The sequence below is a fragment of the Dysidea avara genome, chromosome 1 (assembly GCF_963678975.1).
Source record: "Dysidea avara chromosome 1, odDysAvar1.4, whole genome shotgun sequence".
In the NCBI taxonomy this organism is placed as follows: Eukaryota; Metazoa; Porifera; class Demospongiae; order Dictyoceratida; family Dysideidae; genus Dysidea; species Dysidea avara.
In genome coordinates this window covers 16,370,823-16,515,001 of record NC_089272.1, presented here as the reverse complement: position 1 = coordinate 16,515,001, position 144,179 = coordinate 16,370,823, and the positions used below count along the sequence as shown (strand labels likewise).

At 37.3% G+C, this 144,179-nt stretch overlaps 5 protein-coding genes across 5 annotated transcripts; 3 read left to right on the top strand and 2 right to left on the bottom strand.

The window, feature by feature from the left end:
* The first annotated feature begins 24,605 nt into the window (after window positions 1–24,605).
* Window positions 24,606–24,989, top strand: LOC136261939 (galectin-3-like). Its single transcript, XM_066056068.1, has one exon. It carries the CDS (start codon window positions 24,606–24,608, stop codon window positions 24,987–24,989), a length of 384 nt encoding a protein of 127 aa, XP_065912140.1.
* Window positions 24,990–27,550: 2,561 nt separating this feature from the next.
* LOC136248818 (uncharacterized) lies at window positions 27,551–29,094 on the top strand. Its single transcript, XM_066040632.1, has 2 exons — window positions 27,551–27,664; window positions 27,715–29,094. The coding sequence occupies exons 1-2, from the start codon at window positions 27,644–27,646 to the stop codon at window positions 28,717–28,719; spliced, it is 1,026 nt and encodes a 341-aa protein (XP_065896704.1). The 5' UTR covers window positions 27,551–27,643; the 3' UTR covers window positions 28,720–29,094.
* An 8,291-nt stretch (window positions 29,095–37,385) lies between these two features.
* On the bottom strand, window positions 37,386–104,733 carry LOC136261846 (uncharacterized). Its single transcript, XM_066055961.1, has 29 exons — window positions 104,721–104,733; window positions 104,468–104,659; window positions 104,114–104,278; window positions 97,536–97,700; window positions 96,622–96,801; window positions 94,644–95,231; window positions 94,308–94,487; window positions 93,618–93,797; window positions 92,319–92,348; window positions 88,641–88,826; window positions 86,796–87,365; window positions 84,395–84,580; window positions 83,954–84,145; window positions 81,420–81,605; window positions 79,470–79,661; window positions 77,035–77,250; window positions 76,106–76,297; window positions 75,237–75,434; window positions 67,806–68,375; window positions 61,621–61,806; window positions 58,122–59,078; window positions 57,900–58,070; window positions 53,338–53,535; window positions 49,664–49,858; window positions 45,695–45,880; window positions 39,690–40,001; window positions 39,193–39,603; window positions 38,829–39,128; window positions 37,386–37,609 (listed from the first exon to the last, which is right to left on the bottom strand). The coding sequence occupies exons 1-29, from the start codon at window positions 104,731–104,733 to the stop codon at window positions 37,593–37,595; spliced, it is 7,314 nt and encodes a 2,437-aa protein (XP_065912033.1). The 3' UTR covers window positions 37,386–37,592.
* Window positions 104,734–111,203: 6,470 nt separating this feature from the next.
* On the top strand, window positions 111,204–112,572 carry LOC136248808 (uncharacterized). Its single transcript, XM_066040622.1, has 2 exons — window positions 111,204–111,335; window positions 111,386–112,572. The coding sequence occupies exons 1-2, from the start codon at window positions 111,318–111,320 to the stop codon at window positions 112,403–112,405; spliced, it is 1,038 nt and encodes a 345-aa protein (XP_065896694.1). The 5' UTR covers window positions 111,204–111,317; the 3' UTR covers window positions 112,406–112,572.
* Window positions 112,573–115,887: 3,315 nt separating this feature from the next.
* On the bottom strand, window positions 115,888–141,316 carry LOC136257914 (cystathionine beta-synthase-like). The gene is made up of 16 exons (XM_066051239.1): window positions 141,028–141,316; window positions 140,668–140,780; window positions 138,261–138,395; window positions 136,724–136,803; window positions 132,802–132,871; window positions 132,374–132,438; window positions 130,423–130,492; window positions 130,219–130,310; window positions 129,183–129,260; window positions 128,711–128,843; window positions 127,281–127,386; window positions 126,941–127,012; window positions 126,265–126,396; window positions 120,704–120,806; window positions 118,360–118,435; window positions 115,888–116,064 (listed from the first exon to the last, which is right to left on the bottom strand). Exons 1-16 carry the CDS (start codon window positions 141,129–141,131, stop codon window positions 115,994–115,996), a joined length of 1,500 nt encoding a protein of 499 aa, XP_065907311.1. The 5' UTR covers window positions 141,132–141,316; the 3' UTR covers window positions 115,888–115,993.
* Window positions 141,317–144,179: the final 2,863 nt, after the last annotated feature.

The window sequence follows — 144,179 nt, the reverse complement described above, 5'->3', positions numbered from 1 at the left end:
TTTGCAAACCCAAATTTCTAACTGATTTCTGCCAAAATTCCAGATTTCCAAATTTCTGCCTTGGAAATTCTTGGGTGATAAAAGTTTAAGCTTGAGTTGGTAGTATGAATTCTGTGCCTTAGGCTACTGTATTAGATGAGCTGTGGTTTTGGCTAGTCTGGCGGCGCCCGCCCCTTCGAATAGCGTAAGGGTCTGGTATGCTTAGTATCACCGAGTTGTTCTGGAGGAATTTAATTTGAATGTAATGACGTAACGAAAATGGTCTTAACGGAAGTGCCTCACCCAAAACTGTGGCAGTGAGTTGAATCGAACTTGCTTCGCCTTTACACAGGAAAAAGTGGATTGGTCTGCTTTTATAGAATACACAGAACGTAACCTGGGTTTTTCGCGTATCAAACAAGGCGAAAAGAAATAACACTTTCTTCTCTTTGTTCTTTATTAGCTAACTCCTTCTGTACTGTTAGGGCATTTGATTCATTCTTTTGACGTAACATAAACAAAAATTCGCTGATTAAACGTGGATCGTTCTGATTGGTTGCACCATGTTTTGGTAATCCGGTACAACTCCACTATACTAAGCATACCAGACCCTTACTCTATTCGAAGAGGTGGGCGCCGCCATACTAGGTTTTGGCATGGTAGCCGAGCGGTTCAAGCAGTCTGGTAAGCCGTCATGACTCTATCGCGGTTGGGGCGAGGGTGCCAGTGCATGTGACCTCTCAGAAATTTGAACAAAACTTTCGTCAGTAATCCACGGACACACCAAAACGACTTACACTGCGGCCTTGCACTGCGGGAATTGAATTAGCTTGGAAGTATGCAACAAATTTTCGAATCAGATTAGATCAATGAAACTTGATTAGCAGTTTCGCGTCATCGCCCGCATGCTTTTGATACACCCGCACGGAATTTCATTATTGGTATTTCAGATTGAAATACTCTAATAGAGCAGTCACTTTTACTCTAATGGAGTAATCAGCTATACTCTAATGGAAAAATCATTTGTTATATGGATTAGTAACGTATTTTAGCTATGTAGATCTCACTTTTTTGGCAGAAATCTTCATGATTGGGATGTGTGTTGTGCTTTTGGAAAATAATGAATAATAACCGCCCGCCCTCATCAATTTTTCAAAAATCTGAGCGAGAAACTGGTAATTGGCCTTACGGACACATGTTGGTGCGCTTATAATCTGGATGGCGCTTTACGTCTTCTACTCATCTTCCTTGCATCTTCAGGGCCGGAGGAGGGAAAATTGAGTTGGTCAGGCCATTGACTATAATGTTGAAATTGCTACTATATACATGCCAATGAGAGAGGGGGTGTTGTACAGTGTGTTCGCACACTCTACGAAGTGCGAAGCACGAGCATTCTAGGGGGTTCTGGGGGCATGCCCCCACAGGAAAGTTTTGAAAATTAGACACTCATATATGCAATTTTAGTGACATTTCACTGCTAGCTAGCTATATAAATATGCCCAAGCCTATCTGTTGTTCTTCAGACTTTCTATACTATATGTAGACCTGACATACAGGGGACACAGCATGAAACTTGCTGTATGGTTCATTTAGTTATAGCTAGCAATTAGAAGTCCAAGGGGGGCCTGGGGGTGCAACCCCCAGGAGCTGCAGAATTTTTGCAATTTAAACGTTTGAAATGCCTTAAAATTTAAAATTGATGCTAAATTTTAAAGTAAAACTAGCTAGCAACTTGCAACTTTCCCACCAAATTTCACAGGGAACCCATACAGCATGGCCCCCTTTAGCTAGGATATAATTACTATACAGTGAATTCACACAGCTACAATAAAAAGCTACACAGCTACAAAAATACAGTATACTACTATACTGGTATTTATGAAGTGAACGGATCATCACGTAAATATACTGGTGGACAGTCACGAGACTAATCAGTTTTCAAAAATGGTGGGATGAGGAGAGTTTGCTCGGTATCTCGACAGGACGAGTGGGTAGTTGAAGAGGAGTGATTTCTACTCAACATCTCATCCAGATGGCCACCATGTAATGTATGGGGGTGTACAGCTTCTTTTCGCGGAATGAGTCGTCTGGTTTGTCACTACCAGCCTTTCGCCCAGTAAAAGAAGCCAAGAGAGACAAGCCAAGGAATGCTAATGATTATTTTATGAAGATTGAATTGTGATATAAGTGTGCTGGTTTAGAATCAAAGAAGGCACCTGCCTTACATGTGATAAATGTCAACTGTCAAAACACACGTGATACTGTACGTATAGAACCCACAATCATTTCTGTACAAAACGATACGAATGCTACGCTGTACTGTAAGGTAATTTGATATACTATACGTGTAGTTCTGTGCTTTAGTTAGGCTGAGAAACTAGGTAAATACTCGTGTCATGCATTTTCAATAACAGCTGTAAAATGTACGTAGCTACATGTGGATGTGATCGTCCAAAGATTGCATGAGAGTAATGTAGTTCGAGCTGGTCAGCTAGTTGGTTCAACTCCAGATTATTGGTCCGGCTCAGGCCTGACCAACCGGACCGTCTCCTCCGGCCTTGATCTTGTCTCGTGTATATACACATATAAATGCATGCAGTATAACTTACACTAATGAAATAATCAAAATTCGATGTCAAACATTTTAAAAATTTTAATCATATGGATTTATATATTTAAAATTTCAGTTACAAATTTCTGAATTTCAAAAAAATTATGTATCTAATAAAAAGTGCCAAATTTCCATAGTCATCGACTGGAAGTGAAGGACCCCTCGAATTCCCCACCCGTGGGGCATGACGAGTAGTCAAATCCCCACATGGTGTACTTTGGGAAAGTAGGTTGTTCTTGCAGGAGTTTCATAGCTTATAAAATCAAGCAAGTGCTAAAATTTTGAACAGTCAAATGCCCCAATAGTGGGGCGATTTTCAAGGTCAAATCTGACTGTTGAAGAATTTAAGCAAAAATTAGCCCCTTTTATGTATATGGTTAAGTAACTTATCGTAATTGTATATATTTTTATAGTTTATTATTGTAATTGTACATATGTATATAATTAAGTAACTTGTCGTAATTGTACATACTTATATAGTTAAGTAACTAATTGAAATTGTACACATGTAATTGCACATCAGCATTATACCCCTGGAGGGTCCTGCTGATTAACAATAAATAATAATAATAAATCGGATCAAATCCCCCACTATTCCCCATGTATGCCCAGGAGGGGGGTAGTGGGGCTTAATTAATATGAAAAACTCTCACGTGACATAAAGCATGGCGACTTTTTTACCTCCCTAAGAGCAATATGCTACAACACCCTGCTTAACACGCTTAGATGAGTTTCTTCGTGAGTGTAATAATGTAACAAATTTTCTATTTTTGTATGTAGGTTTAGGGTTTTTTTTTGTTTGTTTAACCTTGCCGTTCCCACACAGATCTCTTTTAAGAGTCTGGCTGTGGTCTGTCAATGCACCAATGGTAGGGTCCGCAACGCGAAAAATCGATATCCTCCAATCAACTACCTAACTATTGTCATGTGTTAGGCTAAGTGTAACTTATTATTATTATTATAATAATTGCAGGACTCTGAAAGAGTATACGTGCAATATAGTATGTAGTTAAGTTAAGTAGTTAAGTAGTTAATTAAGTATAAAAAGAATTATAAATTATAATTTGTTTAAGAAATCAGTAGCAGATGTACGGAATGCTTCAAAGGAATCCAAATTAACAACTGAGTCAGGTGAACTATTCCACAATCTGACAGTAGCTGGGAAGAAACTGAATTTGTGTATATCAATTCTTGAAAAAGGTGTTTGATATCTTCTATTGTGCCCTCTAGTAACAGTGTCGATGAGAGATAGTTCTAGTGTGACAGAACCTTGCAATATCTTATAAAACATCATCAGTCTACTTACTTGTCTTCTAACCTCCAAGCTACACCATTTAAGCTCATTCAGGATACTGGTAACACTACTTGAAAAATTATAATCAGACACCACAAATCTGGCAGCACATCGCTGAACACTTTCAAGCTTCTCAATGTTAGTCTTAGTATATGGTGCCCAAACTATTGATGCGTATTCTAGTATTGGTCTCACATACAAGAAATAGGCTTGGCTTCGTATTTGAGAATTACAATGATATAGATTATGCTTAAGAAGCGCCAATACACTATTAGCTTTTCTGCAAATAGTGGTAATATGTTTGTTAAAGTTCATCTTAGAGTCCAATATCACACCAAGGTATTTTGCATGACTAACCATTCTTAGTTGATTATTGTACAGGAAATAGCTTGTGGGTTTTGGATTACTTAAAGTAACTTGTAATACTTCACATTTATCTGTGTTAAATGTCATCATCCATTTATTAGCCCACTCTTCAATTCGTAACAAATCCTCCTGTAAGAAACGACTATCATCTGTAGTATGTATTGGTCTATAGAGCAGACAATCATCAGCAAACAAGCCACAAGAAGATGATACACAATCAGGTAACTGAGGTAAGTCATTAATGTAAACTAAGAATAATAAGGATCCGAGGACAGTGCCCTGGGGCACTCCACTAATAACATCGATGGGTGATAATTGAGAACCATTACAAGTAACATATTGAGTGCGGCTGCTCAAAAAGGATGAGGTCCATTCTAAGATCTCGTGACGTATTCCATAATGCTGCAACTTATGTAAGAGATAACGATGTAACACCTTATCAAATGCCTTAGATAGGTCAAGTAAGATGGCATCAGTTTGAGTTTTCTGGTTAAGGTTTGACACTAAGTCATGAACTGTGTGTAACAATTGTAGTTCAGTAGAGTGTTTGGCATGAAAACCGCATTGACACTTTGAGAGTATATTCAGACTATTCAGATGTTCCATAATATTAGTGTGTACTATTCGTTCCAGAGTTTTACAACACACAGATGTTAATGAAACTGGCCTATAGTTTGTAGGGTTACTACGATTGCCCTTCTTAAATATAGGGGCCACAGAGGCTATTTTCCAGTCGTGTGGAATCCCTCCTTGTTTCAATGATGAATTAAACAGCAATTTTGAATAACACCAGCGTGGCAGCCAAGTTTGTCACTTTCTTCTGGTAGAAAGCGATACAAATGTCTTAAAATCACGTGATTGTTCGTTCCAGCAGTTCGTAGGGTTCTTCGTATGCCACGATATTCACTCTCAACATTGTTCAAGTAGTCTATCATCAACTCAAAGTATTGGTGGTTTGATTTTATTGGTCAGTTTCCGGTGGCAACACGATCTTTATTATTATTATTATTGTTAATTAGCAAAGCCCACTAGGGGCAACACGCTAATGAGCATTACAATCACATATTATATTATATTACTTACAGCGTTCTTAAATGTTTCAAGATCTATTGTGTCGATGTTAGGAATTTGAAGGGAGTTCCATCAAATTCCTAACATCGACACAATAGATCTTGAAACATTTAAGAACGCTGTAAGTAATATAATATCTGTGCAGCTTTTTGGCGACAGACACAATGTTTCTTGCTCTGGAGCACAGGACAAGCAGAGCAGCAACTGCGCCGTGGGTCAGCAATGACCAGTACTAGGTAAAGTACCTGTATGCAGAGTATGGTTATAATTGAAGCTTGTTAGCCATCTGGCTGAGCCATCTATATGCTGAAATTCGGCCAAAATGACGCGATTTTTGCAAACAAATACCAGAATGGTTGATACATCAGTGAGACAGTCTCCAACAGCAAGGATACGAAGCTTATAAACACCTAACAATACGGCTATCTCGCCCAGTAAACGCAAAGAGCAATCCAATGCATGAAATAGGCACTCACGTGATCGATATTCGAATCTCGGAAAATATAATCATAATCTATTCCAATGACATTAAAATCACTTGGAATCAAGTGACAATCAGTTTGTGTGCATTAGATTCAACATCTCGATTAGCCCAACAGTCTGAGACTCTCCGTATGATGCCATCACATCATAAAACACACCCGCACTGGCCCAGACCACGCCTGAGTGAACAATTAACACAAATATTTACAAAAGGAGCACACTGCATGGCTCCTATTCAGAAATGAAAGTGATTTCATTGGTATTTTCGTGATTTGAATTTCGATCACGTGAGTGCTTATTTTATGCATTGGATTGCTCTATGCGTTTACTGGGCGAGATAGCCGTATTGTTAGGTGTTTATAAGCTTCGTATCCTTGCTGTTGGAGACTGTCTCACTGATGTATCAACCATTCTGGTATTCTTTTTGCAAAAATCGCGTCATTTTGGCCGAATTTCAGCATATAGAGGACTCAGCCAGACGGCTAACAAGTTTCAATTATAACCATACTCCGCATGCAGGTACTTTACCTAGTACTGGTCATTGCTGACCCACGGCGCAGTTGCTGCTCTGCTTGTCCTGTGCTCCAGAGCAAGAAACATTGTGTCTGTCGCCAAAAAGCTGCACAGATCGTGCTGCCACCGGAAACTGACCAATAAAATCAAACCACCAATACTTTGAGTTGATGATAAACTACTTGAACAATGTTGAGAGTGAATATCGTGGCATACGAAGAACCCTACGAACTGCTGGAACGAATACTCACGTGATTTTAAGACATTTGTATCGTTTTCTACCAGAAGAAAGTGACAAACTTGACTGCCATGCTGGTGTTATTCAAGTTACGCTTAGCCTAACACATGACAATAGTTAGATAGTTGATTGGAGGATACTGATTTTTCGCGTTGCGGACTCTACCAATGGTCCGGGCATGTAAGGTCCGGGCGGCAGAGGCGTAGCTAAGGGGGGAATTTGCCCCCCATCACTAAATGATTTTTTAAAACCTTCGTCACAAGTTTACCAGTATTAAACTGACACGAAAATGACTAAATCATGTACACTACTACGCGGTATCACCAGAGGTTGCTAGTGAATGCGCACACACAAAATTCAACTCGCTCGTGAATCCATCTAACGAAAATATTAGAGACATACGTCTATATTTAGCCTAGATTACTCGCGTGATAGAACATTTTTGAATCTAAAGAGTGACCCACTTCTCCGCGACAGGAGTCACAACTCACAAGTGACAAAGGAGACCAGATGACACTACGAACCTAAGATGATAAAGTGTTAGCTAAATAAATGTACCAAGTTTATTTTATCGAGTCGATCACACTGGACCTTTGTACGTACGGCAGTGCAGTCTGTTTTTACTTTGTCAGTCAGTCAGGTGGATCAGTAGGGACCCGCCGATTATGCTCATAATTTTACCTATTATGCTATGCTGCACTGCTCAAAAATTTACCTATGCTTAAATATATACTCAATACTTACCCATTATGCTCAAATTATGCCCAATTATTTATGCTTCAGTTCCCATGCTCTAGTAATAATTTCCAATTTATGGATAAATAATAAGTGGCTGAAGCACAAATATATATTTTTTTAAAGAAAGAAGAACCGGCCCAAGTTGGCACTCCCATCCACCACACTCTACTCTACGCTAAGATGTTCTATAAAATGGGTTTAGCCTTTTCCTACACCTACAGAGCTACTGAAACAGAACCTACAGAACACAGAATAGAAAAAAAAAGGAAATGGGGCTTAAACAGCCCCAAGACGCCCCTCCCCCAGTGCAAGGTCAACTGATGCTGGAACATGACCCTTAAAGGGATGACCAGAGGAGGAGCGAGAACCCCTTATGCACATGATGGCAGAGTGCAATAAGGAGAAGCCAAGACGGCAGCGAAGCCAGCTCATCACCCTACAGTACGGTGATTTCCACTTACAGGATAGGAGGAAGGCCAGGCGTTTGTAAGCCACAGTGGTGGAGGCACCCATGCCTCCAGAAGTTGAAAAAACAAGAGGACTAAAATTACCATGTTCCACCTCTCGCACTCTCTCCTCATACTGACGGCGCTTCGAAGTTTCATGCTGGCGATAGGGATTACAACGGTTTGAAGGGGCATAAGGGTTAAATATTCTAACATCAAAAAAAGTAGGTTCAAACCGAGAACCCCAGAATCCAGAAACCTTGATGTCCAAGCGAGCACCGACATCTTGGTTAGCTATACGTAGGGAGAGAGATTCACCACTCAAGGGCTGAAGGGGAGGTTCAGTAGATACATCATGACAAACCTCTGACATTAATTCTGCAGTCAAATCTCGGATGTCATTGTGGCGGATGGTAGGGAAGGCTCCGTTCGGACAGCTGAGAGCATGTTCAATGTTGTTGGATCTGCCACAGACACAGCTGACAGGAAGGTTCTTAGGAGACCAACCATAACGGAGAGCTAACGCATCACAAAAGCCACCTTTGTGGAGAGCAAATCCATGACATTCCAAAAGCAAAGTGGAAAGCCAGGAGGATGCACCCTTCTCACCAGCAAATTTCAGGGACAGTTGGAGATTGTTGGACAAAGTCGAGAAAAACTCTGAAAGCACAAACTTACTTGAAGCACAAACTTACTTGTCAAAATGTATATCACAGAAAAGATCGATATACTCTAATAGAACAGTCAGTTATATGATTGTTCTATTAGAGTTACTGACTGTTCTATTAGAGTATATCGATCTTTTTGTGATAGCTATTTTTATAAGCAAGAATTCATACTATTGCACAAATATTCTACCTATTATGCTAGCATTATGCTCAATGCTTTCAGGCACCTATTATGCTCATAATTATGCCAGCATAATCGGCGGGTCCCTATGCATCAGTCAAGCTTACAAGTTCTGCTAGCAAGACGGGTGGGATTTCGTGCAATACATGGCATTTGAATAGACGATATGCACACTCTATTACTCAAACGAAAAATGATCAATTAAGCGTAGACGGCGCAAAACTCGACGGTAACTTAAAAGCGGAAGTCCCATACAAAAGTATGGGAAGCAAATGCGTCTCGAGCAATAACTCACCACTCGAGCTAAGGACAGGCCATCTTGCTTGCCATACACTTCTTTTGCACGGAAAGAAGTGTATGGCAAGCGAGATGGCCTGTCCTTAGCTCGAGTGTTGAGTTATTGCTCGAGCCGCATTTGCTTCCCACACGGAAAGAAGTGTATGGCAAGCGAGGTGGCCTGTCCTTAGCTCGAGTGGTGAGTTATTGCTCGAGCCGCATTTGCTTCCCATACTTTTGTATGGGACTTCCGCTTTTAAGTTACCGTCGAGTTTTGCGCCGTCTACGCTTAATTGATCATTTTCCGTTTGAGTAATTGAGTGTGCATATCGTCTATTTCGCCGGGTGAAGTGAGTGAATATGTCATCCTATCAGCAGTGTGCTAGGACTGCAGCACAGGTTGTGGCTAACATAAAGTGATTTGTATTTGCACTAAAGTATTAGCTCTACCGGACTGTGGATGAATTTGTTGGAGTACGGTTGTGGCACGTGCGATGATGCTCGACGAATTTACCTCGATTGGAAGCAGTCAGTACTGAAATAGATAATTATGTAGCTAGTTATTTAAGCTGTAATAATACAACACCGCATGTTGGCTAGCCCACCATTGGGTCATTAGCCTTTTTTGCAATCATGAATGATTTTGAGTGCTTCGTGGGGCATCCTGCCCCACAATCACCTTCTGGCTAGCTACGCCCCAGCTGGGCGGACCATTTATGCTGTCACAAATGATCCGGCCGGACCACTTGTGTTTACATAACTGTTCCCCCCGGATCACCCATGCCAGTGCATAAATGGTCCGGGCTGGACATAAACGGTCCGCCTCCAATCTGCCATGCATGCACCCGATAATTACGCTGGCGTGAATTTTGCAGCGTAAGTTATAGATATTTGAAGCAATATGATTGATACTACAAACCTTTGACATTTTAAAGACATGGGTTAATCAAAACTTCATTTAAATGGATTTGGATTGTATATATGTGAGCTGGGTGCAGTAGCTAGGGTGCTACTGTCAGAGAAGCCTAAATGCAATGTAGCTATTTTGGGCAAAAATCAAGGTATAGCCTTTGTATATGTATCTCTACGGTAGCTGATGTTCTCAGTGTTCATAAAAATAGCTTTGAACTCGATATAGGTAACTTTTGATTTGCACGAGCTTCACATGTGGCCGAATTTAGGACAGAGGTGACTTTGAAGCTGTGTAATTCCCAGCCAATAAGGACTAAGCCAAATTTCTGCATATATTTGGAGAGTATAAGAGTTGCTCTTTCATATCAAGTACAGAAAAGCTTGATCAGCTTCAAGCATTACGAGCAGTACCACTCGACCTATATTACATTTTTTTGTCCGAGAATTGGGAACATTCGGACAGGTCACTTTTGCAGCTCCTGAAGCCAGACGAAGAAAGCTGCAGATCTGAAACTTTGCATGCAAGAGTTTATGGTCTAGACCTCTCCCAAGGAATAGCAAGAGCAGAAATTTTCTTTGCAGGTTTAAAGAAAAATCGTGTCCAAACCGATGGTGGTCGAACATCGGTGGCTTGCTCTTAGCTACTCCGCCAGTATATTTGCAAACTGCTGAGGACAAACTGTCTCCAGACTTTGACTTTGGTTAAGTTGATGGTTAGGTATAATTAATAGGTATTTTTTGTCACTCAGTATAGCAAGTAGTGACGAGTAGCTTAATTGACATTTATAACCCGGACCAGTTTTGCTCGGGTAGGACCATTTTTGTTGTCATAGCTGGTCCGGCCGGACCATTTATGTCGAGCATATGCGGTCCGGCCGGACCGTTTATGCACCCGGACCAAATATTTTGTTACAGGTCGCACGAGACCGAGGTATCATCATACTGTAATGTATTTACGTACATGTTTCTTCATTTAATAATGATGGTTCTCTCTCGTTGATAGGTGCATATTGCGTGAGAGTTGGCACGTCTGATTTCAGTATTAAATTGATAGTATAGTCGTAGTCTGGAGTATATAGCCAGCAGGGCCGCCCACAGGGGGGGGGAACTGGGGCATTTTGCCCCGGGCCCCAGCCTGAAAGGGGCCCCAGGAGGCCTCACGAAGGGCCCCTTGAATACCTGTAAGAAGATCAATATACTCTAATAGAGCAGTCAGATCTAAATACTCTAATAGAGCAGTCACAGTATTCTTCAGAGGAGCAGTGTAGCAAGCTTATAGATAAGGAGATATGGTTGGTGATGGGTAGTTATTGTCATTGCCAGCAGGTTGTGACCTTTTTTTTTTTTTGGTCTTCACCTTACAACTTGGGTCAAGGGCCCCACTTTAACTCTTTGCCCTGGGCCCCTTAATTTCTCTGGGCGGCCCTGATAGCCAGACCCTCGGTGTAAGGCGAGGGTCTGGTAACTCTACCATACAAGGCTTGTGCAGCTGGAATTTAACTGTTTGTAGATAGCTATATTCACAGTTAAGTTAATCTACCATTGTTACAGGCAAGAAGAACCCAAGCTAAATTAAGTACTTTTTACAAAATAATTAACGGATATTTGATTGTGCCTACAGATGATCTTACCCCTAAACTTTCAAGTTTAAGGAGTGGCTACTATCACCAACCAATGACTCTAATTGATGCATACAAATTTTCCTTTTTCCCATCAACCATCAAATTATGGAACCAACTCCCTGCTGATGTAATTAATTCCTCTACCCCTAATGAGTTTTGTAATAACTTAAGTAACTTTTATGATCACACCTGTGCGTTATAATCTTTTGATTGCTGCACAGTAATAAATATAATAATAATAATAATAATAAGGTAGAACCCTGGAATTCCCACAACATCATCTTGAATATCATTAAGAATCATGAGAAATGCCCATTACAGCCTGATGAATAGCATCATAAGCAAATTCTGCAATCTCATTGGTGCTGTACAAATAGAGGCAGCTGTACAAGTCTTGTCTTACGCTGATGACAGACTAGTCTAATCGGGAGTGGGATACATTTAACCGTGCAATAAATTTATATATTGGGTCTTGCACTATTCTTTACTTTGATTTTTTCCATGGTATTAAATAAGTTTTTAGCCATAAAACAAATAAATTAAATGTTAAAAAACAATAACAGTTACTACAAAAGTGATGGCAGTCTGGTCTCTATCTGGATGAGATCGACCAGTGCTGTTTCTAAGAGTGATCAAATCTGCCCTTAGATGATCTATATCCCCTTAAACATCTAATTGCTGATCTTAGGAGTGAAAAAGACAAGCAGCATCCTACCCATCCCATTACAGCTGTGTAATTTGAGTCCAATTTATCAGATAGCAAGGAGGCAAGGCACTTGTAAAAAACTGCTGCTTCATTAGCCATACCCCCTGTGGCTGAGAAAATTAAAGGAGTATAAAGGAACTCCGTTCAACTTAACGTATGCAAGCTTCATACGATCGCTTCTTACATAAGTCATGGTATCGGTAAATGGCCCTAGTATTGGTGGTACAATTACTTGTTGCTTGTGGGTTTAAAAAATTTACATCAATGTAGGTCTTCTCACAACAATCTCCCCAATATCCATTAGCTGAATGTCTAGGCGAATGCCATCTTCAGTGTTTGAAGCTAGGATGAACTGATCACTTGTGACTGGTAGTAAATGGGGTTCAACACAACCTCATGACAGACCTCAGTCAGTACACTAGCTGTCAAATCACGAATCTCATTGTGACGAATTGATGAAAAGCCACCCTTGAGACATGTAAAAAATGTTAAACAGTGAACTTAGTTCCACAGGCACAATGTTGAAGGAGCCTGGCTGGATCCCATCCATATCTGAGAACAACAGTATCATGGATAGCAGTTTTGTGAAGGGAGAAATTACTTTGATGCGGTATCAAGAGATCCGACACTAATCATGTATGAAATTTCCTGATTTCAAAGTTTGATTTTGCTGACATAATTTTTTTTTATTATTGTTTATGGTGAAATTTACAGAGAAAACAGAGGTTACAAGCTTGATTCTGATTTCTACCACAGGAGTGTAAGAGATTTCTCGAAGTGTCAGACCCCTTGTGCGGTATTAATGGTAATGTAAAAAACCGACATCTTCAAATTTTTTTGCCAACTGCTGTTACATGTTTGACTAACTCTTACTTGAATACAGCTGCAGTGGTGGTAAATTCCTTTCCTTCTTGGGGTAGAAATTGATTAAAATATCTACAAAATCTGTGGCTGCAAGCCGTACCTCTCTGCAGCCTTCACGATACTGGAGTTCAACCTTCTTCTGTGAGTAAACCTTCACCTTGGTAGTTTGATTGGTGAGGTAGATTTCCTATTGCTGCATCATTTGGGAATGATTTTGTGCTCCAAAAACGGGTTTTTGTCTACAGGCATCAAATGAATGATAGCCAAAATTTCCTTACATCACAGTAATAGTTGTCCATTGACAAAGAAGTCACATGCGAAGTATGGTGAAATTTGAAGATTGTTAACCACCCGAAATAGGGAAAATATTGTTATACCTTGACTACAAAAATTTTACACTCAACTGCTTAAAAATATGAACCCTGGCGTAAAACAACTGTAAGATTCATAAAGTGTAGTTAGTAGTAACAATGTTGTCATCTGCTGTTAAATTACAAAAGCACTTATCGAATCCAATCAGGCTCACGTGACTATGGTCACTAATGATACACTACCTAAATTGTGCCAGAGAGGTAAAAATTACAGTATGTAGACACAGTTATAGGTTTTTGCAATTGAATTCATCACCTTTACAATTGATTCTTCCCATTTGCAGTGGAGTTCATTGCTTTTGTATTTGTATTTTATTTGTATTTGTATTTTAAGGATAAAGGCTTATGCCTGTACATCCATAAACAAAATTAATAATTATTATGTACTTAGCTATTCTAATTACTATACAAAATCAAATAAGCAATTACTATAGTGTCTGTCCAGCAGTGTTTTAAAATCATTGACAGAGGGAGAATCAACAATAGATTGGGGTAATGAATTCCAGTCATTGATTACTGTGTTACTATAAAAATTAGATCTTGTATACGAATTAGTGTGATGTTTGAATAATTTCCTTGTGTGACCTCTTGTTACAGTAGAAGTGGATGGGGTAAATAAATGATTTTCTATATCATAACTGCCTTTGAGAATTTGGTACAAATATATCAAATCACCCCTTCGTCTACGGTGTTGTAAAGATGGTATGTTTAGATGTCTTAATCTGTCGTAGTATGATAAATGGTTGATAGATGGAATCATTCTGGTTGCTTTACGCTGCATTCTTTCAAGTTTTTGATTGTCAAGTGTGTAAGAAGGTCCCCATATGACATTGTTATATTCAACAATTGGGCGGACAAGTGTTTTATATAGTTTTACCATGACATCAGAGTCCTTACACTCAAATGATTTACAGATGAGACCTAGAATCCGGTAGGCCTTTTTAACTACCATATCTGTGTGAATGTGAAATTTTAATTTTGAGTCAATTTGTATGCCAAGATCTCGAATGTTGTCCAATAGCTCCAGCTGGATTCCTGCTATAGTATAATTGCCGGTGTATGGAGCATTGCCAATATGTAAGACCTTGCATTTTAAAATATTAAAAGATAATAGCCAACGTTTTGACCAGTCAAGCAAGATATTTATGTCATTTTGCAGTACAAGGCAGTCTTCAGAAGAACGGATGGTACGATAGAGCTTTATATCATCTGCAAACATCAGTAACTGACTGGAGACAAGTGACGGCAGTTCGTTAACATATAGAGAAAACAATAACGGACCAAGTATTGAACCTTGTGGGACACCGCTGGAAACCTGTACCCAAGATGACAAGACACCATTAATTTTAACACATTGACGTCGACCCGTAAGAAAACTTTTGAACCAGCTCAAAAGTTGACCATTAATTCCATATGCTTGAAGTTTCAATAAAAGTCTAGTATGTGGGACGCTGTCAAATGCTTTTGAGAAATCAAAATAAACTACATCAGTAGAGAGACGTTCATCGAGTGATAAGGTCCAATCATTTAAAGCATGTAGTAGTTGAGTACAACATGATCTTCTATGGAACAAACCCATGCTGATTAGGTGAGAGTAAGTTATTGCCGGAGAGGTAATTGGACAGAGTATCCTTTATAATAGATTCAAATATTTTAATGACAATAGACGTTAGACAAACAGGACGATAATTATCTACTTTAGTCTTGTTACCCTTCTTGTATATAGGTGTTATGTAACCAATTTTCCAATCATCTGGTAGTACACTACTTTCTAAAGATTTGTTAAAAAGGATAGACAGAGGGACACATAACTGATCTGCACACTGTTTGAAAACCTCCGCTGGCCATCCATCTGGTCCAGGTGCCTTACCAGTTTTAAGAGAAGCCAATTTTTCAAACACAATAGATGGATCTATGGTAATACTGGATAATGAGACATCATCACTTTTGTCTATATTAAAGGTTGGTGCTGTACTTGGGTCCTCATTTGTAAAAACGCTGGAAAAGAAATTGTTAAGTGCATTGGATTTGTCTATATCTGAGGTATAAAGTTTGCCATCAATTCCTTCAATATTTCCTAAAACTGGTCGTGTCTTCATTCTATTTCTTGCATAATTCCAAAATGCTTTTGGATTTTCCTTAACATTGTTAGCAATCTGTCTCTCAAACTGTTTACGCAAGTTGCGCGTAAGAGTACGCAAGGCATTACGAGCTTGAGTGTAAGCAACATGATCAGCAGTAGATTGTGATCTGGTATATCTTTTCCACAAACGGTTTCTTTTGTTCTTTAAAGCTTTAGCTTCTCGAGTAATGTAAAGGTTGTTCTTTTTTCTTGGGACTGACATTGGAATACATTCTTTTATATAGTTATCAAACATATCAGAAAAGTGATCCCAAGCACTATTGATGTCAAGGTCCTTCAGAACTTCTTCCCAATCAACTGAAGTAAGTAAACTATTGAGCTTGTTAAAATCAGCACGATATAAATTAAACCTAGGAACTGGTCTATTGCTCCTCTCCACATAGCATGAGTACTTAAAATGTAAACAAACATGATCACTAAGACCAAGGCCTGGTTGGTACAATATTTGGTTGATCATGTGTTCTTCATTGGTGATAACTAGATCTAGGGTGTTAGGAGTCTGGTTCAGTCTGTATCTTGTAGGTTCATTAACATGTTGGTAGAGGAAAAGGTCATTTAGTTTGTCAATAACCTGCTGGGCACAAGAATCACCAGTATGACCTATGTTGTTGGCCCAAATGATGTTACTGTAATTAAAGTCACCACAGATTAACAAGTGAGAACAAGATTCAGCTGCTACACTAAGTAAGTCACATAGGGATTTTGTACTGGTAACAAAGTCAGCTGTAGGACTCCTATAAATACATCCAATACTCAACAAGTCATTATTCAGTAAGGGAATTGATACCCACAGATGTTCTTTAAATTGAGTGTCAAATGATAGTTCAGTAGCATTTATCATGTTTGATACATAAATTGCAATACCACGACAGTTTGAAGATCCGAGATTGTGAAGGGTTGGATCAAAATTCAAGAATATGCTAAACCCTGGAATATTCAATCTTGCTTCATCAATAGGATTCGTTTGGGCTTTGGGAATAACTTCAGTAATTAAAATAATATCTGGTGGGTTATCAGCAATCTGCATAAGGAGGTCATCACGTTTATTTATAAATTGATCACTGTTTGTATACAGAATTTTGAATTCATTACAGTAAGTACTAGAAGCTAGTCAATTCTGGGTTTCTGAGCGCTGCTGGTGGTTAGAATTAGGTTGAGAGTTGTTTCCTTGGTTGCCACGATAAGGATGTTTGGTAACTATTACTCCATTCCGAATTGTCTTTTGTAGTGTATAAAATTCGTCTGTAGCAAGATTGGCAGCTGTAGTAAACATGAAAGCAAGATGTAGCAGCTGCGCTTAATGATCTTGTTGAAGTACAACTGTTGTAAACAACTCTTTATAAGGCAATAATTCTGCTATACGGCATTCACAATTGTGCTTCACTATTGGTGATGGCTTCATGTATAACCAGCTCCAGTTACTCTGTAGTGTCTCAAATGATATTCTCCATGGCAAAAATGATCCACCTTGTGGTGAGCGGCTGGTTTATTGCAGTCAATGTACTTATGACGAATTCTTGTGCAAAAGCGACAAGTTCTAATGCAAAAGTGATGAATTCAATTGCAAAAGTGACAAATTCAATTACAAATGGGATGAATTCTACTGCAAAAGCAACAAACTCTACTGCAAACGGGACAAAGTCAATTGGAAAGGTGACAAATGCAATTCCAAAAACCTGTAATAGCACATACAAGACATCAAGTGTTTAAATCACAATAATAATTGCTCCTAGTTTGCAAGTTATCTTTGAACAGTCGCTGAACTCAGGGATCCTTCCTTCTGATTGGCTTACTGCAAATATCTGTCCCATGTTCAAGAAGGGAAATCGTAATGATCTATCTGACTATTGCCCCATCTCTTTAACAGCACCATGTATATAATATTTCATTCCATAATGGACCATATCCAATGTAATGACATCTTAATGAGCCTTATCTGAAATTACATCACAGACATAAAAATGGTCGCTGTAGTGTGGGGACGTTCGTAAATTTGTATTGGTGACTATGGGAAAAATTTTTGAATGGCAATATCTTAGCCAAGAAGGAAGATATTGAATTCTAACTAGCAGGTATGGCTATAAGACATTACAATAAGTATGTAAAAGCAATTTTCAGTTGATTTTCAAAACAACGCTAGATTCCTATTCTTTCAGCTAATCTTTTATATTGTTTATAGCTTCAAAGGAGTAGCTAACTTTCAATGTTGATGACTTAGCTAGTCTATGGGTGTACTTAATCCATGACAACTATAGTCCGGGATAGTTAATAATACATTCTTGACTGCTCTATTAGAGTATTTTAATACAGGTGACTTGACATGACTGCTCTATTAGAGTGTTTCAATCGTTTTAACGGAAGGATCAAATAACGTTGCAAAGAAGCATTGCGTTACAAAATCCAACCTGTATATTATTTACATGATGACCTTATCAGGCATTTTCAGTTGGTCGTTCCCATTCCCATTTTCCTAGAATTCTACTTGCCTGTAAAGATACAGTACAGTTATGAAAGGAATGTTACGAAAACAACCATACTCATACAGCAGGATTGATCAGGTATATGACGTTGTAAATGGTTAGAAACTAGCCGAACTAATCCTCCCTATGGATGCTTACTGATTGGGTACATGAGACTTAAAAGCATTACTTATGCTTGTGTGTACACCTCCCAGGCTGTATTTTCTATACTCACATGCGGCAGTGCTTTAAGTAATAACTAAATAAGATTAGCAGCTTTTAAAGTTGGTAGCAAATTGTACTAAAGCATTTTATCTTAACCTTTTAAGTTGCAGGAATAACGCACACAAAGAAACTTGTGCCAACTTGATAGCACATTAGGTGACATGTGAGCTGACACCTGATAATATTCATGTATAAAGGAGGCCATTGTTAATTTTGACGTAGTTGAAGAAAATCACCACAGCGAGGAGCTACTTGTTACTGTTAGGCCACCTCAAATATCCCATCCATCTGTTACTAGCAACATTAAAACATTCCTTTATTTCTTTATTTTGTATTGCTCCACAATTTTTTTTGGGTTTTTTCTTGACCGTTTGGGTTCCCAAATTTTGGTGGATTAGAAACAAATAATCAAGCTACCTGACAGTTATACTCTAGTCCTATGAAACCATGTTTATGCAGTATGTATCTGGCTGGGATTCAGCAGTAATGAAGTGATTGCTCAATTAGAGTATATTTATGGTAATACTGACCGTTCTATTAGAGTATAATATATATCATGCCACTTGAACTTCTTGCTGGGTTTAATAAAAAGTTCATTATGACAATTAAATTGCAACCTAGTATATGAATTTCTGAAAAAATTTGGATATTAATATCAGAATTTTTCCACGTATTTCAGAAAAGGACACAGGAAGCGGAAGCACACTACCAGTGTTGGGGGTAATGCGTTACATAAGTAACACGTTACGTAATAATTATTTCTTTTGTGGTAACAAAGTAATATAACGAAATCTGCTGTAAAAACAGGTAATATAATTCAAGTTATTTGCTTGCTAATGTAACGTGTTACCTACGAAAAGCTTTCATCTCCTTTGAAGCCATAGTAGCCATATCTAAAAGTCTGTTTCCATACTTTTAAAGATAATACTATGACAAACCACTACAAGGAATTTTGGGGAGTTTCACAATTTGCTGTAGGAGGAGAATGAATTTTAGTGTTAAAATGATAGTGGTTTGTAACCATGCCTTAATATGCACATACTTCAGAGGATTTCACTTAGATTTGCACTAAACAGAAGGTCAATGTCTCAACTAAAACTTGTTTTATTCACAAGGTGGAGAATAGTATGTACGTTGGTTTTACAGCTTCATATAAAATACATAATTTTATTCACAGAAGCCATAGGACATAGTTGCTTGCCCCATTAAAAAGTTGGATTTTCAATATAAAATTATATCTTTGGTTATAACCAAAACCATAAACTGTTAATTACTTTAGTTAGTTATTAGCTACAGAAAGGTCCTATGCATCATCAAAGCAAGATTATACAGTATGACTGCTCAAAGTACTGTATGAAATAGGTGCCATAATAATAACAAAAACTTTCTTGACTTTTCAATACATAGGGCACCCTCATATACCCGTGGCTTTGTAAAAAAAGTATTGTAACTATATAAAGTACTATAAAAGTACTATACAAAGCATAAATATAAATGCTTTGTATTATCAGTAATAAAAGTTTCCTGTTACACTGTAGCTGTGCTGTTCCCATTTTGTTATATGTTTGACTTGTGCTGCCAAACTATGTTCCTGCTGTAAGCCCATAAAATCAAAGAGGTTTCTGGATCCCCAGAAAACTTCCCTAAATAGTTTCATGATGGATAACAGCATAGAAATTGTAGGACTTAAAAACAAACTGTTAAGGTATATCTAATCAAAAACAGCCAAGCTGTAAAAAAAGGTGCGGCCCCCAAAAAGGCCATGGTGAAAAAAGATGTGAAATCCAAGGTGGCGGCCAAGAAATGGCTGTGATGGTAGGTTAATGGTTACATTTTAATAACGACAATTCAGGTGAATTTTGTGCCGCTTGGTCTTGGCACCAAATTTACCTGAATTGTTGTTATTAAAATGTAACCATTAACCTACCATCACAGCCATTTCTTGGCCGCCACCTTGGATTTCACATCTTTTTTCACCATGGCCTTTTTGGGGGCCGCACCTTTTTTTATAGCTTGGCTGTTTTTGATTAGATATCACTTCTTTTTGTATTTGCATACTACAAAGCCAGCCTATGGCTGGCTTTAGGGCCGTTTTAACCCATGTGTTTTTTTCTTTACTACAGGAAGAAGAAAAGAACTTAAAGAAGAATTTTAGTACTTCAGTTATTTTTGATTTTATTAGTAATTATACAAATTATATACATATATTTATTACATGCCCATTATTCCCCACAGGATATTTTTTTGCAGCTGATCTCTCTACTGGGTGACTTGAAATGTAGCTGAACTATATACAGGATGGTTTCTTTGTAGCTGAACTCTCTACAAGGTAACCTCTTCTAGCTGGTCTCTCTACAGGGTATTTTTTTTCTAGCTGAACTCTCTACAGGTGATTTGTTTGCAGCTAAACTCTCTACATGGTGGTGTCTTTGTAGCCAAACTCTCTACATGATGGTTTCTTTGTAGCTGAACTCTCTATAAGGTGACTTCGTCTAGCTGAACTCTCTACAGGGTTATTTTTTTGTAGCTGAACTCTCTGCAGGGTGATTTGTTTGCAGCTGAACTCTCTACATGATGGTTTCTTTGTAGCTGAACTCTCTACAAGGTGACTTCGTCCAGCTGAACTCTCTACAGGTGATTTGTTTGCAGCTAAACTCTCTACATTATGGTTGCTTTGTAGCTGAACTCTCTACAAGGTAACTTCTTCTCTACAGGGTGATTTGTTGTAGTTGAATTCTCTACAAGGTGGTTTGTATGAGGCTGAACTCTACATGGCGGTTTCTTTGTAGCTGAACTCTCTACAGAGTGATTTGTTTGCAGCTGAACTCTCTACATGATGGTTTCTTTGTAACTGAACACTCTACAAGGTGACTTCTTCTAGCTGATCTTTCTACAGGGTGAATTGTTGTAGCTGAACTATCTACAAGGTAACTTCTTCTAGCTGATCTCTATACAGGGTAATTTGTTTGTAGTTGAATTCTGTACAGGTGGTTTCTTTGTAGCTGAACTCTGTACATGATGGTTTCTTTGTAGCTGAACTCTTTACAAGGTGACTTCTTCTAGCTGAACTCTCTACGGGGTAATTTCTTTGTAGCTGAACTCTCTATATGATGGTTTCTTTGGAAATGAACTCTCTACAAGGTAACTTCTTCTAGCTGATCTTTCTACTGGGTGATTTGTTTGCAGCTGAACTCTCTACATGGTGGTTTCTTTGTTGCTGAACTCTCTACAAGGTGAATTCTTCTACCTGATACAGGGTGATTGTTTGTAACTGAACTCTGCACAAGTGCATTTTTGTGGGTGATCTCACTGCAGGTTGATTTGTTTGTAACTGAACTCACTAAAGGGTGATTTTGCTTGTAGCTGATCTCTCTACAAGTTGATTTGTGTGTAGCTGATCTCTCTGCAGGTTGATTAATTTGCAGCCGGTCTCTCTACAAGGTAATTTGTTTGTAGCTGAACTGTCTGTAAAGTGATTTATTTGTAGCTGATCTCTCTGCAGGTTGATTTGTTTTAGCTGAACTCTCTACAGGGTGATTTACTTGTAGCTGAACTCCTTACATTGTGTCTAGTTTCTAGCTGATCTCTCTACAGGGTGATTTGTTTGTAGCTGATCTCTCTACAAGTTGATTTGTGTGTAGCTGATCTTTCTACTGGTTGATTTGTTTGTAGCCGATCTCTCTACAGGATAATTTGTTTGTAGCTGAACTCTGTACAAGGTGCTTTTTTGTAGGTGATCTCACTGCAGGTTGATTTGTTTGTAGCTGAACTCACTAAAGGGTGATTTGCTTGTAGCTGAACTCCTTACATTGTGTCTAGTTTCTAGCTGATCTCTCTACAGGGTGATTTGTTTGTAGCTGAACTCTCTATAAGGTGATTTGTTTGCAGCTGAACTCTCTACATGGTGGTTTCTTTGTTGCTGAACTCTCTACAGGGTGTTTTGCTTGTAGCTACTCTCTACAGGGTGATTTGTTTCTAGCTTATCTCTCTACAGGTTGATTTGTGTGTAACTGATCTCTATACAAGCTGATTTGTTTGTAGCTGAATTCTCTGCAAAGTGTTTTGTTTGTAGCTGACCTCTCTTCAGGGTGATTTGTTTCTAGCTGATCTCTCTACAGGTAGATTTGTGTTGATTTGTTCATTGCTGATCGCTCTAAAGGTTGATTTGTTGCAGCTGAACACCCTGCAAAGTGTTTTGTTTGTAGTGATCACTCTAAAGGGTAATTTGTTTGTAGCTGAACTCTCTCCACAGTGACTTGTGTGTAGCTGAATTCTGTGTAACTGAATTCTCTAGAGAGTGACTTAATTGTAGCTGAATTCTCTACACAGTGCATGACTTGTTTATATCTGAACTTTCTTCAGTGTGACTTGTAATGTTCTGAATCTCTATAGTGATATATTTGCTTAACTCTCCACATGGTGACTGTCTTCTTGCTGAACTGTCTATAAGATTAACTGTTTGCAGCTGAACTCCCTACAGAATAACTTGTGATGTAATAAAATTCTATAATGGAGTAAATAAATTAGCCGAATGCTCTATTAGGGTGACTGTTCTATTAGAGTATCTCGATCTCGCATTTGCTACACAGAGTTGGCTTTCGAATCATAACTCAGTGGTTTGTAATCCGATTCTTCTGTACTACTGCAAGAACTTTCTATGAAGATTATTCCAGCTATACACCGATTTTCAGCTCATTGCTCTAAGCGGTTTGCCTAGTAGGCGTGAAAACTAATACTTTTTTATTCATAAAAATCGATCGCGTAATTGTGACACAGGTTGGGTTTTGTGTCATATCTCCGTGGTCTTTATCTCGATTCCTTTCAAACCACCAAAAGGCACTCCTACGATGGTTACTCCATCTACATAGCAATTTTCAACTTATTCCATGAAGCGGTTTACCCTGTAGGCGTGACAACAAATCGATCTTGTTTTACGCGAATAATCGGTCATAACTCCTGAACCATTCATCGGATTTGTACCAAATTTGATGCTAGGATTCGCCTTTGGACTCCCTTTCTGTGTGCCAAATTTCAAGGCGATCGGAGTACGCGTTTGCTTGTTATAGCAATTTTTGCAAGTGTGCGAAAAGACGAAGAAGAAGAAAAAAAAAACGAAGAAAAAAAAACCAAACTTTGGCAGCTCGTATCTCGGAAATGGCTGGAGCGATTGCCTTCAAATTTGGGATGTAGACTCCCTTGGCTGGCGGACAACTGTGTAGCAAATTTGGTTCCAATCAGATTAGTGATCACCGAGATACAAAGGTGTGAAAATGACGTTTTCGTTCTTCCTGTCAATATACTCACGGTGTGGCGCGCTGGCTTCTTGGGCCGCACGACACACTACCGTGTGTCTTGATATGTCACAAAGATAAACCCATAATTTGAACTAGTAATTAAGGACCTGGTATGGCCATCATTGAGCACTCATCTGAAATCTTGAACAAAGCACCAAAAATAGCTCCATGTACTTTAGGTGTGTGACTTGTTAATCTCTTTATAACATGTAAAGCAGCAATTCTTGTCCTCAGACTATAGTACCACTGGGTAGCACTTGAGGCACTGATCGCGTGTACCAAATGTATAGTAAATGATGTCACTATTAGTTGTGATGGAAAAGTTGGCGACTTATTGTTCCTTATATACTAGTATTAAAATTGTAATTGTGATGACAGATCCCTGGTAGGTATAGCAGCAGTCTTGTGAATCTAGACTGTTTTCTATAACTTAACACCAGCTAGAAAGATTTCAGCTATCAGTGCTAAACATAGCATCTCTAACATGATCTGCCAAGTGACAGACTTTGTCCCATATGCATTTCAGTTTTCAATATAGAAGTGCAACCATTTTGGATCCTCATGTGTTGCTGTTCTATGGGCATGCATGTGATTACACAGTGCCGGAACATACACTTTACAACAAAAACAGCACTAAAATATTCATTCTTGACCATTCATTCTTAACCACTATTTTGTGACCTTGGCTATTCACATGAGGTAAACTGCAGTTACAGATTGACCTATACATAACAAATGACTGTGTTTACTCACTTTGATTTACTATCAGTTTTACCAGATTGACAATAAAAGTGCTGCAGACTTTATTGTTGAGCTGAAACAAATAGTGCAAACACTAGTTTAAAATTTTACTAATTGAATGAAAAATACACTTTAAGATCACATGACTTATTGTTTATCAGCTTAGTATAGGGTTTAAATCCTGTGGTATGTATGTTATACTGTTAATTGTATAGCCCGTGGTATTAATCTAAATGCTAAACCTAGTGAACCTACCCAGTCAAGTCTACTTAGAATAACAAATGTTTACCAGAAAATTGTGAAAGTCTTGTGTTTTATGATATTATCATCCTTAGACTAACTGTGCATGTGTTTTCTATAGGTGTACATACTTGGACTAGAAGTGCAGTATGGGTTCAATTACAATGGACAAGTTTGGTATTGGTATGGCAATTGAAGTCACATACATTACACCTGACAATGGTCGGCCAACCTTAAACCTGAGGGATCGTAGCAACAATATCATTCTTCATGTCAATCCTCGCTGGGAGGAACGTGTTTTAGTTCTAAACACTCACATTGGTGGCTGGGGAGGAGAAGAACGTCCGAGTGGATTTGATTTTAGCAGTGGAGTTCCCATCACTGTCAGAGTGGAAGCCAAGCCAGAGCACTTTGTTATTCTGGTTAATGGTAAAGTGGTCCATAACTATCGACATAGATTACCAGTTGCCTCTGTGTGTGCGGCTGAGTGGGGCTGGAAGGGTACCAACAAAGAAGCAAAATTGATTAGTCTCAGTGTATTTTATTAACTTGTTGATTGTTTAGTTGTTTTGTGACCTAAAATTTCATTTAGTTAACTAGTTAGATGTGCAGTATTGAATTTTGATTAAAATTTTGGAGTTAAAAGGTATTGCAGCTTCCATGTTTTGGAAGTGTATTATTTGTACCAGCTAGAGTAGTAATAATAGAGGAGGGCAGAGGGTACAGTACCTAACTCTCAATATAACCACTGCACTCAAACCCTTCTACTCCAATCAGTAAAACATCATATGAAATTAATACCTTCAATTGAACAGAAGACTCGTTGATATAGTAGTATTTCAACCTCCTTCATAGAGCAATAAATTGTTGGCCATTTGTCACCATTGGTGGATATAGTTGATTGTGTATGGTCTGAGCACAGTACGTTTTATGAATCCACTGAAGTTACCCATGTACTCTGTCTTCCCTATATATACTCTATTATTATGTACTCTTAGTGCTAGGGCTCTGGGGTGTTGCCAAAAATCTTTCTTCAGTATTTCAGATAAAAATATATAGGTATTTTGCTTGCCTTAAATGGAAATATATGGAAACGTACTAAGGGGCAAGGAAAAAAAAACGATGTACACTTTCTACTGTGAACATGCATGCAGTTCATTTTGATCCTACAGCATCTTGTGTTTTACAAGTAACCAGTACTATAATAATAATATTTGGTATTTTCAATATTTCAGTATAACGGTTTCAGTTTTGGGCCTTGAGTTACAGTGTAAGAAAAAATTTAGGGCAAAATACAAGTTTTAGCAAGAATATTTTAACGATGTTTGGAGAATTCTAGGATTTTGTAAGAACCAACAATTGTCTCTTTAGTTTATTATGTAATTACAACAAAGGAAGCAAGAAGTTGAAATTTTTAACATCTTATGAATTATGTAGAATGACATAAGTGATGCAGTAATAGACCCATTGGTTTCTCTTTCAATATAATTATACCCACAAAGTTAACCACAAGTCCACAACATAATTAACTCTATTTTATTATCTATGCAACAAATGTTATTGTTTACTATAAGGATTTGTCCTTATATTGCATCTATTATGTTTACTGGACACTCTTATAAACTGGTGGTCAAAGAAGCTGACTAGGACAACCTTGTTATCACTACTTTATAAGCCTTGAAGGCCGTACCATTACTCATTTTATAAAGCTCTCTTCACACCTTAAAATTCCATAGAAAACTCTTCAAATTCAGAGATACATGCATGCTTTATCTATATTGTTTAAAGGTGACATCCAACTTTATCATAGTACCATGCAGTAATTTTTGCAGGGCAATTGATCTATGGTTAGCTATATTTTACAGAATTGCTGTATTACATACAAGTTTGTAGAGTCTTTTGGAACCTACAGCTGTTGTACTTTCATGCATGGAATGTCACACCCACACTTTGCTGAATGGTAGATATGCAACTTGAAGATGAAGTAATTCAGCAGCATACTTTGTGTTTTGAATGAAATTCAATATCTGGAAGATTCACAGCTTGTAATGTTTCACTGCCAGTGAATGATGCACAACTCTATACAGATACTCTAACCTTGTCACAATTTTAGCCACTATAGAATTGTGTACATGCATGTTATTATTAGTTTTAAGCTTTTACATAGTCATGACCATTATGCATATCATTAGCCTATAATCTCAATATTAAATGGGAGTGTTTCTAAACCTACAATAATAGTGTTTTAGAATTGCGTTGCTAATTTATAAATCGATCAGCTACAGTTCTTTCAAGTTAGTCTTTGTACAAATCTACTCCAAGTCACTAATGCCAGTAGCTGATTCGCTTTGAATCTTTAGCTCTGCGAAGAGCAAGGAAACTGCGAAGGCGAGGATACTGAGACTGGACCATTATGTTTCTCCAATCATGATCTGTATCGTCCATACTGGGAAACAGTTTTACCCCAGTGAAGTAGAACCGGGATATTTTTGTTGTGTAGAAGCACCATATTGGACAGAAAAGAGTGCAAGCATCAGTGTTATTGTGTATAAACCAGTATGGATCAATACAAAAAGTGCTATCTTTCCACTCATCAGTGCCATCAGAATATGACATGCTCATCCATGCCTCAGATGCCTTTGTAGGATACAGCTCCCAAGCAATATTTCCTGTACATAAGCACCCAAGCCTGGAAATATTTACTCAATGCATTGGTTATTTGTGTTGCATATGATAAGGGAACCCACATTTCACTCCACATGGTTGGGACAAGGATATTGTCTGCTGAATTATCCATTGGTAGGCCAATCCAGTATACTTGCAGGATGGCATAAGAAAACCTCATGCTTCTTAAGTAACATCACCTTCTACAGAGTACATAGCTAGTGGTGTTTAATGCTTGCATGGCCTCTGTTTTTGTGGCATTAAACTAAATGTGAGAGACAGTCCTACAGGTACCAATGCTAATATAAACAAGAATTTGAAAAATGCATGACTGTCACGTTTTCCCAGATCCAGTTTCTGTTTGATTCCATATAAGTTCATACCAGTCAGTGCCATCCATACCACACATACCTAACATGCTGACTAGTAGATTTTGTACACATTTTCAGTATGTTGCTAGCAGTAGTAGTCTTGTTCTCTCAGAGTATCATTACAGTGATTAGTTGTCCTCCAGCTACTATCAATTGTACAGTTCACTATGATGATGATCATGTCAAGGGTACAGCGAATACTACACAATATTGTCATGTTGATAACTGTACTGTAAAGATTATCAAGACTGGAGATATACTGGATATTGTTTACCTTGATGATCAGTTTATTATTGGGTGTAGTAAGACAGATAGTATAATTCTATTAAAGGCAACCAACAGCAATATGGTGTCCTGCACTCAAGCAGACACAGCCACCATTACTCTTACTGAACAAGTACTGCATATTACAGTTGAAGTGTTAGTATTACTAGTGAATACTTTGCTAATTATTCTCATAATTAAGCGAAGGATTTACACCACTATGGCTCTATTCCTCCTACTAGCAGCAGCCATATTTTCATCAATAGTCTACATAGTCAGTCTTATTTATGAATTAATGGAATTTGTTTGGCCTACATCCAACACAGTGTGCATTATTTTCCTTATAATCATTACCACTGCATTACATTGTAGTGCATTGTTAGTACTGGAAATGTTTGTGGTAATTGCAGTAACCTTTTATAAGAGTTTTAAAACCATACCACCAAAAGAAAAGACATTTAAAGAAAAATTCAGAATGTTTTGGATATTTTTAAGTGTGGCAATCTCAATCAGTTTACTTATTAATATTGCTAGAAGTTTATTGTTCTTTTTAAATGATGACATCCTTATTACTGATGATGGTTACTGTATCCCATTGTCTGACGGTGAAGAAGACCCAGTTGCAATGTACATTAATACAGCTACAATTCTTGCTATTGTACTTGCAACAGCATCAGTATTTGTCTTAATTATGGTCTTGTTCTGTGTTCTATCTAAACGCAATTCAGTAACAGTCACTGACATTAACAGGAAATTACTAAAAATAGCTGTGATCTTATTTGGCTCAATAGGAATTAGCATAATAGTATTCTATATAGTTGCGCATAGCACCGATACAGGGTATGCAAATGTGGCTGCTCTTGCATTGATATTTTGTGAACGAATATGTATTCTAATCATCTTGTTAAGAGTAAAGACAGAAACTACTCATCAAGCTACAAGCAATGTTGAAAACAGCTGTGTCAGTAACGATGCATAGCTAGCCTATATATTGAGGAGTGTACATGTATGCTATAAAACTTGTGTAGAATTGTACATAATGCATAATATGGTTACTGTGCTATCCAGTCAGTGCCATCCATACCACACATACCTAACACTGTATCATGCTGACTAGTAGATTTTGTACACATTTTTCAGTATGTTGCTAGCAGTAGTTGTAGTCTTGTTCTCTCAGAGTATCATTATAGTGACTAGTTGTCCTCTAACTACTATCAATTGTACAGTCCAGTGTGATGATGATGTCACTGGTACAGTGAATACTACACAATATTGTCATGTTGATAACTGTACTGTAAAGATTATCAAGACTGGAGATGTACTGTATATTGTTTACCTTGATGATCAATTTATTATTGGGTGTAGTAAGACAGATAGTATAATTCTTTCAAAGACAACCAAAAATAATATGTGACCGGGCCTGCGAAAACAGGGCACGTGGGCACAAACTACACCCTGTCACTTTACAGGTCATATCTCAGTACTGGAACAGAATATTTGCATTCTGTAACTTGTATCATAAAGCCAATTAAATGTTTACCAAGAGCTAAAAATTGTACTGTAATAGCGTAATGGTACAAAAAGTTATGAGTGATGAAAATTTGAAAAAGTAAGCAAAAATCATGTGCCCACATGCCCTATTTTCGCAGGCCCAGTCACATATGGGGTCCTGCACTCAAGTAGATACAGCCACTGTTAATCTTACTGAACAAGTACTGCATATTACAGTTGTAGTGTTGGTATCACTAGTGAATACTTTGTTAATTATTCTCATAATCCAGCAAAGGATTTACACCACGATGGCTCTATTTCTCCTCCTAGCAGCAGCCATATTTTCATCAATAGCCTACATAGTCAGTCTTATTTATGAATTAATGGAATTTGTTTGGCCTACATCTAACACAATGTGCATTATTTTCCTACTATTCATTATCACTGCATTTCATTGTAGTGTACTGTTAGTGCTAGAAATGTTTGTGGTGATTGCAGCAACATTTTACAAGAGTTTTAAAAACATACCACCAAAACAAAAGCCATTTAAAGAAAAATTCAGAATGTTTTTGATATTTTTGACAATGGCAATCTCAATCAGTTTACTTATTAACATTATTAGAAGTTTGTTATTCTTTTTAAATGATGACATCCTTATTACTGATGATGGTTACTGTATCCCATTGTCTGACAGTAAAGAAGACCCAGCTGCAATGTACATTAATACAGCTACAGTTCTTGCCATTGTACTTGCAACAGCGCTAGCATCAGTATTTGTCTTGATTGTGGTCTTGTTCTGTGTTTTATCTAAACACAATTCAGTAACAGTCAGTGACATTAACAGGAAATTACTAAAAATAGCTGTGATCTTAATTGGCTCAATAGGAATTAACATAATAGTGTTATATACAATTGCGTTTAGCACTAATTCAGACTATAACAGTTTGTTTGCTCTTGCAATGATATTTTGTGAACGAATATGTATTCTAATCATCATATCAAGAGTAAAGACAGAAACTACTCATCAAGCTACAAGCAATGTTGAAAACAACTGTGTCATTAGTAACAATACATAAAATCCTGGCAAATAAATGCTTCAACCAGGCATGGAAGAATTAACCATTCGACAATACTCAGATAAGGTGTATGCAAAATAATAATGCATATCTATATAGCTATATTCTAGAGTGTACATGTACGCTATAAAATCTGTGTAGAATTGTTACCGTGAACAGCGTATAATATACATTATACTACACACATCAAGTAGATTCACAGTAGATACTATATACAATAATGTGTATGTTGTACATGCATGTATATGTAGTCTGTACACATCACTGGGCCATTGCTGCAGCACTGATGTACTGGCAGTCTCTAGTTACAATGGCACTATTGTGTCATATTGGCTTGATCTGGGACCATGCGTTGATTGTGCCTTCACCACCTTGTCGTACATGACCTCACTTCTTGACTGAGTTATCTTCAGAGACTTCTCACACCCTGATGTGGACAAATCTACTTAATACCATTGGCTCACCTGTTTTTAAATTGTGTGTCAAATTTTAATTCAAAGTTATTTTAGTGTTGCGATTTTCAGATAACCTTGCCTATGTACGTGTATCTTTTCCACCAACACATACACAGATAGCACTGCATATTTGTACATGCCCTATTGTTTGGGTTTATGTATACTTGGTTGTGTGTGACCAGGTCCTGGTAATTATACAACCAAGTACTATAATAATAAATTGTACTAATTCTTATAGATAACATCAATCACAAATATGCTGTAATTCTTGGTGTTATTTAGTAAAAAGGCAAGTTTATGGTGAGCATAGCAACCAGGCTTGTATGTATGTATGGCAAACAGTCAATCTTACAAGTCTACAAGAAACATGAAACTAATGGAATTAGCAAGACAAGCACATTGCAAAAGCATATATCAGGTAGTTTACTTTGCTAAACATGCATACCATATATTCATGTAGTATATAGGTCTCCTGAACCTGTTACAGAGGTAGGTACAGTGTAGTGTAACATGTTAGTGTTACACCTCGTATTGGTATTAATATAACAGATTATCACAAATAATCTCAAAAGGCATTTGTACACTTGCTATAACCTACTGTGAATTTACTAAAATTCTACCAGTGAGTAGCTATTAAAATTCTCCATCTCATTGTCACATTATTGTGGTGTATCCTTTATTGGCTTAAGCTTATGTATGACACTTTTACACCTCATTACATAAGAGGAGGATGATACATTGTCATGTACATGAATATCCCTTAATGTACACCTTATATGAACTGTCTAGTAACACCTATACCAGCTTCACATACCAGGCTCAAGGTGATCATCTCCAAAACAATTACAATCATGTACACAGTATGTACAGTTGATTTTACATGATCATGTGCTTGGAGAAATAAGATTAATGATTATTTATGTTAGTGTCTAGTCAATGATATGATGGAATGGTAATTGGTATTGCAATAGGGATGACAAGGTTGTAGTGCACATGCTGTTTCACAATGCATGGCAATATCTTTATAACAATGTACACTGTTTTAACCAGTTACTCCATAAGCCTCTACCATTACCAGAGCCCTCTGACTTTCTTACATGCTCCAACTTGTACAGTACCACAATTGCTAGCACTGTCACACAAGTAGGAGTTCCACAAGTACTTCAGCATCATCATTTAGCAGTGGCGGATCGGGGGGGGGTTGATTACAGGGGGCACGTGCTCCCCCCCCCCCCCCCCCCCCCCCCTCCATCCCTTTCAATAAAAATTGCATGCAAGATCGAGATACTCTAATAGAGCAGTCACTCTAATAAAGCAGTCACAGTGTTCATGAGGCAGTGTAACTTAACAATGAATAAGGATCTGGTAAAGGGCAGCCATTTTTGCTGTGACCTTTTTTTTGGTCTTCAACTTTTCAGCAAAGTGCATCCCCACTTTCCAAACTCTGGATCCGCCCCTGTTTAGATGAAGCAAGTGCCTATTCTACTTTCTTTAGTATAACTCATACTATCAAAGAAGAGCCAACGGCAATGCCAACAACAACTAACACCTAACAATACATCAGCTACAAGTAAAAGCTGCAGAAATTGTTTTCCACAGATTTATCTTGAGCAACAAACTGTTCATTGCAATTTGTGATCAGGCCTGCAAAAATAGGGCATGTGGGCACATACTACACTCTTTCATGAAACATGTCACATCTCAGGACTGCATGGAATAGAATATTTCCAAGTTTTATTGAAAAGCCAACTAAATGTTTAATAATTGCTGAAACTTTCAGGGCTACAGAGTCATAGAATACAAAGTTATGATACATCAAAGTTTGAAAAAGTAGGCAATTTTTATGTGCCCACATGTCCTATTTTTGCAGGCCTGGTCACATTTTTATATGGAAAATGAAGATCACATGCATTTGTTGCTTAATGTGATGTAATTCAAGACACCAGCTGGTGTACTTCACAAATAACTGTTAATAGAAGGAAATAGTAGCTTTGGCATCTGGCAGTACCATCTTGCACTCTATAATAGCCAGCTCTTGCAGAAACAGAAGAAAAGATTTTAGAGGTATAATTTCTCAGGGTGGTAACACCAAACAAGAGTTTGTATAGTTTTTAGAAAGCTTTTAAAATTGTTCTATCTACACACCCCAAAACTGCATATGCAAGATTTTCTTTGCAAAGTTTTGAATCCAGAGTGGACAATGGGATTTGTTCTCCATGCATGGCTAGAGTTTTAGAAAAGGGATTGGAGAAACATAGTACTCTCCCTAACTGTACAGTGGGTATACAAATATCGAATCATTTCCAAGAGAAGTCAGTAGTCTTTAGAAAGCTTTTTAAAATCTTTCTATCTACACTCCAAAACATGATTTTCTTTGCAGAGTCTGTCACATGATTGGAACTTAAAGAATCCAGTGAATGTAATGGAATTTGATTTCATGATATGTTATGGTATGTACAGAACTATATTTGAGAACTCTGTTGAATTTTTGTTGTGTCATATATAGGAGTTCTTGAATGGTAGCACTGTGACCACAGAGAATTCCATATTAACTCTTCTGATAGGCAAGCCTACCAATGTGTGATAACATACCTTCAAAGTGCAACTTTGCATGAGATCCACACCTTGCATTAGAAATAATTCTATCTGTAACACAAATTCTGACAAAAGAGCCATTCTTGTGTTTATGTACTGTTTGTAAGCCACTGTAATTTACTTGAAAATGTAACTGGATTAACAAAAAGGTGTTTCCCCCCACATGCACACACCCTATTTACCAAATTACATGCAGCATTAAGATACTCCACAGATATTGAACTGTTTCGTGTCAATAAATTTTGGGCATGTATAGATACATATATAATAATTATACAGTAATCATGTGTTAGGGGGAACACATAAAAATCAGAATCAGTACTTAAAACATGACATTTATACAATATACCAAAACTGACTATATCGACTGGACATCAGCATTGCATCTGCAACACAAAATCGTCATCACTGATCATGAGAACTGATTTTGTTATATGTTAACTGAGGCAAGATGTGCTCATCGCTTCATTGTACTGTGTTGGGAGCACTCAGTAGTTTCACAACTATGGCACCATGTGTGCTATGATCATGAGTCTTCTTTTTTCTTTAATTCAAAATTTGTGTCATATTTAAATTCACAAAGGGTTTAATGTTTGTTATGTCAGTATAACAAAGAACTTCTTGATGTAGTCCTACAGCCTATTTAAAGATGACAATTATAATAAGTAAGTTGGAAAATATATAGACCTAGACAGCCTAGCTTGAACCTGCAGCTATCCGATTTACACTCTATTGCTTACAGCAGTGTGCCAGGTGATCAGGATGTTTTCTCCTCATTTATTTCACGTATTTGTATCCATAGAAACCCTAAAGAGTGTTTTATCATCCCAAAGTACCCCTTGTTAAACCAAATGGACATTATTTTCATTTACACATTACAGCACAAGAATGCTGAAGGTCTGTAAGACACCTGGCCTGTTTGAAGATGTTATAATAAGTAAATGTATGTTTGAAAAGTTGGAGAGAGGAGACAAAAATCTGCAACTGGATCAGACCTGAGCAACCTCAAACCTGCATGCAGCCATCTGATTCATGCTCAAATGCTTACAGCAGTCTGTCAGGCAGTAAGGGTGTTTAATGTTGCATGCCACCGAAATTTTGCCATAGCAGGGTTGGATCCAGGGGAGGGGGGGGGGGGGGGGGGGCTTTGGGGGCTGAATTCATTTTTGGCTTTACTTGATCAATATGCTGAGGATTATAATGAAATTTTTTCTTAAAATAATTATATGATCATTAATATTATTTATAATACAAATACTCAGAAACTCACCTTATAAACATCTTTCCAAGGCATTATCAGTGGATTTATGCTAAAAGTTTGCAACGAGGACCTGAGGTGTACATCAAGATATTCTAATAGAGCAGTCACCTAAATACTCTAACAACATTTAGTGGAAACATAAAAGTTGGTTCTGTTATGGAATTTTTCCAAATCTGCCTGCACCTATATATTCAATAAAGTGCATTGGTCTGTTTAAAATGCTTGATTCATCTACTTGTGTAGCTATTATGTATGGCAATACTTAATTCAGGTACACAATTTCCATTGAAAACGCTCTCAGATTCATGATCAATCTCATATCATTCAAATTTCAAAATTTTCTAGTTTCAACATTATTATTCTAACATGCACCTATTGTTGTGCAATTGTAAGAGGGTGCATCATGTGCTTGGTTGTCTGAACCTAGCTACCCAAACCTTTCCATTAACAAATACTGCAGAGGGAATATCTATAATCAAAAGGCAGTATATAAAATATCTACAGGCAGATATATGCATGTTATGTGGAAATGTCTCCAAATTGCAGTATTTTAGCATCTATGTTTCAAAAATTTCCTGGGGGGTACACCCCACAGACCCAACATGCTGTTTATATATAGTTCATAATGGTTGCCAGAACTGTTTACATGGCCAGCTGCAGAGCAATGAATTTTGAAGTGATCAGGTAATCATTGTACAGTGGGTGCAATGTAAAGTGCACACAACATGTGTAGAATGCTACACCTAGGAGGGTCTGGGGGCATGCTTCCCCAGGACAAATTTAATTGCAGTAAGTTTACAAATGCATCTGGAGGTAAATTTAGCCAATAATCACAACAGCAGTAGCATCCAAAGAAGAATATAACCAACTGCTCTATTAGAATATCTGACTGTTCTAGAGTATCGTGATTTTCACAGTGGTCAGGTTGAGACCTGATCAATTGGACTGGTGGCACCACCCTTGAATGTTTAGAAAAAACTGTTTTGATATGGCTGAGAACAATAATTATTGAGTTATGGGGCTTTAAAAATTAAGCTTACAAACATGCAAACATGTTTACAACATGAAAACATGCTTGTTGTAGCACAAAACCATCAGGGAAGTAAACATGTTTACTTGTTGGTGGTGAGCATAGGCGGCGGAAAGGAGGGGGGGGGGGCTAGGGGGCTGAAGCCCCCCCTCAGAATGATATCACACCGAAATTATCTTTCTTGGAGTGGGGCTGAAAACCGTGATAAAGATCGAGATACTCTAATAGAGCAGTCACTCTAATAAAGTATTCAGTGTGTGGCGAGCTATGTAAGGATTTTTATGTAGTTGATCAGCTAGAAATGGTAGCTGGTGAGGTAGAAAGCTCTTGTCAGTTGGTTGTGACCTTTTTTTTTTTTTTTTTGGTCTCACCTTACCAAACTATAGAAATAAGTCTGGGTCAGCCCCTCATATCAACTACTTGCTCCGCCGCTGGTGGTGAGTGCAATCTGCAGCTGACTATGAACCATGGGTCCATGATGAGATTGATTGATTGTTGATTTAATCTTCACCCTACACCTCCCTGCATGGCTAGGATCCTAGGGACCAGCTTATTTTTATACCTACTATGCTATGCTACACTGCTCATAAATTTTACTTTTGTTATATATACTTATATGCTGAATACATATCACTTAATGCTTAACATGCTTAAAGGGCAGAGATGTCAGTTAAAGTTGCTACTATCTTGAAACTAAATAGCTAATTCTGCACAAGGTGCCTGATTACTTTATTAGAATGATGGATTATAAATCCTACTAAAGTACATTGGGAAATTTATTGATCACATGCATGTACACAGACTAAGTGTCCTGAGATTATTTTGCCTGCATTAATATTATGCTTCATGTTTTACCTCAAAATAATTATGCTAGTACAATAGGCTGGTCCCTATCCCTGCATGGCAGAGACAGCAGCTGTCTTCACCATTCCAGTTTATGTAACTAAAAGCATCAGTTATGATTTTCAGGAGAAAAATGGCTGTATATATTACATCCCAGTGAAGCCATACTTCAAACTGTTTACTGGAAGTGCATGGTAGTTGCCCTGGCAATAGCTATCATACAATCCAGTTCATTAGGTGTTAAGCTTATTACTGTTGACAAAAACTATTTATTGTAAGCAGCAAATTAAATCACTTTAACATCAAATGTGCAATCAATATAGGCTTGTACAGTAGTTGTATAATTTCAAGCATCGTAGGCTAGCAAAAGCATCAAGACAGTATTATAAGACAAATCTCTAGATGAAAATAGGATGCAAATGGAACCCAAAACAGTGAGCATGGTACACTTACTACATTTAATATAAAACAATAACATACAGTACTATTATATTTTTGCTGTTTCTTGGCTGATAATTTAATTATTAAACTGGTAATTTGAAAACCTATATCTACAGGACAAATTTTCTTAGATCTGATCACATAATTTGTTGAGACAATTGTGCTTTGAAAATGGCCTATTATTCTTTCAAAATCAAGTCTAATGTGTTCAAAATTTTGCTTAAGACCTGGCTGCTCTATGTATATTGTGTTTGTGACTGCAGAAAGTGATTGCTCTATCAGGGTATCATTATCAAATTTGTTAAGTGGATTATATAGTATATGTATAATTTGCATGCCAGCATATTAGCATACTATGTGTTACAATAAGTTATAGTATTGACATGAAAACAAGTATCAATAACTATATTATGTTCTACACATGCTGTGATATAACTGGCTTGGGTACTTTGATGTATATGGCAGCTTGTATACATGCATTTTGATTGTTATAGGGTAAAACTGCAAATTAATAGTATTTCTGTTACAATGAAAATACTTAATATTATAAAACATACTGTTTTATAACAGTGTCACACTCTAGTCCTATATGTTTGATCAAAAATGCCTATATCTACATGAGTCACAAAAGTTGCATGAAGATGTTAATCCAAGAACACCTCATTTCTTCACACTACCTATAATAGTCATAGAAAAACATGTGAATACGTTAGCATACTAAGTGACATATTGAAATGGAGTCTCACAAATTAATATAGTCAGTTACACAGGTAGGACACACTATATATTGCCTACATATATGTATTAAAGCTCAATATACAAAGTAGTTCAATTGCAAAGGAGAGTGCACTAGTGTTTGGTAACTTATGCTTGATTAAATAATGCTACTGATATGCAGGGGTGTACCAAGGGGGGTTTCCAGGGGTTTCAGGAAATGCCTTTGGATTTTACACACTACTTGAAACATTAAGAAATTGAAACTTTAGGTTTCCTGAATCTGGAATCTATCATGGAACAGGGCAAATTTTAAATAATAGTTTCTCACATGATAGCAACACTTGTAGCATTGTTCTGAATTATGATTTTGGTGAAAAGATCGAGATACTCTAATAAAGTAGTTGGGAAATATAAACTACTCTAATATAACAGTCACTTAGCTGTAGTGGAAACCCCTTTTCAAAATTCCTGCATACGCCCCTGATATAGTGAATAGCTACATGCAACTTGCCTAGTACTGTGTAACATCGAACACAGCTGGCACCTTTTGTGCTATCACAATTTTTCATGCATGGAACTCTAATAGAACTAGAGTTGTACTGATAATCGGATCGGTAATCTGTAGAAGCTGATAATTAGCTGTTTTACCATAATTGGAAATCAGTTGTAATCGTGTCAAAGGCTCTGACATGTACTAAGTTGTTGTTTATGTTTTGTGGTAACCACAAATATAAACAGTGACTGTTGGAGCCCTAGCCCACTTGTCTGATTAGCAGCTTTGACTTGTGTTACGTGTACAACTTCGTAGCATTAGTTTTACAAGCAGCATTTTTAGTGCATTATGCACCAGTGTAACTTGTAGAGACAACAATCGGCTATCGATTAACTATCGGTAAAATAGGGCAAAAAAATATCAGGTATTGGTTTAGCCTAAAAAGTGGGAATCGGTACAACACTAAATAGAGCAGCCAAAGATTCTAGCAATCAAGTGCGCTTTGGTTATGCCTTGTAACCCTATGAATTCTTACAATTTCCATTGCACCAAATACAGTGAAACATTAATTACTTAGTGGCCAGCTCTCTAATAAGACCACCTCATTATAGTGGCCACTCAAGTAGGTGTTAAACATATCTAAGGTGAATCAGTATAAGAGGTAAATATGTTCAGCATCAACTCACCAGTAGCTACTGTAACAGTGATGGTCTCACTGTCACTTCCAATAGGATTAGTCACAGTACATGTGTATGTGCCACTATCATTAGTAGTAGCGCTATTAATTAGATAATCACTACGGAATACTGCAGTAGTTTCGTCATGCATAACAGGAGTCGAAGTAGAGGTCAGTGGTGCTGGATTACCATCCTTCATCCAGGTGAATGTGTCTGGGGGAGAACCTCGTGAAGTGCAAGACAATGGGAAGGAATCACCAACATCAGCTCTTACAGAAGATGAAGATGGAGGGTCTATCGTTGGAGGAGCTGTGTACATAGAAACAAAAGATGATTAATAATAAAATGATGGGGTATATATCAAGTGACTCACTTCTTCCGCTAAGGTACAAACCCACCCTTGTGGTCTGGTTCATCATTGAACTGTTCTTAATTTTACATGAGTAAATACCTTCTTCATCATGTGTTAAATTTCCACACGGATATAAGTTGAGTATTCCAGGAAAATTCATAAGATGTGCTTGGCGTACTTCAAACTTAGATTCTGAAACACATATTTGGGTTACTGGTACCATAGCTCCACCAAAGTACCAATCACCCAGGTCAGTACTTTTTTCACCACTAGCAGGTCCCAGTCCAGTGGCACAACGTAACACTACACCATTTTTATCAGTTTGATTTTTCAAAGGTGCAGTAATATATGAGTAGTCACCAAGTTGGTTAGCACTAACTGCATCAGTCTCTGGAGATCGATGAGCTTGTCCAGAAGTAGTCACTGATACACCTAATAAGAGTTACCATAAATAAACATAATTGTAAATGCAGATGTTGAAGAAATATGTGAATAGACTTTATATGTACCACACATACCTGAAATACGGAGTGTAAAAGGCTCACTATTGAATGAACCACTATCAGTAGTTGCAGTACACATGACTGTTCCAGCATCCCTTGCAAGCACATCATCTCTACTTACAGTGTGTGTTGTTTGACCATTAGGAAAGCACATCTTTTTACCACTATTCCTACTATAACATCCCGTAGTGTTCCATGAATAGGTGACGGTGCCTGATGGTGGAGGGTCCACCATACATGTCAGCATAACACTACTTAATATGGGATAGTCAAACGTGTTAGTAGATCCACTAACTGGTGTACCAGTTGGAGTACTGACTATGGTGACTGTGGAAAAATAACAAAAAAAAAAAATGAAAATTGATAATAATGAATGTATATGAAAATAATGATCACTATTACCAACCACGATAGTGGGTTCATAATAGCTAGAAGTACCCCATCTTTTTGGAAAATTCTAATAGAACACACATCAAAAAACCACCTTGGAAAGCATCCAACAACCCTCCGCGGTGGTTCTTTGCCAGGAGTATAGGACAATTAGTGAGTATCAAGTGAAAAGAAATAGTAAGTGTATTTCAGGCAAACTGAAATTTGCCATATTGTTCAGCCATGATAGTGATTCGTAAAGATTTATTTCTACCCCTTTAGGGATCTGCAAGAAGGCTACAGTAAACCTGTGAAGCAGAAAGTCAAAAACTTGAGTCTGAAAACTATGCCGAATGCATCCCACACCAGGTGGTGACTTGATCCACAGACAGTTTGCAGTCTAGGCAAGTGCCTAAGAAGTCATACAGCCTGGATATAGATCACCTATATAATAGTTAGACATCAAGAACCGGGGTTCTACAAGATTTAGAAAACTTGAAGGCCCTGGGATGTAGCGCCTGAGCGCAGCGAGGGGGCTACTAAGGGCCTGAGGGTTTCTAAATCCCGAGAACCCAGTGGTTCTTGATGTCTAACTTATTTAGACTACAATTCGTTATTGTACCTTGAGTTGACAGCTGCTTGAAAATGAGAAATGCATGGCTAATTACTGGAAACAAGCTCTCTACACGGCGGGGCCTCAGCGTGGCTGTTGCTACCCGTTTAAACGCCCATGCTTTGCCAATGTTACAGGTGCGTTCTATGTTTCGAAGTACTGGACTAGAGCGACTGGACTGCAACTCATTGCTGCTGTTGTTGTGCCTCGACAGCTGCTTATAAACAAGTAATGTAGTGTTGATTAGTACAAACAAGCCCATTACATCTCCCTTTAATTCAGTATGGCTTTTAATAGCCATTTAAATGCCTGTGTGTTGCCAATGTTATAGGCACGTAGTTATCGTGTTTCGTATCACCTCAGAGCGTGGTCTCTATTGGACATGAGCATGGCTCTACGAGATTTAGAGACCACATTTTCAGCCAATCAAATTTCAGTATCAAACTTGTTGTAGTCTAAATATATATATACAAGTATGCAGAAAAATTTGGAATTTTCAACTAGAGTAGGGACCATAGCACATTGATAAAAAGTACTGAAACAAGCTGGAGTAGTGCACAATATTAAATCACAGTAAAACAATAAGAAGTGTTCAATATTAAATCACAGTAAAGCAATAAGAAGTGTTATATCTCTACTGTGCATTCCATCATGGCATCTTGAGCACAGTAGGGATATAACACTTCTTATTGTTTTACTGCGATTTAATATCGTGCACTACTCCAGCTTGTTTCAGAACTTTTTATTGATGTGCAATGGTCCCTACTCTAGTTGAAAATTCCAAATTTGTTTTTGTTCGTTAACTTTTTTTTGAAAATATTATTATTATGACTGGTGAATCCATGCACACCGCATCTGAAATTGCGTCGCGCTCCCCAGCTATATCAATTATCGTCTGAAAAGTGAAGCATCCATTATGCTTCTGTTCAACCCGTTACACAGCAGTACAAATCAAGAACTGTTTGAAAAGCACCTCTGCAATCAAAACAGCCACTATTAAAAATACAGACGATTTCTGTTATGAAGGGAAGCCATCACATGCGATCGCCAAATCGATACTTTTCGCTGTCAGCAAGATGAATGGGACACAAAGGAGGACACTGGTAAGTCCATGAAAAATGTATTTTACGTACTGCGGTATGCCAAAAGGCACCTCTCGGGCCAAAGCGACATCAAACAGTGAAAAAATCAAGCCTGTAGCCTTAGCCGTTATCGAGTTACGCTTGTCTGAAGGCATCAGGCAGTCAGTCAGTCAGTCACTAGAAAATTCCATTAAATAAATCATTTTTAAAATTCCGTAGCAACTTGTTGAAAGTGTTTCGGGTCAATCTGACGTTTGTTTGTGCTTAGTTTTACTTAACCAATCCTGCCTTATCGTCATCAGGAAAAATTGAGGCTGGATTTTGGGTGATGTTATGTCATGGGCCACGCCTACTCCTTTGTGGTCCCTACTATACAGTACTGTATGATACATTATATGCTTTTTTTTGCAAAAACTTTTAATAGAAGACTCACCAAAATACCACATTAGGACACACCCCAACCACAAAAGAAGCCTTAGCAAGTAATTTGTTAGGAGTCATTATTAGTCCATTAATTAATAGAAGTCAAATGCACTATCATACAGTATGATAGTACTGTATAGTAGGGATTGGTAAGGAATCATATGACTTCGTGACTTTTTACACTTTAAAAAACACCCTTGCAATAAGTTTTGCCCCAATAACCATCTGGAATACATTAGTACTGCTGTAATGATGCTGTACCTTGATTAAACGAAGCGAAAAGTCGAATGTTTTTATGTACAGTGTTTTAAAAATTTTGGAATTTACCTGAATTTCGTCTGCCTGCCTGCTGTAAGACCTGGCGCTTAATATTTGTGTGTAAGACAAGGGTAAATGGGTGCTAGTAGCCAAGGAGTCCTCTATAACATATATTAATGCTGGGTAGTCGTTTCATAGTCTTAGGCTACCAGTTTAGTTTTTTTTGCGAGGTAGCTAATAATGTGCATGCCTTTGAGGGGTGGATCCAGTATTCTAAAAGAGGGGTTCCATTCTTAATGGTCGACTCTCCAGCAACGCTTTACTATTAAATCATTTACGTAGGCTTTCAGAAATGCAGCTGAAGCCTTTATCAGTTGCTGTAATAGTTTGAAAAGACAATACGGTCATTATTTGTAGAAATGCTTATTGCATACAATGGTAAAGGATAGCAGCTTCAAGTGATATTTTTACTATGTGGAAAACTAAGAGTAGTATAGCTAGCTAGACATAAAAAGTAAACAAACTAGCTATTAAAAATTAAAATTTTTAAAAGGAAGTAGGGATTGGTATACACAGAGTAAGGAAACAAGCTCAAAAATGTTATAGCTGAAATGAGAATGATCCATGCAACAGAAAGTAAGGAAACAAGTCGAACAAGATCAGATTGCTATATACTTGCTAAAATGACACACATTATAATCCCTACTTTCGGCTATACAAAGTAAGATATTAGGTATTATAATGTGTGTCATTTTAGCAAGTAGCTATCTAATCTTATTCGACTTGTTTCCTTACTTTTTGTTGCATGAATCATTCTCATTTCAGTTGTAACATTTTTGAACTTGCTTCTTTACTTTTCTTGTTTCCTTTCTTTGTGTATGCCAATGTCTACTTTCTTCTGAAATTTTAATACTGTAGCTAGTAAAGAAATAAAATCATATTATGGCATTTTGGTCCATAATATTTTTACAAGTATAAAATTAGGAGTTTTAAAGTTGGATTAATGATAAAAAAGTACATGTCAGTGTATAACCATGGAGACAATGATAAGAAAAATTTAGGGAAAACGTAATACTGCAATAAAAGTACCAAAACAACCTGGATCAGAGTAGTACATAATGTCCAACTACTGTAAAACAATAAGAAGTGAATATTCCTACCACATCACAGTAGGGATATATATTCACTATTCACTTCTTATTAGTACATGAAAAAAATTGAAAGTTTCAACTAGAGTAGGGACCATAGCACATCGACAAAAAGTACTGAAACAAGTTGGAGTAGTGCATGACAGTATAATAATAAGAAGTGTTATACGTATCCCTACTGTGCTCAAGATACCATAACAGAAATGCACAGTAGGGATATAACACTTCTTATTGTTTTACTGTCATGGACTAATCCAACTTGTTTCAGTACTTTTTATCGATGTGCTATGGTCCCCACTCTAGTTGAAAATTCCAAATTTTTTCATGTACTTGTTTGTTAACTGTTTTTGTAAATAATTTTATTATGACTGGTGAACCCACGCATACTGCATCTAAAATGGCCGCGCCCGCACACCCCAGCTATATCAATTATCATCGAAAAGTGAAGTATACATCATGCTTCGTTGTCAGCTATGTTCAACCCGTTACACAGCGTTTCGAATCAAGAACTTTACCGGAAGCACCTCTACAATCTATGTATACCAAAAGAAATGGTGCTGTCTCCCTATTTTATTAATTATCGTCTGAGAAGTGAAGTATCCATTACGCTTCGCTGTCGGTTATGTTCAACCCGTCACACAGCAATACGAATCAAGAACGGTTTGAAAAGTACCTCTGCAACCAAAATAGCCACTATGCAAAATACGGACGATTTCCATTTCGAAGGGAAGCCATCACGTGCTCGCGCCAAATCGACACCTTTCCCTGTCAGCAAAGATGAATGGGACACAAAGGAGGACACTGGTAAGTCCATGAAGAATACATTGTACATACTGTGGTATGCCAAGAGGTACCTGTCGGGCCGAAGTGACGTCGAACAGTGAAAAAATCAAGCCCATAGCCTTAGCCGTTATTGAGTTACGCTTGTCTGAAGGCATCAGTCAGTCAGTCAGTCAGTTACTTATTTACTTAGTCAGTCAGTCAGTAGAAAATTCTGTCGATTAAAAAATTTTTAAAATTCCGTAGCACTTGTTGAAAGCATTTCGGGTTGATCTGAAAGCTTGTTTGGGCTTAGTTTTACCTCACTAATACTGCCTCATCGTTGTAAGGGAAAATTGAGGCTGGTTTTTGGGTGATATTATTTTGTGGACCACGCCTACTCCTTTGTGGTCCCTACTATACAGTTACTATTGTACTGTATGATACAGTGTTTGGACATTATGTGCTACTACACCAATCCAGCTTATTTCAGTACTTTTACTATGATGTCCCACTCTAGTTTAAATTTATTTATTACTTCTTTGTATATAGTTTTCGTAAATTCATGAACTCTACCACAGCCATGCAAACTCTACCACAGCCATGCAAACTCTACCACAGCCATACAAACTCTACCACAACCATGCAACAAATAAATGGGTGTTTGTATCTGTTTTACCAGTTAGCTAGGAACTGGAGTGCAAACACTGGAGGCAGAGCCTGTACGAGGTGTTTACCACGAGCCAAGAAAAATCTTTAATTACTGCGAATTGGGATAAATATCTAGAAGGTTTTAAAGAAAACCAACCCCAGGGTGACTTAATCCACAGACCATCCACATATTGTCCAAATAGACTTAGCACCTCTATGTTCAAGTGCCACATTGAATGGTCAAAGTGTTGGTAACAGAAAATCCTTGGCTTGTGATAAACACCTCGTACAGGTTCTGCATCCATTGTTCGCCCTCCAGTGCCTAGCTAACTGGTAAAGCAGATAAATACAACCATTTATTTGTTGTGTGTTTGTGGTAGTTACGTATGTGAGGGCGTTTGCTTTCATGAATTTACAAATTAAAAAGTTAATATACAAATTACAATGAGATGTTGCATGTATTAAAAATGGACTAAATGAAACTTTAAAATTCAAAACATAAAGCAAAGGGAAGTATTAACCACATGGGCACCTGGTGTTCAGAGGCAGCCCAACATAAACTTGCTATTCACGGAGAATTTAATTTTTTCATGGAGGTTAGTTATCTATTCTTAAGAACATAAAATGGATTGAACAAGAAGGCAAAAAATTATTATATAATGTATACAAGTATTTATTATTGAAGAAGTTAATGTATTGTATAGCAAAATAACATACCTTTTGTACAAGTAGTGTCAGTACCACTCCAGTTTCTATCATCTTGACACATTCGACTGGGACTACCTACTAGTGTATGGCCATCATCACATGTGAAGGTACAAGTGTCTCCAGGATTAGCTTCTCTATCTCCTCCAAATAAACAATCAATATCTCCATTATCAGGAGCAGTAAGTCGTGGACACACTATGGGATATGCCATTAATATAATTTGTACCACTTATATAACACTTATTATATACTAGTTCAGGAATGTCAATAAGATACATGCACACTTACTTGTGTATATCTTATTAACTCTAAATAATCCACAAAGTAGCTGCATGCATGTATATACTGTACATGTATTAGGAAAAATTAAAATTTGAGTTGGGATCATGGAACTAAAATGCAACAAAACAAGGGAGGTCATCTACACCTGCAGCTATACAGTGGCACAGCTACCATTGAGGCAACTGAGACAGTTTCCTTGGTAAAAAAATGCTCAACTGTGACAATTCAGGCTGAGTGGGCCTGAGATTTGGCACCCCAATTTTTTTTACTCAAATGTTACTATAGACAAAATTACTGTACCACACATAATAGAGTCTATGGCTGTAGTACAGTCTCAGAGTCAATACTCATGGTCTGACCTTCAGCTACTTGAATTTGTAAAAAGTTCAAGATACTTTAATAGAGCAGTCCTCGTAATATACTCTAATAGAGCATTCATTATACGTAGATTATCACCACTGTCTTTTACATCTATCTATGCTAATTGTCTTTAAATTACTTTTCAAAAGTTCCAGTGAGTCATCTGCATTGAGCTAATTGATCATGCATATGATGCATTAGCACAAAAAAATTATAGCCTCCACATACCATTTCAAAGCATATGTATTTTCAAATATTCCCTTGAGGGAGCATGCCTCCAGACCCCCTAGCTTGACATGCTTAGCACATGCAGTTGAGTATCACACGAAAGAGGTAATCCCTGACTTAAATATCACATCAGATCAATAAAAAGTAGTGTGCACAATGATGACCTCCACTGCAGTCCATGGATGGCCTGACCACTCCAAATATCTTAGAGCTATGGATTCTTTTTGTGTTGGGTACAATTAAACTAGTCTAATAATTAAAGCATGGTATATTGTAGCATTAGGCAAGCTAGAGCTGGAGCATTACTTGAAATGTACAGAAATGCTCAGAGTCTTCTGAAACGCCTACCAGTGAGTCAACCTGCAAATGCTGTACCACCCAAGTTTAAAAGAGTTTATGAATCAGTTGAGTCAGGAGCAGACCACGTCCCGGCTGAGCAATATTAATTTTAGTAGTAGCTAACTAGTAGCTATAGGCAGTAACTCTTCCAGTGGGTTCAGTTCCTTGTGACTGTTCATTTTCATGTATGATATGTCTGAAGGACTGGAGTAGGTCTACAAGAGAGGATGAATGGCCTAGCACTGGTGTACATTGACCAATACAAAGCCATTGACAAAGTTAGCTAATGTTCTAAAAGATTTGAATCAAATTGTAAGAGACACATTTTAGTTGTACTTCTTTTATAAATAAGTAGCAAATGTTGATTTGAATTATATTTTGATCATAAATTTTGCAGGGAATGACAATATTGCTATACCATATGCACCTTGATGCTTGCATGATCATCATCTGGTTATAATTATACTACTATACATATCTAAATATTCAGCTGCTGTATTTAAATTTGAACATCTAGCTATCTATTTCAAACCTTAACTAAATAAAAAGTGATTATAAGGTAGAGGATTACTTGAAATTTTATTTCAAATTTAACATCAAATTCAATTTCAGGAAAATTTTTATGGGAGGAGGGGTATGCCACAGATCCCCCTAGATGACTCATGCTTTGCATTTCGGAGACAGCGTGCAGCACACTGTAGAACTTCTCCATTTTTGTGTACCCTTCAAATCAGTAGTCTGCAGAGCATACAGATAACGAACACTCTAAAATAGGTCAATGTATAAACTTTGCCTTGATAATTTTTTTCCTGGCTACGTCACTGCTATACTAGTGAAGATTTAATTGCTACTTTGGTCGTGACTTAATTCATCAATTCCTTAACTTAAAGAAATATTGAATCTTAAAGATACACTGTTTTCCATGTTCAGCCCATTTACACAGCTTTACAGACAAAGAACAGTACAAGAAACATCAATCCAGTCACTCCAGAAAACACAGATGATTTTTGCAATAAATGTGATAGTCAGCAGAGAAGAAGTTATACATGGTACTGTGATTGACACCTGGCACTGAGGCACTCAGAGTGGAAAGTGATGGGACACAAAAGTAAGTCGTCCATGATGAGTGTACTCTAGGTACTGCAGTATGCCAAAAGGCACCAGTCTGGTTGAAGCAATGTCTGATGGTGAAAAATCTAGCCTGCAGCCTTAGTGGTTATTGAGTTATGCTTGTTTGAAGGCATCTGGAAGTTAGTTACTAGAAATTCTGAAATTTACAAAATTCCTTTGTAACTTATCAAAACCATTTTTGGTCACTCTGAAGACACTTTTGGGCTTGGTTAGATGCCATTGTGAGACTGGTTTTGAGGTGATATTTTTTGGCCAGAACAGCCCAATTCTTCATTGATTCCTGCATGAAGAAGATGATCAGCCTGACTGAAGATAAAAGGAAGGACAAGAACACACACTTATTGAACACCAAAGGCACATGCCACCAGTGAGTACTGTATATTGTTACAATATAAAATGGCAGTCGTGCAGTGCTTTGTTTGGCCTCTAGTCTAGCGACTGTGGTAAGGTAGACTGGCTGGCTGGCTGGCAGAGGAAAATTAGAGTCTTGACAATTTTAATAAGTCCTATACGTATCTGGCTGCCTAAGTGTTTTTAATGCTGTATTTGATGTTAGATGGACTAATGCTATTCTGTTTGTCATGTAAGATGTCTCCAGGATAATTTTTAAAGGTTGAAATTTGAGTAGCGTGCATCACTTTACTGACTTCAGGGGTGATCCCTGCTACAGCAGATTTTATGATCAATTCTGAATCACGTACCCACTTCACTAAGCATACAAGTTAAAGATCAAATAAGAAAAGAATTATCTTACCTGTCTTCAAGTTTGGACATCAAAATAAAACTAGTACTCATCAATGAAGTTATTTATAAAGCATGTACAGTACCAAGAGTTAATGCTATGGGAGCCTTCCTACATTTTTATTAACTCTTGATGTTACTTAATGGTCAGGAAGTCATTAGGTAATTTTATTGTGCCTAGCCTGGGGTGTCTATGCCAGCAATGTGTCAAACTATCATTTACTCTTTTTTGTGTGCTCATAAGCAAAACTTAATGTGTACACAAGTCAGTATAATGAGTGCAGTACTTTGAACTGAATGGTGGTCATGACAGCTACTAAAATGTAGTATATTATGCAGTGCTGGCTAAAGAATATGTGTTACACAGATCATGTGTGTCAGGCACTTCAAAAATTCACTCATCCAATATTTATTACATACGCTGTTCAGCCTACCTGAAGGCTCATGGAATTATTCCCAAGCATTGCTTACTTCAGATTATTAGTGTGACGGGAAACAGTTTGAGTTTACATGGCACATCTACCAGGTTATTAGCTTTTCAGTGTGGTGGTTTACACAGATTCACATACATACAAACCTGCATATGTATGTACATATGTACGTACGTACGTACATACATACATACATACATACAGATGCAACTCAAACAGTTTAAGGAATCCATTTAGTCAGCTGTTAGCTCCCAAACAAACTGTAGAACTGTGTCATTTTGTGATAATATTGGAGGATCATTATCATGTGAGCAAACAGTTTTAAGTTCTTTGTGTCCATTAAATTTTAATTTTTTTACATTTTTACAGCCATTACTTTGCTGCCGTATTTGATTTCTACTGATGGACTGCGGGCTAAGTGTCTGGTCTACTGATAACAGATATTACACAAACATTCTGTGCTTACCAGGTACACAATGGGCTTCATTGCCATTCCATGATGGACGACGACGTCTATTAGTAGAAAACTGACATGTCCTCCTAACACTGCCTTCCAATCTGAACCCATCATTGCATGTGAAAGTACAAGTGTCTTGTCGATTATGAGTGTCCAGTGAACAATCAATATTTCCATTATCAGGAGCCACAAGAGGGAGACATGCTATAAATAGAAGCATATACAATTCATAATGCATACTACGTGATTGTAATGGTATTTCTAATTCTAGTGTATAATATGATTATGATATTCATTGACATCTTATTGCTACTGACTTCATATGTAAATAGTAAAAGAATAGTGATCTCTAAAATTATGTTAACAGTAGGATGCCAATTATCCAAATCTCAATTATCTGAACAGCATAAGTAACTGTTCTATTAGAGTATTTTGTCAATAGGTGAACATTTTATTACAATAGTGTATGTTCTATTAGAGTAGTTGAATGGAACTTTGTACATAAATGAATGGGCTTCATTTATCCAAACAAATTCACTTATCTGAACATTTTTATGATTGAACTGGCACACAGGTGTTCGGATGATGGAAGTGCTATTGTATCCAATGCATATGTAAGTAGTAGCCAGTTCAACCTAGAACTGTGGGGAAGCAAGATGGCAGTTTGTGTTGTGGGTCAGTAGAGACACTTGGTTGATGGAGAGGTTATTTTGAAGGTGTTTATAAAGTGAAGAGCTCCTTTAACATGGCCTCCATTGATAGTATTCAACCAATGGCAATGAGGAAAGAGATGTGTGATCCACCTACTGGTGATGAAGTGGTAGCTGCTTTACCAAGAATCAAAGTGGGAAAGGCATTAGGTACAGTAGTAACGGCTTCTTACCTGATATTGTAAAGTGTTGTGGTGGCCCATGGTTGGATTTTATAGTGTCATTGTTTGGTACAATGTGGAAAAACGGAATGGGTACCTGTAGAATGGTGTGATACAATGCTAGTGCCAGTTCCCAAAAGGAGTGATTTGTCTGTGTGTGATAACTGGAGGGGTATCAGTATACTGGATGTGAAGGGCAACCTATTTGCAAGAGTAATCAATGACCAAATCCAAACTGTGGTATATAGAAGACTTTGTTACTGACTCTCAGTCTGGTAGGGGTTGTGTATAAGGTCTTTTGAGTTTGTCAACTAGTGGAGAAGACCACTGAACATTGTAACAAGATTTTCCTCCTATTTGTTGGTCTCCACAAGGTGTATGACTCTGTGCCAAGGCAGTAGGCCTGAGCCTATTATGCTTTTGAAATTGCCTATTATGCTTTTGCACAATGCTCCAACATTTCCCCTATTATGCTCCAATTACGCCCAATTGTGTCCCATTATGCTCCAAATATGCTCAAATAAAATTTTGTCTTTACCGCTCTATTAGAGTATTTAATGCATCTGTGAACATTCTATTAGAATATGTCAACATGCAGTGACTGTTCTATTAGAGTATATCAATCTTTAACTAATTTTTCTTCACAACGTAGCTGTAAATTTGATTTTTACCATGTTTGCACACTATCCCATTCTGTATCATGCAAAACAGGCAGAGTTTCAGCTTCTCTGATAACCAATGCACAAAAATTGTGCCTATTATGCTGGCATTATGCTGATGCTTTTGGCTACCTATTATGTCCCAGATTACGCTGGCATTATTGGCACAGGCCTACAAGGCAGGCACTTTGGTATGCTTTGTGGAAGTATGGCATGCCTGACTCTTTGGTTAATTTGATGCGTTCTTTTCATGATGGGATGACCACCTGAGGAATAGTTTGCGTCACGGTTACACTGTTGCTCCAACTTCATTTATTTTGTACTTGTTAAGCAATGTTTGCTAAGTCGCTGTAATGCAGTAAGAAATCCGACGAGTGTAGGCCCTCTGCACCTTGGCTTTTCTTTTATCTTCAATCAGGCTGCTTGTCTTCTTCATCCAACGAAACCATGTCGAGGCATTAATTTTCCACATCAATGCTTTCTTTCAGCAGCATATTTAGATGCCACAGAATTATTTCAGAGCTGGATTTCAGAAGCGCTTCAGTCCCGGCGCTACTAGCTATAACAGGTATACTTACTACATATCTGCAACTTCATGATTGTGATCTGGTTCTCCATAGGTTTGTGACCACACCCACCAAATAAAGATCTAGGTGGACTAATAGCGAAAGAGTATGGAAACCACACCTCTTAACAATCTAGCTATTTACTTAACAATAAACAAGATCACCTTACTCCTTACACTCCTTGGCTGACTCGAAATATACTCTAATACAACAGTCATGTATGATAGAACAGTTACAAGTTACATTGTTCTGGTAGACATAGCTATTTTTGTAAGAAAAAGATTAGTATATTACTAGGTATGGGAAAGGCAGGTACCATGCATCAATTATAAACATCTTGCCCATTGCTCAGCGAGAAGTGGAATTCCCCATATTCTGTGGTTATGGGCAAGCTTCACTGTAATTTGGCGTTCTCCATGCTGCGCTCTTCAGTAATGCGTATCAGGGGATTGTGTTCTAGATCCAAGCATCCCTGTGTGCCTCCAACTGTAGACCTTGCTATTGCTGATACATACAAGCAACCTTATTACATCATCTCAGCTTTACACCATAGGCAGGTCACGTCTGAGGCAACTATTCACACAAAATCCTTTTTGGTATGCAATCATCAGACATACATGCAAAATGACCCATCCACCTGAAGCTTAACGAATTGCAAACAGACTCTCGCATACCAAAACGTTCAGACTAATACACATGTGCTGTGCCTCTGCACAGTCCTTTCAGTGTCCATTGCGCATCCACTACAGTAACAGTGAAAAGTCGATCAATTATCTGAGTGGGAACCTATTTCTCTCCACCATGCAAAGGGATACCAAGCACTACGGATTGATAGACCAAACGTTTAGTTTCCAAACTAAGGTCGCAAGCCAGAAACACAGAATTGCAAACCTCACCAAAAACTTTAGAAGCCTGTGCAATTCGGCAATTAGCTTCCTCTGTCATCTCACCATGAACCTCTATCAATGACCCTAAATACTTAAATTCTTCACTACCTCTACAACCTAATTCTAACAGAGCTACATCCTCAGCCATAAGGTTAACCCCAGCAACAAGTAGCTTGATCTTTGGATGCTAAAAGTCAAATCAAACAGTCAAAGTCTGTAGTGACCTCCTTAAATGCCCTAGCTGCAATAATTATCCATATCTGACCTAGAGAACAGGGCCGCATCATCAGCAAACAAATACTCAGATAACCCTAATGATGAGGGTCTCCTAGTATGCTCTCCAACAAGTTCCTATCCCACTGGTGAGTTTGTTATTGTGGCATAAAATGGTGGCCATGCACTGCTTTGTTTGACCTCTAGCCTTGCAACTGTGGTCAATGAGTAGGGCAGTTAGTGAGGCAGTGAGTCTAAAATTCGACTTTTGGTGATTAAAAAAAAAATCCGCCCATCTGTGTTTTATGCTGTTTTACGTATTATATGGACTAGTACTATTCCATAAAGGTGATTTTTGGGGTGTAAAATTTCCTCAGGATGGTAGAATTTTGGGAAGCATACAAAAGTTTCCCCTGGATCCCTACTTAAGCGGTACTACTGTACCATTTAATATCTGGTGTCCCCACAATAGTAAAAAGTAACATACTTCGTCTACACCTAGGCTCCATTCCACTCCAGGTTTCATCATTCTGACATGTCCTAGTGGCACTACTATCAAGTTCAAAAGGATCATCACATGTGTAAGTACAAGTGTCCCCAGGATTAGCTTCTTTATTTCTCCATTTCTCAAGTGAACAATCAATACTTCCACGATCAATAGCAGTAAGTGGTGGACATTTTCTCACTATGGGTACAAACAGAAAACAGTTAGTTTTGAGCTACAGACAGTGTAATATAAACTAATATACAAGCAACAGTTTTAAAGGTTGCTTTAAACCATGAAAAGTTTTTTTTTGTGAATTTCCTACGATTGTGCAAATTCAATACAATTATCCTATAGCAGTTGATATGTTCATATATACCTATCACTTTGACAATTCAGATCAAAGGAATTAAGCCACAGGGTTATATTTCACATATAGCCTTGACCACAACGCCTTTGTTGCTAAGTCAAATACAAAACACAAGTTTCCTTTGATTCTTTTTGCAATGTGGGTTTGAGTTTAGCATAGACTGTAATAAGCCTTATTCCAAATGATAATGGCTGCGGCTATTTGGGGCACTCAAGTAAAAGTTCCAATGGGGCTTAATAAGATTCAAATAACTATTTAATCCTGGAAGAAGATATCAACCTAAAACCAACAGGTATGGTTATAAGGGTATAAAATCTATTCTCTAATGCCGGGTTAGAATTTTCAGCTGGTTCTCAAAGTTGAGAAAAAATATTGTTACTTTGTTGTAATAGCCATACCTGGTAGTTTTGCCTCAATATCATGTTCGTTAGCCTCTATATCAATCTTCAAAATCTAATTACAATAATTGGTGACAATACTCAAAAATATAAGAGTCTCCCAAAACAGAAAATTCATGTGATGTCATTTGGCATAAGGCTAATATATTGGCTTAGCTAGCCAAGTATTCTTTTCAAGGAAAAATAAGTAATCATTATGATTGTTTGTGCAGCGTTGGGGGTGGTTTTTTACAGAGGAGGTTGCATGGTCATGCATCATAACACTGTGATGTGATATTATGCAGCAAAGCATTGTTCTGGTGTTAAGGCTTGTTTAGCAGCTAAAAGGTAGTGCATTGTACTGAGAAGGCTTGTAAGTGCCCTGGGACGCTCTGGTATGGATATACAATCCATCCTTTATTAAGAGGTGTGAATGTTTCTTTGAAATCATAAGATCAGTGATGGCACGTGACCAATCTTCTGGCTTTTATTTATAGCACATTTCAATCATGTGACAGGATGGCTGAGACATTCTCAAGGTCAGTAGCCTATACTTTTCAATATTTATTTAGTACCTTAGACTATAGGCATCCTTACTGAGGCTACTTGGTAGAAATGGTATCACTAAAACTACCAAAACCCACAATCATTTCTTTGTTGTAGGTACCACAGCCCACAATTCAAACCCACAATTGATATCTAGATAACTTTGTATAAAACTAATGTGGTGAATGCTGGTTAGTCTTTCTATCTATTAGGTGAGTATATCTGAGTGGTTTATACCATGGCCACTTGGATTTGAAAGATCAAGATACACGATAGTGTGTCGTGCGGCCCAAGAAGCCGACATGCACACCATGTGTATATTGATAGGAAGAAAGAAAGCGTCATTTTCACACTTTTGTATCTCGGTGATCCCTTATTTGATTGGAGCCAAATTTGCTACAGAGCTGCCCGCCAGCCAGGGGAGTCTACATACCAACATTGAAGAAAATCACTCCAGCCATTTCCGAGATAAGAGCTGCCAAAGTTTCAATTTTTTTCTTCGTGTTTTCACACACTTGCAACAATTGCTATAAAACACGAACGCGTACTCCAATCGCCTTGAAATTTGGCAGACAGAAAGAGAGTCCAAAGGCGAATCATAGCATCAACTGTGGTGCAAATCTGATGAATGGTACGGGAGTTATGACCAATTATTCGCGTAAAACAAGATCGATTTGTTGTCATGCCTACAGGGTAAACCGCTTCATGGAATGAGTTGAAAATTGCTATGTAGATGGAGTAACCATCGTAGGAGTGCCTTATAGTGGTTTGAAAGGAATCAAGATAAAGACCATGGAGATATGACACAAAAACCCAACCTGTGTCACAATTATGCGGTTGATTTTTATGAATAAAAAGTATTAGTTTTTACGCCTACTAGGCAAACCGTAATCGGTGTATAGCTGGAATAATCTTCATATAAAGTCCTTGCAGTAGTACAGAAGAATCGGATTACAAACCGCTGAGTTATCATTCGAAAGCCAACTCCGTGTAGCAAATGCGAGATCGAGATACTCTAATGGAACAGTCACCCTAATAGAACATTCAGCTAATTTCTTTACTCTATTATAGACATTATAAGTTATTCTGTAGAGAGATCAGCTATAAGAAGTTATAATGTAGAGAGATCAGCTAGAAGAAATCACCTTGCAGAGAGTTCAGCTACAAAGAAACCATCCTGTAGAGAGTTCAGCTTAAAAAAAATCACCCTGTAGAGAGTTCAGCTAAACCACATCACCCTGCATAGAGTTTGGCTACAAAGAAGCCATCATGTAGAGAGTTCAGCTGCAAACAAATCACCTTGTAGAAAATTCAGCTACAAACAAATCGCCCTGTAGAGAGATCAGATAGAAGAAGTCACCTTGTAGAGAGTTCAGTTGCAAACAAATCACCTTGTAGAGAGTTCAGCCATAAACAAGTCACCCTGTAGAGAGATCAGCTACAAAGAAACCATCCTGTAGAGAGTACAACCACAAACAAGTTACCCTATAGAGAGATCAGCTAGAAACAAATCATATTGTAGAGAGTTCAGTTACAAACAAATTACGCTGTAGACACTTCAGCTACGAAAAGATCACTGTGTAGATAGTTCAGCTATAAGAAGTCGCCTTGTAGAGAGTTCAGCTACAAAGAAACCATCAAGTAGAAAGTTCGACTACAAACAAGTCACCCTGTAGAGAGATCAGCTGGAAGAAGTTACCTTGTAGAGAATGCAGCTACAAAGAAACCATCATGCAGAGAGTTCAGCTACAAACAAGTCACCTCGTAGAAAGATCGGCAAGAAGAAGTTACTTTGTAGAGAATTCAGCTAAAAAGAAACCATCAAGTAGAAAGTTCAGCTACAAACAAGTCACCCTGTAGAGAGATCATCTAGAAGAAGTTACCTTGTAGAGAGTTCAGCTACAAAGAAACCATCATGTAGAGAGTTCAGCTACAAACAATCACCGTGTAGAGAGATCAACTACAAACCAGTCACCCTGTAGAGATATCAGCTAGATACAAGCTACCTTATAGGGATCAGCTACAAACAAATCACCCTGTAGAAATATGTGTTGGAAACAAATCACTATGTAGGGAGTTCAGTTAGAAACAAATCACTCTGAAAAGAGTTCAGCTATATACAAACAATGGGAGTTTCAGCTACAGTTCAGTTATGTATAAGAAGTCACCTTACAGGCTACAAAATCCACACAAATAGCACAATGTCTGCACATAATTAGTTTTGGGCGGACACCCATGTCCTTGCAAAACCAATAGTGGTACCATAAAAGCTGATGTGTGCATGTTTGTTTGTAGTGCTAACAATAACTGTCACTTGGTTGCTAGGAGATACTACATTTTCCCAACCCAAGGATTTACCAATGCCACCTCCCCTTTGTGTACTGCTATCACCAGCAGCTGTTATGACCACAGTCTGGTGATATGTTGCAGCTATGTGGTTGTGTTTAACCTCAAAACTTTCAATGGAAACTCCCTATTCCAATTCCAGCAGTCTATACAAAGTGCTCCTCTAGCTCATGTCTGTACAATTTGATGCTATGTCTGTACATTTGTGAATATGTAAGGACATTTATCCTCAGCACCTTAAAAATTAAATTAAGGCCTGCCTTATTACCTACAGTATGATTATCTTTCATTGTTAAATATACAAATATTTTTAATCAGACAAAAAACTGTACAGAACATTTTTTCCTTTGTTCCACAATTCCTGCAGAAAAGAAAAAAACAAGTTAGAAGGAAGCACCATAGCCAGTTAATGGCCGGCTTTGTGGCTTGCAATACAATACAAAGTGATATCTAAACCATAACAGCCAAACTGTAAAAAAAGAGTGTAGCCCCCAAAAAGGCCAGTATGAAAAAAGATGTGAAATCCAAGGTGGCAGCCAAGAAATGGCTGTGATGGTAGGTTAATTGCAAAAAGTTTAATTACGACAATTCAGGTGAATTTGGTGCCGAATCTTAGTGGAGGAGGCAATGCAAATTCACCTGAATTGTTGCAATTAAAATTTTTACCATTAACCTACCATCACAGCCATTTCTTGGCTGCCACCTTGGATTTCACATCTTTTTTCATCCTGGTCTTTTTGGGGGCTGCACTCTTTTTTTACAGCGTGGCTGTTTTGGTTTAGATATATATATATATGCCTACACCCTCAGGCCTACAGCCCTTGGACTTGTGCATATATATCAGGATGGCCATGGTATACGTAACCATTAAAAATTATACTATTACACAAATTCACTGTATAATATGCTTGTAGTACATAATTTACTTCTACAATTAGCAGCATCTCTACATCTTCCTCCAATAACCACTTGCCCACTTGGACAGAAACATCCAGGAACACAGCCACCAATACAACCAGCAGTGTCAACAGTTTGACATGTCTGAGGACACACTGGACCACATTGCTGATATACCATACCATCTGAGCAGTTGCTAGCTGTAGGTTAATAAAAAGCAGTTGGTGTTACAAATGCTACATTTCACTTACGACATATGGTAGAAGTCCTCCAGTTAATAATAACAACACCTTCTTCTGCACATTGTGTAAGATAGCTAGATATGGCACCACAGAAATACTCCTCTCTTTCTTCAGGTGCACTATGGCAGTAGTCAAATATGCAAGAGTCAATAGTATCTGTTGGATCTACAACACCATTGCATGCTACAAAGACACCGGTTTTCAGTACATTACACTGTGTCTGTGCTTCTTGCATTACATCAGCTTTGCAAGGTGGAGGTGGGGGAGGTATACCGCAATCAGGAGGACTTTTCGCATATTCCCAACTATTTCCAAAAGTGTTTATAGATGTTGTTGGTGAACCATCACGGAGCTTAAAATCATCATCTCGATCTCCATTGTAATTGCCACACATTCCACACAATAATCCTTTCCATCTGTCAGATACAGTAATGTCTACTCGACGATTTCCATCCCAAAGTATTCCCACTGGGACAGTTGTTAAAAGTAACACATACAGCTTACCACCTGTTCTGGAAACTTGCACACCATTAGATTTATATACCTGCCCATCTCCATTATTAGGCTGCATTACACCATTAATGAAGATATTTCCACCAGTTGCCTTATGTTTTGTTAGCTGGATTTCTACATTACCAGGAACAATTATCCTTACTGATCTCAACTGTGCAACTTTTGGATTCTTTTTTAAAGGGGTATTAGCACCTACGATGATGAAGTCAGAACTGTCACATGGTTGAGAGAGAACATATTCACAGGTCCCTTGAAAATCGTATCTGCTGCCTTTGTTTTTTGCATCATATGTTATGTAATGAGGATCTCCATATATAGAACACTTTGAGCCATTGAGGGGACAATCTTGATTTCTACAGCTTAAGTCACCTTTTTCACAAACACATCTTGTAGTACAGTTAGGTTGAATTATGTGTCCATGTTCATATCTAATTCCATCATATACACAACCCCCTAACAAAGAAAATACAATGAAATGAATACAATTGTGAAGAAACTACAAGTGAACATATGGTACTCCACTTAGCATTAGGACTTGATACAATATTAAGTCCAATGCTTTATACAGTCGGTTAGTATAGACCACAGCCAGCCATTCACAGGAGTGGCTCTACGGAGGTTTCTGAGGGTTTCAGAGGGTTTCAGAAACTGGTAAACTATATTCAAGCAATTTTGCGTTGAGGTATTGAAATACTGTAATAGAGCAGTCACCCACCCTAATAGAACAGTCACATTATGTATCTTTAAAAAACTTTAAGTATGTAGCTATTTAATTTACTTGTACCAACACAGTAAAAATAGTCTAAAATCCTACCTCATACTTGAAAATTATCTTGGGGGTTATGCCCACAGAATTGCTTCCGTGTCTGCAAATTTTACATTGTTCCAGCCCTTTACTCTTTAGCTTGCTCCTACCATGACAGCAGAAGCATATGTAATATTTCTTTTAAAATGTCAGATTTAAAGATTTTTTTTTGTCAAAATTGCTACCAGATTTGATTTCAGAATGAATAGTTTTCAAACATTTCCTTGTGGGGTAGCTATGCCCTCAGACTCAATTGTGTACGTATGCAACAGGAGGTTTGGGAACCACTCAACAAAAATTCTGAAGCAACCCTTGGCCTTGCACAATGAGCACACTAGTGTCTTGCAATGATCAGTTGAATATTCATAGCAAAAGGGCTAGAATTAATGCTCTGCAGCATGATGATCTAAAGCATTGAATATTTTGAAAAAGTATTTTGCATTAGTGTAAGCATTATACTAGAGGTACAGAATTGAATATATATACAGGGTTGAATTGTAATTAAGGATCTGCTCATTATGCCAGCACAGTGATTAGTAAGTAGTTTAATGATTAAAACTAATTCCAGAAAAAATGGAACAATGGATTTAAAAAATCATGAATTTTACTTGAATTATACTCAGAAAGGTTCTTACAATCACCCTTGAAACATTCACTCTTGAAGCATTGCCATAGCATTAAATGGGGTTAAATGGTTGAGATACCCTGATAGAGCAGTCCTTTACCCTAATAAAATTCACTCAAGATTTTATATATGACAACTCCATCTCAATTTTTTGCTTCGATTTTTGTGCATGTTTTTCTACTACAACATTAATTTGTTTCTCATGATGCTATTAAAAATAAACCTGCCTTATTATTTCTAAGAATATGTTTTGGGTGACAATAAAAAGATGCTGGATAGAATGATCGGAAATTTTAAAGGGATATTAGTCATATCCCATGCACATCATAAGTTATAGTTAGATACCAACATCTTCGAGGCATAAATAAGGTGCTAGAATGATGCAACATAGAAACTGAGGCTGAGCCGAGGTTTTATTGATCATTCTAACACCTACTATGAAGCATTTATGCCTCGAAGATGATAAGGTGTGGTATCTAACTGTTTTAGAAATGGTCAACCAGCAGTGAAAAGGATGTTGCTATGCCTTGCACCATTGCTATTGAAGAGTATACAAAAGGCTGCATGGGAAACTCCGCTTGAAAATTTAGCAGTCTCTCAAGGCTCATCTGCTGAGACAGCACTTTTACAGACAATACAGGCTGAAATCTTGCATCAGTTTGATTAAGAGAAATGTGCCAAAAATTTGTGATCGTTAAGACTGTAAGTTGTATCAGATGGCTTGACTACACAAGTATTCTCGCCGTATACCCAAGCCATATCTAACAGTGACTAGCTACTACCAGCGAGATGATTGGCTTCACTGTGCCACGTGTACTGAATAAGTGAAAGTGGCTAGCAACGTTACTGTAATTGGGCTTAAGTCATGTCGCAACAATGGAGCCCATTTTCTAGGAAAGTAAGACACCTTGACACTCAAGTTAACTCATCAGTATAGGTGGTGAATGACATGCACTAGCTAGCTCCTAGGTTTAGTTGTGCTATTGTTTTGTTGATTGCATAGTGATAACTAATTACATATAGTCGGTACATGTTCACCTGAGCCCCACCAAATGTAGTAATATCAAAGAGGTGAACACATGTTCACTCCTAATAGTTTTGTACTGGAACAAGTATGCTTTCATGTTGTAAACATGTTTGCCTGAATTGTCCATACTAAACGTATGGGATATTTTTAAAGTCTCATACGTAACTCACTTGTTCTTGCCTGTATCAAAGCGCCTTTCCGACTATTTGTCCGGCATTTAAAGGGCTTCACAGTGCTACTAAAGGTTTTGGGCAGCTGGCCCATGTAACAAGAGTTATTAACAAGAAACGAGGGCTCAGGTGAATGCGAACAGACTATAGTGTGGTTAACTGTGCGAGTCTCTTAGTAAATGGTACTAAGAGACTTGTGTTTGAGTCTCTTCGTGATAAAGAAACTTCTGTTTTATCAAAGCATTGCTAACATACCATTGTCTAATACTTAGATACAATAACTTGGATAATTATGTATCGTTGATTGTATACAGATAAAATGTTCACAATGTGATGGTGCACCTACAGTACATACAGTAATGACATACTTGGTGTACACATGGTTTCAGAACCACTCCAGCTTTGCTCATTCAGACATGACCTTTTAACACTACCAGATAGCTCATAGCCATCATGACATGTGAAGGTACAAGTTTCCCCAACATTGGTCTCTCCATCATCTCCCACTGAACAATCAATATTTCCATTAACAGGAGCAGTAAGTTGTAGACAAGCTATATGTAAATAAGATGTGTTCATTCTCTGTGTCATTACATTACTTACTATAAATGCATCAGTACAATTCAGTACTGTAACACTGCACCAAAGAAATGAGTGTCACCAGATCAATTATCTCATAGTTTGGTTTAACTGGCTACACATCATAAAATATTCAGTTTTATTATTATAAGTTAAAATGACGTCTTAACTGCATGTAAAATACCACTTCATTGTGGGCACCACTTGGGGTTTAGCTTACATATTGCCCAGGCAATATCATGGAAAGTGATTTGTTCATGACTTTGATGCCCAACCAGTTTAAAGATATGGCACTCTTTGACTCGTATACTGAGCAAAATGCAGATATTATACATTGTAGAATCAAACATTTAAAGAGTTTTAGAGTGATTAAGACTAGTTGATTGTTGATAAACTATTCTCTATCATGAATGGTCACTACAGTGGAACCTGTTAATCAGGAAACTTGAAAATAAGGACACCTGCATAATCTGGACACTTGGTAATGGTCCCAAAGCATCCCTTAGCATGTGAACTGACCTGGAAAATCAGGACACCTTTAATAATCAAGACACTTTTGGTTGGTCCTAAAGAGTTTCACTGTAAATAACCATTTGGAAGAACATGGATGTGTATTTCTACACACCATGTCTTAGCCAATGAGTGAACCACGACATAAGATCGTTACATTCAAAATAGGTTAGTAACTTAGTCTTAAGTACCATACTTAATATATACTGCTCCAACAAGGCTTAAATTAATGCAAAACTGTAAGATACAAAATCAATCCCACAATCATAAGTTAGTAACTTTGTGTGCTGAAGCATAATATCATATAAACAATGCTCTAAGAAATAGCTATCAGTCCACGCTTTAAAAACCACGATCAATCATCTTAATACTAGTGCATATAACAGAGGGGTGAGTGTTCTAACCTACTAAGTGAGCAAGCCCCAAGTGATATATACAGTGAAACCAGTGCCAGTGTGTTAAGGATGCTTTGGGATCAACCAAAAGTGTCCTGATTATTAACGTGTCCTGATTTTCCAGGTCAGTTTACATGATAAGGGATACTTTGGGACCATCACCAAGTGTCTAGAATATGCAGATGTCCTAATTTGCAAATGTCCTGATTTACATGCAGGTTCCACTGCATCGGATTTGCTAAAGGTGTACACATCAGTAAAATAATTCCAAAGCAACTTATCAGAAGTGTTTAGGTCACTCTGAAGACACTGTTGGGCTTGATTATGCCTCACTTATACTGCCAAGACATCATGAAGATATTGTGAGGCTGGTTTTGGGGTAATATTTTTGGCCAGAAAAGCTCAAACCTTCATGATCCCTAGTATACAATTACTACCATACTGTATGATTATGCCAAGCAGAAAAGCTTACATGAGTCCGCCTACAAACACAAATGCACATACAAAACAGCTACCTACTACAAACAAAACAATACACAACAAAAGTAGCTGCAACCACAAATACCTAAATTGAAAGGAATTTATTTTGCTATTAAATGCTACTGCAAGTAATTACAAGTAGTATAATACAAGCATAGCCATGATTATTATCACTAACATCATTGCAGCAATTTCATGGCCACCACCTTAATTTAATTTCACAACTTTTTTCACCCAGGCTTTTGACCCTTTTTATCCAACTATACTGTTTTTGCTGTTTTTACTGTTCATCAGTAAACTTCACATTTACAAGAATTCTGATACAACATAATGTATGAATTCGACTTGATGTTACAGCAGCCTAACAACAAAACTAGTTCATATATGGAGGCTTACATGATGTTCTGCACTATAAACTTGTCAGTGGCCACAAAAATTTGATTATTATGATAGTTTTTGCTGATTTTACTGCTTTTTTTTTGCTGTTTTTCTGTTTTATACTGTTTTTGGGTGTAGTCACCTAATTTAGGTGAAAGAACTGAACACTCACCCTGCTTGCTCTGTACACCAACATCTGGTGATTGATCGTGGCTTAAATAACATGGACTAATAGCTCTCAGAATGTTATTACGTGTGCTTCAACACACAATGATTGTAAACCATTATGATTATGGGATTAGGTTTTACAATTTGAAGCCAGAAACCCACTAATTTTGCTACTATGAGGTTAGTTAAAATACTATAATAAGCAAAGTACTTGAGACCATTACTTACTAACATATTTCAATGTAGTAGTCTTATAGTTTGTTACTCCATGTGTCCGCTAAAATGGTTGAGTTGTGGTTGGTAGAAATATACTGTATAAGCAGAATATTTGCTTAATAATTTGGATTTAATTGACAAAATGCAACAAGTTGACTCCCACGTGGTAGCAAGTTATGTAGCCAGCCTACATCCCTTTTTATCTACAAAGAAGTATAAATGCTTAATTACCTCATTGCCAATGTAGCTACTGGCCCGCATACCAGAGAGATTTGCATACCAGAGAGATTTGAGTGAAACAGAGGATAGAGATTGTTTAATTTATAACCAGCACTGTGACCTTAGCCATCTGAAAAGCCACAATGAAGTGATTGAGCGCATTCTCATGCAAGATCTTTGCTGTATGCATCTTGGCATGTATCATCTGCCTTTCAATTAAGTAGGATCTCAACCTGCAAAATTACAGACAATTATAGAATTCCATGATTAACCACAGGGTGGATTTGCATCTGAGGTTCTGCTTCAGCTGTACCTACCAAAATTGATAGCAAAAATTTACTTTGCAGACTGTGCCTCACATTCCTTCAAGCTGGTTGTACTTCTCTTTTGACATCCTTCAACATCACCATATTTGATGAGCTTGCTAGATACAGTGTTAGCTCTTGCTCGATTTCATGGTGACATAGCTACGTGTAGTTCAATCAGTTAAAATATTAGAAATACTAATAAAATAATTATGGCAAGATTTTAATTTGGCAATTTTGTAAGTGTCTGCCAAATTGCCAATTTTACCATGCCAAAATTCTGCTAATACATGTATTAACAATCAATCAGTCGAAACTTAGCAAATACACTGAGCCTACTGTAGCTAATTTGTTAAATGCCACAATACAACCCTCTGTGTTGCTCATGAATCAAAGCAATTTGCATCTTTGAACTGATCAGAATCATGAACAAACTGCCTCCTATTTCAGGGCTGTACTGAAAGCGATACTGATACCGATACTGATAGTGATACTGATATCGATATTGATACTACATCAAGTATTGGTACCGATATCACAATTAAGTATTGGTATCAGTCAATTACAAGCTGTGTGTCACCTATATTTCTATTATAAGCATTACATGGCTTCACAGTGCAGTTGTTATATTTCAAGTAATGTGTGTGGTGGGGACTTTGGAGTGGCTGATGTGCGTGGGTTTGAATCTCAAAGTAGGTGGTGCTTTATTATTTTAATAGAGGCTTTTGTACCACTTTCTGCCGTAGTTTCTTTTTTTGTGCAGTTGATTTATACGACTGACAAATTGATTTTAATTGGGGGTTGGTGGCCTCAAACCTGGGCATCGGTGGCATCCTTAGTTTAAGAGTGCCTTGAAGTGGCTTCTTCTGCTTCTTCTAACTTTTTATCAAGGCACTTTGCAAACACTTAGTGAACTAGATACAGTGTTGGATTGTTAGAAGCATATTGAATTTTTGATGTATAGTGATCATATGTTAGTAGTTGTATCTTGTATCCTAAATGTTAACACTTGTATTTGGTTACACTTTTGAAGTATCGGCTACCTCCATATAATATCGGTTTATCAGAAAACCTGTATAGGCACTACATATTTAAATATAAATGTGGTATCGGCTTATATTGCCAGGGCAGTAACCAAGTTAATCCCTGAGCTATGTGTTTGAACACCATACTATAGTAGTATATATTTGAACACCATACTATAGTAGTATATATTTGATTTTATTCATGTGACTGCAGGAAATAAAGCAACAACAGCAAAAATAATACAGTGCCTTATCATACTGTACGGTAGTACTGTATAGTACGGATCAAGAGGTGGGCTTTTCCAGCCAAAAATATCACCCTAAAACCAGCTTCAATTTCCCTTTAGGACAGCTTGACAGCATTGGTTAGGCATAGCCAAGCCCAAAAATGTCTTTAGACCAACCCTAAACTCTTTCAAAAATTTCTATGGAATTTTAAATAGTTTCTATTTAACAGAAGTTTATGCTGACTGCCTGACTGCCTAACTGATGCTCCAGCCAAGCACAACTCAATAATGGGTAAGGCTACAGGCTTAATTTCTTTACTGTTTGATGTCGCTTCATCCCAAGATGTGCCTTTTCACTAACCACAGTACGTACAATACACGCATCATGGACTTACATTTGTGTCTCCATCACTTTCCTCTGACAGTGCCAGGTGTCAATCTGCGGTAATGCGTACGGTTTCTTTTCTACTGACTGTCGCGTAATTACAAAAATTGTCCGTGTTTTCTTTAGTAACTGGAATGATGTTTCTTGTATTGTTCTCCATCTGTAAAGCTGTATAACGTGGCTGAGAATGAAGCATAATGGCACTTTGCTTATCATAATAATTGATTGTTGGGGCACTCGCTTAGACATATTGTGTGTCAGGTTTGCGGTATGTGTAGCTGGAATGATATTTCTCGTGTTGTTCTTCATCTGTAGAGCTGTGTAATTGGCTGAACATGAATGAAAACAAAGCGAAATGGCACTTCGCTTATCGTAATAATTGATTGTTGGGGCGCACGCTAAGACGTATTGTATTTCTTTCTTCCTTTTGATACAGTATGCACAGGTTCACTATCCATAATACACCTATCAATATTAAGCCCCCATTCCCCAAGTATGAGTAACGTCAGGCTTTAGGAAGGGCAGGGCTGCCCAGAGAAATTAAGGGGCCCAGGGAAAGGAGGTTTCCATTCTGAATCACAAATTCACCCAAGCTGTAAGTTGAAGACAAAAAAAGGACATTACATGCTCACAATGACAACAGCTACCCCTCACCATCCATATCTTCTTATTTATTAGCTGCTACACTGCTCCTCTCAAGAATACTGTGACTGCTCTATTAGAGTATCTAGATCTGGCTACTCTATTAGAGTATATCAATCTTTTAAACAGGTATTCAAGGGGCCTCCTGGGGCCCCTTTCAGGCTGGGGTCTGGGGCAAAGTGCTCCAGTTTCCCTCCTGTGGGTGGCCCTGAGGAAGGGGTTTGAACTTTAAAAATTAATGTGCCCCAGGGTGGGGAATTTGATCAAGCACCGAAAAGTTCTGACTTTTGGCACGTAATAAAACCACAGCTCCTTGTCAAATCCCCACGCTATATGGTGGGGTATATGTGGGGATTTGATCTAGTGATTTATCCCCAGGGTGGGGAATTTGACTTTCTAGCAGGCCAACTCCCCACTATATCCCCACCCTCTCCATACTGGGGTGGGTGGGGCTTAACATTTATACGTGCATAATTATGTTACAAAAAGAAGTAAAAAAACAAGTAGAAGAAAAGATTAGGAACTTTAAAGTTGGATTAGGGATCAAAAAAGTAGTGAAACAAGAGAGGTTGCCTATACACCTGCAGATACACTAGTAGACATTTAATCCCCATACTTCAGTCTATAACCATGACTGAATTAGGATTAAATGTCCACCAGTATATCTGCAGGTATAGGTAACCTCTCTTGTTTCACTACTTTTTAGCTATTCCCTTGTTTCACTACTTTTTTGATCCCTATTCCAACTTTAAAATTCCTAATGTTTCCTTCTACTTGTAGATAAAATTATACTGTTCTCATTAGCTACAACCAAACTTAATGAAACATTAGTTTGTATTTTAGCTTTTCACCCTTACACAATCTTATGTTTTAACACACAGTTCTGCTCTACTATGTACATACATACAGTATGTTACTTTAGAGCATTGACCAAAGAACAGTGTGTACAGTTGATTTTTCTAGCTTTACCACACTTGTGTGTGCAAATTTACATACACATTGTTAGATTGTATAGAAAACTAACTTCTATCACAGATTCTTGTAATTATGTTTTCAGTCAACTCATTGACAGTGTCCAAATTGAATTCTCTTGAAAAGAACACAAGTGATGGGTCAGTAGCAATGACATCCAATTCATGGATGTCAGCGTTACCCAATCCTGCAGCATAAACTACATAAATACCAGCTGCATGAAGAGCAATAGCAGCATTTATAGTATCTGGCTGATTGGTAGATCTTCCATCAGTTACAACAATAGCAACATGAGCACGTCCATCCCTTAATCCCATATTACCATCTTGTGCACTGGATAGCAAAAGCTGCAATGCTTCTCCTGTAAATGTTACAGAACCAAGGAATGGCAGGTTTCTAAGAGCTGGTATGACAGTGGCAGCACTAGTATGTTCACTAAGCCCAAATTGGAGCAATGCTGTACCACTGTATTCTATCACTCCAACAAGGCTATCATTTAGACCAATCGTCAGGGAATTGGCTAAATCTACAGTAAATGTTCTTATTATTTCCCATCTGCTGGTTCCAATACTTCCAGAACTATCCAGCACAAATACTAAATCTATTCCAGTTCTGTCACAAGCTGTGAAAAGTAACAACAGTTAAAAGTACATGGTCACAATTTGCCATAAACTGAACAGTCTAAAACACTATTAAGCATAGTTTTAAATATCCAGGCCATTTAAAGAAGTCTAACTAGGACACCCCTTTAAAATTGCAATAGTAGCCTTAGTTAATAATATGCAATATTCACACAACTCTACACTATCCCAGAAATTTCTTTGATATTAAAGGTTAAATCATATGTAATTAGTTTCTGGCATGCAGTATATTGAGATCTTGCTAGAAACTCTGGTTGAAAATAATAAGGTCTATGCTATTCAGTGTATAGTTGTTACTTACACAAGTGTAAAGAAAAAATTGAAATTTTGTATTTGAGAGGGGATCATATGTAGAAATAAAAGCAATGAAACAAGGGAGGTCCATCTACACCTGCAGCTACTGTATACCAGTCTACATTTAATTCCTACTTCAGTCATAGCTTTGACTTGCCTTTTTATTACTATGATCCTACTCAAATATAAAATTTCTATTTTTCCTCTTACCTATTTGTTCACTTTATTTTACAATAATGACTGGTGAACCATTGCATATTGCATCAAGGAATGAATTGTTCTGGCCAGACTACACCAATTGAGCGACTTTTACACACATCTTATTTATGTATTACAGGAAAGAAACACGGCCATTCCACTTTAGTTTCAGTTTTGTTCCATGTGTTATAATATTATAGCATTACAAAGAAATGCCTCTGCAATCAATCCAGTAACTGTGGAAACTGTACTAAATATGTTCCCCGACTGTAGATTGATACCTCTAATAAAACAGTCACTTTGTATTGAAATACTCCAACAGAGCATTCACAGATTAAAATGTTCCAAGAAATGTTCTAACCTAGGAGCATAATGCAAGCACAATGGGAACACTAAAGCACATAATAGGTGAAAAGTTTGGAAAACTACTGAAAGCAATGAGGGCAAAATTTGACACAGGCTTCATTCTGAAGACATTTAGCCTTAAATGAAGAGTAAAATGCCTGATCTCTACTTTATGGTAATATCATAGTTAAATGATATTTGAACAGCAACTTATATAACTGAAGTGGTATGTAGAATAAAGGAAGATTTGGAGGATCGTGCTGCCCTAATGGAATAGTCACTTAATTTATATCTATTATTAGAGTGGGAGATGGACTACATTTGGTTCGTTTTAATTTAGCTAACTGCAAAATCATGCAAATTGGCAACTCATTTCCTGTGAAATACACCATGGTGAATCCTGGGTGTCTACTGACCTGGAAGTAGTTAATGAGGAGAAAGATCTCGGTGTCTGTTGTACAAGTGAGCTAAAGGGATCCTCACATTGTCAGAGAACCACAGTAAAGGCTTCCAAGGTTCTTGGTCTGAACTGAAGGTCTTATAAGATCAATTCTGTATATGCTTCTTTTTTTATACAAGATGTATGTTACAAGATTAATCCCACTTGGAGTACTGTATACAAATTTAGAACCCACAAGATATAGACATACTAGAAAAAGGTTAGAGACGTGCTACCAAGTGTCTTCATGGTCTATCACATAAATTTATCCTATGAAAACCACCTAGAAAAACTAGATGTATACTCGCTCTACTGCATATATATGTCAAACAGGAAATATGATTGAAGTTTGTAAAATACTGAATAGATACTATCTAAACCAAAACAGCCAAGCTGTAAAAAAAGAGTCCGGCCCCCAAAAAGGCCAGAAAAGATGTGAAATCCAAGGTGGCGGCCAAGAAATGACTGTGATGGTAGGTTAATGGTAAAATTTTAATTATGACAATTCAGGTGGATTTGCGTTGCCTCCTCCATTAAGATTCGGCACCAAATTCACCTGAATTGTTGTAATTAAATTTTTTCCATTAACCTACCATCACAGCCATTTCTTGGCCACCACCTTGGATTTCACATCTTTTTTCATCCTGGCCTTTTTGGGGGCCGCACTCTTTTTTTACAGCTTGGCTGTTTTGGTTTAGATATTACTTCTTTTTGTATTGCAAGCCACAAAGCCAGCCATTAACTGGCTTTGGTGCTTCCTTCTAACTTGTTTTTTTCTTTTCTGCAGGAATTGTGGAACAAAGGAAAAAATGTTGTGTATAGTTTTTTGTCTGATTAAAAGTATTTGTATATTTAACAACGAAAGATAATCATACTGTAGGTGATAAGGTGAATTCTTATACATAACTGAACTGTAGCTGAAACTCCCATTGTTTGTAGCTGAACTCTTTTCAGAGTGAAGCTGAACTCTCCACATGGTGATTTGTTTCCAACACATATTTCTACATGATGGTTTCTTTGCAGCTGAACTCTCTACAAGGTAACTTCTTCTAGCTGATCTTTCTACAGGATGACTTGTTTGTAGCTAAACTCTCTACATGATGGTTTATTTGTAGCTAAATTCTCTACAAGGTAACTTCTTCTAGCTGATCTCTCTACAGGGTGACTTGTTTGTAGTCGGACTTTCTACATGATGGTCTCTTTGTAGTTGAACTCTCTACAAGGTAACTTCTTCTAGCTGATCTTTCTATAGGGTGACTTGTTGTAGCTGAACTCTCTACACGATGGTTTCTTTGTAGCTGAATTCTCTACAAGGTAACTTTTTCTAGCTGAACTCTCTACAGGGTGATTTGTTTGTAGCTGAACTCTCTACAAGATAATTTGTTTCTAGCTGATCTCTCTCTTGTTTGTAGCTGAACTCTCTCTCTACAGGATGGTTTCTTTGTAGCTGATCTCCCTACAGGGTGACTTGTGTATAGCTGAATTCTCTACAAGGTGATTTGTTTGCAGCTGAACTCTCTACAGCGTGGTTTTTTGTAGCTGAACTCTCTACAAGGTGACTTCTTCTAGCTGATCTAACCTCTTGTAGCTGATCTCTCTACTGGGTGACTTGTGTCTAGTTATACACTCTACAAGGTGATTTGTTTGTAACTGAATACTCTACAGGGTGATCTTTGGTAGCCACACTCTCTTCAGGGTGATTTGTTTGTAGCTGAACTCTCTACAGGATGCTTTGTAGCTGATGTTGCTATAGGTGACTTGTTTCTAGCTGATCTCTCTACAGGATGGTTCTTTGTAGCTGAACTCTCTACATGGTGTTTTTTTTTCTAGCTGAGCTGTCTCTAGGGTGATCACTTCACAGCTGAACCCTCTACAAGGTGGCTTCTTCTATCTGATCTTTCTACAGTGTGATTTGTTTGTAGCTGGACTCTCTACAATGTGACATTTTCTAGCTGAGCTCTCTCTTGTTTCTAGCTGATCTCTCTATAGAGTAACTTGTTACACGATGGATTTTGGTTGTTAAACTCTCTGCATGAAGACTTGTTTGTAGCAGAATTTCTACAGAGTGAATTGTTTGTAGCTGAACTCTCTACAGGGTACATGACTTGTTTATAGCTGAATTTTCTTCAGTGTGACTTGTAATGTTCTGAATCACTACAACAATCAGGCCCGTAGCCAGGGGGGGTTCGGGGGGTTCTGAAGAACCGCCCTCTTGGAAAAAAGGTCCACAATTTCAGTAAAAGGTCCACAATTTTAGCAAAAAGGTCCACAATTTTAGCAAAAAGGTCCACAATTTTAGTATACAAGTCCAAATTTTCAGGAGCAAAAGTCCATTAGCTACAGTTTACTAGATACCACTATAATAAGAAGCTAAAATAAGTGCTCCGAGTAACTCATTCAGTGCTTACATTAAATGCAATGCAAGATCGAGATACTCTAATAGAGCAGTCAACCACTCTAATAGAACAATCACTCTAATAGAACAGTCACAATTACATTTTCTTTTAAAAGCTACTTAATTTACATGTAGATTGTCTAAACCGAGCTTTCATTAAAATATAAGATTTTGGTGGACAAGCCCCTCCATGCAGAGCCCACGAATAGCATCCATGCTTCAACTCCATGCAATGTGTAAATTTCATTGTTTAAGACACCCTTTGTTCTGCTACACTGCCCCTGTTGATCATGGCAGAGTGCTCAATCTTTCCCATTCTTATTCACTGTGACATTCCAATATATTATATTTAGACACATGCATGTGCAGATGGTATAATTACAGTAGCAGTAGAGATATTTTTCCAGATATCATTCATACAGCTGGTCTTCAGCTTACCTAAAAAAATTGTTATTTTTATTGCCTGAAATGCCACTAAATTCAACCTTTTAGTATCTGTTTTCAAAAAATTTTCTGGGGGGGGCATGCCCCCAGACCCCCCTAGATTGGGTGTGCTTCGCACACCCAGTCTCAGTACCATCATGCAAGTAAAGGTCCACTTTTGGTCAAAAAGAACCCCCCTTTCAAAATTCCTGGCTACGGGCCTGACAATATATTTGTGGCTGAACTCTCTATAGGGTGACTTGCTTCTTGCTGAACTGTCTATAAGATTAATTGTTTGCAGCTGAACTCCCTACAGAATAACTTGTAATGTAATAGAATTCTATAATAGAGTGAATTTGCTGAATGCTCTATTAAGGTGACTGTTCTATTAGAGTATCTCGATCTCGCATTTGCTACACAGAGTTGGCTTTCGAATCATAACTCAGTGGTTTGTAATCCGATTCTTCTGTACTACTGCAAGGACTTTCTATGAAGATTATTTCAGCTATACACCAATTTTCAGCTCATTGCTCTAAGCGGTTTGCTTAGTAGGCGTAAAAACTAATACTTTTTTATTCATAAAAATTGACCGTGCAATTGTGACACAGGTTGGCTTTTGTATCATATCTCCATGGTCTTTATCTCGATTCCTTTCAAATCACTAAAAGGCATTCCTACGATGGTTACTCCATCTACATAGCAATTTTCAACTCATTCCATGAAACGGTTTACCCTGTAGGCGTGACAACAAATCGATCTTGTTTTACGTAAATAATCGGTCATAACTCCCGAATCATTCATCGGATTTGCACAACATTTGATGCTAGGATTCGCCTTTGCACTCCCTTTCTGTGTGCCAAGTTTCAAGGCGATCGGAGTACGCGTTTGCGTTTTATAGCAATTTTTGCAAGTGTGCGAAAACACAAAGAAAAAGAAGAAAAAATAAACAAAGAAAAAAATCGAAACGTTGGCAGCTCGTATCTCGGAAATGGCTGGAGCGATGTCCTTCAAATTTGGTATGTACACTTTCCTGGCTGGCGGGCAACTCTGTAACAAATTTGGTTTCAATCGGATAAGGGATCACCGAGATACAAAGGTATGAAAATGATGTTTTCTTTCTTCCTGTCAATATACCCACGGTGTGGCGCGCCGGCTTCTTGGGCCGCACGACACACTATCGTGTGTCTTGATTTGATGACATGGAACCATCTAAATGTTTCAAGCTTAATAGTTCAACCATCAGCAGAGACCATCAGCTGAAGTTGTTGTGAAGGCGATCTAGGTTACTGTCAGGAAGAACTTCTTTTTAAACAGAATTGTAAACAATTGGAATGCTTTTAGGGATGAAACTATATACCTTGCTTTTCTTCAGACCTATTTATCTTTCCAGCATTTCTTTTTTTCTTACCTATTTTGCTCAATATTTTGCTAAAAAGTTTTGAATATTAATAAATATATACATCAGTATCTCAAGCTTTCAAGCATGTGTGACTGCTTTATTAGAATTTCACACATAGTGACTGCTCTATTAGAGTATCTCAATCTTTCCATGCATAATGTGCTAAGTTCCAATTCCTAAGCATCCACTTTTCTTAAATTTCACCTATTTTTCCAGCATTTTGCTCTTTGTTTTTCCCATTGTATTTTTTCAAAAATTTTGTCAGCAAAATCGGCACATCCCTGAATGCTTTACACAAGTGACTGCATCTGCCATAACAACACTCAAGCTGTGCTTAGACAGCACTGGAAGCAATCTGTATATGGGCACTCTCAAAGATCTGTGGCCTAGCTCTCACAAATTGTCTTTGCTAGGGAATTCCAGCCCTGGGAATTGTTAGCGTTATGGATATACAAAACAGGAGTACAATAAACTTAGTGTATACAATGGTAAAATTGCATAATGTTCTACCACTGGGTGCTGTTTAAAAAGGTATTATAGCCATTTGGAAATGATGATAATTAATTATACGAAGTTACAGTATGTTGAGTTGCTGTAAGTAGATAGAAACTCCATTCATTTTGTAGTATTCAGAAGTTACTGATGTGTGTAGCTAAGTAATAACTATGTAGACTATTCCAAGGGTTGCATGGAACATGAACAATAAACTGAATTGATTGACTAGCAAACACAACGCCTAGCAAACCAGTATACACTCTCCACTGCATAAAAATACTATGCATTGCAATTACAGTGGTGGATTTAGGATTTACAAAAGAAGGTATTTAAAAATTAATGTATTTAGTTAGTTACTGAAGACATATACCTCCAGAAAATTTTAAGATTATTAGATGAAAGCTTTGGGATCAGATTTTTAGGAGATTTTGACTTAACGATTGCTTTAAACTGCAAAATAAACAAAGGAAAAGTCGAGACCAAACTAAAACTTTGATTGCTTAAATACAGTAGTTACTTGAGTGCTCTATTGGAGTATCTTGATCATTGTTAGTGCAGTGGCAGGAAAAAAGAAAGAAGAAAAGTGTTGCTGAAAGTTTAATAACTATAATGGATGCTTGTAAAAAAAAAACAATTGTATGCTTGCTACTAAAATACAGTGGTATAAAACCTTTTTTGCTACAACAAATAAATAATAAAGCTACTGTAGTTAAACTGCCACCAGATAATTTAAAGGGAGTTTCTGTCAAAACCGAAGAAACCTATCTAGATCCACCACTGAATTACAGTACACACATTATTATAAGCATATCTTCAGTAACACCTTCCATACATATGCTGAACAACAATCATACCTCTTATACAAATGAGATCAGTACCACTCCAGCTCCTATCACCTTTACATGTCCTGTTGGTACTACCTTCTAATAATTTATAACTATCATCACATGTGAAGGTACAAGTGTCTCCAGGATTAGCTTCTCCATCTCCTCCAAGTGAACAATCAATATCTCCATTATCAGGAGCAGTAAGTGCTGGACATACAATTATCTCTGTGTACAGAAAGTAATTTTAGATGACGGATTCAAATGCATCCAGATATTTTACTTGTAAGTTATGTATCGTAAGATTTACTTTCTATTTTGGAAATTCCTAAAATACATACATACGTAGGCTGCACTCTACTCATGACTAATTTAAATTTTTACAAGTGATAAGCAGCCACGTTTGCTACCATTTAAAATAGGTGATCAAGGGAGATTGGGGATTAAAGAAGGCAGGCAATAGAGTCGTCAAACTGGAAAATAAATACATCAGAAATGCATTAGACCAACTTATGGCCTAGCATGCAAAACCAGATGGCAGATATTTAGAAATTAGACAAGGGGTTCCACTCTGACACTCAGTCAACTAACTACAGCCCATAGTCTAATTACAGTATGTAGCTATATGATACGTAATGGTAAAGACACTCCTCAAAACTATTGTATCTACCGTAAACTTAGCCAGACACGTGGTCAACACCCTTCTGAAAAGAAAATCTTTGGAATCCACCTGGATTCACCCCTGATTACAGATTTTATCTGACTCCACAAAACTGTGTGATCAAATCCAACCATTCCTGGCTAGACACATAAGACACAAAACATCATTCATTATATTATTTTGTATACATAGAGTGAGATATAGTAAAGAGTCTATATGTCATTCATTAATGACATACTTGTACATGTTGTCTCTTCACCACCCCAGGTTAAGTTAGATTGGCACCTCCTCAGTTTGCTGCCATGTAATTCATAGCCATCATTACATGTGAAGGTACAATTGTCATCAGGAGGGGTAGGAACCCCATCATCTCCAAATGAACAAGTAATCATTCCATTTTCAGGAGCAGCAAGACGTCGACACTGAGGAACTATAGATGGGAGTATCACAAATTAATATTAATTGACAAACAGGAACTGACATAGATACTATTCTCCTATATTATACCATAATTATACCATAATTATATACAATCTTGTAAAATCACAATAATTTATGCGTTCTGCCACTTTACTTTGGTTGTGTAAAAGCATTAGTGCCTATATATGCTTAAATAGTTTACAAAAAGCACAAGAACAGATCAAGAGTGTGCCATTAGAACAAGGAATGATGGAGAGTGACAAAGTAATAAACTTGCAGTAGGAAGTTTTTGTGCATGGTTGCAGCTAGTTACTGGTGCAAACTACCTTTTAATTTTGTGTAGCAGCCCATAAGGACCTATTGTGGACCATATGGTCTCAAACAGATATCATTTATTTGAGTGGAAGTTCCCATGGGGTAGGATAGGTTACAACATTAGGACTTATTGGACCAAACTATTAGTACAGGGCAATAGCCATTATATTGTATTACACATTGTATCTGGGACTAGCAACAAGGCATTCTCTAAAAAAACCAGCAACCAGTAGCTTGAAACCAACTTATCCAGCACTATATACTGCTTAGGCTCAGAGGAAAATTCATTTTAACAGAAAGATTTTAATTACAAGGGTGTATAAAGGAATTCGTTGAAAGTACATGTTTGATACTGACAACAAAATTCCATGTACTATATTTTAGTTAAACTAAACATAAACCAGTAGTTTTACATGTATGTAACTGTTGTACCTGGAGTACAAGTGTTATTTTGGCCAGTCCATGTAATCTCCGTCATCTGGCGACGTCGACGTCGACATGTCCTTGTTTTTATACCATTTAACTCAAAACCAGGATTACATGTGAAGGTACAGGTGTCATTTTGGGTAGGAAGCCCATCATCTCCCAATGAACAAGCAATCATTCCATTCTCAGGAGCATCAAGTGTTAGGCATGTAGTATCCAATACTGAGAAGATATTAATTGTACACGTCATCAAGAAAGTAACAACACTTGTTGTACAATAGTGCAACCTGCATTAGTACTTAAACTCATAATATTAGTGAACATATTTCATTGGTAGCAGTTTCATTTTGATATTTTGGCCTACGTACGTAGATAATGTAACAATACACTACAAAATAGTGTCAGATGTACCACTTTCACATCTTAGGTCATAGGAAAGCCAGTACATATAATATGTAATTGGGCCTGGGAAAACTGGTTTTATCACTCATGACAGCAGATTTGATTTTTCACCAAGAACACAAAGCTATACATGAATAAAATGTCAAATTTCACAATCAAAACCAGCTAGATTTAAGTGGTCTGCTTTTGCTGGCTGCTTTTCTCATGTACAATGGCAATTCATAAGGGTGGTCAGGAGCTTTGGCCAGCCTGGGGATAGCTGTATGTGGCTGTGCAGCTCTGTGGTGTTAAATAAAGACCTATGCTGTAAATGGCCTTTCATTTTAGCCGGTTTTGAGAACTGAGTGGCCCATAGCTTGGTCTAATTTATCCCTACGCCTTCCTTTTAGTTTAACATCAAGTTAAAATGACAAGAAGTTCGCTGTTGGCTTCTTGTATAGTGGATGCTTTGGAAGACAAGGAGTTGGTGTAAAACATGTGAAAAGTTAGTACATGTAGCTTCAATGATTGGTGAGCTTCAACACTCTGAATATTTAAAACCGGCATTTTCCAATATTTTTAAATAGGCGATAAGACCAGTTTTCCCAGATGGTCCCATATAACATATTGCACTGGCTCATGGATGTTAACAAGATAATATGCATTGTTCACAGTGTGCATATCTCATTGAGGCAGTGTGCATATCTCATTAACTCAAGATATATTGCACAGTTATGTGTGCACAATTACGTCCAAGAAATCCTCAGATTTTTTTGATGTCCTTTGCTATCTCATTGTGCTATTAGCCTAAACCCTTAGTTATCATCGTACATCTATTATTGGTCAAAAATATATTTTAAAAACTACAAAGCATAACCGATATTTTCTGGATCAGTTTGCTGTAACAATTAAAGTACGTTGTAGCTAACGAATTTGAGAGTTTTATTGCCTTTATGGCTACTGTTAATTGTGAGTTAGGCCTGTTTGATATGCCATAATGTTGATATCTTTTTATTACAGTTTGATTTATGGAATTCCGATTTAGGAGGCATCAGCATAATTGCCTAGCTAGTGATAGTCTCAGTATTCCTTGTCACTAGCCCAAAAGAAAGTTATGGTCTGAAGAGCAAATGTCTGGCACCTTGAATGCTGTTATGAGCAGAGAACTGAAATTAACTCTCTGAAGCCATGATTAGGCACAGTTGTACATCACCAAAAGTTGAACGATAGGCCTAGCTAGCAGACACGTTGCTCATAGCATAAATCCAGGGCCAAAATCATATTTAACAAAGGAGGAAGAAGAATACTGTACAACCAGATGAAAGCTACGCTGAAGGCCAGTTAATCATCCTGAGCACTTCAGAACAGGTAACAATAATACTCAACGTTAACAAGGTTAAGTGCTGTATGTACACATAGGGACATTGGTGGTGGAAGATCAGCTGATCAGCTGAGAACATCCTACATGAAATGTGACTAGCCCACCTTTACAATTTTGCAAGAATAGAGGTATGTTCACTGATATGAGGAAGGTATTCAACTACCAGATAAATGTTATGAAGCTTGGCTGAAAATTAACCATCCTGAACACCTTGAAGCGGGTAACAGTAATGGTTAGAATTATTTGGGCAAGACACCCATCAAGATCCAATGATTAAAAGCTATGCAAATAATAGATTGCACATGGACAGTTTCTCTCACAGTTGTTGTAACTCATTACCTGGATAGTTTTGACATTTAAGTTTCATTAGACTTTCTAGCACATTTTAGATTTAATGTACCTCGGTATAATTATAGCTGTTCGGTTTTTATATCAGATTTTGTCCTTGTTAGAAACATTGTAAACATTTGCTCAAGCTTATTAAAGTGAAATCTGTGTATTAAAGCTGACCAAAAGTGTTCTGATTCCCTGATTTCCTAGGTCAGTTCACATACTAAGATACTGTAAGACCATTAACAAGTGTCCACAATACACAAGTGTACATGTCCTGAGGTTTAAGTGTCATGATCAACAGGTTACATTTTATTTACTGATTAATGATTGACTACAAGCATCATACCTCTTATACATGTAGTGTCATTACCACTCCAGCTCCCATCATCTTGACATCTTCTTATGACACTGCCTGATGTTTGATAATCATCATCACATGTGAAGGTACAAGTGTCTCCAGGATTTGCTTCTCTGTCTCCTCCAAGTGAACAATTTCTATTTCCATTATCAGGAGCAGTAAGTGGTGGGCATACTGGAACTACAGAGAGATAATTGGCAACATAATCCTAGCGTTTGTAACCTCTCTGGTAATGTAGAATGAAAATTGCCATGGATGTTTTTCAGTATCGTAAGGTATGGTTGCTAAGCACACGTATATATTATTAGCATATTATTTGTTAAGCACATGTCCGTTTCTTGTACTTGATCATGGTTGGTAAGCACATGTTGATAGTGAAAAGCTCCAAAATCTGATGCAGCTTTATAAGAGAGGAAATGGTAGAAATCTCAAGCAATACATGGTTAATAACGACCTGGCTTTCAGCAATCTTTTGCAGTATGCTCCACATACAGGATTTGCAGGGGCTCTAAATATTGGTACATGCGATGACTGCAAATCACACAGAAAGGTTTTATTTATTAGTACATACTGTATTTACTTGTTTTGTGCTGCACCCTCGATCGGTACTGCACTGCGGTACCATGTGAAGGGTTTTATCCTTGCAGTTTCTAAAAATAAATTTAATTGTACCACACCCTCAGATAGTCCTGCACCATACTTAAATTTGTAAATACTCATTGCTAGTGTTCTCATACCTGTAGTATTTATCTTCATGTTGATTTAAGTAAGGCAGTGTCCTGGTGAACTTAAACAGCTATCACATATTGAAATTCCGGATATTAGTTAGTAAATTGATTGTGTAACATGAGGCATAACATACAATGACTGGAATAAAATAATGGTCTTGCATAGAACAAGTAAGTAGCAATGTTTTGTGATTGTTTATAAACTATAATAGCTTGTGATGGCAGGCTTAAAACAGTATAGTAGCACACCCTCAAATAATACCACAGTGCGGCACTATTTGAAGAGTTTTAGTTTTGGGCAAAAAATAATAGTACCACTGGGGCACAAATCGAGTAAATACGGTATGCTTGATAAATATATATATATATATATATATAATTGATAATATTTTTATTAACTTTTATTAAGAGTATGCATCTAACAACCAGACTGTACGGTACTTAGTATCACTCAGCCAGACCAACTTTTTATGCGTGCTTGGGTGGGGAAAAGTGGTCTGGTATACTTGTGTTAAGAATTATAGACAGTGTCTATGGTGGGTGCTGATTGGTAAATTGTTTTCCTACTCAACAACACTTTAAAATTGATAGCCACATAGCCTAAAGTATATGAGGAGAATTGCTTTGCCAATCATCATTCATCATAGAGTAGTGAATGCTGCACAGAATTCTTGATGCAAGTGTACTAGACCATTCTCCCCACCCACACACAAAAGAAACAAGTGGATATGCTACTTCTAAAAACCAGGTGCCATGCAGTTAGCTTGAATCTTTCATCAGACTTAACAATGTACTATACTGTTGTTTACGTATATTTGCATTTAGCTTGCTTTGTTGCAAAGCTACATACAAAATTATCAATAACTGATAAGCTATGAGTTATTGTAATTTGCATTTGAAATTTTTGGTAATTCAGTATATATGTTTCTCCATTTTTAGATTCAGTGAATACAAAATTCTATTCTTATATCTTTTTATATTTGATATAAGAATATAATCTTGATTCAGATTGAATTTTAGATGAATAAAATTGATAAATCAATAATAAAATTAATACTTTAATTTATTGATTGCAGAACTAAATTCATATACTGATTCAAAAACAGATTTATTTTTAAGTACATCTACCTGTAATGGATTGCACCGGAAATCTCAAAAATTATATATTCAAGTGAAGCAGCTGACGTGCTGTACAGCAAAAAGTACATACTTCTTTTACAAGTAGTGTCAGTACCACTCCAGCTTCCATCATCTTGACATGTTCTATTGGTACTACCTCCTTGTGCATGACGATGATCACATGTGAAGGTACAAACGTCCCCAGGATTAGCTTCTCCATCTCCTCCAAGTGAGCAATCAATATCTCCATTATCAGGAGCAGTAAGCGGTGGACACACTATGGGATATGACAAGTCGTGAACGAAATGTTGTATTATTTGACAAGACATTAATATTACCGCTTTCACCAGTGTACATAACACACATATTGTGCTAGATCTGGAATGATAATAAGATACACACACTTATTACTGTGCTCCTATCTCGTTAACTCTAAATATTCCACAGGTAGCTGTGTGTACATGTATATATGTGACCGGATTTGCGAAAAGGTACCTTTTTCACACACAAAATTTGACCACTTTTTTGGACTTCAAAGCTTTATAACTTTTTGATCATGTCATATAATTGCTTGAAATTTTCAATGAATGTAGCCACAGTATTTGGCTACAGTTTGATACTACGAGCAAGTTAATTGGTGTACGGAGTCAAGTGTTACATCATTTTGTTTGCTGGTATGTCAAATGTGTGGAAAAGGTACCTTTTCGCAAATCCGATCACATATCTTGTTACTTCAAACCATCAGACACTTTGGCTATCTCTCTGTGAGCTATACTGTAAGTCATACTTCACAAGGTTGATTATAAGCATGTGGTGAATTTGTATTGTGATGATTATCTTTATTGCAAGGAAGTTCTTTGACAACAATAAAGCCAGTTTGAATAAAGAAAGTTAACAGATTATAGTAGAGCAAGATACTCACAAAAAGGGGTGAATTGTACACTTTGTGAAAAAAGCATGAAACTTTCCACATAGTAGTACACCTGATGACATGAAATTTGAGAGGTGGAGCCATCACAGGTTTGATCTTTGGTGTGCTTTATAGCTCATTTTATGTCTAAAAATAGTGACCTTTGTCTATATATCACCCATGTAACACTCAATTTGTTCAAAATGGGTGTCAAAGTGAAGATCTTCATCCAAGAAACAAGTTCATACTTGTTTCAAGTTCATAGCTTATTCCATTTCAAAGTTATGGTCATTTGTACTAGCTACAAATCTATGAAAATTTGAATGCCCATGTAATTAATTAGAAATTATATAACATTCATTATCTACATTCTTTGGTTTGTAATTCAATAACTGTGTTTATTTAGCTAACTATTTAGGCATTGCAGGAAACATATATAACCAGAGAGTGAAAAGAAATCCACGGGTCGGGCATAAGGGGGTATGTACCCTCCTCCATTGAGGTAGTTCAACAAAGGTCATAGTTTTTGTTGTCATTTGAACCCAAAGTCTAGGGTTGTTTATGGCTATACTTTGTTCATAGACTGGTATTTGAGGTATAAAATTCAGTAACATGTGACAGCTGTGTGCTACTTTCAGCCAAGGTTGCTATAAAATATTTTTCAATGTTCTAGGTTGTAAGACTTGTATAATTATTAGCAATAGTGGAATAAATTTGCTGCATAAATCCTACAGCATTGTCAAGCAAAAATTGTCCAATTGTATAATTGGTTATGCCCTCATCGATCAGGCTCCTCCACATCTCGTACTCCCTTGGGTATGTCTCTCCTAAGGCCTTTGACAAATCTTAACTTAAAAGTGCAATTGCAACAGGGTACAATATGTAGGGAGTTTGGGATTGTAATTCTTCCCCATCAGTTCACAAATTTGCATACTTTAAATGTGAACTGTATATCAGTTCAATGCAAGTTACTTGTATAAGACGTTAAACATTGAAAACATACAGTATTTTACAGTAACTTTGGCTGAAAGTATCACACGTTAGGCTGAGTCTTATACCACAAATATTGATCTATAAGCAAAGTATAGCCATAAATAACTCTAGACTTTGGGTTCAAACCTGCTATAGAACAACTATGATCTTTGTAAGGAATCAAAGCTATCCTTAAATCAAAGAAGGCAGCACAAACATGTTTACCATGATTTACTGCCTGTACAATTGTATCAACTGCTTATATCAGAATTTGATCAGCAGATTCACCATGCCTATAAGCACCCTGACGACTGGGCAATAACTGATGGTATAAACTCAGTTGAGGAGCAATAACCTTTTCCAAAATTTTCATTCACTACAATAGGAACAGAAATAGGCGAATAATTCCAGGGATCACCAGCACTTGCTCCCTTATGGACTGGAGTAACATTAGACTTCTTCCAACCTGCTAGAAATGACCCTGTGGACAAAGACGTGTTGTACAGATATGCAACTGGGTCTGCAATTTCCTCTGCTACCTATTTAGAAACAAAGTTGAAAGCCTATCAGGACCAGTAGATTTCTTAACATCCAATTTCTTCAATAATGATACTACCATGGAGGGTTCAATATGATCAAATGAAATAAGTCTGTGATATTATCATCAACAGGAATAGGAGGAACATATGTATCAGCAGTGGAGGTTGTGTGGTGCAGATATACAAATAAGATAACTACCATACCTGTAGTACAAGTAGTGTTAGTACCACTCCAGTTCCCATTATGTTGACATATTCTAGTTGTACTACCTCTCAGTACATGGTCATCATCACATGTGAAGTTACAAGTGTCTCCAGGATTAGCTTCTACATCACCCCCAAGTGAACAATCAATATCTCCATTATCAGGAGCAGTAAGTCGTCGACAAGTTGGAACTAAGTATACACAACTCATTGTTATTATTGGGCTTATAATAATACAAGTAATTTTGGACACTACTCAAAAGCATGTTCCAAAACATAAAGTATTATAGCACCATGTTTAAAAATTGTCCAAACAATCCTGTAAGTATAACACATAATTTTAATAACTCCGGTAAAACCAAAAATAATGTGGACATCTTGACACAGATAATGTGGACAGTTATACATATGTGGTGATGGCACACCTACATAATGACATACTTTGTGTGCACATGCTCTCTGTACCACTCCAATTTTCATCAATCTCACATGACCTGAAGACACTACCAGTTTGTTCATAACCATCATCACATGTGAAGGTACAAGTATCACCAACATGAATGATTTTATCTCTTCCAAGTGAACAATCTATATGTCCATTATCAGGAGCAGCAAGTGATGGACAAGCTATACATTACAGATAGAATTGCAGTGAGTGATTGGCTTTGTGTATTTTAACATGCTTTATGCAGTGAAGTATACCCTGTAAGTGCACTATAAAAGATTGACATTTACAGTATAATTACAAATCAAATAACACTCTGAATGTATGTATGTGCATAATACATACCTTTTGTGCATGGGTGAGGTCAACACAATAAATCAGGTCTGACAAAACCAGTCTTATAGCTTTACCAGATAACCAAGTACAGTGGAACCTCACTTATCCAAATCCCTTGGGACCAAGGGTGGTCCATAAGTCTGAAAAGTTCATATCTCTGAAACTGTGTATAAATAACTTTAAAATAGTATTTAAAACATTTTTAAAATATCAATATTATCAACTACTCTAATAGAACAGTCATTACTCTAATAGAGCAGTCATTTCCGTAGGTCGGTTAACTGAGAATCTGGATAAGTGGGGTCCGGATAACTGAGGTTCCACTGTATATATTTCATAATTCTCAAGCTTTATTAGGCACATTATTTTACCAAGCAATACCTTAAGCTGACAAAGTATTAAGATGCTACTGTCCAATTATGTCAATTGAAAAGGTGGACTGCTTACCGAAGTTAAAATATCACTGGCAATTTTTGTACACAGGCTTCAAGATTTAAACAAAGAAGGTAACTTATTAAGTTCGTGGTCAACCAAAAATAGCTAATATACTGCATGTTGTAGTTTTAGTTGCTAATAACTACATAGCTTTACTCACTGGCCTGTTATAGTCCATAGACCAGATAACAGATTGGGAGATGTGAAGTTGCTAGTATTAATCACTCAAGAATTACAGAGTGGTAAAAATATTGGAATTTTAAAGAACAAAAAAGTAGTAAAACAAAGGAATAGCTAAAAATTATGCAGTAGGTTGCCTATATCTGCAGATATGCTAGTAGATATTTGTGACCCAATTTTTAAAATCGTCAATCTATGCACACACCAGTGAAGTTCAATTTTTGCCATGAATGTATAGCCACACCAATACACTACACATTTACACCACAGCCATGTCACTGATTTTCTCAGGCTGCATTTTACGAGTGGACTTCTAGAGACGTTTGCCACATTGAACTGCCACAACATGAGTTTAGAGATATGAACACCTTTGGACAGTTTCCCAGTTGTTTTATACATGTCTTAGGGGGCATATTTTGGTACACTTAACGTTATAATGATGCTAACTTCAGACCCCCTCCCCCCTCCTTAATGTCACACTATGAAAACAATGCATTGGCAATAGAAGCACAAAACATTATATTCTTTACCTGAAAACATAGTCTACAAACAGTATAGCTGCTTAATCACATCACTTTCTCTATTCCTAGCTGTTTATGCTATAACTGCTTTAATAAAAATTAATAATGTCATGGGCCGAACCCCCCTCTCCCCTTAATGTCATTTTGACATTAAACGTACCAAAATCAGTTTGGAGATGCCCCCTTAATTTCTTTCACTTTCAGTGGCACGGGTGGGCTTGAGAGCTCAATATTAAGGCTAGAGACTCCATATTACCAACTTAGCCATTTTCTATTCATATACCAATTGCATACCACCCCTACCACCACCCATGGTGGTATGCTTGCTTGTGTTACACATACTGTCGTAGCTCAAACTTGTGGCTATATCAATAGCTAGCTAGCTGTGTATGGACTACAGCGAGTTAGACACTATGGTTGGCTGCATTCACAGCAACAATTTCAAACTCATAGCTTTTGGCCTTCACAAGCCATTCTCGATAGAAATATTTAAAATCACACATCCCATGTGTGTAGATCAACAGTTTTCCTAAATTAAGTGGTGGCATTTAATCTCTGATTCAGTCATGCAGGGGCCCATAAGTGCCAGCTCCTGGTTAGACTGAAGTATAGGGATTAAATGTCTACTAGTATATCTGCAGGTATAGACAATCTCTCTTGTTTCACTACCTTTTTAGCTATTCCCTTGTTTTACTACTTTTTCGATCCATAATCCAACTTTAAAATTCCAAATTTTTGCTCTAGAGCATAACTGTGATTTTAAAAGCATAATTTCGAGAATTGATTTAATTTTTGAGCACTGATCAATAGCATAATATTCAAAGCATAATTGGCTAAAGCCTATAATATTATAATGTATTTTATCTGTGGGATTGAACAAACTATGCAACATAGTATAATACAAACACAGATTGAGAAAACTAACTTCTATTGCAGACAGTATCAATAATCTGATCAGTCAACTTCATGACAGTCTCCGCATTGAACTGTGTCGAGCTGAACACAAGTGATGAGTCACTAGCAATGGTATTTAATTCAGTTATATCACTACCACCTAATCCTGCAGCATAAACTGCATAAATACCAGCTGCATGAAGAGAACGAGCAGCATCTATAGTATCATTCATATCGGTAGATTCTCCATCAGTTACAACAATAGCAACATGAGCACGTCCATCTCTTAATCCCATACTACCATCTTGTGCACTAGATAGAAGAAGTCTTAAAGCACTTCCTGTATTTGTTACACTTTCCAAGTAAGGTAGATTTCTAAGTTCTGGTATGAGAGTTGTAGCACTGGTGTGTTTCATCAGGTTAAATTGTAGTTGTACCTTTGCACTAAATAATATCACTCCAATTAGACTATCAACTAGACCAATTGTCAGGGATTTGGTTATATTTACAGTAAATTCTGTTATGATATCCCATCTGTCCTCTCCAATGCTTCCAGAGCTATCCAGCACAAAAACTAAATCTATTCCAGCATTTTCACAAGCTATAAAGTTAATAACAGGACAAAAATCATGTAACATTTTTATTATTACATGTTAATTTTCAGCTGGTTTTCATCAACAAAGCTGCAGTATTTGGTCACATTTTTATTTAAAGAAAAATTTAACCAGTATAAAGTGGTCAACTATTATGTGTAGCGCATTTTATCAAGAGTTAATAATAGTAGCAAGGGAGAGTATCCAATGCTCAATAGGCATGTGTAAAATGGGCAAGTATAGCAACCCAGATATCACCGTACTTTTTCGTACTTTCTCAATGTGTTAATGTGAAAATATTTTGTCTTAGCTGACTGGACGGATCAGATATTTACTTTTTTGATACTATACAAGCCATACTTGTGGCACATGTCTCAAGATATCTACTCCAGTACATGTATCCAATAGCCTCTCGAGAAGTGATGAAAGGCTGCCTCAAGAAGAACAAAGAGAAGGGTTATTGGCGTATGCACAAAGATCCTTGCTTTCAACCAATATAGTCAGTACAAGTGTCTCAATAAATGCCTACCGTGTTGTGGAGGAAGAAACACCTGTTCAACAATCGAACGTGCTTCAATTGGATATTGATACTGTGTATCAATTACTTGCCGCAGCTTCATAAAGGCTCTCTTGTGCTTAGATTTTGTTAACATGCCTGGCCAAAGAAGTGATTCATTTTACACGCTTGTTTACACATGCCTATTTTAATTAGCATTAGATACTCTCCCTCCCTACTATTATTATTAACTCTTGATTTAATTTTGTTGGCATGTAAAACATGTGAAATACCTCTTCACAAATCTGGACACATAACATAATCTCACATACTGAATTCCTGAAAATGTACACAATTAAGTTCTCAATAGTTGCATGAAACAATTAAAGGGTAGCAATTATAAAATATGGGTAATAAGGTCAGCATTAAATTAAGAAGATAGATATCATAATTTAAATGTCAGTCAGAGCAATAAATTTTATTGTGCAAAGTGCAAGAACTAGCTAGCTATAGACACATTATATTCTTTGAGGTATGTAGCTACAGGGCCCTAAACTTGGTAGACCTGGAACCCAAGGTCCTATATAGGTGGCGTCCTACTTTCAATCCTCTGCTTTCCATGAAATTGGTACTCCTAAGTATAGTTCATCTTGACCTCACATACATACATTCAGTCGTTGCATTTAATATTCATGTAACACTGTCATTGTTAGGAAAATCACAATGCATAATATATAAGCTCATAAGATTGTTGCTGCATCTTTCATAACCTAAACACAAACCATACCGTTTTCACATACAGCATCGATACCATTCCAGGTCCCATTTTGTCCACATGTTCTACTGGGACTACCTATTAATCTGTAGCGGTCATCACATGTAAAAGTACAAATGTCTCCGGGATTAGCATCGCTATCTCCTCCAAGTGAGCAATAAATTGCTCCACTATCAGGTGCAGTAAGTGGTGGACATACTGGAACGATAAGTATTAATACATATAATACATGCAGTACTCATAGTTGCATATTTGTGATGAAAGGTTAAGATTTCAACAAGCAATTACAAATTGAAATAGCTACACTTATACAAGAGTTGATATGGTAAATGTCAAGTAAAAGATTTGTGAATAAAATTGATGTTCAGGATGAAGCATTCATATTATTGAGAAAAACAGGTATTAAGGAATGAAGTTGGAATTTATATGCAGGCAATTTTAAAACTTCTCAATAAGAAAATTAGTTTCATGTGCAATCATTGAAATACTCAGTCAGAAATTCTTGTATAATTTTTATGCAATGCAGCTACTGGGGTGTGTACAACAAGGTTACTAAATAGCCATTAACATGTTGGTTGGGAGTAGTGGCAACCGCCACTATTTATTGAGGACTCAATTATATGTGCTCATATACAGTACATAGTTGCCTAGCTATACACACCACCCTTCCACCATATTGAGCTCTATCATCGCCTACTTTGCTAATTACATAACAGTTTACACAAAGCTGGTAGTGTATGTAACAATACACAACAATTAACATGAACACAATGACACCATAATAGCAATGAAATTATTATGTGAGATTATGTGTATGATATGATAATATAATACCACGGTCCTGAGTGCTTTCCCTGATATATACACAATAGCATGAGGGCATTATAATTAGCCCGAGTATATATCAGGCAAAACACGAGTGCCTGTGGTATAACTAATATGTGCCACGTGGGTTAATCGCCTACATGTGTGGGAAACTGCTTGCATGCTTTACGAGTGTATTTATATTGGGATTTGCGAATTTCGATAGTGGATACTGGAAACAATGTAAGAATAACAACAAGGTGTTGCTGTGCTAAGAGTTCAAACATATGCGCAATGACACAACCATACAAAAAGTTCGATTGTGGGTTTATACAGTGAGCAAGGAGACACAGGACATCCAAACACAACTTGGTAATGATGGTTTAATGTTGTTATATGTGCTTCCAGGCATTTATTATAATAATCGTGAATAAATTATATCCATGAATAAAATTATAGTCGCGCATGAATACCACTTCACATGGCTATGTAACATCAAGACAGGTGTCTAGAACTTACCAAAATAGTGTTATAGATCTCACCTGTATTAAAAATAGAGATGGACCGATACCACTTTTTACCGATATTTCCGATACGAGTATTTGTACTGAAATTACTTGCCGATTCCGATACCGATACCGATACCGATACTATACATTGAAGCCTAGACAAGTTTATTATAGAAATTTCATTGTTGTGATACATAGTTAGCTATTAAAATATCACAGTAATTGATTGATCTCAGTTCAATCAAGTTTTAAATATTCATTGTATAACAACTAAACATGATAAAAACATCATTGTGGATTGCTAATTTCTTGATTTGAGGTAGTTTTCTTGTAAGCTTATTGAGAAGGCAATTAATTGCGTGGGTGGCCGATAATTGCGCAATGTTTGTTACAACTTTTCAACCAAACCTTTTCGCGAAAAGGCAAGCCAAGTAGCCATAAACTTATTTCTTGAGGAACAACTGCATTACCATTTAATTACAAAGGATTCACATGCTCTAATATATTAGAATACACACGGAGCAGTTGCAGCAATACTTGGAAAAGGGTAACAAAGGCTTTGCTTCGCTACTTTGTTAGCTCAGCTAAGTTACTGATTAGCTCAACTAAGTTATTAGCTACTGGAAACTTAGCTAGAGATGGTTTAATAAAAGTGGTGAGTGTCTACTGTGGTATCTGTACCTTGTATTACCGATCCGTTACCAATACCACTGGTATCGGCATCGATACCGATACTGGTATCGGTATCGGTCCACCTTTAATTAAAAACAGCTCCAACATGAGTGCTGCCTGAGGGCAGAGAGTGTACATACCATATCAGGCAAAGCCTGAATGCCCATGTTACAGCTAATATGTAACACTTATCAGGTTGATAGCCTGTACGGGTGATCAATCACCCAAGCCAATACAAGTGCAACCACTGGGTATAATATATATGTATACTTAAAATTTTCGATTATGGGTCAATAGCTAGTACATTCTGGTTATGTTCGGTTATGATGAACGGACATATCCTAGAGATATCACATAGAATTTTGGCTCATTTCTGTTACGTGAATTTAATGTTAATCAGCACTATTGAATTGCTCATGGAAAAAGTATGGAGTTCACTAAAGGCCTAGATAGGTAAGCTTGCTTAGAGTGGTTACTCTGTGCAGAGTGGTAGCTTTATGATGGGAGCATGTTTGTATTTGAAAACATGTGGAAACGATTGGTTAATAAGCTATAGCACTAGTTCTCACCTTAGTCCAACATTTTTCAACATTTTTCAACTCGTAGGATGGCGAGGATAACAAAACGCTCTCTGTATGAGTGGTTTTCATGGCAAAATCCAAGTCGTACATCATAATCACGTAAGTATTAATCACGTGAGTATTAATTGACCCCACAATCGATTTCAGTCTCAACGTCTATATAATCACTGCCCAGTTGTAGCCCGGCTACATTTCAGCTAGCTGGGCTACATATGAAATGTAGCCTGGGCGGTTCCTTTGATCTGAGGTGTGAAAGCGTTACATATACATATATAGAATATATAGATAGAATGAGTTTGGATGAATAATGGGCAACTGAGTAAATCATAGAGTGCTTCACCACAAAGAGGGTGGGTGAACACTGCATTTACAGCTTAGTATTGTTTAGGAAAACTAGCAAACTGCTGAGACATGTCAAGCAGCAGAAATTGATGACTAGCAACCAAAGATGACAGACATAATCATGTAAAGCTGTTATGCCACAAACGTTTCTATTGGTATAGTTAGATAGCTACATAACTGGAATCAAATTCACCCACCCTCAATCTTCAGTCACCACCTAACTATATAAATATGTACCTAATAACTATCAGAAAATGGTGCAATAACAAAACTCAAACCTTATGAATAAACATACAATTCACATGCATATTTGTGTGCACTTATTTCTACTCTATAGTGGGTGGGTGGGAGCTTTTGTTTCTTCAAATTTTACAACATGGTGTCTCATGTGACCTAAACCTGTTAAATTAGTTCATAAATTATGTAATGCTTAAAATCATTTTATATTACTGCATACGCTTATGTCAGCAATTATATGCACTGCGTGTACTTAGGTTATATGAGTGCATGTAATTAATGGCAATTTTGGACACTGCTCAAAGGCACAATATTCAACAAGAACAGTATTATATATAATCATAGCACCATGCCTAAAAATATTATTGTCCAAAGAGTCACTGCATGGTTTATACTAGTGCCTAGTATACTATATTCTGGTGAGACCATAGTAATGTGGACATCAGAACAGTGTGTGTAATCTACATACATACATTAAACCAAATGATTTTATTCTTAATTCCTCATGTCAATGCACGCATTACATCTCATACACTTAAACATACTTGGAGAAGGAGGTGGAGGTATAGTGGTACCTAAACAATGAAAAATATTATACACCGTATTACATACTACATAACAATGCCTATCATACTGCAGTACTTGTATTATAAGGATACACATATTATGGTGTTCTCTGTATTATTATGAATCTAGCAAAATACATACATCTATATCTACATATTATTATGTAACAATTAAGGTGCAGCAATCTACGTATGCCCAAACAAAGGTATCCTGTGGGGAAAAGTCAGAAGGGAAAACATTAACAATGTGGTCTACATATAAAATAGTTATGTTCCTATTTCTTAATCTCTCATGTCCATGAGCTCATATATACAGTTAAACGTACTTGAGAAAGGAGATGGGGTTGATTGTAATGCAGTTGTATATAGTTGTAGTGGACGGAATTAAAGTGGGAGAAACTGAATGATGGAAGATAAATGTAATAGTTGTAACACGGGCATGAGGGCTTTGCCTGATATGTATGTCTGACTGCCCGAGGACCGCAGGCTCAAGGGCAGAGAGCATACATACACTGTATCAGGCAAAGCCCAAATTCCCTGTGTTACAGCTAATATTGTAAGCTGATAACCTGTACAGGGCAATCAGTCACCCAAGCCAACACAAGTGCAGCCACAAGATATATTATATATGCATACCTAAAAATTTTGATTGTGGGTCAGCAGTTGGTTATGTTCTATTACGATGAACGGACATATCCTAGAGATATCATGGAGAATTTCAGTTACACAAGTTTAATGTTTTAATCAGTGCTATTGAATTGTTTATGAAAAAATACGGAGTTCACTAAAGGCCTGGATATAAGCTTGTTTGTAGAGTGGTTACTCCGTGCAGAGTGGTAGCCTCATGATAGGGCGTGTCCATATCCGAAAATGTGCGGAAATGATTGATAAAGAAGTTATATCGCTAGTTTTCACCTTAGCCCAATGTTTTTCAACTCGTAGGATGGCGAGGATAACAAAACGCTCTCCATCTGAATGGTTTTCATGGCAAAATCCAAGTCGCGCATCCTAATCATGTGAGTAATAATCGATCCCCACAATCGATTTCGGCCTCGACGTCTATATAATCACTGCCCAGTTGTAGCCCGGTCTACATTTTGTATGTAGCCTGGGCGGCTCCTTTCATCTGAGGTGTGAAAGTGTTACATAAAGAAATAAATATACTGCTTCCTATGCACAAACTAACTTAACCACATAGAGCTATAATACCATGCTATTCTTTATTGCACTGCTAGATCTATTACATTATTATTGTGACAGTGAGAAAGACATACATACCTGGACATTCACTGGGATCAACACACTTATTCATAGCTTTATTAATGACCATTCCATCAGGACATTCACATTCATACTTTCTGCCAAATGGACCGCACATTTTGTTATCTGTATCATCACAATAATGGTCAATACTATAAGTTGGGTTTCTCTTTCTGATCTGTCCATCAACTGGACAAGCTATGAAATAACAGAAAATTTGACAATGTGGTATGCATGTACACTGAAACAACTTATATATATATATATGTAAGGCATCAGTTATTTAAGTTCATTTGTATATCCTAGTAATAAATTGGCGGTGCAGCCACCACTTTTCCATTTTAGATATGAATTGGTATTTTTAGGGACCTGATATTCAATGTGTTTAGAAAATGCCATGGCCAGCTGTATTCTCCTATATAACCTAAAATAGTTCTTAATTGCAGTACACCTGAAGAGGAATTCACCAGCAAAATATAGTAATTTATCAAAATCTTTGTTTTCATGCAATGGTTAAAAATTCTGCAACTATACCTAACTATGTCAAAAGAAGTGCCAAGTTTATTCACAATAATAGACTGCATATATGTAGTACAGATACTGCAGCTTTAATAAGAACTGGAACTTAAACTTGTGCATTGTAATTATCTATCTTAAGCTAACGCTATCACAAATACCACTAAACAATAGCTACAACAGATACAGTACCTGGACATTCTTCAGGATGGACACATCTTTTCTCAAGATCGTGTATAACCATTCCAACAGGACATTCACACCCATCTGTTATAGCTATTAAAGGACATATACCTTCAAATTGGTAGCATCTAGCATGACAGAGAGGGTGGGATGCAAATGGCTTTCTAATCTGCCCCTCAATGGAACAATCTAAAAGAGAAAGGTCAGTAGTATAATCTTCATTACTTTTATTGACATTAAAGACATGTGTATGTAATGCCACTCCTAGGCTATCAGCACAGCAACTATCCTAACAACTTTTATGTGCATGTGTGTATATTTAAATTTTGCTGACATTTAACTTACTTCTAGAACACAGCCTTTCAATAAGTTTCTGTGCCACTTGGACAAGAGTTGTATCATCTAGTCGTCTGGCAAAGAACGCAGTAGTTCTGTCACCGGTTAGCTTTCCTAATTGCTTTCGACCAGCAGAACCAACTCCTACAGCATAGAGTTGATAAATATCCAGCATTTTAAATTCTTCAATAGCCTGGTCCAACATTTCATCTTCATCAGCTGGTTTACTACCAGTAACAATAACAGCAACATCAGGATAGCCAGGCCTGAAGCCCCAAGTGGGGTCATCATTGGTTTCATTGAGAAGATTTAACACAGGTACAAAATTTGTACCCTGCCGCCTGCTGGGATAACTTCTACTTAATTCATCTATAGCTGACAATAAAGCTTGTCTAGATGTGTGCTGGTTAAGACCAAAATAGAAACTAGCATTACTAGCAAATAATGCTACTCCAACCAAGGTGCTGTCTAATCCAATATCTAATCTTTGAATAATGTGTCTTGTAAATGCTAAGAATGGTTGAACTGCATTGTTAGCATGAATACTAAATGAAACGTCCAGTACAATAACTAAGTCAATTCCATGAATGTTGCAGCCTGTAACAACAATAACAAAGTTAATGTGCACACAAGATTGCTTTGTATATCAATTAAACACACAGGCACCTACCATATAAAATGAACATGGTCCAATTGTATTGAATTTCCAGGTATGAAATTCAAACTAATAAACATAATCTTTTGTCTTCCAGTAGTTCTGTATTGTAATCTTAGTCTATCAAAACACTTGTACTGGAAAACAGTAAGCTATGAGATAACTATATAAACAGTACTACCAGGAGTACTCTTATTTTTTATTATTAGGTACTCTTTCAGAAGACAACATTTATGTATAACTGGAATAATTAAGAGCTCAATCATGCATTGCATAAGATAACAACACCTACTTCTAGAGACCTTCTGCACTTTTGCTGTAAAGCCTTAACTAAATATACTTAACAAATTCCCCCCTTCCCCATCGGAAATTCCTGTGTAGTTTACGAATTCACCAGTGCTTGCAATATTGGCTTGCCCTACACTTACTATGCATTTCCCCACAGTGTGAAATAGTGGTTAAAAAAAGGATCGTCCATGCATGCTTGAAAACTGATGATATGCAAGCTAGTCCAAGATAACATGTAACAAAATTAATAGCTACGTACACTAATTTATATGTTTAGGACAGCTTGCTTACGTATTTTAAAGTTTTAAACAAAGATGCATGGGTGACCTACTGTGGTTGAGGCTTGAGATAACACCAATAACTGCATTATGAGGTAATAATAGAGCTCTATCTCAAGTTGACACCTTGTATTGTCTGTGTAAAGACTGGGACATAAGGAGGACAAAATGATGCGTGTATTGTACATACTGCAGTAGGTGAAAATTCATGCCTTGGGATGAAGCAACATTGAACAGGGTAAAACTCTAGCCCATAGTCCTGTCAATTGTTGAGTTATGCTTGAGTGAAGGCATCAGTTTGTCAGTTAGTAGAAAATAATCCACTAAATAAAAGTTTCATGGAAGGGTTTGGGGTTGGTTGGTCTCAAGACATTTTTGGGCTTGGTCATGCCTAAAGTAACCAATACTGCTAAGCTGTCATGAAGAAAAAGTGAGGCTGGTTTCTGAGTAAAATCTTTGGGCAAAAAATCCCAAACCTCCATGATCCCTAATATACAGCGTATCACTGTACCATACTGTATGATTAGTAATAATAACTCCATTACGTTGGCTAGCCCACCATTGGTTCATTAGCTTTTTGTTCAATTATCATGACATTGTGTATTTTTGTGGGGAAGGGGTGCATGCCATCACCTACTGGCTGGCTATACCACTGCTAGGTTGGATTATTGTTTAACCATGCCATGTGTCTAAACATATGGACCATAGATATATTATGGCTTTATCATGAGTTACAGTACTGTTATATATATATATCATGCATTACCAGGACACTCAGACTGATCAATACAAGTTCCATTGCTTGACAAAACTTTGTCATCTGGACAAAAGCATCCACTGGAACAGGGACCAATTATCTGACAGTCATAGTTATCATAATTGTCACACGTAACAGGACAATGTGGTCCGCACTCCTTATACACCATCCCAGATGGACAAACTGGACCTAATAGATTATACGATACAAGTGTACACATCACACCATGAAATCAATAGCAAAGTACAATGTAAAATATATTGAAACATGGTATAATTATAATGTACAATACAGTTATTGTATACATGCATGCATGGTTATTAAGTACATATTGCAGTGCATATAGTGTAGTTTCACTAGACACTTATTCGTTAAGGGCATATAATTTAAATTGCTGCTGCAACCTCATGCTATACAAACTTACAGCATATAGACCATCAGAATAGTCAGAAATGCCACAGCATAGTTCAATGCATGCTTCACTGGGCAGGTGTCTAACAGATGCTAGTTATCACCTGTGATAATGATAGCTGCACAGGACTTTTTGGGATTGCCATTTCCTTGACTGAAGCAAATTATTTGACACAATACTGGTATCCAAATAAAATTCTTGTAAAGTTATGGTGGGCACAAATAATGCTTTCATTATTGTCCCTTTTAGCACATTCACATGTTTAAAAATTCACAAATAAAATCAATTTTGATCCACCGAAATTACAATCATAAGTGCTTGATCACTAGAGTCTAATGGTATAATACATACAATTATCTGAATTTATTACTACTGTGTTATATAGCTAACTACCAAAATAAGAACTCCATAATTTTATTTGCCTTTCATTTTTGTCTTTGCAAGTAATTATTTACATATGCTAATGGGTGATCATGATATGTAGTTCACCATTTAACACTCAACTACTCACCACATGTCTGGCTACACGAGTTAAGATCAGGAAATCTATTCAGATTTCCACCACAACCACTGTATGCAAACAGTTCACAGTTTTCACTGGTAGAGTTCCAGAAGTAGCTAGGAACAAAATAGTCACATGTTCCGGGATCAGCAGGCTGAGAGCAAGGATCTCGGTCTACAAAATTAAATATAATATTTTAAAAATTATTGACAGAGATTTGCATAGATAGCTAATTACACATTCACACAGCAATAGACCTACACAGAATTGCACCAAAATTAACATTATTAGAACCAACCAGAGGCGTCACAGCACATGTAATGCCTAGCCAGGAATGTTTCTAGCAGATAAAATCTCTTCCACCCAGATTAGGCCATTCTCCAGAGTGACAGTGGTGCTTACAACATAGATATTATAGCTTTATGAAATGGGATTGGAAACCGATGACATCACATAATTAATGTGTGTACCAAATGGGCAGACAGGCTGTGTTGTGCTGGTAATGAAGCACCTGTTATGGAAAACCATCTACACAGATGAGTTATACCCCCCTTTGTGTTGTTCAAAAGGTTAGTAATTAGTTCTTGTGTTCACAGAAATTGTTTTGCAGCCATTGTGTTTGTACAACAGCTGCAATTTGCAAGAGTTGGTGTATGAGGATATATCATGTAGTCAAACTATCAAATATACTAGCTCTTGTTGAAATTAAAATTTTATGCATCTATTGATGAAGCCTTTAGCTACCACCACATGGAGATTTGGCAATTCACAAGTTTAAAAGCCCAACTACTGAGGCATAGGGGTCACACCACAGTTTAAAGCCAATCCACATCACATGTACAAGATTGTTTGGGTTATGGTGTACATGGCTAGCCAATACTCATGACTGCACGAATTGTTATGGAATTTTAATCAGTTTAAATCTCTGGGTCAAAGCCTTAGTGCTAGGGTAGTTTTTTTTAAAAATCCCTACATTCCCCTACGTAGTCTCGCAAGTACAGCTGGTTTTCTATCTGTGCATTGTTGTAGAAAAAACCGTCTGGTAACATTCACCAAAATTCTGTAACATTAATCATCATTGACACTACCAAAATTCTGGCAGAGCCAACAAAAACAGTTGGCATACCACTTGGGATAGAACCACTGTTGCTAAGGATGCACAACAATTCTGCTAAGGGAACATCATGAAATTATGTTCTCCTGCAAAAACAAATACTGGCAAATGTTACGTACTATGTATGTGGGAAATACTGTGTGGCTGGTGACTGCCAGTGAAGACAACATTGTGCAAAAGCATTTCCTGGGTAGCCTACCACCAACTGTTTGCCTTCTAAGGCTCATAAGTACTTGATTCTACTGAAACTACCTTGTAATTTTCCACTGCTCTCCATACAGCCAGCAGACCAGCTGAAATATGTATGGACAAATGGACAAACACCTGGAGGACTCTTCTTCAAACAAAATAATGAAGACAGATGCTGCTCTTTACTGAACAAAGGTTTCGACTGAAACTAAAAGGCTGCGAACCAGCTGCCCGTAGCCTCACTCACAATGCAAGTATATTACTGATCACGGTCAACTTCTTATGAAAGCTCATGACAGATTTTGCATACAGAGGTTTTCTAATTGGTTGTCTGCGACTACATGGTAGCTGTACAAATTGGTTGTCCTCTACTACATGGCAGCTGTCCAATTTGAAAACCTCTGTTTGTGAAACCTACTGTATACATTCAGAGGAGATTATAACTAGTTTTTGTCGATCTGACATTGTCAGATCAAAGTCAAAATTGATCCGACATGATCTGCCATTGTATTACAATGGCTGCCATTGTATTACAATGAGCTAGGGGTCTGAGGGACATGTTCCCTGGAAAATGATTTTAAATGCTCTGAGATTGCTAATGATACATGTATGTGTCTTGACACATAAAACTCATTCAGCACCTATGCACTGCATCATTGCTAAGCCACAAACATAATGAGTCTGAATGAGTGAAATCCAATGTTTTGTGAGTATACTTGTTCTCTTATTTCAGTAAAAGACTTTTATAATAAATATGCGCATGCTGTATAAAGAACTTAAAGGTCTATAGGTGAACTATACCCACAGTTATTATTATTATTTGTTTATGGATATACAAACACAGGATAAACTATGCAAAAATAAGTTTAGGCACTAGGTCTTTGTTCATATCCATATCCTAACTTGTGTTCCCAGCAAAAGTCCAGTTGTTTTTTGAATAAAGAAATGTTGTATTACGTAATTACAACTACACTGAGTCTTATATAATAATTATATTAGCAAATGCTATTACAAAGTTGTGACTACAGGTAGCTAGTAGCTATCTACTAATATCAGTCTAGATATGGACTAAAAGTTTGAAACAGAGCAGAGAAAACTTGTAAGTGTACAAGTGGGAGCAAGGAAGTGAATGAATATTGATTATTCTATAGTAATACCACAGGACATTCAAAAAGGCTGCGTGCTGAACTGTGTGAATGTTGCGATTATAATCTGTACCCCAATACATGACTAAGGTTCAATTCCCCACGTTAATAAAAGGCCTATTAGGTGCAACATTTCAGCGACTGTTCTACCATATGGCTCCAAATTTTTGTAGTTTACAAATTTTGTAAAACCCTTGATTTTGGACAAAAGGCAATATTTGTAGAAATATTAATTTTTTGCAACCTTATACGATTGATCGATTTTTTCTATATAGCCAAAGCGCAAGTGTGTATACTTGCGATTGTGCAGCTACCAGAACAGCATGGTAGCCATCGGAAGACTTTGTTTCCAAAGAAACTACAAAGCCAGAGCTAAATATGATAGTACTTATCTTATCCCAGAGTATACACTTGGTGATGATGTGTAGTCATGTTATATATTCTTATATTTAAAAAAAAAAGTTAATTTAAAAATGAAGTAGGGATCTAAGCAATAAAAAGTAGTGAAACAAGAGATAAATGATGGTATTACAGCATAGCTCAGTGGGAAAGTCCCTACTTTGGCATTGAACAAAACAATAATAACTAATGTGCCAAAGTAGGGACTTTCCCACTGAGCTATGCTGTAATACCATCATTCATCTCTTGTTTCACTACTTTTTATTGCATAGATCCATACTTTATTATTTTTATTTAAAAAAAAAACTAGTTTGTTTAGGTTTTTGTTGTGGCACAGCTAGTAACTTGTATTAGTCCACTTGTGTTTTCCATATCTGTAGGTATGGGGAGGCAGATACCATCGCTTATAAACATCTTGCCTATTTGTTAGTGAGAAGTGGAGTTCCCTATATTCTGTGGTTATGGGCTGGCTTTTCTGTAGTTTGGAGTTCTCCTTGCTGCACTCTTCAATAATGTGCATCAGGGGATCACGTCCAAGCATCCCTGTGTGCCTCGAGCTGTTGACCTTGCTGTTGCTGAGGGGCACCCTTAAGAACAATAATGCTTTTATATTGTGCTTGCTTCTTTTTCTTATAAAAATATGTCTACCAGAACAATGTAACTTGTACTTGTTCTATCATACATGACTGTTATATTAGAGTGACTGTTGTATTAGAGTATATCTTGGGTCAGCCAAGGGGTGTGCAGTGTGCAGCTATAGCTAGACCAATAAGGGGTGAGGTGATCTTGTTTACTGTTAAGTATAGTTAGATTGTTAAGAGGTAGGGTCTCCATAATCTATCGCTATTAGTCCACTTACATCTTTATTTGAGGGGTATGGTCTGAACCTATCGCAAATGAGATCCCAATCGTGAAGTTGCAGATATCTACACACACAGAGACATTGAGGCTATCAAAAATGTTCAAAGATGAGCAGCAAGATTTGTTACCAACAATGATTCCTGATATGCTAGTGTAACTGAAATGTTATCCAACCTGAATTGGCCCACGTTAACCAGATGTAGAAATGAGCAGAAGGCTACAAGATTATAACCCACCAGATTGATATAAATGCTGACATTCTCCTTACTCCTAACCCTGATATCTACCACACCAGAGGCCACAGTAAAAGATTTATGTTACCAATGACATGGATAAATTCTTACAAATACTCCTTTTTCCCATCCGCTATTAAAATTTGGAATTCCTTATCCCAACACGTGATAGAGTTAACAGAGATCGAACAATTCAAGCACAGCCTAGCTGGTTTAGAGACTGTTTAATAATAGAATGATTGTAAATATATATATATACTATTGTTTTGTTGTTGTTTCTTTTTTGTGCACTACACTCTTTTTGAGGTCTGCACAATATAAAAAATAACAATAATAATAATCTAGCTAGAGTACCTATTATAGTAGCGCCGAGACTTAAGCACTTCTGAAAGCAGTGAGTCTAAAATTCGACTTTAAGCAATTTTTTAAAATTCTGTATCTGGCCACCTGTAAGTGTTTTGTTATGTTTAACGTATATTACGTATGTGGACTAGTACTATTCCATAAAGGTGGATTTTGTTGTATAAAATGTCCCTAGGATGATTTTTAAATACGGAATTTTTGGTGCCGTGCAAAATTTTCACCACGATCCCTACTTAAACGGTACTACTGTACCGTTGGTTACGGCAATTGCCCTATAAATTAACACTACACAAACTCCCAGAGAGAGAATAAACGTCTTAATGATTAAGACAAAATATACATTACAAGCATATAGGGGCCTAGACACAGGGGTACCATGTGCTGATGGATCAGTACAGGAGCCCTGGCAAGACTTCCATTAACTAAAATTAAACTAAATTATATAATACACCAAAAAAAAATCTATATAATATCTATATATATGTAATACTTAAAGTTTACCTAAGGTGGTCTAAAAGATCCCAGTCCGGGGAGGCTCTAGAATTAAAAATTCTGTAAGAACAGGACACAGCAATGCGAGCTGCCTGCTCAAACAAGGATCTTACGGTTTTCTTTGGCATTTCACAAGCAGTAGCCATTTGAGCAATTGTTTCTGACAAAAAGTGACCTAAACAACCAATTTCAATGGGAACAAGATTGACAGTTAACCTTTTATCACTACATGCTTTAGATTAAACAGTACAAATTTGTGCAGTGTTAAGGCCGCCGGTAAGGCTTTATTTTAGGCCCTGGTAAAGTATTAATAATACGAAGTAGTTTCTAGAGTTATGCACTTGTCAATTTCATGCCCCCCCCTTTCCCGGGGGTGGGGGAACACAGGGGATTTGACAAATCGTGGTGTCAAATTCCCCACTACTGGAGCAATATGTCCCCACCCCCATAGTAGGGGATTTGACAACACCTCAAGGATAACTAAGCGCATATTTCATGCATGCAACTATAGTAGTAAACCTGCCCTATATAGCTAGTAAAATTATAGCAAGTACGATTTTATTGTTTAGAAATGCAACTACCGAAAATCAGTCAGTGAATTGGACAATTGTGAATTGTCCCGGGTGGGGACAAGAAGCAATGTCAAATCCCCACCTGGGGTGTGGGGACGCCCGGGGGCGAGGGCATGAAATTGACAAGTGCATTACTTTTTAGCTAGATCTAACTTCGCAGTTCTTTCCTGATGAATGTGCATTATCAGCAAGTTTTTTAGCCTATAAGCACACATACCACAACCCTTCAGCTAGAAATGATGAATTTTCAGCAGATATGATGATAAAAGTTCGTTTACCCAAGAACAAACTGCAGTAAACTTTATACCGAATGGTGCAAACGATTAGCTATCCGGCCAAGGAGCGATATCTTTTGTACCACGCTGCATGGTTGCATGGTCCAGCAGCACCGTTTTTTCTCACCTGACTTCCTATCCTTACTAATGGATCAACATTAACTAAGCTACTTCTAGTGGCTGGTTGTAAGCATAGCCTATGAGTACAGCAAACACCATGCAGTGCAGCATTACAAGCAGTAGCTAACCGAATTATAATGTTGATAATTACAGCGCTATCTTCCACTCGATATTAACAATAGAACCCTCTTCTAAATTTGAGTTAAAGCACTAACCTGTCTCAACATTCTTCGGAGTCCTCTCCTATGCACAGAGTCAACAGAAATCCTCGAAAGAAATCGATGAACTGACTGGCGCGGTTTTTTTCCCTGGAGTTGCCCGTGACCGCATCCGGTTCTTATCGGGTGTCCTTGAATTAATAAGTATCACACTATTTGCTACATTATACCGATGTTATGGGACCTAGCCTGACGTGGCTTAGCAAGAACTTCGATTGTTTTTGGTCGACGACTCGCCGTTAACGAACAATCACGTGATCACACCTTGTAGTATAATTCTAAAACCAAAAATTACAGGGGGTGCGCCAGCACCCGGAGCACCTGTGGTTGTTACGCCCCTATAATGGATACATCATTAGGTCACTTTGAGATGAAATGGCTTCTTTATAGTCTAAGGCTTCTTTAAAGAATGATGATGCAATCAATATCTTCAAAACAAAGTTTCTAAAACACAAATCTATGGGCACCTGACCCTTGCTAGGGACGTGCATTGCCAGACTAATAAATGCTGCCTATATAAGGATTCAATTTGCATTTGTCTTTGCAAGCAATTTATACATATTATGCTAATGTGTGATCATAATACTTTAATACTCAGCCACTCACCACATTTCTGGCTACATGAGTTAAGATCAGGAAACCTATTCAGATTTCCACCACAACCACTGTATGCAAACAGTTCACAGTTTTTACTAGTAGAGTTCCAGAAGTAGCTAGGTACAAAACAGTTACATGCTCCATAATCAGCAGGCTGAGAACAAGGATCATATTCTAGAAAAAAAAACAAGAAAAACAAAACAATAAGCTTGTAGATAATACATTTGGCACCATAGCTATCTATCCAGAAACATTATACTGACAGTGATTCGTATAATGTAATGTATACATAAAGAATTTAGTTTAGTTAAGTCACAACAATAATATCAATAACTCTTCATACAGCAAGGTATATAGTCAAACCTGAACACTCCACAATTGGTAGACCTGGTAGACATTGTTCACACTCTACATTCCTTAGTGAACATTTTTTATCAGCAGGACATCCTCCATTATCAACTTCACACGTTGGCTCACAATACACCTGACCAGTTGGCTGATGTATCTTTCCCTGATGTCCTCTTGGGCAGTTGACAACATTAGGACAACTAGTAGCTGCAAATAGTTATAGAAGATCTAGATGGTATGGCTAGCTTTGTTAAATATAAATTCTAACATCCTTTATTCATGGCTATATACACCATGCTTGCTCGCTATAGTAAAATTAATAGTTGTACACAACAGTGAAATAATCTCTGTACAAGAACTGTTTAAAGTCATAACAGTGATCACTTACATGCATGGACATGAAGTTGGCATTTCTATACTGTTGGGTGAAATACACATGCTATTTTGCAAATATATTACTCTGTGCGATGTGCCTATGCATGTAAACATAGTTTAGAAATAATCATTGTACACCACTACACTGTTTACAATGTAATGTACTTGTGTATACAGCAGCTAACATCTGCAATTATTACAGATAATTGTCTACAGTACAGCTAGCCAACTACGTAACTATGTATGTTCTAATTTACTATAAAGTGAAAGCATACTCAGGTTCTTGCTATCATACCTTGTCCTTGCACCTAAGTGGTGAAAAAAGAGCATAAGTACATATGTGACCGCAACAATACACTTGTATATACTTACTGCAACAATGAAACATGCTGCTGTGACTACTATAGTAGTAGCCAAAGTATTCATGGTGCCTTTTATCCACACTCAGTATGTTTACAAGGCTCCAATGAGGAGTATTTACACTGAGCCTTCTTTTATAGTGTAAAGGTGAGAGTGACTTGATAACCACAACTTTAATTCATTTATACTCAGTGGTATTTCATAGAAATACATGTTATGTAGTCAAAGTTATTTTTGTCTACAAGAAAACCCATGTCGATGATGATATATGTTATCATTTCTTGGCAACCAATTAAGAGGAAGTTATGATTTTCAGTAGCGTGTAATAGTGCACCATAATAGTGTGTAATGTTATTGTCTTGATAGTATGAACAGTGATTGAGTTTTAGTGAGACTATGCAAATTCGATGTATTGGAGTTACTGTAGTATTCACCATTGTTAAAATCTATCTAGATGAGAAAGCTCACTACTAGCAGCTGGTGGCACCATTAGCATGCAACATTGTATCTACTGCATGCTTAGTCAATGGATAAGTGGAAGTGTTCTGATGAATTAATAGCATATAGAAAGATGGTGACCTAGTGTAGTTAATGCCTTGTTCTGCACCAAATTAAAACATTGGCATACAAAAACTTTTCTCAACATATATTGTGTCCAGTTAATTTACACGAGGAGTGAAAAAGTTGTGGGTACTGAGTCAATGGCCTTTTTGTTTTGCTCATCACACAAGGATTTAATTTTTGCACCCTGGCAGTTGTTGAAGCAATGTGAGTGGATTGATTATATAAGTGCACTTCAGATATACATATAATATATTGCTTTGTTATGTGTATCAAACAGTATATGTTAGTGCTGTCTATGCATAGGGATCACCCCTAAAGTGATGGCAACCAAAACTTACATTTTAAAAAATAATTCCTAGAGACATGTTACGTGACAAAAATTACAATAATATTAGTCCATCTAACATCAAATACATGCAGAATTAAACAAGAAAAACTTATTCAAGGCGGCCATATATAAATTTATAATGTAAAGTAATAGTTGCATGTAAACACTTTAAATTTATAGAACAAGTCACAAAGTTTTTAAAAAGCTTATGTGGTGAGAAGGAGTGCCAATTATTGATCCATATATTATAATGAGTTAATGACATCACCTGGACCACATGAATCTCAGTTCAAACTGCAGAAATAAAATTAAAAAAGCAGCAGTAATGTAACAACATGAAATATTGAGCTCTTGGAGTTATAAAAAAACAACTTACTAAGTGGGGTATGAGTACTTGTGGCTTGTGGTATATAACTAATGGACATACTAGGAATTTTGGTAAGAAGAAAGTTGTTTACTACAAAACTAGTTAACTACTACAACAGGATGTGGTGACTCCTAGAATCGAACATTACTTCATGTATGATTAATACAATGTGTACAACTTCGTAACACTGTCAGCACTGAAAATATTGCAATTGGCATTTGGAATGTTCACAAAGTAGAAAGCTGCACTGCTGTGGAACTGATAATTATTTTAGAGGTACTTAATATGAACAGCGTTGCTATTAAAGCTGTTCCTCAAGCTGTTCTGAATTGATTCTATAAAAACTATCGTGAATTAAAGCATTATAGTTAATGTAGTGAAGGAGAAAAGTCAGCAAGCATCATCCACTGCTTAGGATTTTTCAGTCGATGGATAAGGAGAATGTTCTCACAGCACAAATAAATATACGTAGAAAGAGTGTCACCTTGTAGTGTAAAAAGCCTTTCCTTTATGAATTTCATTACTCAGTTTGTACCAAAATGCTTAGCATGCTAAGTGCCCAAGAAAACCATTTGACATTCATTGACATGTTCAGTAAAAATCTTTGATGAGCTTTAATCACTAAAGTATTATATTGCAAATAAAACAACTCCAAAATTTATAATAGCATTGTCAATGTTTTTTTGTGGAGCAGAAGTAGCTAATAAGCTATAGCAATTGGAAGAGTAGATATGACTATATTTTAGGTGTGATAGGTATCACTTTTGGTAAGCATAGACGGTACTAATGTATACTGTTTGATACACATAGCAATATGTACATGTGTACCTGAAGTGAGTCTATTATGATGATCAATCCGCTCATATTACATCAACAACTTTGACTGTATATGGTTGCTAATAAACATAATACTACAGTATTATACATACCAGAGATATATTCTTGGTATATCCATTACTTCACCACATGCTTAACCACACAACATGCTGGTGTTTTACTACACTTTATAATGGCTGCTTATGCAACATATATAGTACTGTATGGCAAGGCCCACATCAAACGTTCGAAGGAAAGAACATACTGGACAATAATTTGGATCACAAGTAAGTACATTTACATGTAACTTAATTGTGCATGCAGTCATAACATTAACTATGTTTGGTTTTTAACAGAGTTATATTCTTGGTATATCCACTACTTCACCACATGCTTAACCACAGCAAGCTGGTGTTTTATTACACTAGCTATAGTTTATGTAGCATATATGTGACTGGGCCTGCGAAAATAGGGCATGTGGGCACATGATTTTTGCCTACTTTTCCAAACGTTCGTCACTCATAACTTTTTGTACCATTATGTTATGGCAATGCAATTTTGAGCATGTAGTAAGAATTTAATTGGCTCTATGATGCAAGTAACAAAATACAAATATTCTGTTCCAGCACTGAGATATGACCTGTAGAGTGACGCAGTGTAGTTTGTGCCCACATGCCCTGTTATCGCAGGCCCGGTCACATATATAGTTACTCACAAAGCCCACATCAAAAGTTTGATAATTATGCATGCAGTCATAACTGTGTGTGGTTTTTCAAAGTATTGGATATAACTGGAGTTTACAATATATGATATAAAATTGTTTTGCATGGTTAATGAGTGATCAATAGTCCATGTACACAAATTGTAATAGAGCTTAATTTGCTGGATACAAACAACTTCCAGATCTTCATGTGAAGTTACCTTGCGACAGGAATTTTGTTATCAACTGCTATTGATACACATCCACCATGGAATGGGCGTTCTTTACAGAATGAGGTGTCATTTTAAATTTTAAGGTAAAATTTCAGAATCATAATCAGTGAGCCATATTTCTGTTAGACCAATGAGTTAATAGGACTTTGAATAAACTATAGTGATTGAAAAAGATTGAGTTTGTTGACAATGCTTCAAGGATTTGTATGAAATGCAGAGTCATTTGGAGCTGGCCCATCACTGAGTTCCATATCAGAATTATTATTGGAAGTACTATTCAGTATCACTGCATTTGGTCTGGGAACAAAAACCTAATTGGTAATTTCACTATAAAGTTGGCCTTTGCCCTTTGCTTCTTTTTCATAAAAAAATTGAAAGATGATTTCAACTTTTGGATTACAAACTCTACAAAAAAAGGTTCCCCCTGACACACAGCTATATACCATACTCAACATTCTATTGGCACAAAACTGATAGATACAGTTGGTGCAATTATCTATGGAACATTGCTTTAAAATTTGGCATTGCACCCTTGCTAGCCCTTCTCCCGGCTTGTCAGTAATGATACCATTCATTGACAACTATTACTGACATGGTGTCAGAGATTACGTATATCAGTACGTCAATAAAGTTTTTTGGATAACATTATACATTAAACCAGTAGAAGATTGCAAAATCAAACTGCTTTTGATGCAAAATAATAGATCCTAACATTATAATTCAAATCTAGAAACAGACCATCAATTATATCATCTCAAGTATGTGAACAGTACTTTATTGAAAAAATGGTGTTTTTGCCAGAATTTGTTACAGAGAATTCGAGCTGGTGCACATTCTAGACTTATTGCTGATGTAATCTGTCTGCAAGAAATGAACCTTAGTTGTACAAGGATTACTATTTATGTGGAAAATTTCATAATTGTATTGCAAAGTGGACGAAATGTGTGCTATGCTGCTCTACTATTGTTCAAATAACAGAAACAAAAAATTGCAAGCAATTTTGAAGTCATGTAGCTATATATAGCTAGCTACATACCGAGATAAACTGCTTATTCCTACGTATATAATACACATGCTTCATAACTTACGTATGTAGTATCCTAGTATATACTCTTCAAGTTCAACTATTGTTTATTATGACAATTTAATTAACTTCTTGTCAAATTCAAGTTGCGCAGTGTTTCAGATATACTTGACAATTTTAATTTTCTGCACATTGAGTGGGATACACTATCAGGTCATTCTGAATCTCCTGCTTGAAATCAATTTTGTAATCTAGCTTTCCAGACTATCTTGAGTCAGCTCATCAATATCCCAACCAATACTTCATGGTAAAATCCTGGACTTACTTGAGTTCTCCCTAATTTGGAAGACAGGACCTGTCACTTACTGGTACACACAGATTCTTTCTTACAATCTGATCATTATGTAGCTATTGAGTAATACATAATATTATGGCAAACTATTGAAGATTTCAGTACTCATATGAATGCTATGCGTTTGTTTACTCCTGTGAAAAACTATTTTGATCATCATCTTATGCGTCGTATAAAATTCCATAGAACTCTCCATCGCAGATACAAGCATCATGCACCCTTCAAAACAAAATAAGACATTCACTCCCTAATACTGATGATTTGCCAGCCGGCTGTACATGATTCATCACCATCACTGTCACTGATGTGTGTCAAGCCCTAGTTTCATTTTATATTCAAAAATCTCCTGAAAATTTCTCATTCCTCCAATATTCAAAATAGCAGTGCAGGAGGGTGGAATTATTAGTGTTATTAACTGGACAGCTGAATTAACTAGCTTAAATGACTCAGAATTCAATTGCAACCTTAAAAGGTACTGAATAGCTGCACTCAGCCTCCAATGGCACAAAAATCCTAAGTGTGGTAAGAAAATGATGATGTGGACAGAGATAAAAAATAATAATTAGCTATGGCCTTGTTTTAACTCTTCACCTCCCAGCATATATTATCCCATACATTAATTTACATGTACAATATAATGTGTAATCTTTTTGTAGCTTGATGGAATGTGCTTTGTCTAATCCATTTAGTTTTTATTAGATCAACTTAACCTCTTAGAAAAAAATAAATTTCCATAATATTGGCTGGTCTTATTTAAAGCACAGCAATACATGTGCTATTATCCTTTCTCATGGCAATGAATCATCTTATTCCCATCATAAAATCATCATATATATAGAATTCTATTATGCTTTTCTCTACCAATTTTTTTTTCTACTTGTAGTTGAATGTTGTGACCATCCATTGAAACACCAATGATTGCTAATCATGTTACCATAATTAAAAAAAACAACAACTTCAAATTCATAATTATAATCACATTGATGACACTGGTCACTGGAGTATAGAGAACTAGTGGTGAAAATGATGATTGTAAACGTGTCGGTCACTGTGTGGGAGACATAAAGCAATAATGTGTAGAGTAGTGTAAAACGATTTTGCAGGAGATTAAAGGATGAAGTACATGGATATTCAGTGTATGAGCCTGGATGTTTGTGGATTGCAATTGTGAAGCCAAAGCAGTTCAATTACAATTTGCATTACTCCACTGCTTGTAAATTTAGTTATACAGAAAAATTGAAATATGTAGTTAGCTAATATGTACTAATGAATGAACTCTGTGATGTATGCATGTACAGTAACTGTATATGCATGTTAGATTTTGCCCCAAAATAGTTCATTAATGTCTATACTGATACAACTATTATGCAACCCATATGGGTGACTTGTTTGCCGACTAACTTTGCAAGCAATAACAGCTACAGTAACTAAACTCCACCCTAAAAATGTGAGTGGACCTAGTAACCAGGTCACCATGAATAACATTGGAAAATCTGTCATGTATAACAATTCTTTTTTTGGCAATGAGGAAAAATTCCATATAAGCTCATGCTAATCATTGATGGCCATCCATCCCACACATACCTTCACACTGTGTATACGTATGCTTGCTGACTCAGCAGTAGATTTGTACATACCTCAGTATGTTAACATTGTTGGCTGTAGTAGTAACAATAGTCTTGTTCTCTCAGATTATCATTACAGTGACTAGTTGTCCTCTAGCTACTATCAATTGTACAGTCCAGTATGATGATGATATCACTGGTACAGTGAATACTGCACAATATTGTCATGCTGATAACTGTACTGTAAAGATTATCAAGACTGGAGATGTACTGGATATTGTTTACCTTGATGATCAGTTTATTATTGGGTGTAGTAAGACAGATAATGTAGTTGTATTGCAAACTGAACACAATGTGAGTAGTAAGACATTTTGTTCTCCAGATACTGAAAAGACTACTGTTAGTGAACACATTATCAATCTATCATTTGCTGTGTCAGCATTTTTGCTAAACAATGTGTTAATTGTTTTCATGATTCGACGAAAGCTTTATTCTTCAATGTCACTTCTACTACTATTGACATCAGCTATAATAGAAACAGCATCTTTTACTGTATTCTTTGTCTATGTACTGATGGAGTTTGTCTGGCCTGTTTCTAATACAGTATGTATCATTTTAACTAACGCAAGTGGTGTCACAGTGCGTTGTATTAATTTATTAATAATTGAAATGTTTATGGTTATTGGGTCAAAATTTTATGATAGTGTGAAAATCAGACCTGCAGTAGAAAAGACTTCAATGGAAAAAATCAAAATGTTTTGGATATTTTTAACAATATCCGTTGTAATCAGTATCCTACTTAATCTTCCTAGAGCCCTAATATTCACCCTGGATGGTGTCACTCTTATTAATGACGATGATTATTGTATCCCATGGAAGTTGCTCCATCAGGTAAACTCAGTTGCAGACATCATCACTAAAATGGTGGTTGCCGTTATTTTGCTTACTACAATATTGTTATTCTCATTGATCATGGTCTTGTTCTTCATTCTTTCTAAGCGCAATTCAATTAAAGGCAAAGAGATTAACAAACAGCTAGCAAAGATTGCTGTAATTTTAATGTGCTCAACTGGAATCGATTCAGTAGTATATTACACTGTTACGTATTTCACTGATTCAATTTACAACTTTGCAATTGGTAGTGTATTTATATTGGGAGAAAGAATTGGTATCCTGTTTGTTCTTTCAAGAGTTCAGAAAACTCGTCAAGTTACAAGTGCTGGATTATTTCAACATAACTACTATGACATACATGATATACAGCAATAATTGTAATGCTCAGGGCTTGGAAAGTGGTGGCATTATTGTGTTAGAAAGAAATTTAATGTGATTGGTGTATAATACGCATGTATGTATGTATGTATGTATGTAGATTTTATTATGGGCTCAGTGTATGATGAGAAGTGGTAAACTACAGACGACAAACTAAAGTTGTTCAACTTGACCCCTACTCTGATAATAATGAATTGTTATATAACTAATTGTAGCTGCTTATCGTACTGTAATAACCACCCATGTGTAATTAATGTGCCTGTGTGTTTGTGATTATAACACCACCCATGTGTAAATGTGCCTGTGTGTTTGTGATTATAACACCACCCATGTGTAAATGTGCCTGTGTGTTTGTGATTATAACACCACCCATGTGTAAATGTGCCTGTGTGTTTGTGATTGTAACACCACCCATGTGTAAATGTGCCTGTGTGTTTGTGATTGTAACACCACCCATGTGTACATGTGCCTGTGTGTTTGTGATTGTAACACCACCCATGTGTAAATGTGCCTGTGTGTTTGTGATTGTAACACCACCCATGTGTAAATGTGCCTGTGTGTTTGTGATTGTAACACCACCCATGTGTAAATGTGCCTGTGTGTTTGTGATTGTAACACCACCCATGTGTAAATGTGCCTGTGTGTTTGTGATTGTAACACCACCCATGTGTAAATGTGCCTGTGTGTTTGTGATTGTAACACCACCCATGTGTAAATGTGCCTGTGTGTTTGTGATTGTAACACCACCCATGTGTAAATGTGCCTGTGTGTTTGTGATTGTAACACCACCCATGTGTAAATGTGCCTGTGTGTTTGTGATTGTAACACCACCCATGTGTAAATGTGCCTGTGTGTTTGTGATTGTAACACCACCCATGTGTAAATGTGCCTGTGTGTTTGTAACACCACCCACGTGTAAATGTGCCTGTGTGTTTGTGATTATAACAATGCATGCAGAACATGAGGCACTACAATGGCAGCAATTAGTTGAATTGTACTAGTTTCACTGTAACGGAGCGTACTGATCATTAGCTTGCACAGGATCTCATAAGTGCTGCAAGGCACTATAAGCTCTGCAAGGCACTATAAGCTCCTGGCACTGCAAGGTGATATCCGCTACAAATCAAATCCTGGCACCTTAGAGTTTACTACCTTGATTAACCTAAAGTTGAGATAAATTTTAGCTGTGAAATGCTATGAGCAAAGGAGAAGATATGGTTCATATAGACTTGATATAATTAAAGTTACAATAATCCTGCTTAGTCTTGTAAACAAACAAGACCCTGTATCAGTGATGGTAGCTCAGACATTTACTTTAAGAATATACAGAAAATGTGCCAATTGAGAGTACGTTTGTAAAATTTAGAGTGGCCCGGCAATGATTGTTCTATTAGAGTATGTGACAGTTGATCTCTTAAATTTGCTCTATGACTTCTTGATGAGGGGACATTACATGTGTGTGTATGGCCCATATGCCATAACCAGAATTAGTGTATACAATGATGATCATCACATGATATTTCTGTTAAATTAAGTGAAAAAAATGTTCATTCTTTTTGCGTAAGTATGTGAACTATATTGACCATTTTTTTGAATCACCAATATGAAGCGTAAAATTGGTACACCCTGTACTTATTAACTAGTATAATACAGTTAGGCACTGTCAAGGAACAAATTGAGCTTTGAGAGTGGATTCACATTGAACTAGTTAAAACTACTTGACTGCTCCATTAGTGTATTTTATGCCTGATGATATGTAGGCCTCATTGCCCAGTAGTATTATGCTTAAGTCGATAGTTGTGTCCTGGTGATAACTATTCCCTCAGTATGTACAGGGATGATATCTATTTCATAATATCCCACTGCAAATCACAGCCCATTAAGCTGATTTTAGTGATGTATTCACTCATCTAACATGTACATCATGGCCACTCACAAGCTACTAAACATTAAACACATCTACCTCTTCCTAGGCCTATTTGTGTAACATGGCTGGTTTTGAGCTTTATTCCTGTACACTAATTGACACCCACATACTGGGATAATTAGTTATCGCCCATGCAATATGGCACTTTGATTCTCCCACACACTGGGACATAACATTAATTATGACTACACACTGTATAAAGTGAACCCCAGAGGAGGTATGACACATGTTAAAAATAATTTGTGCTAATTGCGTATCTTGATTCTTGACTTCTAAATTGATGTTTGAATTTTCCATTGTTACATTTGCACCTCTGTTTTGTGCAATAAGCTCATCCATCTCCAATCATCCTGTATACTAATATCAAACTAATGGGGTTCATTGTGCATCCAAACTATTCTGTCAGATCAAAACGTTAACATATCATCTTTCTTGAATTTGTTCTGACACTTTGATATATTTCAGGCTCTGCAGTAAATAATACCATCATAGTGGCCATGTCAAATAAATCCAAACATAAGGTGTATTTCTTGATCACATTATCTAGTGTTCCTATTCTACTAATGCAATCATGTTATATGTCACCGGATCTGCAAGAGTCCCACATGTTAGTGCAAGCCTAATTTCACAGTAGAATGCAATAAAACACAATGGATGAAATATTTTCGAAATCAAAAAAAAAATTGTTTGAGCACTTGTTTTGTAATGAAGGAAGGTGGCAACAGCCAAACTATGGTAGCATCGTGATCCCCAAAGCAAGTGGAGTTCGAAAATCTTTCTTTTGTGTTAGTACTCCTACGGAGAGAAGAGATAAGAGCGTTAGTTCGCCTTATGTTGGACAAGCGATTTGTCATCGTTTTTCTCTCATGTTGTCACCTTCACCTAACTTTTTAGAAATGGCCTAGAAGACAAAACTTGCCCAGCAATGGATCTGCCTGTTAATGGAGAACCCAATGGTGTAAGTTGCATCTTGGTAGAGAACTGCGTTTGAAGGTTATGACTGTTTATTTAAGCGCCAGTAGTTCATTTTCCGTATAGTCACTGTACAAATAATTTTTTTCTGCTGTTGACACATTGTAGCACTGCACAGTAACTTCAAAAGTTGTTGGCTTCTAGAGCTGAAATTTCGGTTGGCCATTCCTTTGGCTATCTAGATTAAAAAATGTAATAAAATGGAATTTGAAAAAGCACTAACATATGGGGCTCTTGCAGATCCATGGTACACAAGCTACATATTCTTTCGAATAACTTTAATCGTTTGGTATATATAGCTGATGAATGAAGGTCATTTACCTTCTAAGACTCTAGTTGGATATCTTCTTACAAAATTATACTGTGTAGTTGTACATTACAAGTGGCCACCTGTTCATTATTGTCTACCAGCCACTTTCAAACACTCCAACTTACGTACAGTGAAACCTCACTTAACAACTTCATGGCTAAGTCAAGTATGTACGTAGGTCGAAAACATGTGTATTACATGTGGACAAGGTGTGTTTAATGACCTCTGGCCTATTAATAAGGTTTCACTCTACTTAGAAATTACAGTATGTCTGAAGTACAGCAATATGAGATTAAATAGCAAGGTTTAAGTACGCAGAATATATTCAATATATAATTATAATAGAACGATCAATACAAAACTTCCTATTAGTTAGTCAGTTCTTGTGTGTCTCAGAGTATTCCGCCAGTTCAAACAATGTGGAAACACCAACAAACTCTTGTGAACCTTTAATGGTACCAGAAGATCAAGTCATAGTAATGCACACATGTAGACCCTAATACCTCCCCACCTTCTTATTAAAATAATGTATTACAACGCATTCATAGAAATACACATCACATGTATGTGGTCAGATCAAGGTAGCTGCTTGGGTTGTAGCTCAGTTGGCCACTTTCCCAGGCTACATCTGAAATGTATCCTGACTAGCCAATTATATAAAAATTAAGGCCAAAATTGACTGTGGGAACTAATTAATACCTATGTTATTGTGCATGACTTGCTCACACATGCCGGGTAGGTAAAAACAGTGGACCAGGGGACCAAAGACTCGGGGACCCACGGATCCAACTCTTCTTGGAGCTTTTTACACTTCACAGCATTCTATACTTGTACTAGGTACCTCTGCAAGCAGTCTTACATGGCCAATCCACTTTGTTTCCCCCTCGCGGCATCTCGCATGATGTTTACACCAATTAGAAATTATAAGTGCCTCTGAAAAAGTGTCTGAAGCTGACTGCATTACTTACAGGTCACTAGCTATTTTCCCAGAGTATTTGTTTGCACAATGTTTCTAAACTTTAGTAGCTAGGTGACATAATAGACTAACATGCTCATTGTGCAGCAGGCGAACAATTACCAGCTAAGCCAAGCTAACCAAGTTCCAGCAGCTCTTCATACGTCATGATGCATTTGCACAATGTTCCTAAACTACTCTAGTAGCTAGGCGGCAATGGGCATAATAGACTAGTATGCTTACTGTGTAGCAGGCAGTGGCCTATAAAAGCAGTCAGCTTCAGACACTTTTTAGAGGCGCTTATAATTTCTAATTGGTGTAAACATCGTGCGAGACGCCGCGAGGGAAGAAAAGTGAATTGGCCATGCAAGACTACTCGTAAAGGTACCTAGTACAAGTATAGAATACTGTGAGCCATATAAAATTCCAAGCAGGGTTGGATTTCCGTGGGTCCCCGGGTCCCAGGTCCTTGGTCTCCGGGTCCACTGTTTTTACCTACCCACACATGCCTGGTATGTATGCAAGGCTCGTTGGACAATCAGCCATTTCTGGTCAATATTGCATATTGACGGCTAGCTGGAAAAAGTGGATACAATCCGACGCGGACACGGATGCAGACATTTTCAAAAAGCAGTTTTACATTTATGCAACAGTTATTTTTCATACCCAACGTTGTTTTTACAGCAGTCTTCGCTTCCAGACCTGGACGCTGATCTTGTCATAGTGCTTATCCATTTATAAGCGCACGTGCGAAGGACTAGACCAGACTCCACAGAATTCCAAAGACCATATAGTGTTGTTATATAATTGTAGAGATTAGCTTGTATGCCCCATGCAACTTAGCTTAGCAGGCCAATCTTATGCCTTTAAGTATAAGGCGCAGGTGCTTATACCAAGCGTTGAGGGTTTCAAGGACCAGGCCTACGAGTTTAGGTAGGGAAATGCCAGCTTAATCTCTATAACACTGAATTAGATTTCTAGACGACACTATATGCGCTTATAAATGGATAAGCGCTATGACAAGATCAACGCCTGGGTCTGGAAGTGAATGCTGCTGTAAAAACAACGTTGGGTATGAAAAATAACTGTTATGTATATGTAAAAATGTATTTTAAAAATATCCATGTCCGTGTCTGCATCCGACTATATCCGCCTTTTCCAACTGCCCCATATTGACTGGTTATCTTTACTACTGTATGGACATTGTGGCTGGATAATGCTACATACTGCTGGAGAGCAGCCTTATAAAGGCAGTAATATTTAATTAAGCTGTTTGTTTATGGTTTGTGGCCACAAGCTTTACCTCAAGCCAAAACAGTGAGGTTTGAACACCAGCTTGTCAGCTATGAATGTGCAACATGTATATAAAATGTTATCCCAGTGTTACCTGACTTGTGGGATGCATGAAGTTTCATTTCATAGCTTAAAGACTATTGTACTAGACTAAAAACAGTGCGTTACATTATTTTATGTCACTACATTGTGAGTATGCTTATAAACCTGGGTATCAGTACATTTTAATGTTCTGGCAGGACAAATGTTGTACTGGCAGTTTGATAGCACACTAAAAAAAATTACTGGGAGCCCTACATAGTATGCCCTCAGCACTTGGGCGTACATATCTGACAAAGACTATATGCTCATCTTAACATACTGTATGTACACACACACACACACACACACACACACACACACACACACACACACACACACACACACACACACACACACACACACACACACACACACACACACACACACACACACACACACACACACAAACACACCAGGTTTCACCACCACAGCATAGTCATATCTAACGACCAGATCATACAATTTCTTTAAAGTAGCAGATTGGTCAACCTGTGCACAAGATAGTATTGTATATATACACCTTACAGTATATTGTACCATGTACATACCCCCCCTCGTACATACACACTGTGAATTAACTTTACTCTTAGCTAATGCATTGTTGGATGTAGTCTTAAAGGATACAACTTGCAGTACTGTATACATGTACTTATACACGTAGGGTGACTAGCTGTAAATTTGTTCATCCTAGGAATCAGTGTCTTAACACTGTGGCTAGAGCTGTACTGATTATATATCAGTTACAATATTGGTAATGGTCTAACTAATCCACAGAGGCAACAATTGGCCATTTTTTCCTGTTTTGGCCACAGTGTTCATCCCATCTTTGACTTCTTATGAAGCACCATACATGTGCAGTTTCCAAAACCTATTAGTTTTATTAGCTCAATCTTTTAAAAATGCTTACAGTTTCAAAGCCAGAGTAGCTAATTTCGTGTTAATGGTCTAGCTAGTCTATGTACCAAAATCTATGTCAGTTATAGTTCATCAATTCACAAGCTTCAATGCAGGTCCCTGGTGGGATAACTAACAAAACATTCTTGACTGCTCTATTAGAGTATTTTATGCGGATGACTGCTCTATTAGAGTGTTTTGATTGTTTTAGTGGAAGGATCCAACAATGCTGCAAAGAACCTGCACATTGACATAATGACCTTTATCAGACGACTTCCGTAGGTTGTTTCATCTCTTTCCTATTATCCTAGAATTCTATAGTAGGTGTAGCTGCAGTATTGCTGGAGGGCTGGTACCAAAGGCTCTGGTATGTAGTAATGGTAGTTCATTGATGGTACAAGTCATACCTCAAACAAAGAACTGGAGCCCCAGCCCATGTGATAATAGGTGGAAACTACAGACTTGTGAACAATTTCATCTCGCATTTAGTTACACTGAGGTACTACAGAGCTACAATATTATTTCTGTAGGACTAAAATTAACTATATGTTTCATGGTATGTAAGAGCAAATGTTCACTTCCCCTTGCTACTTAGTATACTCTTTTCCCCATTTTTTTTTTTTGTTTTCTCGTACTGTATACAACAAGGGCTGGATACAAGCAACACATTAATACCTGTATAAGGTTATATTGTACTTTGCGTGGGAGGATCAAAGCGATGCCACGTATCGTATTCTCCATACAGTACTAATCAACTGCATAACTGTACTGTATGAGCCATACAGTACAGTTATGTGCTTAATTGGGAAAATACAGCACACTTGGGCAAATACAGTACAGTTATGTGGAGAATTTATTTGTGGAATGTTACGTAAACAACACACTGTAAATCGCTAAAACCAGCCAAACTAATCCTACAAGTTCGTTCCACGGCTAGGAATAGATTGTATAAATACTTACTGATCGTCTGATAACAAAGCTTTTTAAACACGACTCCACTAAGACAGCACGACTGATCACGTGTGTGACGTGAATTGCTAAAACTAGCCAAACTAATCCTATTAGTTCGTTCTACGACTAGAAATAGAAAATAGTTAAACACTTACTGATATCCTCATCACCGAATATCACAGCGGTTTGAGTACTAGAGAAAATCGCTCCAAGCCGGACGCGACCAGGAAGTACAATATAACACTTAAAGCACCGCCTTGCTTGTGTGTATGAAAAATACAGTACTCGGGGGGTGTCTCGAGGCAAATACAGCACTCGGCTTCACCTCGTGCTGTATTAGCCTCTAGACACACCCCCTCGTACTGTATTTTCTGTACACACGCGCGGTGGTGCTTTAACTCTAACATACAGTATAACCATATAAGGTGTCATATTTATTTTTGATAGTGCCTTGTTCAGGTTTTGTGTACATGCCATGACATGATAGCATGAACACACAGCATGTTGCGCATACTGTGCGATACAAAAATATTTGGTGGGATAAATTGTAGCAATTTAAGAATTTGGCAGATACTGTCATATTTTACAAATCCTTGTGTTACCTCTTTAGAACTTTTTGGAAAATTGAAATCAATTCACCAAGTTCACAAAAATTTTCTCCCACCAAAATTTTGTATCAAATGTGCAGAAATTTAGTGGAGGATTGCTTAACAATGCCCAGTTCAATTACATGTAGAGTACTTGGTTAATAGGTGTATGTTTATTAGAAGAGCATCATAGGATAATTTATTTGTTTTCATCTGGCATCCCTCCATGAACTGACAGTAATGTGAAGACTTTTCTCTAATATTAGTTGGGCTAATCAACCATTCACTGTATGTATGTATGTATATATGACAATTGTATCCTCACCTGTTTGTACTGTTGAGTAGGTTGAACTGCATCTTCACCAGAACATTTTCCAGCAAACATTTTCTGGACTATATCACTAAGCTTGACCACTCCTACTACCTTCCTGTAATGGGATAATACGTACACCCTGTAGCATATATATGACACACATTCTGAATGTATGTACGTACACACACACAGACACACATGCAATACACAGACACTCTTGCACACTACACAGACACACAAATACTATGCAGACTCCCAAACCACACATATCATATGAACAGACTCACACTACACCAGACAGACACACAGAGCAAAGCAAAAACAAAAGCAAAACCTTCGGCCATTGTGCTAGTTTGGTAATGTCTACCTAGTGAACCAGCACTGGGATCCTGTGTACCACACACATGCACGCACATACATCCTCCTGGGGCAGCACTGGTAATACACAGGAGGATGTACCAAGTCCCTCAGATGAAGGTGTGGGCACCTGAGATACCACCTGGACCTTTACCCGCTGTGTGAGACACAGACAGTTGTATTTGCTTCTCCAGTTTACGTCAGGTACCCACTGATGTTACAGCTGGGTGGGCTACGTACTTTCCCAGTTGACACCAGGCCACCAGGTCCTCATGTAAATAGCTGAGTAGACTGGAGTAATGTGAGTAAAGCAGAGTCAATTATTACTGCTAGACATAGGCCATTTGTCAGGCAAATATCATGCATGGCCGACCATAATGGAACCTGCCTGACAAAATGTCAGATCAAAATAGAAGGAAGTTAGAGAGTTTTATAGTGAAGCATTTTCAATCAATTAGACAACAATGATTGTATTATTATAGGTTGAGTCACTCTATTCTATCAATGTATTATAAGGATTTCCGATGAATTGTGTAAAACAGTAGCATATCAATGTCAGGTAATGCTTTAGGTTGCCTGACATTTTCACAGGGGTTTGAAAAAAAATTATAATTGTCTCTGGTAAAGTTTCTTGTTCAAGGAAACAACAACACCAATTTGGCGTAACTGGGTAGGCATGGAGCCTGGAACTTTTCAATTACTAAGCTGGTGCTCTAGCCATTTGGCTATGCTGCCTCACACACACACACACACACACACACACACACACACACACACACACACACACACACACACACACACACGCTCACACAACACACACAAAAGATGTAATTTTAAACCCATCTTTAAACACAAGTACTCTAATAATCTGAATACAATTGAAACTACGTCTGTTAGGACAGTATTTAAATACTTTTCAAAGTATTTAAAGTAGACCCTTGTTTATCTGTACCCTTGTTAATCTGAAATTATAACTGACTATTCTATTAGGTTATTTGAGTACAGGTGTATGTTCTATTAGAGTATGTCAACAGAGCTGAGTAATTCATCTACCGTATAGGGGGAAAGTTTCGATGGGCTAAACTTTTGCAGAAAACCACAAAAGCTTCCCTGCGAATGCTGCTGCTAGCTGTGATGTCCGGATTGGTTGAGGTTTCACGTAAGTTAATTTGCTTTAACAACGTGGAAAGTCTTGCAACAGCCCAGCTTCTTTTGTGAGCTACGCCTACTTATTTGAATTGTGCATCATTGTCTGTAGCTAGTCATACATGGAGCCACACCCATTTATCAAGGCGTGTTGCAGCAATCTGAAGGCATGCACAAAGCCACGTGCAATGATGTGTGTATGCCCAATGCAGAGCCACACCTACTTTAATCGATTGTCAGGTGCCAGTGTATGCTTGCATCTTAATCGCCGTGAGCCACGCCCACTTATCAATGCAATAATTAATGTGCATTGCTTATCTGCACGGCTAAGTGTTTGAATGGGCACCACCATACTTTTGTCCACCGCAAAAGTTTAACCGCGAATAATTTTGTTTTCCCTCTACTGTGAAACCTTTGCCCATTGGAACTTCCCCCTATATGGTATCTGGACACTAGAGCTGGGTGATATACCAGTATTGATAGTAATCTGTGATATTTAAGTCACACCAGTTTTGATACCACTTTTTTTAAAATACCACCATATATAGTGTCCTACCGTCTGGACACTATGGCCTCCCTGTGGGCTTGTTTCATCCCATATTTAGAAGGCAGCCAGACATGTGATAATGTTTGTAGGCAGGTTCTGATGTAGTCAGCTAACCAAACTATGTAAACAAGTTTGTTTGTGGTAATTTGTACCTGAGGTTTGCTGAGCTACCATGGGTATTTGGTGTTTTTGTTGAGGTAAATGGCAGTTACTTTAATACCAATGGCTTTTACATTAATACCGTGATACTTTTTATGGAAGGTATACTGTTTGCTATTTTTCAATACCGCCCAGCACTACTGGACGCCTTTACCATTTCTTGAGACAACTGAGGGTACACTGTAAAAACAATTTAGCTATTAGGTATTGCATATTTGACAAGCAAGTTTACCACTGTACTATAATTTTCTAACTGTGTTAGTAAATTGTGTTAATGCTAACCAATGAGGTGTCAATAACAGAGGTGACAAGGTTACTGTTGAACAAGAAATGTCTCTATGATCAAAAGAGGTGAGTGAGTTTAGAAAAGTATTTGAAGTAGTTTAATAAATAGTTTTCAGTACAAGATAGTATTAAGTACAAACACATTTAGTTTCCAAAACATAATGTATTTGAATACGTACTGCTAAATACAAATACTCAAGTATTTGCCTCCAAGTTTGTCTACACATAACACATATACAGGATGTATGCACATCTTTATACAATACAACAATGGATACTGTGTACATAGCGTGAGGTATGGTTCGTTTCCATTTTTGGATGTTTATTGACCTCACATTTTCATCCACAATTGGATGATTATTGCAAAGGAACAAAATCATCCAAAAGTGGATGATTATTGCTCATATCTCTATATAGTGAGAGATTTATGCAACAATCATCCAAATTTGGATGTTTCTTGCCATCCAATATTGGAATACATTTGTCGCTATCCAAATTTGGATGTTTCTTGCCATCCAATATTGGAATACATTTGTCGCCATCCAAATTTGGATGTTTCTAGCCATCCAATATTGGAATACATTTCTGGTCATCCAAATTTGGATGTTTCTTGCCATCCAATATTGGAATACATTTCTGGTCATCCGAATTTGGATGTTTCTTGCCATCCAATATTGGAATACATTTGTTGCCATCCAAATTTGGATGTTTCTTGCCATCCAATATTGGAATACATTCCTTGCCATCCAAATTTGGATGTTTCTTGCCATCCAATAATGGAATACATTCCTTGCCATCCAAATTTGGATGTTTCTTGCCATCCAATATTGGAATACATTTGTTGCCATCCAAATTTGGATGTTTCTTGCCATCAAATATTGGAATACATTTCTTGCCATCCATTTTCGGATGTTTCTTGCCATCCAATATTGGAATACATTTGTTGCCATTCACATTAAAAGTTTCTTTGATTTTAAATTGTGTATCGTAAAAAAAAAAATTTCTTGATGCAATTTTAAGAAGTTATGAATGATTTCGTATGAGAACAGATGGCGAAAATAAAAGGCGACAAAGTATACAAGAGGTCAACTGTCAAACAGTCAGGTATAGTGCGATTTAGTGGGATTCCACCGAACTGACACATGCCCACAAGAATACTGCTGTCAAAGGCAACTACACTGGAGAAAAATCACTTTTACGGAATAGCCGCAATGCAATCAATTGTTAAGCACAAAAATCCTTATACGAGGCCAAATATTGAATTTAAAACCTTTGCCAAAACTCAAATTTTTAGTCTGCCTGCATTCTTGCCTGCCTCCTGGCCACAGCTGCAAGGCAAGCAGGCAGCAACAACAGCTTGGCAGCATTGGGTAGACACACCCAAGCTCAAAAATATTTTCAGACCCATTCTCTAAACCCTTCCAATAAGTTTCTATGATTTATTACTGTATAAGAAGTTGTGTTTAACAGAATTTCCGCTAACTGACTGACTGCTTTCAGCCTAGCATACAGTACAGGGTGTAGCTCAACTACAGGTTTGATTTCTTCACTATTCAATGTTGCTTCTTCCAGAGATGCATCATGCAATGAGTGCATCATGGACTCACTTTGTCCTTCTTTATGTACCTTTTTGCTGACGGTTTTGCCTATTAAACCAACAGGTGCAATGGAATTTCAAGTTCAGTTAGGGATTGTAGAATTTAAAAGTAAGGAAACAAGGGAGGTTTCCTATAGCTGCAGGTGAATTAGGGATTATCTGCAGGTATAATAGGAAACCTCCCTTGTTCCTTCTTTTAACTTCTATGATCCATATTTTATTGCACTTTATTATAACATAATTACGATTGGTGCACCTGTGTATTAAAAGAATGAATGGTGCCTGACGTATAATATATAGACGCACACCCAATCTATCACACTATCAATTATCACAAAGTAAAACAGCAGTTACTGCTTGTTTCAAGCTATGCATGCATTTCAATGAACGACAGTATAACAATTGCTAAAAGCTGGCAAATTAACACCACAGGCTTTTACCCACCACTGCAGAGCTGTACTACTTACAGCCATCTCCTGATTGGCCAGGGCTCCATGAAAACCCCAGATCGTATGTGTGTGTTCACCATTGAACTTGATAAATGCAGCCAGAAAACGTAAGAGTCCCCTAAATAGAGTTTGCAAGACGTCATTTCGGAAATAGTCTATATTGGATGGCAAGAACCATCTAATTTTGGAAAGCAAAACTTACATTCCAATAATGGATAGTAAGAAACATCCATTTTTGGAAAGCAAAACTTATATTTCAATATTGGATGGCAAAAACCATGCGATTTTGGAAGGCGGAAGTTACATTCCAATATTGGATTGCAAGAAACATCCAATTTTGGACGACAGAAATTACATTCCAATATTGGATGGCAAGAAACATCCAATTTTGGAAGGCAGAAATTACATTCCAATATAGGATGGCAAGAAACATCCAATTTTGGACGACAGAAATTACATTCCAATATAGGATGGCAAGAAACATCCGATTTTGGACGACAGAAATTGCATTCCAATATTGGATGGCAAGAAACATCCAATTTTGGAAGGCAGAAGTTACATTCCAATATTGGATGGCAAGAAACATCCAATTTTGGACGACAGAAATTACATTCCAATATTGGATGGCAAGAAACATCCGATTTTGGAAGGCAAAGTTTACATTCCAATATTGGATGGTTAGAAACATCCGATTTTGGAAGGCTAAGTTTACATTCCAATATTGGATGGTTAGAAACATCCGATTTTGGATGCTTCTTGCATACATCTCTCACTATATAGTGAATCAAGCAAATATCATCCACTTTTGGATGATATTTGCTTACATAAGCACTCACTATATAGAGAATCAAGCAATAATCATCCACTTTTGGATGATGTTTGCTTATGTAACTATAAGAGAGATGAGTAATAATCATCCAAAATGGATGATTTAGTGAAGCATCATCCATATTTGGATGAAAATGTGAGGTCAAAAAGCATCCGATTTTGGAATTTGACTATACCTGCATAGCGTATATACAGATGTACTTACTTGTCATCAGAAACAACTGGTACTGTAGTTAGTGACTGTCCCTTCATGTAATTGACTGCTTGAGAACAAGTAGTGTTAGCAGAGATGTGACAGTCTTGTAACTTCAACTCAGTCAATGGTTTATCCCACCACCTGTGAGAATACATCCACAAGTGTAATCTGAACACATACAATGCTTGGAGAGATAATACACCTTTTCTACGTACTTACTAAAAAGTACAGCATATAGTATGTTAAGATACAGAAAAAGAAGTGAGGAATAGCATGAACTATTGGTGGAACCGTCGGGTTGTATCAGTGCTCAGATTGTGACATTCCTGACAAGGAAAGCTGCACTTGTTATTGAGAAAAATGACAATGCAGGCTTTCTGAAGTTGTCTATCCTATACTGTACCACATGACAACATTCATAGAGACAGTCACAGTACATGTGACATAACCACATTGTTGGAAAGAACACATGACTGTTCTATTAAAGTGGTTTGATCAAGTACATAGTCACTTGTGTATACTTCTTTGTAGTTTCTTCGTTTTTATTTTTACTGACGCAAGACAAAGTATAAGTGATGTAAGCAGTAATGCAGTGAACAACACAATATAAACCACACAAAGTGTATACTAACTGTAAATGTTTAGTCAATGTAACAATGACATGATAACAACGTAAGGTACATACCACTCCTTGTCAGAAGCAGGAGGATCCATAAACCCCTGCTCTATCATCCAGTCATCATTGACGAACTTTGATCTTCAACACAAAGACACAAGTAAGTGAAGTAAAGTTAGTACAAAAGTATGCACAAATACTATACATTGTGGGCAACTTGCATCCTACTTAGCCCACTCACTCACTGCATGCTTCTGGATATTCAATTTCACCCACTACATACGTAGGTGACTTAACACAGCTAAATAATACAGTCTCATTAATAAGGTCACCTACACATTATAAGGCTATTGATACTGGTCCCAAAGACATCCCTATCAACACATCAACTACACAGTACAATACTTACAAATAGTTCCTAATGGAGTCAGGAAGGATTATCACACATTTCTGGCCAGCTTTGAGGTTCTTAGCTGCCTTCAGTGCTACTGCTAGAGCAGCTCCACTACTACCACCTGAAGTGTGACATGACAAGAAGTTATAATGCACTCATATAGATGTCATACACTGTGCTTGTGTACTAAGTTTGACCTTGGCTGCTAATAAATAAAGCTTAGAATATTCTATAGTAAGTAAAAGTTCTATGTTTGTGTACTACTTAAAGCACCGCTGCGAGTGCAATATGGGAAAATAACATGAGGGTGTGGGTGAGAGACTAATACAGCATGAGGCAATGTATTCGGCTCGAGACCACATCAGAGTGCTATTTTTCCCAGCGTGGCAGTGCTTTAACTGGTTTAAAAACACTTTCTGTATTTTCCGTATGCAGTGTTGTATTTTCCTTTCAGTGCTGTATAGGAATAAGAGCACTCTTATTTGTTTGATCTTCACCCACACAAGTGCAAAATAATGGGATTCATTAAAACCTGGAATACGAACAACAGAATAGCCGAATAAGTGAAATTATATTCTAAACATTTTACTATTATTTATACAATTTATAACATTTACAATGTTCGTCTCTTTGCATTCAATCTTCGTGTTCCACGCCCACTTTTAAACCATCACAGTTCAGCTTGCTACCATAGTTGCAGCCTTAAAACAACTTATAAAGTGATAGACAATGCATGGAAACGTCCTTTTAGCCATTACTTCATGTTTACCTATGCACGATTGCAGTATAGCAGAAACGCCCATTTGCAATCAATTGATTGCATCATTCAGTACTGCTGCTATTCACTTTCCGAATGCTTACCAACTTATTAAATAGTATTAGAAAGATAAAACTTAAGAAGGATGCTAGTAAGTACAAGAAAACTTGTAACTTGAAAGCTAACACCAAAGCTTCGAATGTTCGAACATTTTACTAGCGAATGTTCAAAAGTAAATTTCAATATTCGTCCCAGTCCTAGTATGCACCTACACTATACGAAAACTCTCATGTGGTACAGTATAGTACTGAGATCTACAGTATGTCATTTTAATAGTGTTATAATGTATACACTGAAATAGTGTTACAGAAATAAAATGCACAGTATTCTAATGGGCATGTCTCTCCGTGTGTAACCCAGCTACTAAGCTGTGTACATATTGCTTAATGGTTATTGCATTACAAATTGCATGTGTTACATGACTTGAATTGACTTCCTAAACTGCATGTTATAAGTGTCAGTGAACATGTATGATTTGAAGATGTTCCCTACATGTGCAGTATGCTGTTGAAAAGCAGACATGCCATATGACATGGTCATTTTTTGAATGCACAATGCAATCCCAATAGCCAATAATACACTCTAATAGAACAACCACTTTACAGGTAACTACAACACACATACTCACCACACAACAGTCCCTCCTCCTTGATCAATCTTCTAGCATAATGGAAGGATTCCTGGTCACCAGTCTTGTACCACTCATCTACCACAGAACGATCAAGCACCGTTGGGATAAAGTCATATCCAGTGCCCTCCACCTGTAACATCACCATGACAATTTGTACCATGTTCATGCTTCAACACACAAATCTTTAATGTGTGACAAAATATTTTTTTGATTGTAAATGCACGCATGAAAATTTTGTTTTGCTATGTACATCAGAAGAATATACCTTTAAATGACTTGTGAACAGTAAAGAATTACAGGGTGTGTGCATTACAACTGTTGTATCCTGTACAAGTACTAACTAAAACTATCGGTAAGGGTAGACTATAGTTAATGTGGACATTCTCTACAAGTGACGATCCATAGGAAAGTACTGCATATATGTATATAGCTACACAGTACATACTAGAACACAATATCAATGACTCACATGATAAGAGGTGACATCAGTTTTGTTCAGCTCCTCAGGTTCAGCTAAGATGGAACCATATGGGTCAACTCCGATAATCTGTAATGTAACATTTTGTAGTGAAGTTTAAAAGCAACCTCCTACCCCATACATACAAAACACACGAGTACTTAGGTGACAGAATTACATTGACAAAATTCTTAGGTTAGAAATCATCCGTTATTTCCACAAGTGTACAGAGAGTACACCAGGAGGTGAATTCTTATGTGTGCTTTAACAATGATGATTAAAAATAACAAATGCTAGTCATGTGTTTGATTTAAAAGACGGAAGAGTGCTTTACAATGAGGATCTGGACATACTCCTGTGAGAAAGTTTCTACATGTGTACAAACAGTACTCTTTTTCTAACACTCCCCACTTCATAAAGCATAATGTTAATGATGATCCTGTGCACATATAGAAATACATGCAGATATTTTAATTGATCACTCGAAAATTAAGATGTGAATAAAATTAGGTGTAGTGCAATACATACAGTAGATTATCTGAAGAAATTTTAAATGCATACTCCAAAAAATCTACATGTATGCACAAATCAGCTGAAAAATCATGTTGCTTGTTGTAGCAGCTGCTATTAACATTCTTGTGGCAAGTCAGAGGTTTCATTAAGCCTTGTTCTACAAATTAAGGAATTGAACACTTACTTGGTTGTCTGAACAGTAGAAATGACTGCTCTATTAGAGTAGTTCGGCTACGATGCATGCTCTATTACAGTATTTGAACATTGCTCTGTATATAAATGAATAGGCTTTGATTATCAAAACCTTTTGGCTTCAGTGATTACATTACCTGAAAACAAAGGAGTTTGGATAACTGAGGATCTACTGCAAACAATTGACTATTTAATTCATTTATACGTACGAACAACACTTTTCCCCACGTTTACGTATATAACTGACTCTACAGTCTACACCATACATACACGTATATAACAATACAATAAATTATTTTTGAGTACAATAATGGATGATTACATCATCCACAGACATACATACCTTACAATTAGGGGCCACCTCTTTTACTTTTTTGCCAATACCATTCACAGTTCCTCCTGTACCAGCTCCAACTATTATCATGTCAACGTTACCTGTGTGTAGTGTACATGTTATCACATACAGTAACCCAACATACAACTACAGTACAGTATGGAATAAGTCAATGACCTAAAGTTATTAAATACAAAAACACAGCACACACACCTCCAGTCTGTTCCAATATTTCATTTCCTGTTCCATCATAATGTGCCAGTGGGTTACTAGCATTGCGGTACTGTGGTGGAAAAGATTACATGTCAGGAATTGCACCATATGCATATATGACCGGATCTACGAAACCTGACACAATCACACAAGCCTAAATTTACAGTATGACTACCAAAAACTATACCTTGATGAATACCCCAGTTCATGGTGAATAGAATGATACAAGTCCCAACTCTGTAGTCCATATTAAACAAACATCTGTAATTTTTTCCCATATAGGCGCTGTACAAATCAATTGTTTTGCTCTTCTTGTTGTCTATCATTATATCTCCGAAAGCTCTTACCAGATAAGGCTGAAACTTTAACAGCTACTGGTTTTCCCTCTAGACGACAATTAAGTATTAAAATGAAGTTTGAGGAAAAAATACAAACAAGTCAGGTTTTGCTCAGCAGGTCACAAATAGTTTCATACTATTAAAATTCTGTACATTTTTGAACACTTTATTCTTAGTGAAGAAACATAAAAACCTTATTCATCTACTCAAGAGGAGTTCAAATACTTGTCTTTGTTTCATTGCAATACACTCAAGGATATGCATTATGAGCGCTTGTTTGTGTCATATCAAAATGATAGTACGTGATTGATCTTTCTTCACTGATTTCACTTTTGCATGTACGCACATAGTAAAGAAAGGTGATATACGGGAAAACCTTACCTAGCAATTGATTCCCCTATTCATGGCAAATACGATAGTGCAAATTTCTGTATGGCATTCTGGTTGAAAGTTTTACAACCATTTTAATAAACATTTGTAATTTATCTTCCCTATACTTGCTGTACAACTACTTTGTAGGGCTGTGGCTTCTACGGTTGTTGGCATATGAGGCTGAAACTTTGCTAGAACTTACATTTGGCTACGTAGATTACTAACAGGAATTTGAAAAATGCATAATTGTGTCAGATCTGGTCACATATACACTTATATGACCATTTGAACCTCTGGCCTTAGTGCAGCATACAATAAAAAACTGCAATGTGGCTACACAACTATATAATCAATGCTGGGGATGTCTGAACACTGCAATGTACTCACACATATCTACATAAACAGTATTTCATGAGGGAAATGGTATGTATGTTCTACAGTATTTATCACATGTGTGATACAAATATACATGAAACACTTTCACACCTCAGATCAAAGGAACCGCCCGGGGTACATTTTGTATGTAGCCCAGCTAGCCGGGTTACATACGAAATGTAGCCAGGCTAGTTACAAACGAGCAGTGATTATATAGACGTTGACGCTGAAACTGATCGTGAGATACTCATGTGATTAGGATGCACAACCTGGATTTTGCCATGAAAACCACTGAGACAGAGAGTGTTTTGTTATCCTTGCCATCCTACAAGTTGAAAAACGTTGGGCTAAGGTGAGAACTAGCACTATAGCTTATTCACCAATCGTTTCCACACATTTTCAAATACAGACACACCCCATCACGAAGCTACCACCCTGCACGGAGTAACCACTATGCATGGAGTAACCACTCTACCAGCAAGCTTACCTACCTAGGCCTTTAGTGAACTCCATACTTTTCCAAAAACGATTCAACAGCACTGAATAAAAGATTAAACTCGTGTTACCAAAATTTTCCATGATATCTCTAGGATATGTCCGTTCATTACAGCCAGACGTAACCATAACGTACTAGCTGCTGACCCATAATCAAAAATTTTAGCATATATAATATATCCAGTGGCTGTGTTCGTATTGGCTTGGGTGATTGATCGCCCTGTACAGGCCTAATAAGTGTTACATTTTAGCTGTAACATGGGGCATTCGGGCTTTACCTGATATGTATTCCCTCTGCCCTTAGGCCTGCGGGCAGTCGAGCATACATATCAGGCAAAGCCCTCATGCCCGTGTATGACATTAGTACACACCTGATCCAGCACATGAGAGTTTGGTATTTCATTTCTTAGTTTCCAGGATACTCCAATATGTGACTCTGTAGAAAAAATACAAGAAGGTTATTGTAAAATATTTTATTATTATTGTAAATTGACATTCTACTCCTTTCATAAATTCCTCAGTGTCCATCATAAGTACAGTATACCCCTCTACTCTGGACACCTTGTGACCTCGCTAAGGTGACCTTATACTGCTTGTAACAGAGAGGTGCCCTGACTTGACTTCATAGGTCTAAATTTATGCACTGTAATAAAAGGGACCATGACCAAGTGTCCTGGATATCAAGGCGTTCACATTTCATGGTGTCCCTTTTGAGGAGTTACATTGTACCTACTGTACATGCATACGTACATACGACTAGCCAATCATTACACAAGTCAGCATCACAAAATATTATTACCTGGAGTGTTGTAAGCTGCTGAGGATGGTGTCCTCACTATCTCAGCTCCTAGAGCTTTCAACACAGCAACCTGTATGGATAAATGAATATGTCACAAGAGACTTATGTATTTACCCTGATGCTTAGGTGTACAGAATACCAACATCAAAAACTTCCTGGAATATCATCTTCCACTGTATGTATCTTAGTATTAACATGACATCATTGTGTGTGTGTGTGTTGTTGGCGTGCTGCCAGTCAATTTGCTGCTCTCCAGGCATTTATCTAGGAAATGACTCAAGGGAGAGCAAAATAAACTATGGCAATTGTGTAAATATGTGTGATCACACACAGGGAGTGTGCAAACAGCAGAATGGACTAATAGAATGGTAGAATATTGGAATGATTTTTTTAAAGTTCAATATCATTTTTTATATCCCTTAAGTAAGCAAATAAATAGGTTCAATAATCGGTATCGATATTGGCTACTAGCCGATTAATCGGTTTTGATAAATCAAAGACAATGTTAATCTCCACTGCACTGTGTAGTATAATGATGTGGGGGAGGCTAGACATAAGTTATTTGGCATTTTAATTAAGTTACGTGTTGATGGTTTAGCGGTGACTACAAGCCATGCCCATGGTAGGGTAGGTAAAAACAGTGGACTCGGGGACCAAGGACCCGGGGACCCACGGAAATCCAACTCTGCCAGGAATTTTATACACCTCACAGTATTTTATACTTGCACTAGGTACCTTTGCAAGTAGTCTTGCATGGCCAATCCATGTTTTCTTCCGTTGCGATGTCTCGCACGATGTTTACACCAATTAGAAATTGTAAGCGCCTCTAAAAAGTGCTTGAAGCTGACAGCATTTATAGGCCACTGCCTGCTGCACAGTAAGCATGCTAGTTTATTATGCTGCCTAGCTACTAGAGTAGTTTAGGAACATTGTGCAAATCCACCATGACGTATGAGGAGCTGTTGGGACTTGCTTAGCTTGGCTTGGCTGGTTATTGTTCGCGCGGCCTGCTGCACAATGAGCATGCTAGTCTATTATGTCACCTAGCTACTAAAGTTTAGAAACATTGTGCAAACAAATACTCTGGGAAAACAGCAAGTGACCTGTAATTAATGCAGTCAGCTTCAGACACTTTTTCACAGACGTTTATAATGAATTGGTGTAAACATCGTGTGAGACGCCGCGAGGGGGAAAAAAGTGGATTGGCCATGCAAGACTGCTTGCATAGGTACCTAGTACAAGTATAGAATACTGTGAAGTATAAAAGGTTCCAAGAAAAGTTGGATTTCCGTGGGTCCCCAGGTCCTTGGTCCCCGGGTCCAGTGTTTTTACCTACTCCCCATGATAAACTGTCAGGTTTTAGGCCATGCCGAACAGTAAAGTGAGGTTTTAGGCTTCTGTGTAATACCAGCCACTTGTCTCAACTGTATAGCAGTAGTAAAATGTACTTAAAACCTGTTTACCATGAGTAACTTTTACTTGTGGTATACATCTAACTTTACATTGTAGCCTAGAATTAGCTGTATATCAATACTTGTGTCACTAATATGAGTCATTTTTTTAATAATGATGAAGATGAGTGTTAGTGTTATTAGTTTATATCAGATTGGTTATTGGTATCGGCTAATTCTGTTGCTTAATATCGGTTATCGGAATAATTGGCTAATTTGGATATCGGTGCAACACTAGTTATGAGCATGCACAATAGCAGTTTATTGGGAATAGCAAGAAAATTTCTGACTTAAGTAATAGTTAGAGACATACCATGAGGATCTTTGCAATTTTAAAAACCTGAGACGAAGTTGAGGTTTTTTTAAAGCCACAAAGATCTGAGTGGGCGGCCTCTAACTGACTTAAATTTAAGCTAAAGTTCATTGTAGTGGTGCCACAATGCACTCTGAACAAAATCTCCATTCATTAAGACAGTACGTTATAAATTTAAAGTTTTCTGACAAGTGATAAAGTATTGAGTCATAGGTCATACAAGTGTTAAAGTGAAAAGAAGTATGCTACTGTAAAAGAGCTGACTTCAAGATTTATTTTCTTACTTAAAGGGGAGTGGATATAAAAAATGTGACCGGATCTGTCAACATGGGACATAATCGCACAAGCCTGAATTTACAGTATAAAGCATTGAATACATTGGGTAAAACACTTGCGTATCATTGAAAAAATTCTGTAAATTTTTTAACCCCTCTTTCTTAGTGAAGGAAGGGACTAACAATAAAAAACTGGATATCATCTTATTCTCCTGCTCAAGAGGAGTTGGAAAATCTTTGTTTCGTTGCAGTAGACCCAAGGATATGTAAGTTATGAGCGTTTGTTTATGTCATGTTGAAGCGATTGTACACAATCGATTTTTCTTCACAAATTATGCCTTTGTATGCAATGAAGAAGTGCAAGTAAAGGAACAACTTACCCAGTAATTGATTCCCCTGTTCATGGCGAACATGATGGTGAAAATTTTAGCACCGTACCTCAATCCATTGATACGTTACAACAGTTTTTGTAAGTGCCTGTAATTTATTTTCCCTATACTTGCTGTACAAAGTAATTTTTCTGTTGTTGCTACTTTGTAGGGCTGTAACTCCCGAAGTTATTGGCAAATGAAGCTGAAACTTTGCCAGTGGGTACACTTGACTATGTAGATTATAAATATTTAATAAACAGGAATTTGAAAAAAATGTGATTATGTCCTGTTTTCGCAGATCCGGTCACAAATGATATAGAACTTTAAAATATTCATTCCACCACAATGCCCACCAGTATTTTAGACTCTCATACTGATCTGGTACGTATATATTCTCAGGTAATGACATGCCTCTCCACAAAATTTTTTGTACTGTTGACTATCTGAAATCATCCTCAGGTGTCTGAGAATGACCAGAAGGTTAATACTGTCCACTATGCATTCTGATATACTTCCATTGAAAATATTGTTTAAAGTTTAAGGCGGAGAGCTTGTTAAGGGTGGGGCACTCCCCTTTTCCCAAATAAAAGTTGTTGTTGAAGTTTGACTCACACTACCCAGTTGTATTAATGGGATATATAATAGGGAGCAAATTCCCAACTAGCATTGTTTGTTTTATAACAGGCACAGTCTAGTAGGAATCCTCTGTGAGGGACATTGTACAGCTAGGGTACTAGTCCAGGGGTAAACCTGAATGGTGCACAGGAATGTAAGTAGAGTGGTGCAGCACCGCCCTACTTTTACTTAATATTCTTTTGATGTAGTAAAGGAATGTGTATGATTAATAAAATGACTTTGATGTTAGTTATAGTTGTACCGCTCTACTTCATTTTTCTGGGAAAAACTTTGGGAATGTACAGTATCAAAGGAATTTTTTTATACCATTAATTGCATACCTTTCAAGTGAGCCTCAATGGGAGAACTAGTAAATGATGGTGCTGATCAGATGGTTAGATCATACTTTGTGTGTGTGAGGATCACAACATCGCATTTGTTGAAATCTCTGATTTTAACATGATACTGAATATGTCGTGTATGGGTATGTAATGTGAGTGATTTAAAAACTTGCTAATTAAAGGGCATGGTACCCATTTTGTTCACGAGTGTGCATCACTTGAGTCATGCGAAACAACATTGCATTTGAGCGGTACTGTAACTGTCTCAGATTTTTGCATACCACAAGAATAAAATTAAAACACTGCATCAATGTGGGAATCATAAACACAGTATTTGCATAAAACAGGAAGGCTCACTTTTCACGTGCAATAGAACAATCTAATGAGGGCACGTGAAAATGAGGACACCGGTGTAATCTGGATATCTGGCAATGGTCCCAAAGTATACAAAAAAGTTACATACAAACTCCTAGCAGCATACACACACACACACACATACACACACACCCACCACACTACACACACACATAGAAGCCAGTTGAACATATGATGTCACCTTTTCACCACTCATCTTCTCAGGCATCACAATCACACACCTGTACCCCTTCACTGCTGCTGTTAATGCTAGTCCAATACCTGCACAGGGTGATCCACACACGAGTCATACATTCACACAACACAAGGTTGTACACATGGCAAACAGGTTTTCTGAGGTTTCCAGAAGTATTTCAGGAAATTAATTATATAAATTGATTTTGTTTAGTTTACCTTTATCAACAAAGTTAAAATTGTATATCAAAGTGTTTAAGACCTGAATCTTTTCTTGGGGGATGCTCCCCCCCCCCAGAATGTGGGAATTCTCATACATCAAACTTCACATAGTTATACTTCTCAACTATTTAGCCTGCTCCTATTACTATGCCAGCAGAATAAGTAGCATATATCAATCGATTCCTAACATAGGTTTAAAACATCAGCTTTAAAAAATTTTAACCAGGTGTGGGGGAAAGTGTGTGTGCATGTGTGTGGGTCTGTGTCATTTCACCCATGTGAACAAACAGTTTTGTGTCAAAAGCAGCCTTCACATGTGAAATGAAGGCTGTGCAACGTTGCACTTGCTCGCACATGCAACTTTGCTCAAGATTTTTAAAAATTGCTAAATAAGGGGTGTGGCAGCTGTTTCGCTCACAAGACAACATGGCAGCTGTTTCATTTATGAGAATTGTGAACGAGACAGTTGCCACACCCTTAATTAGCAAGTTTTAAAATCTCAAGCAAAGTTATGTGTGCGAGTGAGTTCGACATTGCGCTTGGGCAGTACTGTATTATATACATGGTTGATTAATTGCCTATTTAGTCAGAATGGGCTAGTATTAACTGTATGGGTATCTGGGTTTTAGAATAATCATAGCATAAACTTGTTTGATGAAAATTGTTGCCAGATTTAATCTCAGAATAATATAAATACATTTAACTTGTACGCACATAATTATATCAAACAAACACACGTACATATGTACCTACATATTTATTGTTTTTAAACTATTTGTGGTTTCTGTGACCAACCAACACTATTATATGAATCCAATTGAGGCTCGTGTGATGTGGGTGTGCCAGGGTGGAATGGCTGAATTATTTTGTGTAGCTATCCATATTCCTGATTTAGGGCACACGTGAGATGCTCATGTGATCCGGGAGACAATTCAGCCACTACAAGTCTTCATTAACAAACTCATGCGGTAAACAGTCCCACAACTATCTATATTTTGACACCCTGAACCCACGTCACATTGACCATATCCGGTTAGGCATGATCAATGGAGATGAATTAAGATGAATTAAAGGGGGGAGGGTGGGTGGGAAAAGAAGCTTCCCAGCTCATTATGGCTTGTCTGTTGAACATCGCTAAGTAACCAGTTGGTGGGTGCCTCGATCTTGTTTAAAATTCCCACCCACGCATTATGTTGGTGCACATGACTGCACTGTGTGCTCTTGTTCATACTTCCAGATCAACACTGCTATATGAACACAAGGAGAAACTTCTAGTTAACACTGTTTAACCTGTGGTTAAACTTGTAAATATCTACACTTACCAGTGTTCCCAGAGGTTGGCTCAATCAACGTGTCACCTGGTTTAAGCATTCCACTACGTTCAGCATCCTCAACCATACGTATGCCAATCCTGTCCTTCACTGAACCACCAGCATTGAAGAATTCACACTTTGCCACTGAAATATACAAAACTTTTAATGACTTTAACTGCTCTAATGTATGCACACAAAATAATGAGAATATACAGATACAGTGGTACAGACTATAATTACATACGTAAATATTGTATGACTTATGTACTCTCTTATGTACTCTGGTGTCATTAGTAACTTGATACAGAATGTAATGATATGCAAGTGTAGTTTATTGTAGTCACATATTGATAACACTACTATATCATGTTTGCTCTACACATGTAATAAACATAATTATACTCACATGCACTATGCAACATAATCAACTTAGGCAAAAACCACACATGCATGTATGCATTTATGTATGGTACTGTATACATGCATATGGATAGCAGTATGCTCTTTTACACACACACACACACACACACACACACACACACACACACACACACACACACACACACACACACACACACACACACACACACACACACACACACACACACACACACACACACACACACAGAGTCAGTCAGTCAGTCAGTCAGTCAGTCAGTCAGTCAGTCAGTCAGTCAGTCAGTCAGTCAGTCAGTCAGTCAGTCAGTCAGTCAGTCAGTCAGTCAGTCAGTCAGTCAGTCAGTCAGTCAGTCAGTCAGTCAGTCAGTCAGTCAGTCAGTCAGTCAGTCAGTCAGTCAGTCAGTCACACACACACATACACACACACACACTCACTCACGTGTGCATGCGTGCGTGTGTGTGTGTGTGTAGTCATAGATAATATACCATCATTGGATGTGAAACTAACAAGCACCACCCCATGGCCACCAACTATACGTATGTATGCATTCTCTCAATGATGTGAGGGATTCATTATGGTGTGTCATAATGCAGACAGTGTGTTTGGGTGGATTATTGGCAATGGAAACTGGTCTAAACTTTCAAACTTCATGAAGCGGTTCAGTAGACAGATCATGACACATGCACCCATACACCTTAAAACAACAGAACACAACAAGTAAGCAAAAAAGTGTATACAAAAAATGATTCCTCAGGAATTGAACATAGAAGCCAGCCTGTCTCTGTAACTTTTGCAGTTTACCAGAATACTAGGGTACCATATAGCGGGTTTTACCACGTCTATAATTTATCACAGATCTTTTTACGAACGCTACACATATTTCCATGGGCACAGTTCTTCGCAAAAATAAAATCTGTTGAAATTTTATTTTAGCTGCTAGAAACACATTGGAAGAGGAGGGGGAAGCGTTATTAAACATGGCTACCATGTTTATAAGAGACATTTTGGACTCCTGTAATTAGCGAGGAACTTACTTGCTTATATAAAAGTAGGGATATGTGCTGCGTGATGACCCAAGGGCACTTACTGTGAACCCTCTCAAGGATATGCAGTTTGTTTTTCATGATGGCACATGTACAAGTGTAGCATTTAATCACTGAAGTCCATGGTATCTACTGGCACTGTGATAAAAGCCTACTTTTAAAACTTGCATGTATGCCGTTGTGCTATGACCATGCAATTTTCTACTCCTATTAAACTGCTAAACAGCATTGCAATACAAGTTACAGAATGCAGCAGATATTTCATTCCATTAGTTAGATATAACCAGTCATATGATCGGATGTAGTGTGTGTGTGTGTGTGTGTGTATGTGTGTGGTGTGTGTGTGTGGTGTGTGTGTGTGTGTGTGTGTGTGTGTGTGTGTGTGTGTGTGTGTGTGTGTGTGTGTGTGTGTGTGTGTGTGTGTGTGTGTGTGTGTGTGTGTGCGTGTTCACACAGATCATATACATGTATGTTATAGAAAGTTGTACTATGCGTGCCTAATGTGAGAGAAACATTTTTGGGTATACTATAGTGCTGAAATGAATAGCAATTTTTACTATTTAAATAAGTTGTGAACAAAATGACCGATTATTCTTTAAGCATGAGTAAGTACTGATATCTTTGTTGGGCAATAAGGTAATGCCTGAGAGCTATTAATAAAATGGAATATGAATATATGCCACTTTGTTCACAATCTTAACTTAAGCTTCAAAGTTGGCTTTATTCATCTGATCACAGCTTACTACAGTGCTAACGAATATTCAAATAATGTGTAAAAGAATCGAATAATGTTATGCTGACCGAATAATCGTTTCAACACTAGTATACTACATGTCAGTATATGCTTTACAGTAGAGTAGATACTGTCAAGCAGTGTTATCACAGCTACTTTTAGGATTAAAATATCATATTCACCACTCAGTGCTGAAATGTTGTCACAAATCACCCAAATGTACCAGAGTACAGCACTTACACAGGTCACATTCTAGCCCTTCAGATTTAGCAATCTTGTCTAGTCTGATCAGTGGAGTCTGTCCAACCATCTCCAGTACATTATGTAGTATCTGCTCTTGTACATTTCTGGGCCTGTGTGTGTACAAAATGTGTAATCTCAATCAACCTTTCTGTGAAATGGGGGTTAAATTTTGTACAAGGTGACATTAAAATGTTTGGGTAAGTTACCAAAGTCGGTACACCTTAATTTGAGTGTTTCACAAACAAGTGCGGTACATAGCACAACAAAGTCGACAACAAAAAACAGGCTGGCCAGAACAAAGACGCGCCAAGACACACCCAAACCTCACCCCCCACTAGACAATACTCAAAAGTTTACTTTTTGATGATCTCCTGATGCGGGGACTCATTCTTTCTTTTCCCTAGAGACCACGTACACTTTGGAGGAACATTTGGCGGTATGTAACCATCTGGCATCGCCATCTTGAACGGTGAGATTTATTAAAGTAACTCTTTTAGTTGCAGTGATCGGTCGACTCGTCGGTCGAATAATAAGAGAGACTGTATCAACTGAGCGATGAACTCGAAGTGAGGTCTCACACAGTACGGTGAGCAAAGCTGTCTTCGAAATTATTTTTAAATCACTCGTATTTAATTAGAAATCTATGCTAGGATTTAAAAATCACAGGACTGTTAGACGCCCCCGCTTCCACGTGGTCAATTTGTGTGTTTGTGTGTGTGTCTGTGTATGTGGTGATGTGATGTGATGTGGACTGGAGTAACTAGCGACTGGCTACTGTCTGTTAGACATCATGATATGTTTAGGCCACTAGGTACTTGGGGACACTGGAAACTGGAAATTGAAAACTGGAACTCTGAAATTGTTTAAAACCTGTGAAATAGCTAATAGTACTCACCTCTTTACAAGATCACCTATATGATAAGACCACCTTTATGATAAGATCACCTTTATGATAAGACCACCTTTATGATAAGACCACCTCATTGTAGTGACCACATAATTTATACAACTTAATATTCTCATTATTTAGTGACCATTTCAAAGCGATTTGAAAAAAGCTGTGGTGTATACACTTCATGAATTTGTGTACAAGGTCATCTATCGAGATCATGTTTCAGTTCATGGCAGATACAGGGTGGTTTAAACTGAAACCCCCTCTGAAAATAGTGCACACCCCAACTTTATTTGAATGACTAAAAATAAAATTGGAAAATTGCCAATATTGGCAAGTCATCGGATTACCAAAATCGGTAACTTAAGGAATTTCCGAAAAGCAATTTTGCCAAAATTGGCACAATTTTTGCTTGCTAAAAATTGAAGAATTGTGCTACCAAACCAAATTTGGATACTAAAACCCACAATCAATTCTTTACACCAGGAATTATATAAAGAAAGTACGTAAAATTCCAAACTTGGGAACTTTCAGCTACTGCTTATAAGTTCCAATGTTGGTAACTTTGTGAAGCTACCACATTGTGTACAGGAATAGCTGAATTTTAGCATTTCTGAGAAATGACCAATTTTGGTAATTATGCACATTCCAGAATTGCCAAAAGTGGCAACTTTTGGGCATGTACATTGTTGCCAAAAGCACTTCCATTACATACCTCCGATAGTGTGAGTTAATAACATCACCAAGAGTTATACATACTGTATTATATTAGGACTTTTTCTACTGGCCAAACATCATACTTTTGCCCTTGAAATCAGCATTATATGCAAGTAATCATCTTTCTTTATTTTATTGGTCTTCGACTTAAAGGTATGTAGGTTGAAGTTGCAATTCCAGAGTGGAACTCCTCTTTCAAAAAGTAAAGTCTGGATCTGCCCCTGACAGTTATCGAAAACTTGAACCCCCCATGAAATTAACTCTAAAGTAGCTACACCATAATTATAGTTAGGCCTAGTTTTTTAGGGCCAAATTTTGTATAATGAAGTGGCTTTGTTAGCTAGCTATATAGCTATCACTATTTTATTTTTGTTCTTGTATTGGAAACAGTAGATATCTTGTGAATTCCTTTGCCCAATAAGAAACTATACCAGACCATAAAATAAGCTATATAGCTGCTAACTAACCTAGGCCACTTCATTATACAAACCCAAAAAGCTAGGTCTAGCTATAGCTATACTTCCAGTAAACATCTCATTGATACTAAATCATATTCTCTTACACTAAAGTAAAATGAAACAAAAATATGATCTTGATAGATGACCTTGTACACAAATTCATGAAATACACAGCTTTTTTGAAATCGATTTGAAATGGTCACTAAAATTATGTTAGCCTTATCTGATACTTAATGTGGTCATGAACATGAAGTATAAAATATGTGGTCAGGTGGTCTTATCATAAAGGTGATCTTATCATAGAGGTGGTCTTTGTAAAGAGGTGAGTATATTATTAGCTATTTGAACAATTTCAGTTTCAGTTTTCTGTTTCCAATGTCCCAGCTATTTCCAATGTCCCAGCTATTTAGTGATTTTCTATTTTTCATCAGAAAATTCCAAATGTGGAGTGCGGGCGGGCAGGTCATTACATTATCCCTAATACTTGCCACAGTATAGCTAGCTAGACTTATCAGTTTTTCTTACCTCTATACTCTCCAGGGCCTGATACTCTCCGGCTGCATAACAGGTAATTTGTTAACCTAGCTAACTCAACATAGCTATAGTTTGGCAACTATCCTCTTTATATGTAGCTACATATAGTCAATAGTCATCCTTTGTCACATAATCAGCTCCATTCGAGTTAGAATCAACTTCCTACTTGTAAACTTCAGTGTGCACTTCTCTTGGCTACAATGCACAAACCCCCACAAGGTAGTTCTGGCATGAGTGCAGCAACCTTGAAAACTGAACTGCACATACTCAATACTTGGTTATATAGTCAGATAAAAATAATGGCTAAATCTTTAATGATGGGGAAGTAAATGTGGCAGTAAAACACCATGCGGGCGCTGATGAAAAACAGAAAATCATTAAATAGTGGCCTTGTTTGGGCATCTAGATTTAGTGGCTAAGAATGGAATGGTGGTGGAGAAACTGGACTCAAAAAGTGAATTAGATACTTTCCTGTGTGGTCACCTCTTTACTAGCGATACTGCCTCCGTTTCAGTATACTTAATGTTCACCAAACTTCGGCTATCTTGCATGCATTTATGCTGAGTCTATATTAGTAAGGAGTTCACAACTCTTTGAAATCTCGCTAAACTTGCAACATACATTCATGTCCAAATACCAATTATTTTCTGTACATCACATGATTCAGCACTTTGGATACCAAACTCATTGTTCTGAAAATGATCTTGAAATCTTGCCAAAAATCATTTTGAGCAGAGTTGTGGACCAGTCTCTTAAGAATATAGCTTCACTATAGGGTGGTCTTATTGATGAGGTTCTATTGTGCATTATATGTATTGTATTGTTTCGGTTAAACACCTTGGCATTGATGCAGTGACTACTCAAACCCAACCACTACTCGATGCTTGACAATGATGTTTAAGCCCTTA

Excerpts from the sequence above, each read along its gene's own strand:
- LOC136261939 (XM_066056068.1), top strand. The coding sequence starts at position 24,606 with ATGGACAAGTTTGGTATTGGTATGGCAATTGAAGTCACATACATTACA.
- LOC136248818 (XM_066040632.1), top strand. The coding sequence starts at position 27,644 with ATGATGATGATCATGTCAAGG. Across the intron at positions 27,665-27,714 it reads TGATGATGATCATGTCAAGG|ATTATCAAGACTGGAGATAT; the intron begins GTACAGCGAATA and ends TGTACTGTAAAG.
- LOC136261846 (XM_066055961.1), bottom strand. Across the intron at positions 94,488-94,643 it reads TGAAAGGCTGTGTTCTAGAA|ATTGTTCCATTGAGGGGCAG; the intron begins GTAAGTTAAATG and ends TTTCTCTTTTAG. Across the intron at positions 76,298-77,034 it reads AAATAACACTTGTACTCCAG|TTCCTCAGTGTCGACGTCTT; the intron begins GTACAACAGTTA and ends TCCCATCTATAG.
- LOC136257914 (XM_066051239.1), bottom strand. The coding sequence starts at position 141,131 with ATGGCGATGCCAGATGGTTACATACCGCCAAATGTTCCTCCAAAGTGT. Across the intron at positions 132,439-132,801 it reads AGCAGCTTACAACACTCCAG|AGTCACATATTGGAGTATCC; the intron begins GTAATAATATTT and ends TTTTTTCTACAG. Across the intron at positions 129,261-130,218 it reads AGGTGGCCCCTAATTGTAAG|ATTATCGGAGTTGACCCATA; the intron begins GTATGTATGTCT and ends GTTACATTACAG.